Source organism: Gopherus flavomarginatus, chromosome 3, assembly GCF_025201925.1.
Source record: "Gopherus flavomarginatus isolate rGopFla2 chromosome 3, rGopFla2.mat.asm, whole genome shotgun sequence".
Classification (NCBI taxonomy): Eukaryota; Metazoa; Chordata; order Testudines; family Testudinidae; genus Gopherus; species Gopherus flavomarginatus.
In genome coordinates, this window is record NC_066619.1 from 79564772 (window position 1) to 79708950 (window position 144179).

Genomic DNA, 144179 nt, shown 5'->3' on the forward strand with positions numbered 1-144179 from the left:
ACAAACAATTCCTCCAGATCACGTGCAGCTGCAAAACCATAATTCTTATCTCAGCAAGATATTATGCCTTACCAACACACATCTTTACTTGAAAAGATGGGTTATTAATACTTATGGAAAAATGTGGGAGAGGTGCAATCAGTGTGGCAGAAGCGGAAGTTATGGATAGCTTGGAAAGCAGAGGTAACAATAGGAGAGGCCAGAAAGGAGAAAGTTGAAGTAATCAAAGGGAGAAACAACCAAGCATACATATACAGTTTTAGCAGTGAGGATAGTGAGAAAAGGGTGAGTTTTGGTAGATATTAAATAGGAAGAAGCTGGAGGACTTATTGTGAGGAGATGGGAGTAGGGGAGAAGAGAAAAAAAAGGTGAAGATTACACTGAGATTTTGAGTCAGGCAGATGAAAAGCAGTAGACATCAATAGTGATACAGAAGACAGGAAGGAGAGGAATAATGAGGGCAAGCAGTTGCATTCTCTGCTACACTCAGTTTCCATTGAGTGGACCTTAAGTAGGGAGACATGAAAGAGCTCTGTGCTGCTCCCCAATCTTGGGTCTAGTACTATGCCATTCCCATCCCTAGCATATTTTAAACACAGATTCAGGGTGGCCCTAATTTATACTGTCTTGCTATGGTCCCCAGGGGCTGATATACCACCTAGGAATTTCCAGAGCAGTGATTCTCCAGGGCTTATCTTCAACCAAACCACTATATCAGGTACCTGGAGGGACTGGCATAGAGCCAGATATACTAGTTCTAAAGATTCCCCAATACCAGGCAGAATTTCCAGTAAATTGGTTCTGGTACCTTTACAGTCCCTTTGTACTGGTGGGACCAGCAAAAGGGGACCAGATGAAAGAAGGGAATCTGGTCTCATATATACATATTTTTAAGTGTTGATTTCGAGATGACAGTAAGACCTCCAACAGGAGACAGATGAGAGATGTTCTGGAGGTGTAGAAAGTAGGGAGATACATATGGTAACCTCACACAAAGATGTTATAGTTGAAAATAGGTTAGTTAAAGAAGGTTGAAAAGGTTAATGTAGGTTGAAACAAGAGGGAATTCTCACTTCATCAGCTAGAGAGCAGGTACTGTTCCCCAAGCCAGCAAGAGGAGGGAGTTTCTCTAACAGAGGAGGGAAAGCATCCCATAATTTAACCTCTGGTTGAAACCCTGGGAATGGATGTTAGCAGAAGAGAGTCCATTTAGAAAAAAGAGGGGAACCAAGGATGGAAATCTGTGGTCCTTCAACAGATTGACGTAAAGGTTGAGGGACAATGAAGAATTAGAGTTAGATGCTGAAATTGTCAGTACACCTGTAGTGATACTAATAGTGCCCATTCTGGGACTTTCTGTGCCTTTGTAGACTCTCCCACAGAGCACCTGGGAGCACGAAGAAACAAACTGGGAAGCCTTGGCTTATTGCTTTACTCCCTCCACAGGTTCCAGGTCTCATGAAGAGGTTGCCAGGTCCAAGAATGTACTGGGATGCAAATCACAACGAAACGCAAAGGCAGCACCGACTTCTGGGTACGTCAGTCACCCTGGAGGAAGATGGAGATGGAATGGAGCAGGTGCTTGTTGCTGCTGGAGTGAGCAGAGTGGGACGCATTTCACCTGAGGCAACAAGGGCAGGACTATCCCTGTGTCTGTACACCACACTGCCTGAGATGCCAATCTGCAGCATCAGAGGAGTCATGTTAGACTCACAGGGCTTGGGCTACAGGGCTATTTTATTGCTGTGTAGACTTCTGGGTCCAGGCTGCAGCCCAGGCTCGGGGACCCTCCTACCTTGCAGGGTCCTAGAGCCCAGGCTCCAGCCTGAGCCCAGAAGTCTACACTGCAATTAAACAGCGCAATAGCCCAAGTCAGCTGGCATGGGCCAGCTGGGGGGGACTATCTTTGCTGTGTAGACATAGCCTGAGAGAAAAAGCCCCTGGTGAGGAGATGGCTTAGCAGGAAGGGTCAGCTTCTCTTGCATTCAGACAGGTTCTGGGCCCATATTATCTCCTCTCTTCATTAATTCTTTGGAGTCTCAGCCTTCACATAGCTGAGGCAAAAGGGTATATTGTGCTTGACTGTTGATGCTTGGCAGCATGGCCACTTCCTGGCTTTGGAAGATGTCAGCCATGCTGTATTCCTTCTAGCGGTTCACAGTTGCAAAGCATGCAAGATGTTAGTCTCTCAAAGTGTTAAAGCTAAAGGAAGGCCTCAGAGAAGGAAGAACAGATTAATCGTCAGTGGAGGGAAAAAATGAATGGCTTTGGCTGCTAGCCTCTCTTATAGCCTAAAGACTGTAATGAAACCATGTAATTAATCATCTTTTAAACAGCTGCTTACCCCATATCAATCAGTGTAATTCATTTTGGTTACTTATGGACACTCATTCTTAAGCCACACTAAATCAGAATGACCAACAGTGTGAATGTATGAGATCTATTTTGCTGTAGAAGCGTTAAAGGCAAAGGCTGCAAATCAATGGCACATTTCAATACAAAACCAACTGAAATTTTAATGTAGAAGTAATATGACACTTAAGTGGTCAAGAATTCTTCATTTGAAGGACACCTCCCTCCCCAAGGAATACACCCTTTTCCCCCATTTCTCGATTAAGTTAATTTGAACTATATCAGCACTACAAGCTTTCCACATGTGTTTAGGGCCAGATGATAAGAACAGCCCAGAGATGAATAATGTATAGTAAAATCAATAAACCTTATTACTAGCCACTAAGGGGGCTGATTTTATGTCCATAAAAGTAAAACAATTATAGCAACATTAATGGCAGATTCTTCAAAGTAATAACAAATTCAAGTATGCTTGTCTGTTGGGAATCGTTAATCCACCCTTGTGCATTTAGTATCCACTAAGCAAGAAAAATGGTACCCACTTCATATACAAGCTCTTACCTCTGGCAGTGCAAGTTGTCATCAGAATAAAGAATGAGAGTTCAAACAACCCTGTATTTGCTGATGAATGAATCAGTGGTACGCAATCAAGGATAAAGTTGACACCCAAAATAACCTGGCTAACCATCTGTTTCTTTCATGCATTAATTGGTGTCCTTTTATTATCATCTTGTATGCTACTTACTGCAGTGGAACAAAACTATCGGACAATCATAGAACTGGAAGGGATCTCGAGAGGTCATCTAGTCCAATCCCCTGAACTCATGGCAGGACTAAGTATTATCTAGACCATTCCTGACAGCTGTTTGGCTAATCTGCTTTTAAACATCTCCAGTGATGGAGATCCCACAAGCTCTCTAGGCAGTTTATTCCAGTGCTTAACCTCTCTGACAGGAAGTTTTTCCTAATGTCCAACCTAAACCTCCCTTGCTGCAGTTTAAGCCCATTGCTTCTTGTTAATGCAATAACATGTACAACATGTTTTTGGGTAGTATGGATAGGAACATTTAAAATAAAGGTGGGCTAGTTCTGTCCACAGGTACACACAATCAACTCCACACAGCGGGGCTGCACAGGTTAAATCCAGGGCAAAGTTTGGCTAGTGTTTCTAGTGCACACAGGCAGTCATTTCTCAGCTGAAGGTATCAGTAGCTTAAGAATCAGAAAGATGACTCATGGGTACTAGGTACCTGATCCATAGCCTACTGAAGTCAATCAAAGACCTCCTTTAACTGCAGTTTTGGCTCAGGCCCTATGTGCCCAAAAGGAAGAAGGCGTAAGGTAAAAATGGAACAGACTGGGCATGGAGGGTGCGGATTCATGCTTCACCTTATTCAAGGACAGCATAGCTGCCAAACTGGTGAGTACTGCCTGGAAACCAAGCCAAAAGTCCTTCTGGGGACACTAGCAGCTGTATGGTGCCTCCAGAGCCTATCAAACATACCTATTCGTAATTAGGACACAATCTCTCTCTAAGCTGGGCAGAGGAAAGCAAGGTGAGACAGACGCCAAAAAGTACAAAAACAACTTTTTTTTTTTAATTCTGATTGCCAAATTATTTAAGGCAGGTATAAAAATGAAAGCATTCAATATACATTTTACATAAAATAAACTAGATTACAGCATAAAACAAGTAACCAGGCAATGGCATTAAAGTCTCTCTTCTAAAACTGGATAATTGTAAACATTAAAAAAAAGACTGCAGGACTATTCAAGTAATAGAACAATCACAGATGTCTTCTGGTATGCAGGCTATTGGGTTATTTGCCATTCAAGATTATCAAAAAAAGACATTTCATTATTCACAGATACTCATTATTTCCCCATTTAAAATCTATACATTATGTACAACACAGTTTTTGTGGTACTGGCAACCCCATGCCTTCCAAATGTATATTTTTCACAATACACAATTACAATGAAACAGTGAGTACAGTAACATTTTACACTGATGCATCTTAACAGGAGCCACCAAATAGACATCTAAATTGTACCAAAGTGTCATCATCACAGTTAGCCTCTCTGAGGGCTTGTGGGCAATATTAGAAGTGTATGCAAGGATCAGGCACACTGATACATCGTATTATTTATTTACAATTAAAAAGCAAAAAGAAAAGAAAAAATGGCCTTTTGTGGTTAACATTTTTCTAAACATGACAAATACATTTTTCCTTTATTGTGTGGTTTGCAATTTAGCAGCAGACCCTGTGTGCGAGCCTGGTTACCGATACAAAGAAAGTAAAGAATCTATATATATTTATATATATATATACGCGCATATATATATAGATATATAAAAAAACAGAAGTCTAATTACAGCAACATTTGTTACTCTGTGATAAAATCTGCAATTTACAAAAATGAAATGACTGGTTTTTGCCTGCCATTAAGGCATTTCAAATTAACACCATGGAACTGATGTCTGTAATAAAGCGCTTCCTCATGTGATCCAGTCACATGACAATGTACATTTCCAAACTCCTCATTCTCTAAAAAAAAAAAAAAAAAAAAGAAAAAAAAAAAAAGAAGAGGTTTTAGTATGATATCCTTTTCCAACATTTAATTATGAACTCTTGAAATGCACAAAAACTAAGAAACTAAATACATCTAATTAGTATTGCCAACCCTAGCCCCCTGCTCAAAATCATGAGATGCTAATAAAGGGGGAGAGGAATACTGTGTCTCTTCTAGTTTCTGAACCTTTAGGGTGCACTTGAGTCACATGCTCAAGCATTTCTCTGCAACACTGAGTGCTAAAATCTTGCTTTTTATTCAAATGAAAGCTGAGATTCTCATGTAATCATTTGCCTCTGGGCGGCTGCGACTAAGAAAAACAGCATATATCATGGGACTTGTGATAAAATCATGGAAGTTGTTAATTTTACTGCATAAGATTTATTCTGGAGGTGCTGGTGGAGACTCCACTGTTAAGGCAGAGTTGAGCTTTTCTCTTAAGACAGAATTTTTATTATATATAGGGTTTTCATTTCTTTTAGAGGTTGAAAAGTAAATTCTATTTAAAAGCAAGTAAATAGTTGAAAGGCAAATACATTTGATTCCTAGATAACTTTAAAATAATATAATCTTTAATGTACCTTCTGAAAATATGTTATTTCCAATAAAAGTATCTGCAAATCAGGAAGCCAGATATACTTGTACTTATACATAACAGCAGAAGTTTACTCAACCTTAGATGGATCTACTCCAAAATTAATCCCTTACTTGCCTTTTATGAAAACATTTTGAATCCTAATTATATACTTCATAACAGATTGTTTTACTTTAATAAGTACTAAGAGGTAAAGGATAGTCTCTGAAAAATCTCAGACGACAGGCAGTCTATTTCATTGATTAATTATCTACATTATGATTATAATACGAGTGTCAAAGACAAGTGTCTTGTTAGGAAGAATAGAGCTACAATTAACTAAAAAATCCCTACAACCTCTCCCCTCTCAATAAAAGCTGCTGTCTATAGGGATGCAGACCTCCAGTCTTAGAAACCTATAATTTGCTTCCTCCTTCCCTATTAAGATGTCTATGTAAGTATAATTCAAGGTTTACAAGATATTTACCTTCTTTGTGCAGGAAACATACCAGATGCAGATGCCTGAGCAGCCACCTGCTGAGTGGCAACAAGGGCAGCAGAGGTCAATCCTGAAGGAAAGAAGAAACAAAAGACTGTGGATATACTTCTGGATTTTATGGTGTTCAGAGAGACAAGTATAGTCATCAGTGCAAAAACCATAAATAACAGCCAATCACTTTTTGCAGGATGCGTACATCAAATATTTCAGGTAAGACAATTTGCCTGGTCTGATCAATGTGCCTTCATATAATGTACTGAATTCTCCTTAACAGGCATTTTACAAGAAAATATGGCATTCTACCTTATTGTATTTCTTTCCAAGCATTGCACTGCATGGTGCTAAATGGTTTGTATGAATTCCTGAATAGGAAGCTCAGTCGAAATAATGGGTACCAGGAAACAACAAGAATCAAAAGTCACAGTGAATTATAGAAACGAATACTAGCTGCTTGGAATAAAATACTTCCATAGTAACTTGTTTTTAAATTTCTCCCACTGAATGAGCATAATGCATCCCATAAGACGTATGGAATCACTGAATCAAATTTAGAAGTATTTAAGACTTTTGTATAGGAAAATGACTCTAAGGCACTGAGATGAATTAATGTCATTTTAGCTACAAACTGTACTAGTGTGATCTTCACTGCAGGGGAGGAAATCTTTTAATTCTGCTAAAACAGTGTCAGAAAAGGAAGAAAAACTGGTGTAAATCAAGAGAAAATTAATAATCTTTCATGCATCTCTTCTTGTGGTTCTTTTTTCCTTGACTGCAACAATATGTGCTGTATTCACCTAAATAAAAACAGATCATGTGCTACTTGAGAAACTGTAGCTGTGACAATCTCAAGGATGAATGCAGGGTAGCTGCTGTACATAAAATTGGTTCAAAATTAAGAGCTTTTCTCTTTGCTATGCTCTCTCCATTGTTTACACAAGACTAACTGTGTCAAAAAGGTTTGTTTTTTTTTACCTCTTTTGGGTCTTTCTAATGTTAATCAGTTAATGTCGGTTTTTATTATGGTTGATAATATGCATGTGAATGATATCCTAGCTGACAAGTAAAATTTTAATAATTTACTGGCAATCAGTGGTGAGTTCTAAAACAGTATTACTCAAGCATGAAGCTGTAGCTATAGTGTAATTTGGTGTCACCAGCTTAGTCCTTGCTGCATTTTCAAGCTTTCTCCCTAAACTATTTTTTCTGGTTTCCGTAAAACACGGGTTTCTATTAAAATAGCTTCACCTCATACTTGCAACATCAACTAAACAACTTTAAAAAGTCACGTCGATCCTACCGTTAGAAGCCACAGCTCACCTTGAAATGGGTCATATTGCCCAGGTATAAGTGGGTAGCCCATTCCAACGTGTGTGTGGTGGTGTGTATGAAGGTGCCGCTGGCTAAAGGGGGAGTGACGATCTCGCTCCCTCTCTGCTTCCCGCTCACGTTCAGCTGTAGATTTTTCCACAGGCTGACAATAAAAAGATAAAAGAAATGGTATATAATATTTTTAAAATTGAGAATATCACAACCAATACACTGACTCTGGGTATTTAGCAATGGACATTTAAACACAAAACATGAGACTGATTCTCCAGTACACTGGAGTGGATTTGCTTTACTCCCCAGAATACTTAGGTGCCCTAAAGCTGGTGTAGCCATACTCTCAGGATAAAGGGATCCTCAGGCATCACATAGCAGCCACAAACCACCTCTTCTCCCACCAAATCTGCAGGGGGGGATGGCCTAGGCTCCCTTATGCTGGGCTGATTCCCGGCTGCTCTAACAGCTTATTTGAGCTGGTGGCAGCTGGTGTAAATCAGTCCTTGGACTTCTTTCATTTCTTTCATCAGAAAGCTATTTCAAAACTATCTTTAGGGTCAGCAACTTGCTTTCATCAATTAAAACTTTTATGACGACTTATCTGAAGGCAAAGTAACACTGTTTACTCTGACATGGATGTCTCCAAAACAAGATTTTAGTAATTTGCTATTTAGAAGATAACAGCTTTGCAGCAAATATATTGAAGAGATATTATCAAATCCCATAGTTCAACTTTTTAATCGCATTATCTGTTTTCAAACAGGAGCTTCTTGGTAAACTGTAATAAAGCATACCATGTCCCAAGAGCTATCTATGAATCTACTACTTATATTAGGAAGTATATTAGCAGGAAGCCTGTTATACTTGTCACTTCGAGTATATGCCAGGGAAGCACCCTGATTTTAAATTACTTTTGATTTAAATGCTGATATAAAAATCATCTTGAATTCATAGCCTGACTATGCACATTTTTAGATGACATTCTCTGCCCTTTCCCTAGCCAACCCCGAATATGTTGCTGTTCAGTAACAGATGAAGCCTTACGGCAGGGGACTTGCTGCGGTACTGGTTGGCATGCTGCTGGAGCAAATCCAGTGCTTTAGATTCAGTGGTTGATTTTGCGTTGATGCTAGGGCTGGTATTGACTTTCTCCGCCTCTTCTCTCCCTGACATCTTCCCATAAACAGGATAATGAAATCCTGGCGAGAGATAGGCCCCTGCAGATAAACAATAAATGCCATATCAAGTTACTGTTTTTACATTTGGTTATACCAATGTAGAGTGGAGAGATTCCTATACAGGGGATTACACCAAAAATGGATCATGTGACTATAAAATTGTATCTTTGTTCTTCCATTTTTTCAGCTAATTCACCCTGATGAACGGAGGTTATAAAGAGGGTTGAGCTTACAGACATTTATGGATCCTCTTAAGTGAAAAGAATAGTAACTATAATGGTTCTGACAGTAAGTGCTTAGAATATTTTTATAGGCAATAAACTATCTGTCAGTCTAACAGCAACAGCAGCCTGTCAGGGGTAGTGGAAACTGTAACTGGGAACTCTGACAGTTCATAAAAGGAACATCTTGTATTAAATCAGTTTAATCTGCAGAATTTTCCCTAGCATAAGAACAAGCAAAACAAATGTCATCCGTGAAGCTGCTAACAGCCAATATTAAAATGTAGGTTTTACAGCACTGTTAGTGTGTAAATCTTTACTAGTGTACAATGCCAGTTACAGAACACGTACCAGGATAGCTGTGCATTAGAACAGGAGAGACTGCACGGTATGCAGGATGATTGGGATCATACATCTGTGGGTAAGGATAAGCGTGCAAGTACTGTATATATGACTGATGCTGACTCATTGGTGAGGAAACGGCCACTCTAGCACCCCGAGAGTCCTTCCAGTTTACAGGAGTCTTTCGATCATCATTTTTGATCTTGCTCTCCTCCAATGACTGGGAATCAGAACGCTTGACCTCTTTCGGTTCCTCTTTAATGCTTGTTAATGAGACAGGGAGGTTGGGTATGGAACCTTCCTTATTAGGTGTTTTTCTAGGACTGTCTTCTTTTAGTTTTTTCTCCCGATCAAGTTCTTCTGATTTTTGCTGATCAAGGTATTTGGGCTGGTAGACGTAATGATGCCATGTTCTTGAATCTGCATCCTGATATGAGGGAGAAATACATTTTGTTCTAAATGCACATTGTGAAACAAGATAGTCATTGATATTTGTCATACTTTTGTAAATGTCTTTTTTTATAGAAGTGTTAACAATACACCCAGATTATGTATATTGTAGGACAGACATGCTTCTTATAAATTCACTATACTTTTAAGCTCAAACTCCAGCCAACATTACAATGCAATAGCAATAAACTTCTAACATAATCTGATTGAATTATTTCATCTTATATCCTTTCCCATGCTTTGACTAGTTTAATCATGAATTACATACATATTAGGTGTTAAAATTGTGTGATTACACTATATATGTATTTTGATTAGTGGCCATAGAGAGTTTTTCCCATCTGCGAACTACAACATTGCTAATGCTATGTCAAAGGACTTTGATAACCTGGAATGATGAACCTGAAAAATGGATTTTGCTGGAAAGGTGCTTACCTTGGCCTTGATCCTGCCAACATTTGTACACTTGAGTAACTCTATGTCCCACTCAACTCAGTGGGACTGTTCACATGGGTAAAGTTATAAAATCACTGTTCGCAGGATTGAGGTCAGGGTTTGAGAAATGTGTGTAGAATATGTCTAACAGTTTATAAACATGTTAAAGAGTGGGTATGTGGTTTCTTTACAGGGTTACCTAAAACAGCACATCTTTACTGAATAACAAAAGAATATTATTTTTTATGAGATATACAAGGGCTAATTACTGTTATTTTACTTTAATGGTCAATGTTCACAGCATAAGAAATAGTAATAGGTAAACTGGATTAGCTTTGGTTTGGATACTCATCATGGTCCATAGAAATCTTCTCCTGTCCAGACCAGAACTATCCCACTTTCCATCTAGTTCCATGACCCTCAGCCTTACTTTGAAAGATGGCTTATAAAGATGAATTCTGGGATGTGCCAAATGCCAGAGCAGGGGTCAGCAGCCTTTCAGAAGTGGTGTGCCGAGTCTTCATTTATTCACTTTAATTTAAGGTTTCGAGTGCCAGTAATACATTTTAACATTTTTAGAAGGTCTCTTTCTATAAGTCTAAAATATATAACTAAACTATTGTTGTATGTAAAGTAAATAAGGTTTTTTAAATGTTTAAGAAGCTTCCTTTAAAATTAAATTAAAATGCAGAGCTCCCCCCGGACTGGTGGCCAGGAGCCGGGCAGTGTGAGTGCCACTGAAAATCAGCTCGCGTACCGTGCCATAGGTTGCCTACCCCTGTGCCAGAGCATAAGGATATTCAGTGTGGGAGCACTGGATCACAACAAAGAAAGAGTAACATGTCTTGGCAGGGGTTTGGATTGGAAGGCTGTCTAAGATCTGGGAAGGCCAGGAGGAGCCAGAGTGGTAAAACTATCATTGACTTCAGTGGGGCCAGGCTTTTACCCATTGTGTGCACCCACAGAGGTTAGGAGCTTACTGAGGACAGATAGAGAAGGATGTCCCCTTAACGATTTTGAAAAAGGTCACGCTGGATTAGGATAAAGAGTTGAGCAACAAAGAATCTGCTCACCCTTCTTTAGTAAATGTCAGCTGTCATTAAAAAACAAAAAACAACAAAAACAAAAAACCCAAGCCATTTTTCAAATCTACTTTGTACTTCATTCATAGTGAAAAGTGCTTATTTCTTAAAATTTCACTCTGCTGCACTAAGCAGAATGACTGAAATTTACATTTAAGAGTTTTAATTTTACTTGGTTCTATATGAAAACATGAATTCTGTTTAATTAAGATTAAAAATTTTCTAATTAATTTCTTAAACCTGGATTCTGTCACCTCTACTCATGCTCGGTTTCCCCTCTCTCAAAAGCCCCACTGAAAGCAATAGATCTACACAAGGAATAAGGTACTACTCAATGAAAAAAAGGGTGGCAGAGTTTGGCCCGTTAGGAAAGATAGAAAAATACAACAAAATCGTATCAGTAAAACCTTAAAAATAATTCAAGATTATCCATGTTCAAGTTCCAGTGGCCTCACCTGTTTAAATCTTGTGGTAGGATCTACTCCTGTCTGTTTCATTGAGTCCATAACAGATTTCATTTCCACAGCCTCCTTTATAAGCTGATGGTTTTCCATTTGTTTGGCTTTGAAGCTATCAGACTGAAGCTGCTGCTGGTGATTTGAAAGAATCTGTGATTTGCTTGTCTCTTCAGCTTTACTGGGGACTGATGACCCTATTTTAGTGTTACTTTTGCTTGTCTCTGGAACTGAAGGAGCCTTTGAGATAGTAGCAGAGGGGATATTTTTCTGCTTGTTGTCATCCTTTCCTAGTTCCTTCAGTGAAGGTTCGCTCTTCCTTTCACAGTCTCTCCCAGTTTGTGCCATTTTCTGCTCTGCCAGTCTCTGGTCCTCATAATATTTTTCATACTGCTGCCTATAGGCAGGGTTAGAGGCCATTAAGGACTTTTGGTCCATGTAAAGCCCATAGGCATACTGTCCATAATAAAGTGACTGGGCAAGTGCAGGATGTCTCTGAGTTATTACTGACTGATGCTGAGGCTGTAAATTAGTGGAATTAGTATCATTTTTCTTGGAATCTGATGGCTCTGTCCTGTCTTTCTTTTCAGCCTCTTCCTCGGCCTCCTTTTTGATCTTCAGTCCCTGTGAGGTACTGCTGTTCCCAGCTGCAGGGGTGCTGACCTGTCCAGAGTGCATGTAACTTGGAGAATAATAAGGATCATAGCCATGGTAATAGGGAGAATGGGACTCTTTCACTTGTGAGGATTGTGCTGTGATTGAAGAATGGCCTTTTACAACACTTTCCTTATTGGAAATAATATCTGAAGGAGAGCTGGCCTTTGACCTCATGTCCTCTGACCGGCTGTCAGAACCACCATCATCCGCAGCATCAGAAATATCAGAGTAAGCTGGGCTGTTGGTTTTAGCAGCTGTACTATCTGCACCATTTTGTGTCAACACGTGCAGTGGCGCCAAAGAAGATTGTCCATTCACCAAAGTGCTGCATTCCATTCTGGAGGCACTCCCTATAGAAGGGCTGGGTGCATTGTCTGTGAAAGTGTAAACCTTATCCGCTTCAGCTTTAATACTTGCCATCCTGCTCTCTTGAGACTCTGACAGTCCATTAGCTAACACTTCATTCTTGTTGAGATGGTCCTTTAAAAAATGCCCAGATAAATCTTTCCCAGACCCTTTTGAATCCTCTAGCTTTCCCAGCTTAGAATCCATTTTAGGACTTCCAGTCTCTTTGCTTTCTTTGTCCTTCAGCTTTCTCTTCTCCTTTTTCTTTTTGTCTTTGAGTGATGTGAGAGCTGGGTTTACAGTGCTTGGCTCTCCCATAATTGTGGGCTTTGGTTGAATAGGTTTTAATGGAGGGCTCTTTGGTGTAGCCTGAACAACAGTGGTTGTGAGTGAGGGCAATCCTGGTATTGTCCCTGTAGTGGTGGTTGTAAAGGCTGTAGTGGGTATAGCTATTAATTGGGGAGGAGTAGGAGCTGGAGCTGGGGCAATGGGCCTGGCTGTTTTAAGTTTTGACAGATTTTTATCCACTTTGCAGGTATTGGCCTTTTTGCCCTTGTCTTTATCTCCCACATTTTTCTTGTCTACTAATCCTTCAGCTTCCAGTTTGGGCATTTCAGAGGCCAAACTGCCATCTGCTACTGAGCAATTGTCCAGCGTGGCTGCCATATTAGAAATTACAGGAAGGCTGTTCAATTCACTGTTTGGGCCCTTCTTTTTACCAGAATTCTTGCCAGTTTTAGAACTGATGATTGAAGTTGGGCCATTACTGGTCAACTCTCTTTTCCCTTTGGGTGTCCCAGGGGTATTAAGAGGGCAGGGAGATGTTGGTGCTTTTAGCTGATCAAAACTTGATATACTTGTGCTTGGCTCACTGCATTCAAGTGCCACATTACTTAATGCTTCCTCACAGTCTGAAATTTTATCTTCACTGTCAGGCTCAAACTCCAGTTTGTTTTCTGGATCTAAATGTGCATGAGCCTGGTGGTAACGCAGTCCATTGATGTGCTTGTACTTTTTGTTGCAGTTGGGGTGAGGGCAATCAATCAATACTGGAGAAGAGCACCCTTGGTCCAAAAAAGTAGTCTCAAGTTTCCCCTGTGGGGTAGTTGGAGTGCTTCTAGAATTGGTGCGAATGCGCTTTCCAGATTTATTGTCCTCTGAACTAGAGTTCAAGTCTAGCTCCATTGGAGGTTTATTTTTCCTCTTATTTGTGGATGAAGGGCTGGCTTTGACATCCTCCACTGCACAATTTGGGGGTGTCCTGCGTCCGCTTGAATTAAGGCTGCCTCGCCTCCCCTTCCCATTGGCACCACCCCTGTTCTTGTTCTGCAGTCCTCTTGACTCTGTAAAGCTAACATCATTTCCAGGTGCAGCTGCAGCAGACCTTGCTCGCTTTCCTCTCCCCCGACCTCCTCGCATTTCCAGGTCACTTGTTGGAGATTCACAAAACCTAAGTTAGGAAGAACAGATGTCAGAACAGAGACTAAAACATCACCACCAGGAACCATCAGCTATTTCAGCCATCAGAATGACACAGCTTCATGTAACAGAATCTGCAATGCTGTTAGAGGAAGGGTGCTCTCTTTCAAATAGGTACATCATGAAAGAAAAAAACATTTGCTTCAGGAATATTATGTACAAAGAGAAAAAAGTATTTTTTAGTATCCAAGAAAGTATTTTAAAATAAACTCAATTTCAATTTAATTCCAGAGATATTTTTTCAGTAACATAACAATTAGAAAATACAAATTGCCAGCTCAACATCTGCATTTTGCAGTGTGTAAGAAAGAATTACTCATTCCTCTTCTGAATGGTTTCAATTATATACAGTTGTTCTTTATTAATCTCTGTACAGTTTCTTGCCGAAGATTTTTTTGGGGGGGAGGGGCAAGAGTAGAGAAAAAACAGTCCCAGAATGACTGCCTACCTGGGAGGGGCCCAATCATGCTTTGTACAATCCAGCAGGGTCCCAACATAAGTCTTGTTCCGCCATGTAACGTTTACCACTAGGACACCTGTAGGAGGAAGAGAAACAAATATTATCACAGTTACAACAACTTTAAAATAAAATAAAATAAAATAAAATAAAATAAAAAAACCCAACAACAAACAGAACCCCATTCTTATTTGCTTTCAAAAGCTGTGGTCTACACTCTTCCTCTTTTCTGGTTTCAGTGACCTCAAGTTAAAACCCACAGGAAAGAGTGTGTGCGTGCATGTGTGATCAAGATACAGCTTATAGAGGGAAATGGATTTTGCCATGTCCTGCTGTAAAACGACAACATTCACCTCTTAATTTTGCTATTACTGCACATAATTGCTTTCATTTGGCAGGCAGCCAGCATAAACTGAGCACGTTACCAGTGCTTAAATCAGTAGGTGACTCAGAAGAATGCGCTTTGTTTAAAACAATACTATAGTAGTGATATTATTTATTTGAAATTACCAATATCCAAATCACCACACACATTTTGTTAGATAGGGAAGACAAATAATAATGATAATAATTATTATTAAAATAAATGTGCTATTTCAATGTTAATGTCTTCATCATTTAAAGCTTTGCTTTAAAAATACTTCTGTTAAAATTTAAATAAATCTACACAATAACTGCAGGCTTAAAATTTTGTTTTATCTGAAAAATCAATGTATTAAGTATGCAGTGTAGGGGCTTCTTTTAAAAAAATGTGATGGACGGTGTCATTCAAACCCATTCAGATTTCTCTCAAACACTTTTTCACAGAGAGACAATTTATAATCATGTTGTAAATTAGTAGACATAACTACCCCTTTAATTCATTAGATACTGTAGATAAACATAAGGTAATATTCTGAATCAGTTATCATTTCTCTTCAGAATGCATGATGAAAAGATGAATTTCACCTAGGCAGAAGAAGAAGCATGGTGCAAAATGTTAGCAGTTTCACAAAAATTCATTCTAAAGAACTAAATATTTAACGAAAACTACACACACGAATCTTATGGTTTGTATTTCTCTACACTCTCCTTGTTCTAGCTAGCTCTAGCTTTCCTACAATGGAAATAATAATGGCACTGTGCCAAATATGTTTCCAGCCTGTCTGCTTGCTTTGTGTTACCAGAGTGATTTCTAATTTTACACTAAAACTATCTCACTCTGCAGCACCAATGTAAAGTAAACATGTAACCCCCAGCTTATTTCCTTAGGGCCCTTTTAACAGCAGGAAAGTATTTGAAGTGCTGTTAGCTAAAGTACTAGGGAAGAAGGGATTTCCTTGAAAATTCTCAATAGCAGATTTGAAAATTGTTCCCCATATGGTTTTAAGTTGCTTTTATTATAACTTGACAGTAGAATACCATATATTGTGGTAACATGGTCTAAAGACAAAAAATAAATCACTCTTCAACCAAGGTTAAAAACAGGTTCCCGGGATATAAAAGATCAGGCTAAAATTCCTATTTAGACAATCAGTTAAATAATTTTTTTTTTATCATCTGTGCTTTGATACTAACAAAATGGAATAGCTGGGGACATATATTTTATCCTGACCCCCTTAAAATAAAAAAGAAACAGACACCTGACAAAGCTATTGGGGGTGGGGAAGTGATGTTTTTCTCATCGTTTGCTCTCTAGGGCATCATGTGTGGTGTCAGATACCTTTCCAGCTGCTTAAAATTCTTCAGCATGTCAGCTATATTTACAGCACTGGAATATATTTGTATTGCCAGAAGGTAACTGCATTTTAGCTTTAGATGCAACAGGCTGAATCACTGTGTTTGAAAGTCTCTGATGTAGCACAAATGTATAATTAAAATTGCTTGAAAGGAAACATGAAAGAAACAACAAGCCCTCCATTCTTAGAGTAATAAAATTAAAACCAGGAAAAGTCTGCACAGACACTTAACATTTGTCTGCAGTGAAAGGCTTTTGTTATTGTATTCCCCTAAGGGTTTCACGTTTCCAGCAAAAGCAGGCTTTGGATTGGCCAACTCCTGCTGCGAACATTACTATCTGATTGGCTGGGCTGAGCACTGCAGCACAGACCACAAAAAGCAAGTGCCTCAGATAAATGAGCTTCAAAGGGGAAAAATGATGCAACACCACAGAACGGAGCAGTAAGTAAGTGAGAGGGTGACTTGAGGGTTTGGCTACACTTGCAGGTGTGCAGTGCTGGGAGTTACAGCTGTCTTCGTACAGCTGTGTAGGGAAAGTGCTGGAGTGTGGCCACACTGACTGCACAGCTTCCTCCCCCCAAACACTGATGAGGTCCAGCAACTCACCATTGCTCCATGCTGGGGCTCATTTGGTGTGTGGAGGCATGGTCACCTGGAAAGATTCACTGATTGCACTCCACACCTGGCTGAGCAAACAGGAAGGGGATTTTTAAAATTCCCGGGGCATTTAAAGGGCAGGTCACCTGAGGCCAGGGCAGTAGAGTGCGAACTGATGAGCAAAGTGGCTGAACAGACATTCTGGGATACCTCCGAATACCTCTGGAGGCCAACACCGCTTTTGGTGGCCACACTGGCGGAGCAGTGCTGCATCACCAGCGCTGCAGTCGTTATTCCCCAGGCCGAGGTGGAGTACAACCAGCGCTGTAGCCAGGGAGATACAGGGCTGTATGTGCCTTGCAAGTGTGGACGGTGAGTGAGTTGCAGCGCTGTAAAGCCATCACCAGCACTGCAACTCTCCAGTGTAGCCAAGCCCTGAGTGAGTGAGAGCGACTGTATATGCAGAAACTCTTTTATCGGGCAGGAATAATCCCAACAATGAGAGAGGCTTGCCTAAAGTTTCTTGACTCTGTAAATCAAACACTGGTCTGTTTGCACTAACTAGGCTTGTCAATGTGACGAAAGGTTACTGTCTCCTAAACTGCGTTGTGTTTATACACTGAGACTCATGTCATTGAACTGTTTAAGATAGCATTCAAACCTATTCAAAACTGTAAGAACTGAATTTGCTCACAGGAAAACAGGATTAAGAAAAGGTTTATTTTAAAAAGAAGTCATTAACCATTAATCATCTGTGGCGCTGTTTAAGGCAGGGTAAGATTTTATAAATAATGGCCTAAATGAAGCTGATACCTCCAAATAGTAAACCATTTCAATCTGTTATCATTTATAGTAGCGTTAGCTGAGTGGTCAATAAAACCAGAACAGTATTATACTGTGACTGATAAAAACAAATAAATGAGGTAGTTTCATCTTCAGGAAGGAGGAGGAGAGAGAGTAGTTCTACCCTTTGAGAAATCTCATCCATCTACAATGGTCCTCTGCATGGGAGCTTTATACTTGCAGATTGATATTCCTCTATAAAAATATCAATTTATAACTGTGTGTCTGTAAAAACAGAACAAACATATCCAGAGTTGCTTGCATATAAATCCCTGTGTGGATTGCTCTCATATAGGGAAGTGTGCATTCAGATCACATATGCCACTAGAGCCAAATGAGAATGGCAAGTTTTGGCTTTGGGAAAATAAATGGTATAGCATTTTACTCAAGTGCTGAAATCACTTCATGTTTTGTGATCCCTGGACCTACTCAAGTGAATGGGCAAAAACTTAAAAGAAGGAAGAAAGTGCCAGTGAAGACACATGATGAAAATTAATGATTTTCACTGGAAATTTGGTTTCTGCAAACTAGAAGCTCCAAACTAAATGTCAGCTCTAAATTTCTGAACCTGGGGATACATTAAAATACTATTTCAGTGGTAAAGTTAATGCTTTCATCTAATTTTGTTCTAATGACCATAACTGTGAGTGGAAATCATAGATCTTTCCCATCTTTAAAATTCTATTATGCTATCTAGCCCATCTCTCTCTGCTACTACAGAATTGTTCCCTAAAGTACATTTTCAGTATGTTGTCCAGTCTTATTCTAAATGTACAAGGCAACTGGGCGTCTACATCTTCTCTTAGGAGATTATGCCAAAGCATTAGAACTCTTCTGTATTTTCCTCATATTCTGTCTAAATTTAACCTTAGTTAAATTAATTTTGTTACTTCTTGGTAAAACCACATGGATCATCCTAAATGATTCTTCTTCCTCTTTTATCAGAGGGGTAGCCGTGTTAGTCTGAATCTGTAAAAAGCAACAAAGAGTCTTGTGGCAATCTGTTAGTCTTTCATCTGCCACAGAACTCTTTGTTGCTTTTCTCCCTCTTTGGTGTTTATATACTTGTATACCATCATATTTCCCTGTACTTAATAATGTTAAATGTATGTAGTTTTCATATTGTGTATATATAGAATATATGTATGTTACATTTTTTTAAAAAAAGAAAAAGCACAGAGACAGGCATCAGAAGTAGGCACAAGCACAGAATATTTGAAATCAATAAGTAATTCCATAATTCTTAGAAGACATTCAAATGACCTTCCAGTATAAGAAAGTCAATACTGTATATTTAAAATAATCATGTGTCAAACAAATAGGAGTACGTTCTTTCCTTATAAATCAGTTCTACTAACATCCTACTCATTTTTGTTGGTCATTTCTAAGGCATCAATCCTTAACTTTAAGCATGTGTATAGTCCCACTTCAATGGGACTGCTCACATGCTTAACTTAACGATGTGCTTATGTTTTTTTTGCTGGAATTGGGTTTAAACTTCCTTTTAATTTGCCAATATCTTTTTGGTAACAACATGCCCAGAATAAAACAGAATGATCTAGGTCACCTCAGAGACACATCTGTAGAAAAGAAGCCTTCGCTCTTTAGGAAAGGTATAGAAGAGGATGAATTCTCATTCCTTCATGTACAGAATACAGAATCTCTTTAGCCACAGGGAAGTCCTCTAAGAATGTGCAGTGAAGGAAGCACTTTTAATCAACTAAAATTATAACAGACATGGTTTGAGTGAACAGAAGCAACATGGGATTTTAGGAATGCCTCATAAGGAGACATACAACTGGAAGGCCCACTGCAGCAAAGCACTGGAAGATGAAAATGGATGTGATCAAAACACTGGATAGCTAGGAAAAAAAGACTTGTTGAATCTAGTTAAGATGTAGTATAATTGGCTACTTTAGTCCAAATCTTTATCCTGGCACACAACTCAAGTAACAGAGCTACATAACTGGGAATTCACTGGGGACTGAGGGGGAGGGGATCTTCTTGCCAGGTTTCAGAAGCATTACATGGCCAGTAACCTCTAATCTTGCTGCATCTGAATCCACATGGAGTGTACCCGCAGATCCACTGGCTCTTCCTTTACCTCACCCACAAAACTCCCCCGTATGCTGAGAGCCCATGTGCTTTAGTGGTTACAGACTCTTGTGTGGTTCTTCACATCCTGACAGATGCTTCTTCCTGTTCAGAAGAAACTCAACTGACCGAGATGAAAAAAATGTCTGTGTGCACATCTCATGAGCCATAGCACTACTACAAATTATGCCACTCTGTGAATGCTTCCGCTAGGTATTATCAGAGAAACGGTTTGGTCTGTCTGGGAATTGTGGATGGAAAGTTAATGAAGACAAACTCTTAGAGGTGTGGCACAATATCTCACCTTAGGTGTGTGCCAAGGTATAGGAAACAACTGAAAAAAATGGTTACCTACCTTTCCATCATTGTTGTTCTTCAAGATGTGTTGCACATGTCCATTTCACTGTCAATATGTGCATACCTCGTGCACAGTTGTCGGAAATTTATCCCCTAGCAGTAACTGTCGAGACAGCACGAGTGCCGTCTGGTGCCTTGCACCATTGCAAACAGATATAAAGGGCCCTGCTGCCCCTGAACCTACTCATTTCCTTCCTACCAGAAAGACTCCAATAGAGAGGGGAAGGAGGACAGGTTGTGGAATGGACACGTGCAACGCATCTTTTAAGAACCAGTTACAGAAAGGTAGGTAACTGTTTATAGTTCTTTGAGTGATAAGCACATGTTCACTCCACTGTAGATGACTCACAAGCAGTTCAAACTGGAGATGGGTGTGAAGTCTATTTGAACAGGGATTGCAGCACCACCTGTCCAAATCTGGCATCATCTCTAGATTAATGTGAGATGTCATAGTGAAAGGTAAATGTATGGACTAATGACCAGGTTACCACTCAACAAATGTCCAAGATGGGTACACCAGCCAGAAAGGCTATGGAAGTTGCCTGTGACCTGACTGAGCGAGCCACCAGTTTGGCTGATATTGCACCTCAGGGTAATCAGTATCTTACATGCATAAAGCTGGAAATCCAGGAAGAGATCTTAGAGTGGATACTGCATGGCCCTTTACTCTTCTGAAACAGCAACGAACAGCTGAGACAAAGACTTAAAAGGCCTAGTCCGATCCAAGTAAAAAAACCAAGGTTCTTCTAACATATAAAGCATGGAACTTTTCTTTATTCAAATGAAGCTTTGGAAAGAATGTCAGTAAATAAACTGCTTGATTAATGTGAAAATTGGAAATCATTTAATTTTGGGTGAGGTTGAAGGAAAATGGTGTCCCTAAAGAAAATTGTATAGGGATGCTCCTGTACTCTCCTAACTGAGGTTACAGCAACCAAGAAAGCCACCTTCATAGACAGGTGCAACATAGAACAAGTCACTAGTGACTCAAAGGGTGAACCCATCAACCTTCGTAGAACTAAATTTAAACTCCACTGTGGAGGGTATAATCTGAGCAAACGTTTTAGAAATCTGAGGGACATGGGGGGCGGGGGGTTGAAAAAATTGATCAGTTATACACAGGAGGGGAGAAGGTTGAGTTAGTTCCATTACAGTCCATTTGGTGGCTAAATGCTAACCCTTGTTTCAGAAACAAAAAATTGTCCAAGATATAGCAAACTGGAGCCTGAACTGAAGGGATGTCTCTTAAAAAGGAACAAATGGACAATCTCTTCCATTTAGCAAGATACGTAGACTTGGCTGAAAGTGTCCTATTATTTAGAAGAACTTTCTGCATTCCCTTAAAGAAAAACTCATTCTGAGGTTGTCAGCCATGAAACTTCCACACTGTCAGGAGGTGGTCCTGAATTTTGCATGAAGGAGATAGCTGTGGAGCTCTGGTGGATGGGGCTAGTAGAGTTGAAAACTAATGCTGATGGGGCCATGCTGGGACTATTAGAATAAGGTAAACAGAATATTTCTTGACTTTAGACATAACTTTGGGAAGCAGTGGAACTGGAGAGAAAGCATACAGCAGACCTTTTGACCAGGGTAGGAGGAAAGCATCTGTCAGTGAACCTGGGCTGTGATCCCCTTGCGAACAAAAAATAACATTTTTGTTTGCTATTGTTGCAAACAGGTCCACTTGGGAAGTTCCTCACCACTGGAAAATGGATGTGAACACATCTGGATGAAGAGACCACTTGTGGTGACCTGTGAATGACCTGATCAGGTGGTCTACGTTGTCTACAAATTTTGCCCCTTGATATGCGGAAAGAACTCCACACAAGTTAAACAGATGGCCCAAAGGGAATTCACTGGGGACTGAAGGGGAAGGGATCTTCTTGCCAGGTTTCAGAAGCATTACATGGCCAGTAACCTCTGATATTCATATGGAGACACAGATCCTGAGGCGACCAAAGGCCATGAGTCTGAAGGGAGCCCTCAACCTAGATCTGATGCATCTGTGACTAGAATGAGTGACTGTTCTTGATGGTGAAAGGTATCTCCCTCACAAAATGTGCAGGTTCTAACCACCAGTCCTGGGAGGATAAGACTCGCGCAGGTACTTGAACCACCATATCCATATGATGATGGGCCTGCGACTACACCAAGGCCAGCCAACCATGTCCTTCTCTGGGTTGTAGCCTAGCATGCTACACCACACAAGTGCATGCCGCTACCATGTGTCCTAGAATTTTGAGACAATTCCAAAACTACAGTGACAGGGTGCACTTCTAGCTCTACAGCAGTGACCTGCATTGTTTGGAATCTCTGTTCTGGCAGCAAAGCCCCAGCCTTTGTAGACTCCAGAGCTGCCCTAATAAATTCTGTTCTTTGAAAGGCATGAGGATAGATTTCTTTGTATTGATTAGGAGCCCCCCAGAGAGTGTCAAAAGTGGACTGAATAGTGGCTAGGGTTGAAGAGTACAAGAGACCTGGCGCAGCCTCTCAGTAGCCAGTCATCTAAGTAGGGGAACACATGGACACGCAACTTTTGCAGGAATGCCACTACTACAGCCACGCATTTTGTGAATAGGCTAGGGCAGAAATTGGCAACCTTTGGCATGCGGGCCATCAGGGAAATCTGCTGGCGGGCCAGGACGGTTTGTTTACCTGCAGTGTACACAGGTTTGGCCAATCGCAGCTCCCATTGGCCGTAGTTTGCCGTTCCAGGCCAATGGGGGCTGTGGGAAGCGGCGTGGGCCGACGGATGTGTTGGCCGCCGCAAGGCAATATTGCAAATTGGTTGTGGAATATGTTGATCACAAATCTGAGAAACTTTCTGTCAATCTCCATGTGAGAGAAGCATTCCTTTAAGTTAAGAGCAATGTACCAGTCCCCAGGATCTAAGGAAGGGGTAATAGACATGTGTGCCAAAGGCAGCATGCGAGCTGATTTTCAGTGGCCACACTGCCTGGGTCCTGGCAACCAGTCCGGGGGGGCTCTGCATTTTAATTTAATTTTAAATGAAGTTTCTTAAACATTTTAAAAACCTTATTTACTTTACATACAACAATAGTTTAGTTATATATTATAGACCTATAGAAAAAGACCTTCAAAAATGTTAAAATGTATTACTGGCACACAAAAACTTAAATTAGAGTGAATAAATGAAGACCCAGCACACCACTTCTGAAAGGCTGCTGACCTCTGCACTGGAGTAATCATACAACCTTTTGTTTTCCTTGTTTAGCTGCCTTAGATCTAAAATAGGTCTCAGAGCGCTCCTCCCTTCTCCCCCCGCCAACGATGCTTTGCCTTCATCAGAATTCAGAAGTAATAGGAATAAAATCCCTTCTACTGAATGAAATGGGAGCTTCTTGTATGGCCCCCATGAGGAGGCGAGACTGGACCTCCTGATGAAGGATGCTTTCATGAGAGTGATCCCTGAAGACAGGGAAGAAGGTAGAAGGGTGTATTCCAGTTCCACCATGCTTAAGACTTAATGACCCGTGGCAATGCGGGTCAGAACACTTAGGAAGTGGGATACATAATTGGCAAAAATTGGGGTGGTAAGAGATGGTTCTCTGGTGAGTGGTAGACTGCTCTCAATCAACAGGTCAAAATGCTTATTTAGAGAGGACCCAGCTTGCCTAGAAGAACTGGTAGCTGCAGAAGACGAGGAAGGAGGAGGATGCCTCTTGTAACTTCTGCTCCTTTTTTTGAACAGGTCTTGGGAATGAGGAATGAAGGACTGAAACCATTGAGACTGCTGTGGGAGGAACAGCTTTCTTTTTGCCGCTGGTGTATAGATCTCCAGAGACTTAAGGGTCTCCCTTGAATCCTTAAGACTATGAAGCCTCTCATTGGTCTTATTGGAAAAGAGAAAGAGACCTTCAAATGGGAGGGTTTGGATGGTTTGTTGCTCCTGTGGGGGAAGACCTGATGACTACAGCCAAGATGAACATCACGTAATGATGGAGAAAGCCATAGCTCGAGCCACAGAGTCCGCTGCATCCAGGCTTGCTTGCAATGATGTTTCGGAAATTAATTTCCCCATCTCCCCCATAGCACTGAACTCCTGCTTTACCTCATCGGGGCCTTGTCTTTGAACTTCACGATACTATCCCACAAGCTGAAATCGTAGAGACCCAGCAGAGCCTCTGGGTTCATGATTCAACTATAAAATTCCTCTGAAATAAAGCTTTCCACTTTATCAAATGGATCTCCCTTGTTTGTTTACACAGACCATTGCTGCCATTGTCTATGAATACCAACAAATTTTGCCCCTTGATATGCAGAAGGAACTCCACCCAAGCTAAACAGATGGTTCAGTGCTTCCTTGACATTTATAATGGAGACAGAGATCCTGAGGCAATCAAGGTCTAGCTTTTTTGCTTCTTTCCTTTTCTTTTCTTTTCAGGGTAGAGGCCTGGTATCTCTACTTCTCTTTCTGTTAGCAACAGCAACTACCAGGGACCCTGGATGACGTTGGTTATAGACGCAGTGCTCAAATCCCTTTTCTGTCCTTTTAGCAGTGGGAGGCAGGGAAGATGGGGTTCGCCATAAAACCTTGACAGGTTCCAGCTTAGCCTCATTAATAGGGAAGGCTACCCTAAACAGTCCTGCAGAGGCTAAAATGTCCATGGGCCTGAATGACCTTTGCTGCACCTCATATGGGTGGAAATACAGAGCAGCAGCCACCTCCTCAACAAGTCTTGATGAGCTCTGAAATCATTAAGTGGAGGAAAAGCAGACTCAGTTACTACCACCTCATCAGGCCATGAAGAAGAAGAGGTTAAGGGTTGTTGAAGAGGTCCCTACTTCAGTTCCTCCACAAGAGCGTCCCGAGCACACGGTTCCCACTGTCCGACACCAGTCTTGGGGGAAGGAAGACGGTGACCTTGCTGCAGATGATCCCTGCATCTAGCCAGTATTGAAGGATGGAAAGGGAGCAGAGAGAGTCTAGAACAGAGGTGGGCAAACTATGGCCCACGGGCCACATCTGGCCCACAGAACTGTCTTGCCTGGCCCTGGAGCACCTAGGCCGGGGAGGCTACCCCTTGCCCCTCCCCTGCTATCCCCTTTCCCCTTCAGCCTCAGGTTGCTGTGCCACCAGTGCTCTGTGCAGAAGGGTTGTGAGCTCCTGCCGGGCAGCAGGGCTGCGAGAGTTGCCAGAAGTAGTGTATTAAATTGCTCCCCATCGGAATGTGCTACTTATGGAGCACAAGGACTGGCAGCCGTAAGTAGTACATTCCTATGGGGATCAATTTAATACACTACACCCGGGTAGGGAAGGCTGTGCCTCTCCAAAAAGCCTGGCCCCCTCCCCTTATCTGCCTCCTCCCACTTCCCGCCCCAACTGCCCCCCTCAGAATCCCTGAACCATCCAATCCCCCTGGCTCCTTGTCCTGACTGCCTCCTCCTGGGACCCCCCACTCCTAACCGCCCTCCCAGGACCCCATTCCCTATCCAACCCCCCTGCTCCCTGTCCCCTGACTGCCCTGACCCCTATCCACACCCCTGCCCCTGACAGGCCCCCCCGGGATTCCCATGCCTATCCAAATGCCCTGTTCCTTGTCCCAACTGCCTCCCTGAAACCCCCTGCCCCTTATCCAAACCACTCCCGCTCCCCACCCCCTTACCATGCCACTCAGAGCACTAGGAGTGGCAGCCATAAGTAAGTAGCACATTCCTACAGGGAGCAATTTAATACATTACACCAGCCCTCCACACAGTTTCAGAACCCTGATGTGGCCCTCAGGTCAAAAAGTTTGCCCACTTCTAGTCTAGAATGTGGAGGGAAGCCCAAAGGGGACCAAAAGAGCCACTGATTCAGAAGCAGGACCCAGCTACGTGTAAGGCCTTGGCTTATACAGTGCCAAGGCTGGTACCACAATGGGCAGGCACCCTACTGGGGCTGCTGGGTATGCTCAGGTCGAGACTCATATGACCTGACCTTACAGTCTGATAAGGAGTCCGCTTTCTCAGATCTCAGTGGAGCTGACCCCATCAGTACCGGGGAGACCAGCTCTGAGTCTGGAGATGGGGGTACCAACAAAATCATTGCTGGCTTCCCTCTAAATGGAATCCTACGTAGAGAGCTACTACTGTAGAAGCCACTGGTTCCGAACAGTGCTCTGGGGCTGGAGCTGGGACTGCAGAAGCATAGGCTTCCAATCCCAGTAACGAGTGAGATTCCTGAACATCAGGGGAAGCTGGCATTGATGGGTTACTCAACTCTCTAGCTACCACAAAAGTCTTAGGTGTAGATGGCACCGGAAAGGGCTCCTGAGTCTGCAGTTCTGAAAGATATGCCAGTCCTTTCGGGATTGATCTCAATGGACAATTATGATGCTCCAGATTCAGCAATCCCTCCTGGTTTATGGACTGTGTCAGGGGGTGACTCTTCTTTGAGCGCACCTCTGAGTCCTTGCCTCCGCTTAGTGCCTTCACTGTAGAGTTTGAAGGCTGCGGTACAGAGCCTTTGGGAGATTTATATGTCTTTTCTTAGGTACCGGCAACAAGGATCTGCCTGTGGACTCAGAAAAGGGGAAGCATTCCTAACTGATTCAGCTGTTCTCAGTACCCGTTCTGAGCAGGAAAGTTCTGGCGTCAGGTGAAGTGCAGACTTCAATAGCAAGTACTTGAGTCTGGCAGCCCTGTCCTTTTTTTTATTGGGGTTTGAATCCCCTAAAAATGTGACATGTCACTCACATGTGCCTAGGGTGACCAGATGTCCCGATTTTATAGGAGAGTCCCGATTTTTGGGTCTTTTTTTTAATATAGGCTTCTATTTCCCCTCCGAGTCTCGATTTTTCACACTTGCTGTCTGGTCACTCTACATATGCCTCTCACAGACACTCAAGGCAGCTAGAGTGTGGGTCGCTCACTGGAATAAATTTATTACATGACTGACAGGCCTTGAAGCCAGGAGAATAAGGCATTAGTCTGGTACAGAGCCCGGTATCCAACCAGGAACCCCACTTTAGAAAATTACTACTCTAAGCTTCTTTTTATCTCTAAATATAGACAAAACACACTACACTAGACTATATACTATAAACACTACTAGAGGGAAGCTTTACAGACACAAAGATCAGTGCTCCAACAATTATCACTGGCAGTAGGTAGGAAATGAGGCATGGCTCTTCATACCTGGGCACTCATACTGCCCCGTCAGGTACTGCTTAGGGGAAAAAGTCTGATAAATGTGCACAAGGCAGGTGCGCACACACCTTCAGCGGAATGGACATGCAATCACTCAAAGAAGGAGGATTATTTTTTCTATTCATTATACTATCCCTCTTCAGCCCATTTCTTTAGCATTATTTCAACAGGAGGCACAACAGGAAAATATTTTGAGGAAACCAGGGGTACCATGCTATCTGCACATTGTTATTCCTTCCACGGGAAGGACAAAACTGCTCAAAAATATCAAGGGAAAATTAGTGTTCTATTCAAGGAGGGAGAAAAACTCAGACATTTATAGTGCAATTTTATCACAGAAAACATTTAGATTATAAATAGATTATTCTCTCTTCAGGGAACTTGTGCTTTAAACGTACTTAGTTGTAAAGTGCCTAGCACATTTTTGATGCAGTCGTACCAAAAAAAAAAAAAAAAAAAATGTGATTAGGTTAAATAAAAATACCCCTTCCAACCTAGTGTAGATGGACTACTAATTCCACGTATTATGGTTTGAGCACAGTTTATAAGGTATGTATGTAATAGCAAACAACATAACCCCAAAATAGGAGCATACATTCTCTTTACAATTTGGATATATTATTCTAATTCAAGGTAACAAGGACATTCACAATTAGGATACTTCTGTAACAAGCAATATGCTGGATACCAAGCAGTGTCAAGCACACAGAAATCAAAACAGCCAATTGTAAGAAACAATCTTTTTCAATATTTCAGACGCTGACACTCCTGCTGCTGTAGATTTCGTTTTTTATTGCAAAGTGGACACAAGTAACCAGTTCTCCAAGAAAGAAAGTGTATTACACCTTTAGATTCTCAAAAACAATCCAATAGAATGAGATAGGATCATGTTACCTAAGCTGGTCAATATTTTTTTTTGCGCCAACATCCATTGACCGGTTAGTCAATAGCTCAGTCAAGTTCTTACAAATAGGCCTTAATGTAAGCGTAAGAGATGGCAAAGAATAGTTAGGTGCTCTCCCAAAGACCAATGAAGTCTATGGAATCCTTTTCATTGATTTCAGGGGGCTCTGGATCAGGCCTTTAGCAGTGGCACAAGATCTTATATGAGACACATTTATTTTTATTTCAAATTTGCTGCATCATTCTGAGGGCTTTTCACTGCTCTTCAGCTTCACAGCCACATTGTAGGAAGTGATAATTATGGCAAAAATAAAGCTAAACCAGCTGTGAAAACAGAATATCCATAAATATCCCCAACAACACAACAAGGTGTTCCCAACAATATTTTGGGATAGTATTAGTCAATTTAGTGCATATGAAGGGTAGAAACTGTAAGCATGTACTGGAGTTTTGTTATTGTATGAAAGTATGGCATGAAAAGTGAAAATTTAAAATACAGTCACTTCATCAGCAAGTATAAGGAAGAAGTATTTTGTATGTTTTCATGATGTGGTGAACCCACCTCTCTTTTCCTTCCTTCTTTTCACTCATTGGAAACCAAATAGCAGGCCTGAAATTCATTGGCTACTGAATATAAATCTAGATAATAAGGTATGTAACAAAATTTTGGTGGGGAAAAAGTCTATATTATTTCAGCAGTGATTTAAAAACAAAAATCAGTAAAAGTAAATATCATAGCAGTGCTATATATGCTAAGCATTACAATACATATAACACCAAATTCTCTTAGTGTTATCTACACTGTATACAATTTAGGAGACCGGTTATAACATTAGTAAAAAGAGAGAAAGCATAAATACTGTCTACACTGTTAAACACAAGGATCTCAACTGGGCACTGAGAATCGCCACGGTAATGGTGGCAGGAAGGAAGGAGTAATTCTTCTCCCCCAGACTGTAGATTAGGAATTGGGCCACCTCAAGCCTAATACTCTGAGTAGCTTCAGAAACCCTTGCAGTCATCCCAACAGCCCTGCAGCGGAAAGGACTAGACCAGGGTAGGCAACCTATGGCACGGGTGCCGATGGCGGCAAGCAAGCTGATTTTCAGTGGCACTTACACTGCCCGGGCCCTGGCCACTGGTCTGGGGGGCTCTGCATTTTAATTTAATTTTAAATGAAGCTTCTTAAACATTTTAAAAAACCTTATTTACTTTACATACAACAATAGTTTAGTTATATATTATAGAAAAGAGACCTTCTAAAAATGTTAAAATGTGTTACTGGCACGCGAAACCTTAAATTAGAGTGAATAAACGAAGACTCAGCACACCACTTCTGAAAGGTTGCTGACCCCTGGACTAGACAATATATGTAAGGTTACGATAATACATTATTTGCTTTCATAGTTCTGTTAATAAATCATAATAAACGTAAGCCAAGATTTGTTGATGACAGTGCTCAAAACTTTGAAAATGAAGTCACTTATTTAGGTTCAGAGTTAACAATTTAGGAGCCTAACTTTAGGTCTCAATTATTGAAAATCACAACTTTATAAAATATGTCATACTTTCAAAGCACTGCACAAGTAGCCACTAAATCAATTATAATAGGAGAGCAATAAATGCTCACTGGGGATATAGATCACAGCACCTACCAGAGAAATGCAAGTTTACTTATGAGATCAACTCTAACCTATCTTCCTAAATAACTCAAGGGCTATATTATAGGGCCAAATTCTCTGCTGGTGTGAATGGATGCAGCATTGATTCCACTAGTGCTGTTTCCATTTAATTCAGCAGAGAATTTGGTCAGTAAAATGAAGTCATGAGGTTTACACAAAGATCTTCTGAATATCTTCCAGATGATTTTCCAAAGGTGAGAACCATTTTTTTCAATCAAATGCCTAAATATGGGTTAAGTGGAGTTCTGCTTGTTTAAAATATTTATCTGAATGATAGTCATGCCTAATTTCCTTGGCATGCTGGTGCACCATGGAGACTTTTCCACTTTCAGACAGTTATTGCTCACTCGAAGCCGCAGAGAAAAACTCCCAGACAGTAAGTACTGCACTTCTTTTTTTGTCATTGTGTCCCAAACAAAGTCAAATTGGAGAGATTTTTACACCAAAGCTTTTCTGATTTAGCACCTCTTGAATGTCGAGAGACCAATCGCTGGACTTCCAAATGGCATATAGCCACATTGTCACTTGATGCGCACACACAATCATACAAAATCAATTCTGAATATCTTCACTATCAGTGAATTTGTAAATTTGTACACAAATCCAATTCAGATTGGTATTTGGCCCTCTCTGATGAATATACATAACACAGATACACCTAAGATAGCCCAAATTATGGCAAACTATCAGCCATCAAATAAATTGCTGCCCAAGGATTAAACTAGCTTTATTCTACACTTGTGACCATCAAGTAAGTTCCGCTCATACCTATTTGACATAATTGTCCACAGTAACTAAAGTATTTCAAGTGTCAAAAAGTATGGGAAGGAAAGGAGAAGGAAAAGCCATAATTTAGGACACTAAGACTCATCTATGGTCTGAACATTTTATTTTCACTCATTTTGGAGGACCAATATAACTCCTGTGCTCCATAACAGTCAACTCAGATTGGCATTAAAAATTTTATACCACAGCATCATCCATCATATAACCCTCCATCTATCCATCCATGTACAACAAAAACAAAAACCCTTAAACATTTTCATATTATACTTTCAAAGCTAATTGTACACTTTTTTTCCTGTTCCATGACTTCCAAGTATTTTTTCAATAGCCTAAAAGTCACAGGAAATGTTTATAAATCTACACTGAAAAGTGAATTTGTCTTATAGTGATCCAGAAACTCTATATTTTTTGCTAGTTTTATCACGTAATACATGTAACACCACTTAAGAATCTCACCAGCTACAACAGGTACATATATTGCAGAAACCAAGTTCAACAAGTTTGGAACTGTAATGATTGTCAGGTGACAGAAAATGCAAGATGGGGGATTTTTATTTATTTAGTTTTTCCCCAGAGAGCCCTACTGCTGGGTTCAATGTTTGAAGAGTCACTTTACTCACAACATGTAATCAAACCATCTGGAACACGGATCTGTGATTAGTCACCCTGAACATTGGGATTTATCTGAACAAATGTACAGCAATGGAGCAGAGGAGATAGGGCAGCATTAACAAAGAGAACTGTAATGAAACACTTTATGCCTTCGTGTGCTGCTGCTATAGTCATAAACCTTTGAAATACATCACTCTAGTGCTAATGTACTACTTTATGAAAGCACAGTGATCTTAAAGATTAAAGGTCTGAAGAAGGACTAAACATTTCTGGTTTAGATAGTGTTGCCTTGTCGATGGCTAGGGTAGGTTGGCATTATTCTATTCACGTTAATTTATAGCCTCATCAACAAGGTACCAGACTCAATTCATTTTCATGTGATTTCCAGTAGGTTTTGAATAATGTCAGTTTACATTTGCCAGGTGTTTAATCCAAATACTGTGCCTTTATTTCTCCCTTAACTGTGAAGTCATCACCACAAGTTACTTGAAACAACAAGCATCTTGACTTGAAATGATTTGTTATTCATTTGGCTAGTTGCAACATTTACACAACAAAGATTATTTCTTGTAGCAATTGTTTCTGGCCATCAAGAAGACAACCTTTTTATCCCACGTAAAAAACCGCACAAAAACCTAAAGATTACTCCCAAAGCATACAGAACAAGCATTGAAAACCATAACTGAAGAAAGCCCGTTTCCCCATGGGCCCGCATGCTTTAATTCACAAAAGAACACACAGCCACTTCCATCACTGTCACATCCCCTGCAGCCTTTGTTCTGAAGCCTGATGAGCTGTATTGATTTGGGAAAATCGTTGAGCTTCTTGGAAAACTAGACTCTAGCTTATTCACCACCATCTATTTCTTTCTCATGAAGACAGTTGGTCAATATTCAGTTGACTGGTCAGCCAAAAGAAGCTCTTGCTGCTTTTCTTTTTCTTGCCTCCCTAGTAACATTATCCTTTCCCAGCTCTAGAATAAAATACAACAGCATGTTAGAAAGGCTTGTTGCTAAGGGTGATATGAAATGGTAATGTCTGTGTGCACAAAGCAACCACCTAAATGCTAATGTTAGTGTAGTTTTAGAAGCTAGTACAGTGTAAAAGCCAAACCCTAGTATACCTTATTGACTTTTCTGTATTATATTTTCACTGTAGGTTTCCGTTAAATAATTTTTAAAATATGCCTTGCTTAAAGTATAAGTGAACTCTATTATTCTATTTCCACCATCTACATGTGAGTAGATAACTGATAATGCAGAAATTCCTAATTAATTGAGGGCAAAATCCTGCATTCTTTTCTTAGGCAGCAAAAGACTTAATGAAGAGTGAGAGTCACCCGCAACAGGCACTGCAGATTGGCCCCAAATGACTGGTAGACTTAATGCAAACTGAACAACTACACGAAAATATGAGCCACTTGGAAGAATGGTTTTCAAAACTATGAAGCCACAGCCACCAATATAGCCAGTTCACATATAGCGCAGTAGCAGCACGGCTCCAGTGGCGCTTTAAAGAGTCCAGGACTCCAGCTGCTGCGGGGAGCCCAGGGCCCTTTAAATCACCGCTGGAGCCCTGCCGCCGCTACCTCGGGGCTCCAGCAGCGGGGCTGGGCTGGTGATTTAAAGGGCCCAGGCTCCCCACAGCAGCCGAAGCCCGGAGCTCTTTAAATCACCATTGCAGCCCTGCCACCACTACCCCGATATAAAGGCGTTTCACTTATAACGCGGTAGGGATTTTTGGCTCCCCAGGACCGCGTTATATCGGGATAGCGGTGTACTGTTATCTGACCTCCAGAGTGCAACCTGAGATTTATTGTATTTAATCTCTATCTTTTCCTTGGTCAGAGCAACTGACCCACTTCACTGTTCTTCTAAAGTTTAAAAACAAAGCTGCAGACCTAAGGTTTCGGTGCCAACTGAAATATAGTTAGTTGAAAAATCTTTTAATATCCGCATATTCTGAACAAGATCAAATCTGTTTCAGAAAAAAAAATTTTTCTTCAGCAGCACTTTTTGTTCTTTAACTGCAATAATCACAATTTGTTATTCATATTCTCTAACATTAAAAAAAGTCATATGGTAACAATTTTGATATAGAAAAGGAAACCCTCTTTTGTAATCTCCCAAATGTACCACTCGTTTCTCAAGGAGAGTTATTTTGGTCAACGGCTTTCCACACTATGTTATTGCTTTGTGGAACACATGGCCAGTCTTCTGCATTATACTAGAGAGGAAAGAAAAAAATCCACTGTCTTTGCTTACACTCCCAGCACCACATGTCACTTGAGATAAGCAACAGAATGCAAGGCCTTTCAACTCCTCTGTCACACTCACTTCCTGCAGTCTATATTAATTACAGGAGCTCTTCAGCTAGTTACTCCTCCCTCAAACTCTTTCACCTTAAAAACCAAGTAAACAGAAAAGCAAAACAAGATTAGAAGTAAAAAAGCAATAGTGTTTAAATAAAAATAATGTAAGACACACACTGTCAGGCACTCAGGAGTCCTTTAACAATTATCTGCCTCCTTCCTATTTTCTCTCAGATGTCAGATCACAAAAGTGCTGTTTTCAGCAGTAAACTGTTGAGAAACAGCTGAAGAAATAGAGAAGCTCATTATTTAAAAAACAAATTGCCAAAAGAGCTCATAGTAATAAATAAACAAACAAATAGCTAGCCAGCATTAACACACATCAACAGAACTTTATTTTCTGGCTCTAAGTTATGCCTCTGTAGGAAAAACGCACTGGAGTGTAAATACAAAAAAACAAAAACAAAAAACCACCAACCAACAATAAACCTTCAAGTGTCTTCAGTGATTAGTCCCCTATTGCTATCTATGGTGATAAAAGCTTGCCAGGTGTGAACATAGGCACAATTATTTGTCAAAAGTGTGGAACAATTAATGAAACATAAGCCAGCAGCGGACAGGAGTGAAGGAAGCGGAGTTTGGAGGAAAAAAGGATTAAGGATACAAACAAACAAACAAAACCCCCACAAAAACCAAATCTATGGACTGCAGAAACCAAAATGCAGTGGGAACAGGCTGATAGTTCAGCTCAACCTCAAAAAGCTGCTGCTGATCCATGTATCTTGTTGGGACCAAAGCAGAGCCTGATATAAATTATGATGCTTTATTTAAAGTCAAAACATTTATTTGCTTTTGTGCCAGCTCTGAAGCCTTTTCATCTCTAGATACCAGGCCCAAGAGAGAACACATTCCTATAGCTCTGTTTGCAGTCAGCTGTGGCTTCACTAAATCATAAAGCCTCCTAACAAGCCATTCTTTACAAAGGCCAACAGCAGTTACTAGACATGATCACTTCTCTATTATTTTACTCACTGGAATTTAAAACAGCAGCTGAAAATACTGAAAGCCACTGAACTGCATTCTACCAGCGTGCGTGTCTGCATTAAGTTTCACATATCGTTTAAAGGCTTCATTGTCCTCAGTCTGGGGAAAGGGTAAGTAATGGGGAAAACACCTGAGCCAGATGCTCTCAAGACAAACGGGACAGAGTTTGTATGGGATATCTCATACATGAGTCTCTAAGGAATTCCTATTACCGTTAATAAAAGACCAGTTCCCCATTTTTATTTGTCATGAGGCTTTGGCCCACATCTTACATGTCTGTGTGGGTGAAATCTTTCAAGGTCTTCGGGCAGTAACATCACATAATGAAATGTCACAGTAAAATAACCAAAGCTAGGAAATGATGAACTCTAGCTAAGAGCAGTCAACAATAAAATGTATACTAGAGTAACCTTAGTAATTTCCAGTTGCAATGGTTCCAGGGTTACAATGATTCACAGTGTTAGCCTCCGAACACTGTGAACATTGTAACTGGAAATTATTAAGGTTACTCATCTTCCAGTTTGCTGTTTTACTCCCTCAACCCCACTCCCCTACGCCCTCTTCAGATCAGTAGAAGACAAACATCTCTCACCAAGAACCTACTAAGCTTGACCTGTTCCATCTCCTGGACTATCTAGAAAAAGTAGAGTGGGAGGCTTGCGAATTTGAGGAAATCCCTTATGTAAAATTCCTTACAACCACCAGCTTGGTTTGGAATTTGAAGCAGTTATTGCAAGCCTCATGATGCAACAGCTAGCAGTTGAACACCACACAAAAGCTTTGCCTGAAATCTCCACGTTCTAGATTACCAAAAAAAAAACCCAAACAAACAAGCAAACAAACTACTAAAAAACACACCCACACAAAATAAATATTACAGACTACCATGAATCCAATAATCATGCTCTCAAGAAGGGTTCTAGGAAAAAATAAAGATGGTTAAATGCTAAATAATCTTTACAGTTCCCCTCTGACAAACCAGTTTTTCTAGAAACTAATAGTGGTTTTCTAGCCACCTTCCCCTGCTGTCCACATTCCAAAATTCTTATCTTTTAGTAGGGGAAAAGAAGCCCAACACAGTTACAAGTATTTCAATAACATGCTTAGAGACCAGCTCTTTTCTGTAAACAAGCCTAATGAAGTGTGACTAATAGTGTTCTCCTTGAGCAGAGGAAAGGCAAAAAGGGCCTTTGTTAGCATTTACTGAAGCAAAGTAGGCATTTTGTTGGGGCAGAACAAAAGTTAGCTAGTTATTGACTGACCAACCTCAATAGGTGTCATAGTCCAGTTCAACTTTTTTCTTTAAATTACCCCACAAGTGGGTGAAACTGGTACTCTCTGATTAACCAGTTGGCTTATCCCAGCTCTTCACCAATATTGATGGAATGCAGTGGGAAGCTACCAGAAAACAAATTTCCCCTTAGTGATCAGTACACTTCAAGGTAGGTATCTCTTCTTTTGACTGTGACTGCATGGACAGTTTTCCTAACTCTCCCTTTTGTGCACAGTATCCCAATTTCTCCATTTATTAGCAAGAGACAGGCTAGCTTTCCTTGACCTGCTGTGATCCATACAGCTACTACAGTTTCACTCTGCTTATAAAGCTGATCCACCTTTCACTTTCATAGATTTAGAAACAAAACTGTGTTAGACACAGGGCACAGGACAAATCATACCCAACATTTCAGCAGAATCTTATATAGTTTGTGTGTTAGTAGCCCTAACATAATCAGCTGAAAAACTCTACAGATCATGTTAGCTGGGAAGCTTTGCCCAGATGACCCTACATTTCTCTCGCTCTCTCTCCTGTGAAAATGTCATTGACACTATGATAGAAGCAGGTTTCAGTATTAATGAAAACTTGCCTGGCTTCAGCAAGAGCAAGAAGAGGCTGAACTCTCAGCCATGACTTAATTCTTACCTTGGTCAGACAAACAAAGTCAAGATAAAACTTGCCTTACTTGAGAGTCTATGCACAAATTTCTGTATAAATTATTGGCTGAACTTTAGCCTCGTCTGAAACACTGGCCCCTCAGGCAGATAAGCTATGACCCCAGGTGGCACATCAAGTTCTCTTAGCTGAGGCAGGAACATTATTGCTTTGCACAGGGGACTGCAGCGTGAGAGCCAATCAATCAAGCTCCTTGACAGTTTTTACAGCCTCTTAACATTAGGCCTAAGCCAAACTCCACAGCTCCTATTGTTCACATTATTATCTTTTTTTCTCTGCTCTGATGAAGTTAGGGCAAGTCCAAGATTTCAATGAGAAAGAAGGCTATTATGAGCAGCTCAGAGTTTATTGACTCTGATCTGTGGAACAATGGCCCGGAAAGTAACACATTCTTAATTGCTAATAATAGTCAGTAAAAATAATCTCTTATACATCCTCTCATGAAGGGAAGGTAACATAAACAGTCAGACATCTCTTCTGATAAGTCTCCATTTATTAGACAGCACATTCCATACACTAACCATGCACACAAATAGAGACTATAAGCTTTCAATCAGCTACATTGGCTTGCTGTAAAAATATGGAATGTTTAACAGAATATACCTAACGCACCAAAAAAAACCCCTATAGAGACTAAAAATAGAATAGGACCAAAAAAGCAAAAGCACGTCCTATTATACTAGATAAACAACAGACAAAAGGATATTTTTTCTGTTAAGACTAGTGCATTTTAAGTTCTATACTATCCTTTCCTCAAAATGATGTGGGGAAAAACAGTTTAGGAATGATTTGATGGTGTTATTTCCTTCTAACATTCTTTATGAAGGTCTAGATGTCTTTTTCAGATTAAAGATTTTCAACTCTTAAATGGAATAACTGAATTTGTAGTTTAAGCACTTTATGCACTAATATTAATTATTTTTGAGTAGCAGTCTGTCACTCTAGCTGTATGTAAAAATTTTATTACCAACAGGCTGTAGTCATGATGCACCACAGTTAAATCCTGTACATGACTCCTTTTGTGTAAGGATTTCAGTCTCTCTTTACAAAACTCTAATTTCTAATGCTGGGGAGGATTCATCTGTAAATGAAAAATTGGAAATATACTCTTTTCTTATCAAATTTAGAGCTGGAACTCCAAAAATAATAATAAAAAAGGGTTGTTCTGGTACGAATGGAACTCTTGATCATAAGGACAGAAATCAGATGAAGTAATTCTATGAATCAATTCTGCAGGATGCTGAAGAAATAGAAGAAACAGAATGGCTCATTCTGCTGTATAATCTCCAGCCTTTAGGAAAGGATTATGTCATTTTAAATTCTAAAATAGAACTTTATAGCAGTACATGAATATTTACTTACTTTCTTCAACCTGAACACCACTACAAAGCCATTGAAGGACATTTTATCCATGTATGTTAGAGTATTGACTTCAAAATGTGAATGGAATCAGTAAACTACTCAGTGAGCTTTCTGGAGAGGTGCTGGTTGAGTGAACAGCAGTTTCTTTCTGCTACCTCCTCTGGATACAGCAGCTTGCCCTTTCAGCTGTCATATCACAGAGCTTCTCATACAAAACAAGAGAATATTGTGTACTTGTTTCAAATTAAGGATTCCCCCCTTTCAGCTTGCGAAATTTACACCCTGAAGAATGAAAAGAATTCATATTGTATAATACATCCAATAATGTGTTTTCAGACAGTGCCAAACACAGCATTTAACAATTATTTAAAAACACATCCGAAGAAACTGACCACAGTCAGTGAAGCACTAGTCTTTTTAAAAGAAGCATAACAAAAACCAGAGTAAGGCAGGCTTTTCAAATTACTTATGTAATTATTGTAAATATAAGCAGTTTTTATGTTTATACCTATTCTATCCTTTATTCCATCCCAAAATAACAACTAAATGCCACATGACATATCACGTTTCTTGTCCTTTAAGACTAAACTCCATCTTGACTTTTACATACATTTTAAAAGATACTGGAAATCAGCAGTTAGGTGGAGTAGAGACTGAACAGCTCTCTCATCCCTAGAGTGGTTGAGGCAGAGTGAAGAGGCTTGCACTGGTGTAGCCTGAACTGTATTTGTTCTGAAGCTATATAGTGGATTCCAGTTTCCAGCACTGTCAATCACTATTCACAAGTATTACATTCTTTGTTTTGTATGTATATGTTTTTAAAGAGAAATAAAAAAGTGTTAAAAAAAACAAAACCCACATCAAGAAGGAAGCTTCTCTTATCAATTTTCAGCTGAGAGATAAAGCATTCAATGTGAGTGCGGTGTTTTAGTGGATGCCCCATAAAGCAAGTAACATAGAAGTTAGAGGAATGAGAACATTTTTGCTGATCTTTCCAAAATAAAAACTATTTTAGTTTAACAAAAACAACAAGAGACTGTTGAGGTGCATTTGTCTCTCAGCTGAAGTATATGCACTAAGTACAGCCCACAACCCACCTATCCACAGCAGCTCTAGACAGTTAGCCTCACCCACATCTCCTTGCAATTTAATGAACAGTCATATCCAACAAATCTCTTTCCAACAGCCTGACAGTAGTTATTCTCTTAGACTCTGGGCCCAAAAGAGAAATTTGTCATTGCTTAAATAAATTTTACAGATGTAATAGATAAAGGCAATAAAGAAAACAGGGCTTTTATAAAACAAAGTCGACAGAGCAGAAAGCTATTCCTCTATAATGTGCATGTCTATGTGTGTGCACACGTGTGCTTGTGTGTACCGAAAGGGAAACAGACAATGAAGGTCAGGAAGCATGAAATGACAGCACTCTCTGCCTTTCAGGGAACGTAAATTTTATTTGCAGAATGTAAATCTTGAAGCCATGGTTTTCAATCTGCATGTGTGATCACCAGAAATTGATTTCAAGGAGATTTTAAAATATTTAACTTATTGTTCAGAGATGCAAATCCCATCCAACACATTCATTACTGTAAAACAGAAAAATCTAGGTGACATTTAAGGAATCTGTTTACATATTGCAGTTTTTCAGGCACACACAGGTTATCAAGATTTCAGTTAAAATTAAGCTTGTCTACACTAAGGGTATGTCTACACTACTCGCCAGATCGGCGGGCAGCGATCAATCTATCAGGGATCAATTTATCGAGTGTAGTGCAGACACGATAAATCGATTCCCAATCACTCTCCCGTCGACTGCTGAACTCCAGCTTGGTGAGAGGCAGAAGCAAAGTCGACGGGGGAGCTGTGGCCGTTGATCCGGCGCTGCAAGGATGCGAAGTAAGTAATTTCAATTCTATCTAAGATACGTAGACTTCAGCTACACTATTCTCGTAGCTGAAGTTGCGTATCTTAGGTTCCCCCCACCCCTCCAGGCCTAAGGGACAAAATGTATATGTTCAGTCGGGTTTAAGTCAGTTCAATTCTGCTAAAGGATAATACAGTTAAATTCAACCAGCTTTAGAACACATTTTTAAAAACACTGTTTAAACATGGTTATGCCCCATCTACAATGACCAGTAGAACATAGTTCAAAACTGCTTCAGCAAACATGGCAGTACACCCTAGTGAGGATGAGACCCTGAAGTGCTACTGGAAATATGTAAATATAGCTCTTGTCTTCAACATGTGACTTCTGAGTCTCCACAGTGACATTCTTAGTACAAACTGTAATGTAAAAATATATTTTTGATACTTCAAAAGTTTACTACTAATCCCAGAAACTAGGAGGAGGAATTAACTTCAGAAATCCAAAACAATGTGTTCCTTTAACATAGTAGCCTGGTATTAAATATCTCTGATGCTAATTGCTGCTTCTTCCAACAGACGGAAAAAAAAATCTACTCTGGAACATAGATGGGCTTCTTGATTTGCCTGCACTTAAAACACAAAGAAAATGGATTCATTTCTATCTCAATAATTTTTACAAAGCAATACAAAACTTTGTAGTACATGCTGAGTGTTTTGTTTCACTTCCTTGTCACATAAATTGACAAAGGGAGTTTTCTTCCCCAAAATTCTTTCTTCAAACTCAATTTTACACTAAAAAGTACCTTTGCTGAATACATAGAAAACTGAAATCACCAGCCCTCAAAGACTAAATTCTCATTTCCATTCCCCATTCTCAAAGATTTTTAAAGTATGGCGAGGTAGTGCCTACACTTCATCTTATACTTGGCCATATTTCTGAATTAATAGTAGTTCAGTCTAATTATCTTAAAAAGACTGAAATCATGTTTTTTAAACTGAATAAGCTTAGGAAGATCATGCCAGCACAATCTCTATTTCTAGACAACTGTTTGGACTCCTGGAAGTTCTGCCTATATAGTTTCAATTTTTGAGATTGTAGGATAGGAGCATAATATATGTACTGTTATATGTTTGGGTAGGTACACGGAATGGTAAAGACTTCAGACAGATTAAGTATATGTCTTTACTGCATGTTTTATTGTCATTTAAGTTTTCCCTGACAACACGAGGAAAGCTGCTTTTGACAAACCATGATTTGTTCCCTCATGGCAAATCCCAGGATGCATTCATTTTCTGACCTCTCTCCAAATATAAAATTGCAGCTCACTCCGTACATGATCATCTTTGTCAGAACAACTTCCACTCAGCCAGCAGCTAATCCACTGCAGCTAAGGAAGGAAGGAAGCCAGGGAGATGATGCCATCATTATGCTATATAGAATCTTCCACATATCTCATGGGTAGCTCTCCTTTCATCAAAGGCAGGGTGATAGATCAAGTGCATAAGGAAACTATTTTTCTTAACAATAAAATGAGCAAACACATTTCTCCCTACTTGTCAATATATTTACACATGGTAGCTAAATCACAAAAAGAGAGTTTTGCATCCCTCTCCTTCATCTTGGTCCTCCCATTATAGCTGTCAAAAAATCCTAAAGTGATATACCTATAATGTCTACCTTGCCTTATGGAAAGCAGCCTCTGTGAGTGTTTCAGCAAACAAGACCTTTAGGTGGCTTTCCAAAGCTACAGGGGAAAAAAAAGTAGAAGAAGAAGAAGAATTAGCCAGTAAGAAATACAGTAACTTGTTTTCTCTGTAATTTAGTTGCTCAGGAAGGATGGTGATCCTGGGCAACTTGTATGTAGAGGCAAGAAGCCTTCAAACCAATAGGTGGTTTTCTCAGGCATGTAGCCTTCAAGGTAGTACAGAATGTCTCCATCCCAAATTTTAGCGATTTCACTGATTTTACCATTTCAAGCACAATATTGAGCCTTGCTAACACACACTAATAATTTTTGGGACTCACAAAACAGCAGGAGTCTCGTTCTTGGGATACCATTCTTTAGGAGAACAACGAGGAGCCCGGGGGCACCTTAAAGACTAACAGATTCATTTGGGCTCTGTTAGTCTTTAAAGGTGTCATCGGACTCCTCATTGTTTTTGTAGACACAGACTAACACAGCTACCCCTCTCATTCTTTAAGAGAAGAATGTGAGACATGGCCACTTTTGCTGCAGGAGGGAATTCAGAGACCTTCACATGTCTTTTGCTTTGCACAGAAAGAGCCAGCTTGTTTGTAGCAATTTCCTGAAAAGCCTGGAGTCTCTGAAAAGGAATACGATCATTCTCAGCTCTAACAAAGTCATCCCATTGGGCAGATCTAGGGGCTTTGAGAGTCATAACAGAGTTCCTTGTGTTAGAGACCCTGATTCCAAGAGGACCTGATTCAGTCAGTGAGCTGTGTTACTGAGATTACTGATGGCAAAGACATATTAAACCAGGGGTTCTCAAACTGGGGGTCGAGACCCCTCAGCGGGTCACGAGGTGATTACATGGCAGGTCACGAGCTGTCAACCTCTATCCCAAACCCAGCTTTGCCTCCAACATTTATAATGGTGTTAAATATATAAAAAAGTGTTTTTAATTTATAAGGGAGGGGGAAATCACACTCAGAGGCTTGCTGTGTGAAAGGGGTCACCAGTAAAAAAAAGTTTGAGCGCCACTGTTTTAGACAGAACCCTCCAAATTCCTTTGGATTTCAGACATCCATTCACTAGTTGCTATGAGGTGTTGAAATTGACCTGCCCCAAACAACATTTTTTCTAACTGCACAGCCCTCTCTTTCCTGTCTAGTGGATGCATTAGAAGCATAGTTGAATCCAAGGGTAACTCAGGCTGTCATTACTTGAGGATCTCTTTTCTTTGGGACTTTTGGATTAATAAATTATTCGTATTCTAAAAGGAAACACTTCTAGAGGGATTTGGGGTTTCTGTACTGACTCTGAGCAAATTTGCCCTTTCCGTTGACAGCGATTCTGAAGAGAGAAAGAAATAGAATCCTTTACAGTGAGTTTGCATCTAAGTTTCTTGGGGTGGCAGAGGAAGCAAACATGCATGGAGCCCACTCGCTGGCCAGCTGTGGATCAGTTTCAGGTTGGGAGATTATGTGGTGTACCGACCCATAAAGTCACATGAACAATTTAAACCTGACTAACCCAGACAATGGACATCTGTGGCCCAGGGCTGTCATACTTTATGAACAAAGAAGTCTTGTCACTACTTCTTAGTGCTTAGATACCAAAATTCTTCATGCCTCAGAAATACTATAGATTGACAGACAGATTAATGCTGTTTTTTAAGGTACCTGGAAGGATGTTTGCCTCATGATTTGCATTTGGGATAAGTCTGCCAGAAATGACTACTCAGTATAGCTATATGTGCTGCTGCTTTGATCCTGACACTGGATGTAATAAATGACTACAGAAGGAACCAAAGGATTCCATGATGAAAGGAAGAGTTTTGCTGCACTGAGCATGTTTCATTCTTCTCTCTCTCCCTGATGAGAAAGTAACACTAAGAGAAAAACAAGATGGTGACTGAGACCCACCATGAACTGCCTTGACATAAGACAGGAAATAACTGGGAAGGAACAAGAGGCATGGAAAAAGCTGGAGGACATAAAAACCTCATCATATGATTGACTGCCACTTTCCTTACTGATGTAGACAGATAACACCTATTGGCCTCAGTAAAATATACTAGGTTATGTCTGAGAGACCTTGGAGGGAAGTGTTTTTTCTGGTCCAATCAAGACTCAAAATGCAACCAACACCACTAAAAGAACAGACAAACACCAATAAATACTTACTGCTGGTGCTTTCCAAAAATATCCAGTTGGAGATAGTCTGACGAGCTAAAGGAGAACAATAAATTCCACTCGTCCTGCCAAATGAAAACTAACAGCCATCTTCACTGAGCCTGGATTAGCATTATTTATGTGCTTTGGTCAGAATCAGCAGTTCATTTCTTAGATTTTAATATGGGCTGCCATGTTTACAGCTCTTCCTTCTTCTGCCATTTATAACATAACTCAAAAAGGTTATTTTACTTTATTGAGAAGGGTGGATAACTGGGAAAGAGTCCTTCAAAATTTATGAGACACATACTAACTTGATGCTAGCATGAAAGATGAAGGCCCGAGTAGGGGCCAGGCACAGCATTCTAGTAGAAATACCAGCACCCTCTTCCTTAGGACAGCTGGGCTGTTCATCAGTGTGTTGCCCACAGAAAGTGGGTCTTATTTTTCCTATCAGACACTGGCTAGTAGAGTAGATATTCTGACTGGTAGGTATCTAGTATAATTTTCATGCTCTGACTTTTAGCAGTCTTTACATCTAGCCTTTAAGTATTATAAGCCACACTTGTCACACCCTCTAGGAGGGTTACTGAATGTCAGGCCAACTGCAGGATAGTATTCAGCAAAACAACATGCTTATACCTAACATAAAACAGATCACTTCATTTGGATTCTGCTAGGGTTTACAGAAAAAGAGGGAAGTGATGAAGAAAAGCACACATTCAATATTACATCTTTTAGATTTATTTATTTATTTTTGTAAGCACGCTGGACAAAAAGCTGGCCCTCAGAAAGAAGTCACCATGGCAAATAGTGTGGGATCAAAGTCCAGTAAACACATTTATTACCTTCTATTGTTGTAATTTGTGGTCCACATTAACCTATTAAGAATTTTAGCCATATCTTTCCCATTCTATTTAATTCACAATAGTCATTCTTACATGCATACAACCTCCCCTCCACCAATGTTGTTTTAAATATGACTAGTTTTAAGTCTAAAAAAAATTAAGGATTACATACTACCTTCACAGTAATTCCTTGTATGACAAAGGAAAGTGGAATAAACCGTCAGTTTATCACAGGGCCCTCTTAATTCAGAAAATTCATCTAGATCTAAATGAACTTTACCATGTGACTGCAATAAAAAATAAATAATGAATGCTTTGCAAAAGAAATCTATGAAAAGCAGATTTAAAACTTCACATTTTAATATGCACTTCAAATATTGTGATAATTCTTGATACTCTTCTACCATTGTACTTTCCTTCATCTTGTTTGGTTATAGAAGACAAGGGTCTAAACAGATCATGGGGCAATATGATGATGAATTAATTAAGCCCTACTAGAGGCAGGGAGATTTATTAGTCATCTCTCCACTAAAGTATGTTTCCTGCAGGTGTGCATCTCTGGCTGAGCTTGAGTACAACTTCTGTCTTCACCATAATCACCCCATATTAGAACTGCAGTTAACCATTACCCTTTTTCACTGAGGCCTTGTCTACACCACAAAGTTGCAGCGCTGGTGAGGGGGTTACAGCGCTGCAACTTAGGAGGTGTACACATCTGCATGGCATTACCAGCGCTGCAACTCCCTGTTTGCAGCGCTGGCCGTACACCCGGTCGAACCTCGGGTGTAGAGGATCCAGCGCTGGTGATCCAGCGCTGGTCATCAGGTGTAGACACTCACCAGCGTTTTTCTTGACCTCTGTGGAATAAGCAGGTATCCCAGCATACCTGAGGAAGCCTCTCTGGTAATCAAGCAGGTCTCCTTCCCCGCGGTGTGCTCTCGCGTTCCCCGAACCCCCCCGCAAACAGGTCTCCTTCCCCGCGGTGTGCTCTCGCGTTCCCCGAACCCCCCCGCAAGCAGGTCTCCTTCCCCGCGGTGTGCTCTCGCGTTCCCCGAACCCCCCTGCAAGCAGGTCTCCTTCCCCGCGGTTTGCAGGGGGGTTCGGGGAACGCGAGAGCACACCGAGGGGAAGGAGACCTGCTTGCGGGGGGGTTCGGGGAACACCGGAGCAAACCGCGGGGAAGGAGACCTGCTTGCAGGGGGGTTCGGGGAACGCGAGAGCACACCGCGGGGAAGGAGACCTGCTTCCCCGCGGTGTGCTCTCGCGTTCCCCGAACCCCCCTGCAAGCCGCCCAACAGCGCTGCAGTGTGGCCACATCTAACACCACGTGCAGCGCTGGTTGCTGTAAGTGTGGCCACTCTGCAGCGCTGGCCCTATACAGCTGTACTAATACAGCTGTAACAACCAGCGCTGCAAAATTGTAGATGTAGACATACCCTGAGTTTATCAAAGAGCTTTTCCTTTAAAGGACTGAAGAGGAAAGACTGTTGGCTTTACTGCACTGCTTAACCACAAAACCCTCTTGTGAGGTCTTCAAAAATAACAATTGAGCAAAAAATGAGAGTGTTGCAGCCACTGAGTCAGCCCCTATAAGCCCTTTTCTAAAAGGCAGCTTTCAATGAATCCGTTTTCAATGTTTTTTCAGTTATTCTTATATAGAAACTTCCCTCCCACACCCGCTTTCTCTTTGGAAATTTGGTAACCATAGTTTCTGTATCCTGCTGAGACTTGATATGTAGAGCTGTATTCTACCTGCTATTAAGCTGCTGATAGCAATGTTTCTGTTGCAATTTATGAGAAATGTCAGTTGAAGGCAGAGAGTATTGTACACACTATATTTTCCCAGCTGGATACCTCCATGAATGGAAAGCAAAAACATGAGTACACATGCACTGTAGATTTGAGGGGGGAAATGAAGAAAAACGTTGCAGGTTAGATCTGCTGGGTGGTCTAAACCCACCATAGGGTAAACACATGAATGGAAAGATGCAACTAAGATTACAAAGAAACAGTAGAGACATCCAACACATTGATGCTAAATCACCTCTTCTAGGATCCATAATCTCCTCCCATCTTTTTACACGTTCATCTTATCTTCTTGAATTTACAACATAAATTTGTTTGTCTGACTGACCTAATCTTCAGGGGTTTGTTTAACATTTTAGTATGAAGACAGACATTTTAATCCTAAATGCAGGCATCTGTATCCATATTAATCACACTTTTTTATAAAACAAGTACTGAGTTGCTAGACACAGGAAACACGATCAATTTTCTACTACCCCTTCAAGATCAATTTTGCCTACTTTTATTTTGTCAATCCGTTTGCTAACGAAAATATTTTAGCCTTTCCTGGCAAACAAATATCTCCTGTAAAAGCTCTTCGTTTCCTCATCACACAAAAGGAGGCAGTTGAAAATAATAGTCCTGACAGCACAGTGAGATGGAAGCCTAATTCAACAAAGACAGGATGAAGAAATAATGAGTCAATGTCTGCTATATCTGTCTTCTGAAAATATGGAACTATAATCTTTTCCCCCACAAGTATTGGGGATTACAGCAGAAAACACTGACAAATGATTATTATCAAAACACTGTCCATCTGAACCAGATTCAAAGTTCTGTGGTCCAGGTTTGCCTCTCCAGAGATTATTATATTAGACTAAATGTTTTAAGGCAAATGAATTGATCCAGTTCCATGGTTTGTGCTTACCGTACAGTCCACAATATATGAAAACATTCAGTTGTTTGAGAGAAAAACTACTCCAGATGTGGAACTATATAGTAAAGGAGAGACAGATGATTACAAAAGCAGAATCATTTACTTAAAAACACATGTTTCTCAAAGAACTTGTGTGCCCTTACCAAAAGCTGTCAACTTGTACCACAAGTAACTGGCTCCAAATTTGCAATTAGTCTTTGTCAGTTCCCAAATCACCCTCTCTATCAGAAACACAAAACTGAAATAATGAAAGTCCAAAAGCTGCTAAACGTAAAATGCTCATAGTCAAACTGAGGATAAAGCCAATTTCTATTTAAATAACAATATGAAACTCTTTAAAGGAAGGGCCTTCTGATCTCAAAGATTCAAACGGTGAACGATGAGAATCTGCATACTTTAGATTTCCAGGGGAAAAACTACAGAAAGGAACTATGACCCAAGCTGTCTGTCATATGCTAAATTCCTAGCATATTTTACTGTTGAAACATAGGGCTCTCGGCTTGTACTTAATTGTCAATACCTTATCAAATGTTTATTGCTTTTTAAAAAGGTTTTGGGAGGACGGGAATTAGCAAATATTAGGGGTGAATAAAAGTTAGATTCATTAACATCTTCTTGCTCACCCCAAAGTTTCATGAGTCAGTCACTCTTGCTTTTTGTGCCAATTTTTACATATTTAATGTTTTGTTTTATTTCATATTCATAAAATATGGATGGTCAAATAGAATTACAAGTTTATGGCAGAAACAATGATCCCAACCCTTTCGAGGAGGAGAAGAAACAATAAAACTGTGATGTACTGTAATGCTGTCATTTTTGTATTTCTTTACCCATGAACAGTCGATGCCTTTGAAAACTACTCTAGCCTTTGACAGCTTATGGTGTTTGCTGATGTCACGCCTGGTAATTGACACAATGCAAGGTCTGCATGGCGCATTGCTACAACATTTGTTTTACAAGTGCACATTTCACAGGAAACCAAGGATTAATTTTCCCAAGACTCACAGACATACACTTCCAAAAAGAGAAAAATAAAACTGTTACATATCCATACAAACCAAAAGTCACAGAGTGGTGGCAGGCAGCCAACTAAACTATTTCAGGTCTGCTTTCCCATCTGCTTGGCCTATTAACTATTGTAAAATACAAGCAAATTGCTTTTTCTCCAACTAATTCTCAGAAGGACTCCTTAGAAAGCAGATTCCATGATACAGCTTTAATAAAACAGGACGCCTTATGATCAATAAACCTTCTAACACTGAAAAGATTAGGAAAACCATCTCAACAATGAATAGCAAGAATAACTGTTCCCTTCCTCCGCCATTAAAAAGGCATTGCAACAAGAAGCTACCACAGACCAGGAAACAGTTTTATCTTGATCTCTCTGCTAGCGAACTGAAAGTTATTATCAATTCATAGTAAATTACTGCACCAATATACATTATTTAATTTACTACAAGTTTTTAATTTATAGATTAAAAAATAAAAAGTCTTGCATAGCTGTAGGCGACTTAGCACTGCACCAATATACAATAATTAATTTACTACAGGTTCTTAACTCATAGATTAAAAAATAATTTGCCTAGAAGCATTTTCAACAGCTGCCCATAAATCAGCCCCTTCTGCTGTAAAGTTGAACTCTAGAGTTATTGTGACTATTGTGCATTTTAAGGTTCAAAACAAGAATTATTATTGCATTCATTCATAGGCAAGAATGTATCCCAACAATGAAATTTACCCTTCAAGGCCGACTCAAGCTTTACCATTGGACTGACTAAACAAAGTAATTACTCAATAATATGCTCTCTCCCTTTTCTAAAGACCATTTTTGGTGAGCATATCTAGGCTTTTGACCAATGGTATGTAATAGCACAAATTCTAAAAATATAAACACTTGCTGTCTACAAATAATGCCAAATTGTGAATAATGGAGTATGAACAAACCTCCCAGGATACAGTTGGGTTCTAAAAAGTGTTTGAATTATAGGGTTATCAAATGAGTTTGTGGAAATGGGGGACAAAAAATGCACTGTAGACTAAAGCAAAAGTATTATTTGCAGAATGCCTCTATGTGAAATATGCAAGATATAAATAATGTCGCCAACACAAGATGATAGTTCTGTCACCTCTTCATACCCTGGAACTGAATTTTTCCCCCCTTTCTGTGTGAGGTTCTGTTATTAGACACAAGCTAAGTGTGTTTTCATAATATACCATCAAGTCAGAATAGTCCTTATACAACTTCTCCATGTCCTTCAGAATGAGGACTCTGGTACAGCAAATTCAGTAAACATTTCAGCCTTTCCTAGCTACATTAATTCAATGCAACTAGACTGATGATTAAGGAGCAGGGAAACAATTACACTGTGTGCTACTGCCAAGGATGCAAAGACTCTAAATCTCCTTGAAGCCGAAAACAAATTAGCAGTTTTCCTTGTATCAAGCTGTCCGTCCAAATGAAGCCTGCTTTTCACACAGACATTACTAACTGTGCTCTTCTCAGATAACGCTTTAGGGATACAAAAACATTTTCTCTAGCTTATTTCCTGTCATTTCTTGTCTAGACCAACAGAACAGTTTGTAACCCAAGCATCACCTTCCCCCCTGGAGCAACACCAGGCTGGGAATTCCTACCTCCTCTGAAAAAGCCCCCCACTTTGTTTCTACTGATCTAATTGGGACACTTGGTTTGGCAGAATTAAGATAAGAATGATGAAATGGGTTAACTTAGTTTCCTGTTTCATAAAAATACACCATCAGTGGAAAAATCCAAACCTCTGAGAGTAATCATTTGTCACCTTTGAGTTTAATCTCTATCTTAAGAAGAGGCTGTCTACCTATTCTTGTGGGAAAACCTCCAGGCTGAAATCAGGAAATAAATGACTGAAATGTTTCACTAACTCATTTTTGTTGTTAATAGAGAAGAGTTAGCAGTAAGATAGCACAGTCATTCAAAACATGGGTTAGATGTCATGCTGGAGCCCACTGCTTCTCTAGTCAGCAGTTTGAAACATATCTTAGGCCTTGGCTACACTGGCACTTTACAGCGCTGCAACTTTCACTCTCAGGGGCGTGAAAAAACACCCTCCGAGCGCTGCAACATACAGCGCTGTAAAGCCTCAGTGTAATCAGTGCCGCAGCGCTGGGAGCAAGGCTCCCAGCGCTGCAAGCTACACCCATAGAGGATGTGGTTTACGTGCAGCACTGGTAGAGCTCTCTCCCAGCGCTGGAGCTCTGACCACACACACACTTCACAGTGCTGGCGCTGCAGCGCTTTGAAATTTCAAGTATAGCCATACCCCCAGTTTAACAAAACAGAGGGTGGAGGCCCTTCAGAACCTTCATCTGCTGGGGAAAGAAAAAGTCAAAGATATCTATGGGAGCAGCTCATGCTGCTAAGACATGCAGTACTCAGATGGAATAATAGGCCTCTGGGACACTCCTGTCAAGTGAGATATGAGAGTTTTAATGCAGTTGTCCATACGAAATTTGCAAATAGGTTAGTTTGTTGGACTGTGCCCTGTGCAATATGGAAGGCTCATATTGGATTGGAAAAGCAGTGTGGGGATACTTTCAGACATGTGGTGGTGGCGGCGTTTTGTGGGGAGAACTATTTTGCTCTCTTTGGCTTTTTCCGCACTGGAACAAATTAAGGAGCAGTGTTTCAACTTTGTTCCAGTTAATATGGTTTCTAACAAATCTTGGCTAGCCAGCGTGGTTACAAAGAAACTGGTGAAAAAACATGATGTTTATCTCCCATCTTAACTAGCTTCTTGCTACAAAAAAAGTGAAGCCCAGTTGCATAGTTGTCAACTTTCAGCAAGTTTAGCAAGGGACAGTTACCCAAATAAGCTACATTTCTGAGGCTGTGACTGGAAAGTTCAGCCATTGGGGATTTTGATGTGCTTGCAATCATTACATTCTTAATAGACACAACACGCCTGGGTGGCTGGGTGTATCCCCTTTATACACTAAAGAAAAGACAGGCAAAGAGAGGTTTAAGCAAATACTTTCAAGCTCGGATGTATACAGTTAAGTATGCAGGTCTATATTTTAGCACCAAGTCAATGGAAGCTTCTGGTTCTCAACATCTCAGTTTTTAGATGCCTAACATCAAGGACCCAAGTTTGGAAATACTGACCTATGTGATAAGTCTTTTGTTCTCAGCATCATGTAGCATGATGTAGCATGTATCATAGTGTTTCTTACTCTACTGACTTGCCCCTTCTTATGCTCATATGCAGGCAGAAGAATCACTATCTATTGACAATTAGCTTCAGCTCAGTTTTATGAATGGAGATCTTCATGCTACTGATAAAGTCTCCCTCTTTTGTACAGCTTGACCTACTTCTGCTGGAATGAAAACAAACAAAATACATACTACAGCTGCTTTTGAATTAGTCAAACTACTTAAATACAGAAAAACATAATGCAATGTTTTCTGTCATTATCCCTCTCTGACCTTCCTGAAAAGCGATTATTTAGCAAATAAGTCACGCTCATTAAAAAGAATGACAGCTACAAATTGTATGAGAAAAGAGATTTTTAAAATACTTTTTTTCCCCTTTATTAAAAAAATGGAAACATGAGGACAACTTCCTCATTTCTGTATTTACATTCACTTAAAAATGTCTATATGAGATTCTAAAGTCTGCATCGAGGTAAAAGTTAAATGAAAATACAAACAAACCCTTTGAGTTTTGATGCAAACAAAAAATCTTCAAAGCGGATTAATCCTTTTTTAGAACAAAGGATTAGGAAGAATTTTAGTCATATTGGAAAGAACTGTGAATTAATCAGATTTTATGTTGTGTTTTTTCCACAAATCTAGAGGAGTTTAGGACAAAAGACTTGATGAACCTTGACTGAAGTTTCCATTGCAATATTAATTTTATGAGTGAAATTGTAGAATGGGTTGCTTGTGATGGTAGGGGACAGGCTTCAACAGCCCTGGGGCTCACTTCCAGTGTATGTCTTTTGTTTGTAAAGGTCATGCTTCAGGGTTTCAGTCAGCCACTGGCCGGGCTCAGGAAGGGATTCCACCCTCTTATCCCTCATGTAATCTGGGAACATTATTTTTATCTCCTTCTGAAGCATCACGGATGGCCACGGCTGGAGATGAGACATGGGTGAGGTGGGTCAGGTCGAGCTTTGAGGCGACACCGAGTATTCTCTCTCTCTCTCTCTCAGGTGCTTGGCTGGCTGGTTTCTCCTCACATGCTCAGGATCTAATTATGTGGGGGCGGGAAGGAATTTTCCCCCAGGTCAGACTGGCAGTGACCTTGGGAGTTTTTCGCCTTCCTCTGCAGTGTATGGGTGTGTATGGGTATGAGTATGAGTATGCCTGTGAGTCACTTGCCAGGATTGTCTGGGTATATCTCACTGAGTCACTCCTCTGCTATTGCAGGGGCCTCAGGCACTGATGCAACTAGGGGTCCCTTCCACTTCTCTGCCTGTGTCACTTAATGCTCTAGTCTCCTGTGGGCTATAATACTTTGGCATCATTCTAGTTGTTGGGTTTAGTGTGCAGGTGCAGGTGATGTTGGTGTCCTGTGATATACAGGAGGTGAGACTGGATGATCTATTGGCCTTACACTCTATGACTAACTAATAAAACTAGACCCAGTTTTTCAGTCCAAATCAAAGCAAGCTGTTTCCCTTGAAATTTTCTTCAGTTGATATTCTCTCTTTCTCCACCTCATTCTCCTTTTTCACACTCCCTTTTTCAGAGCAAAAACATAATTTGAAGGCCAAAGATTCATCATTATTTTAAAATTCTGAACTGAGTTGTCCCTCATGGCCTTTGGATTTTCTTTTGTCAGCAGCAGCGGTTCCTGCCAAGTAGAAGTTACTACCAGATTCATTATTAATATGCCCTAAAGCTTAAAAAAAAAAAAATCAGTAGCTAGTTGCTGCTAATTCTAAAATATTAGGGGCCAAACTCTGTTCACCTCACTGCATGAAAATCAGTCGCTATCCTGACAGCAGGTTTTGACTACGTGGCCAAAAAGGGAGGGCTGGGGGTGGGGGAAGAGAATTACAAAAGGAAAAGTTCCTATTCTCTAGTGCAGAGGTTCTCAAACTGTGGTCCACGGACCAACAATGGGCAGTCCACAGATAGTTCCCTCTAAGGTGCACTCCTGGGCGGCTGCACACGAGAAAATGAAGGGCCACATACCTAATTAGTGAAGGCGTGAAAGCAGTGCTCCACTAATGAGATGCCTGGACCCTGGAAAAGACATACATGTAAGGTGAGATGGTGGCCTTGGGGGGAATAAGGGGTAGGTGGGAGGGGGCAGTGGGGTGAGAAGAGGAGGTGGGGGAAATTTGGGATGCGCATAGGGTGACCAGACAGCAAATGTGAAAAATCGGGATGGGGGTGGGGGTAATAAGAGCCTATATAAGAAAAAGACCCCAAAATCGGGACTGTTCCTATAAAATCAGGACATCTGGTCACCCTAGATGTGCAGGGCTGCGGTGGCCAGAAAAAGAGGCGACTTTCCTCAGCTCCAGGTCTGCGGCTGCTGGGGAGAGAGACGGCCCTCCTTCCCAGTCTCAGCTCTGTAGCTGCTGTGGCGGGGGAGACTCTCCCACTCCTTCCCAGCCCCAGCTCGGGGGCTGCCACAGCAAGAAAGAGGACACATCCATCACATTAGAAGGGTAAGACTACTGATATTAAAAAATGAGTTGTGTGCTTTTATTTGTAGAACAAACAAAAAAAAATTTATGAAGTTTTTTTTAATATAGCACTTTTATCCAAAGTGCTTTACAATAGTTAGCTAACGGTACAAACAACATTTGGAAAGATCATTAAGTGATCCACCGAGACCCTCAGCAATTTTCAAGTGGTCCATGAACAAAAAAAGTTTGAGAACCACTGTCTGTATGATCTACATACTAATTCATATTAATGTAGACGTACACCTCCAGGAATAAGGGGAACCAAATTTGTTTCTCCCTCCCCCATTGCCTACTGTAACCCAACACCAACAGCTTAACATGCAGTTCAGAAGAGATTAAACATTCCTAAAGGTAGTCAAGATAGTTGAATCACTTGTAAAAAATATTGCACAGTAGTGGTGACAGTAAGTAATTCTTAAAGAAGTTGTTTAATCTCTGTAACAAGTTAGGTGCATACGCTATTTCAGCTATGTTTTCATTCCTCTCTTTGATGGTATTCATTATTTTAAAAAATACTCATGCACGTTAAAAATATATTCCTGCTTTGCAGTCACTCTGCCCTGATGGCCTGCTATAAACATGAGTAGAACATGCAGTGAGTATGTTATAATGAAATGGTATCAGTCGTAAAAAACTGCTGTGTGTGATTTTGCTTTAGAATACTGACCAGCTTCTTGGTCTTAAAGGAACTGCTGTTTGGTGGAGCAGGATCAGTTTCATGCTCAAATAGCTCCAAGCCAATGTTTCCAATCTCAATCATCCTCCTTCCTCTTTCTAGGCACCCTCCCCATATGTTTGTTTGAACAAGAAATAATTTTCTATGTATGTATGAGCAAAGCAGGGAGTCTTGCACTGCAATAGTCTTGCAAGAAGCAGGTTTTTATGTAACTATTGTCTGCAATTTTGCTAGCTTTTCACATTCTGTGCCTTGGGTTATACCCATTTAGCTGCACTTAAATCTTTTCACTGAGCTGTGAAAAGTGGCATTTGCTGGTTCCCTTTAAAGAAGCTGGCCTTTACTGCCCTTGCTAAATAAGACACCTTAGATATTCTTGGTCAGCTATTTCAAATACAGTCAGTAAAAACTGTGGCTATGCTCTGCTTAGTGTTACATCTGTATCAGTCAATATGAATATGAATCAGTATGGATACACAACCTGCATATTAAACAGTGTCATATGGATTTCTTTCTCTAGTATAAATTGGCTGAAGGAAAATGAGAATGCTAATGAGAAGCAATATTTTGACATTGAATTTAATGTATTTAGCAATAATGTGGCTACGCAAGTTTCTTACATACTTTTCCCTTAAAGGTGACTAGTCAAGTTTAAAAAAAAAAAAAAAAAAAGCCACTGCCCTTGTGTATGGTTGGGTTTTAGGGGAGGTGTGAGAGTGAAGATGGATTTTTTTTTTAATCGCACAAGAAGAAAGCATGAAAGGTTTTTTCCTTTTAAAAAAATTTTTCATTAGGCATTCAGGTCTTGTCTAACATGTACAATGGTATAGCCTTGTGATGATATTACAAGACTTAACCGACTGAAACCTGGGCAACCGAGAGGAGAAAGGAATTTTAACTGGCTGCTTAAAATTTGTATTGACTTTTTTGTTTTTTAACACTAATTTAATTTTAATGACTGAGTATTTTAGAAAAGGACATCTTTGTTAGAGACTCAACACCCATAATGAAATTATAAGAGGTCAAAATACACAGTTCTGGTACACACAGAAGGGCTCTTCCTGCTACTTCAGGGAAAACCCAACGTGACATTTTGGCCATTTCTATAGTTAAAAAAAACTCAAGCAGAAAAAACAACTTTAGAAAGGGAATTTTAAAAAAAATACACCACCACACATTTCAGGCTTCCTTTATAAACAACAAAGTAGCAAAAGAAAAAAAGGGCACACACACAGTTTTTAAAAAATAGAGGTCATCTCTAACAAAGAAAGAAACAGAAGAAAAAAAAGTAATTGAAGGAAAACCACGCCTTTTTATAACAACCCATCAAGTGTTTCAGCTTGGAAAACATTGTTCTATGTTACTGAAAAACCTAAAACTATGCTGTTAATTCAATTTATTTACACCCATGATGTGCACTAATTTTTAGTCAATAACAAATACCAGCAGTGGGGGTAATGCTAATGACTGCATTAACCAGATGTCACACAAGAGAAACCAATTTTGGCTTTATAAATGGCCAGGATGGCTCTCAATTTTGGCATGCAAAGTTATATCATCACACACTAAGGGTATGGCTACATTCGAAACTTCAAAGCACTGCCGCGGGAGCGCTGCTGCAGCAGCGCTTTGAAGTGTGAGTGTAGTCGCAGCGCCAGTGCTGGGAGAGAGCTCTCCCAGCGCTGCACGTACTCCACATTCTCTACGGGTGTAGCTTGCAGCGCTGGGAGCCACGCTCGCAGCGCTGCGGCACTGTTTACGCTGACACTTTACAGCGCTGTATCTTGCAGCACTCAGGGGGGTGTTTTTTTCACACCCCTGAGCGAGAAAGTTGCAGCGCTGTAAAGCGCCAGTATAGCCATGGCCTAATATGCGATGGGCTCTACTCTTAGTCCTGTTTCAAATCTCTGGTGGGGGAATTAAATTGCGGACCATATCCGGCGTGGCCAGAGTGTACGGCTCCACCGCTATTCTCTGCTTCCTAGAGCCCACAGGTGGTTCTGGGAAACAATGTAAATTATTTTGCTTCAACTTCCAAAGGGAGCTGAGCAGGCTCCCATGCAGCCCCCGAATACATGGGGTGGCTTAAACGCGCCTTTATCCCATCCACCTACAACCCTCCAGTCCTGCTGCAAGTACAGGAATGGAGTAGCGAAGAGTCATTCTTTGGCTACGTCTACAGTACTGCGGTAAGTTGACTTTTGCTATGCAACTCTGGCTATGAGAATAACGTAGCTGGAGTCAACGTACCTTACTTCGAGTTACCGTGGGGGATCCCATGGACTTACCTTACTCTTCTCATTGGGGATAGAGTACAGGGGTCAACTGGAGAGCGATTTTCTGTTGATGTGGCAGGTCTTCACTAGACCCCCTAAATCGACCGCTGGTAGATCGATCTCAGAGCGTCGATCCCAACTGTAGTGTAGACCTGCCCTTCATGTTTTAAAAATGTTGTATTGCAAAAAGCATGATCCAAAGGCTCCAACGAAGACCAAAGGTTTATGCTTTAAAATTATGGTTTGGTCCAATTTGTTACAACATACGTTTCCGATCAAAACAATTTGGAGAAATCTTAAATAAAAGCACCAGTTTAATTTGGAAACCAATGGTTGTGCACTTAACTATTGGTTTGGTCTGAGGTAATTATCATTCTGCTTAAGACATAGCAATAAGACAACTTGGGTTTTAGACGGATTTGTTATAGCCATGAAATATACAGGAACATAATTACTGGCCAGATTAGATCACACCAGGGGTTCACTAGCCCACTATCCTGTCCCAAACAGTGGCTAGCACCAAATGCTTCTGAGTAATGTACAAAAAACCCTGATGGAAATTCCTGTTATCAAATCATCTTTTAACAGAGAAAGTTTCTTCTTAACCCCTGGACTGGTTAGACGCTGGCTTATGCCCTGATCATGAGAGTCTATATCCCTTCCTAAACATACACACTTTGATTAGAGAGATGTATATGATATTTGACAATTAAGCAGAACAGCCTAATTGCTATTAACCTCTTCCATGCCATATCTTCAACCTCACTGTATTACCTAACCTCTTCCATGTCATATCTTCAACTCAATGACTAGCCTGTGCTCACCTTTGCCTCTTAAACAGACTTTCCTCAGATGCTCTATTTCTGTCCACAAACATAATTTCCCAGCCTCCTTTTGCACAATATAGTTCCATTGAGACATAGGCGATTATACAACTATCTTTGTCTCCCCACTGTGAGGGTACATCATCTATACTTCTGTATATGTTTCTATATAACACTCACTAGCTGTCAGACTCAAGTCATTTCTAGGGCTGATATTTTATTTACAGGTATAGTAATTTCAAACAATGCACAGCAAGAAAACAGTCTGCAAAATAATCACTCTCTCTAGGTACATTAGCTTGCTGGTCAAATACTGTTACAGGTTGCAAAGACATGACAGATAAAATTTCAAATCTAAATATGGAAGAGCTTTATGTGTTTAGAACACCTCTTGTGGCTCAAATCCTACTTACTATATAGTCAACAGGAAGACTCACATGAGTGAACTGAGCAGGATTTGGCCCACGCTCTTTGACTGAAGCTGGCAAAATATAACTATCTATCACTTCCATGAAGCATTATCAACCATGACTGTCACCTTCTCTCCCTCTCCCCTCCCTCCCCACGGTAGAGGCCTGGGACCAGCTCCCCCCTGTGGAGGCTTGGGGCCAGCCCCACCCCCACCCCCACACGGAGGCGGGGCCTGTGTAGGGCACCAAAATGGCTAGGGACGGCCCTGCACCTAAGATTCCTCTGACAAAGAGGTCAGAGAAACAAAAAAATATATTTCTTTATTTTTTTGCATTTGATTACTTGGGCACATGACAGTACTTTCAGTATTGTGATCTTCACTGTTCTACTATAGTCAAGTGACTGTATTTGTGAGTTTTTCACATGTGGGTCTTGCACACAAAAAAAGAAGAGAAAACAATTTTTCAAAATTGCTAAGGGGATTCAGGACAGGTAAACAACGTTTACATTTATTTCAACTGAATAGATTTTAAATTGATTGTGTTCCTTTAAATACTGTTGTAAAACCAAGACCATGCGGGAAGGGAATTCTCAGTTTTGTATTGTAACTACATTTTCAAAACCATACCTACACTCAGAAGAGTTGGATGGGGAAATTGGAAAAGCCTTCCATAATAGATTTGGGAATGCCTGTATGTGAATGAAGGTGTTTCCTTATGTGCTCTTCTGGCAGAACTGGCTGCAGAATAAACATTGAGAAATATTTAGCCCAATTCCCTAGTCGCAGACCCCATTTCATCTCTAATAAGAACCAATATAATGAAATAAAAACAAACCTCAGATTCCTAGGATTTAAATTTGAGAACAAATCTCAATTATAAATAGAACATGCCAGCGCTGACAACAGAACTCTTTTCAAAAATACAATTCATTTCTCCATTATTTATTATATAACAACAAAAACAAATTGTACCCAAATTCCACAAAGAGGAAAACTGTCAATCCAGCAAGGTGAGAACTTGAACACCACATGTTGACAGCTTGTTCTGCACACAAAGGCAGCAAAGTAAGTGATGGTTGTTTCCTGATCCATTTTCAGGCAAACAAGTAATCATCGGTATAAGTACTTCTCACAGCTAACGGCTGACTCCACTACTAGATGCAGCACCAAAAGCAGGACATAACCCAGGGCAACTGACTGTGAGAAACAAAATAATAAAAACAACCTCTAAGCAGTTTAGAAAGTTGGTAAGTGGTTTTCCCTTTCTCTAGGCGATTTTTATTTCCTCCAAGCAGTATGAACCAAGAAGCTCACTGCCTTTTTGCATTCTTTAGAAGTATTTTAACAGAAGTCAATTAAAGAATTCAAGGTTAACCTTATTTCTAAATTTAAAAATACACACTCAACAGTTGTTTCCAAAGGAAAATGTCCAATGTTAGCTACAAAAAAACAAAAACCAAAAAGCCACAACACACCACACTGCTGTTTATCAGTGATTCTTAATGTTCCTAAAACTGTAGTTTATAGTATTATAGTACCAAATATCCACATCAGCTGCCAAGTTTCAGGTTGACTTGCCCATAAATTATTCCTCACACCACTACTAAAAAGTAGCCCCGCCAGTTCCTCCTCTTTTCTTTTTCCTCCACAACAATTAAAAACACATTGAAAACATTCCAAGTCCCAGCCAAACAATGAGATGGGAACAGTAAATGCCTACAGTACCCATGTCCAAACTGAACACCCTTAGACCGTTTAAGAAATACCCATATGATAATCATCATTTGGCAAAAATTATAGTTGGTGAAATCACAGCCCCATTTAGTTACAAAGCCCCATTATAAAATGTGACAGATTTCAATTATCTACTTCCCACATCCTAAAATTGAAACAGTTAGGGGAAAAAATGGTCTTATGTATGAAATCTTCTTATCAAACTGACTGGATTGATTGGTCTGGGATAAATGAAAAATAGGATAACAACAACTCTCTCTTTGTATCACAATATTGCTTGAAACCCGATGTGTTTTTTCGCTTTGGACCGGCTACCCTAAAAACAAGACTAATGAAACCACAGCCTTCTTATGACCCTAGACAAAAAGAACAAACGCAGTAGAACGTGCAGAATGTGACATTTTGTGTAATGATGCTAAAAGGGAACCAGTTATTTCAAATATTAGCCATCTTCAAAACATTAATTCTCAAGTATACGTCCCCGTTTAGAAAAAGTATGTATTAGACTTAGCAAAGAACTCCAAATAAAATATCAACTCATCTCCTTTACCCACTGTAACTGTTCTCATTATAGCTGTAACCGCCACATCCTCTCTGTGTTTGCATTCCCACAGCTAGCATTTGAAAGCTCCTCAGCAAGCACATTTGGTTCATAGTTCCCACATGCAGAAGGATGTAGGATGTGCAGACATCCTACAAGCACATGCTGATCATTAAACAATTCATTTTACCAAATGGCTAGCTCACACACAAAATTATTCAAATTTCTCATAAGTTCTGACCTTTGTCCAAGTTCTCACATCTTAGTCTGTTACAACTCTTTCATCGTGCCCTGCAAAAGCCTCATTGTAGGTTTTTATTTTTTGTAATGGGCTTTGAAGCAAAGGGGAAAGAAAGATGAAAAAACGTAAGAGGCCAGGGCGACAAAAGAAACCCAAAATTCAACTGTGCCTTATAAACAATGGACCAGAGTCTGATCTCAGTTACACTGGTGAAAATTCTGAATAACTTCATTGACATCAGTGGAGTTCCTCTAGATTTAAAGCGGTAGTGCAAAAGGTCAGGCTTTGACCTAATTAAAAGTCAAAATCATAACTAGAGAAAATAGATGCCTGACAATAAACCCAACGTTAAAATTAAATAAAAGGCCCATGTGCACCCTGCATTCATAAAAGGATTGTGACAAATTTCAGCACGCATGGATTCATGCAAGCTATGATATAGACATTCTGTGAAAATGTGAAATTTGAGCAAATTTGAAAACAGCTAAATAAATGCATGCATCTGTGCTCCAAATGTCAAAACTAAAATATAAAGGAAAGCTAATAATCCATAGGCAATTTTTGATAATACACTGTTGCATGCATACACTGTTTTGGGAAAGGGTAAGAGAATAACCAAACATCCAGATTAGTAATCATATATTCCATTAAGCAGGGTCTGATTTTTTTTTTTCCTAGAGCGAACCATACAGATTATCTTACTCCTTTCATGCAATTTAGCCTCAAGCTACACTACCATTATTGAGTTGCTAGTATTAGATAGGGCATAACATCATTATTCTAGCACCATCCACAAACCTGTTAGGCACTAACATGAAGATACAGCCGCTGCCCTGGAGAGTTTACCTGTAAGAGCCTGATTCTATACTTCTTTGCACTGCATGTAGACATTTACTCCTGTAACCCTACCACATAATATCCGTAAACCCATATTAAGATTCATAGGCATTCAAAACTATTTCACAATTTCATTGCTTCCTCAATTGTTTTAGAAGAATGTTTTATGCAGGATGGAGAGAGGTTAATGATATTTGAGCATTCATTTTTAATAAACAACAACAAGTGTTTTAAACTGGTAGAGCACTGAGAGAATGCAGATGGAATGTCATCCTTGCAAGTGTGCTAGAACTTTATAAAATACTATATTTCTGGCCCTAGACCTTTAACAAGGAGGACTTCTTAAAGTCAGTGGGGGGTCAGAAGTTTAGTTTATTCAGCAAGAATAACACTATTAAGAGCTACTGCTCTTTCATGTCACCACAGTTAACACCCACACATTTCAACACTGGTTAATGCAGACCAGTAAAGAGAAGATTGGAGCTGCTAAGGACAGCCATCTCTGCTGGAATATTCTAAAACAGAATTTATATTGTGCTTTACAAACAATCTAAAAGGATCAATCTGCCTTATGAATCTGTTGTAGACATACCGAGAGAGAAAGATGGATGGATGAGAGCACATAAAAGCAGGTAAATCTGACTCTCTGTATTGATTTTTCAGAGGACACTGTAGAGCACTTTGGTGAGGTCTTATATATCATTGCAAAGGACCAAATGCCATTGTGCATATATCTCAAGGATGTCAGGATATACTATCAACTGATGCACTGTTGTATTCTTTCATTATGTACTTTTATAAATAATCTGGTTTTCATTGGAGAGGAAGTTAAACCACTACAAACTGAATACACCTGAAAACAAACAGGAGACAATACTCACAATAGGATCTTGAAGTAGCTTTTAGCCATAATTTGGGAAATACTTTATTATTATAGTTATTATTACATCAAAACTTGCAATGGTTTGAAGTACACCTACAGTATTTCTATACAGAAGCTTCACAACTTACGCAAGCATTCCATTCCAGAACTCTTTGCGTAAGCTGAATTTTGTGTAAGTCAGGAACTTATCTCCAACAATTACGTGCCAAAAAAAAAAAAAAAAAAGCTTACAGAACTTTTTCCTTTAGTCGGGTTTGCGTAACCCAGGGAGCGTTTGTAATTAACAACAGGAAACTCAAATTTTAATATTGAGCTTTTAGAAATGAAAATGGAAAAATCTGCATATTGCAGCATAATCCTCTCTCTATTTACTTTATTTTAAATCACCAGCCAATCAGCAGCTCATATTCCCCAAAGCTCTACAGCACTCCTATATGGCCAAGTGCCATCTAAGGATATTGGAGAAATCAGACAGGTTAGCTAGCACTTCAAACAAGCAAAATGCAAATAATTGATAACATAACTTAGGAATAATTTTAATACAGGTCTTTGGAATAGCTTTCATTATATAAACATGCAGTATTGATCAAGGTGCCTGGTGCCGGCATTGCTCCATTTTATTGTTTTCACTTGTACCACTCATAGGAGCACACTCATAATACACACACCCCTCAAGAAAGACACATAATAAAACTCTATTTTGCTAATAATTTCTTAATATTATGATTAACTATGTCATTAATAGATCATTCAGTCTTACACAAAGTCAGTTAACACAACACTTTAACAATGTTTTTAAGGATATGAACAGGCTCGTGGCATGGCTACAAAGATAACTTCAAAGCACTGTCGCAGGAACGCTCCCACAGCAGTGCTTTGAAGTGCGAGTGTGGTCATACACGAGCACTGGGAGAGAGCTTTCCCAGTGCTCCTGGTAATCCACCTCCACGAGGGGATTAGCTCCGAGCTCCCAGTCTCTGAGCCTGTTTACGCTAGCGTCTTTAAAGCGCTCAGACTTCTTGTGCTCAGGGGGGTGATTTTTCACCCCCCTGAGCCAGCAAGTTAGAGCACTATAAAATGTAAGTGTAGACAAGCCCTCATTAACTTATTTATAAAACTGTGACAGACACGGCAGGTGATGGGAATTGAATAGTCTTGAACCACCTCAGACAGGTACTACAGGGTAAGTCCTCTACTATACCTATCTAATATACAAGCCTAATGAAAAAATCACAACAAACAAACACAATTTACCTTCTTCGGTTTCATGCCACACAATCCCTTCCAAGTTCACACTGGTCCCAGGCTCACAGGGTCCAAGGCATTCGGGTTCTGTTACTACTCCAACCTCGCAAGTATTTACACCCACTGAACGAGTCCGTACCAAAAGCTGTTCAACTGGTGCAGCAATATTGGATGAAGATGAGGAAAAGTAGGAAGGCAGAATCTGAGGCGTGATACTGCTGGAAATCGGAGGTGGAGGTGCAGGCACTGTAAACAGGGGGTCAACCTGAAAACAACAGACAAACTTACTATAATGGTGCTGAGAGATTTTTTTTTTTAAATCAGTTTGCTTAGAGCTTCAATCAACTTTAGAGTACATAGGTATTTAATATATCATAGGATAATTTCAGTCTTGCACTCTCTTTTTTTTTTTACATGGATCCCACATGCTGCATATGAAAAAATTATAGAAAATCTGTCTTGCTAAACAAGACAAAACACTGAAGTTCTAACAGAATATTCCCTGCGGCCTTAGACTACTAGTATGAAATAAAAAAAGAATTAAATCCACTGTTTTTCTTGCCTCTGGCAGAAGACTGATTTGCGGATGGAAATTAGTTTTGCAAAATGGGAACAGCATTTTTCTTCCTTAAGAAAGACACTTATGAAGACAGTACAAAGACATAGAAATGCCATGTTCTTCTGTACACCATACAGCACTGATGTACATGGAACAACTCAAATACCCCTATGCCATGAAACATGATCTCTTGCCATTCAGCTTTTAAAACACATTAGGCTCATCCAGCTGATAACACTCGGACACAATTCTATCTACTATCTACGCACATACAATGTCAGAGAGTATGACTTTTTTTAAAAAAACACAACTATCCCGCTAATTTATAAGGCTTATCAACACATACATTTTAGAAGAATAAAATTAATTAGACAGTTACGCTATATGCTGATTTAAAAACAGCACCACATTTTTGCAGTTAATTATACCTGTGCAACAGGAGATTTTTCTGCATGTGGGGCTTGATACTCAAGGTGCTGAGCATTTTGGTCTAACTTAGCAAAGTCCTTAGTTATGTGATGGGAATTTGTTTTAGTCTTCCATTCTGCATGCTCAGTCACATATTCACCCGTAAGCATTTCAGAAGCTCAATACTTTACTATGGACATAATGTTCTCTTCATCACATCAAAGCGGAAATAAAAAATGAGGAAATGAGCTTCCAGTTAAACAGCTGAACCAAGCATCCTGTCAGCTTTTTGTTTATCTCAGTTAAACAATCCTGCATACAGTTGTACATTCAAAGGATAAACTAATGTTCATTTGGTACATCTGAGCCAAGACTCAACCAAGAAACACTTCACCCATTTGAATGTTAAAAGTTTCCTGCTTTCAAACCTGTAATAAAATTTCTTTACTTCTATGTTCCTTTACTGTTCTGCATCCCTGATAATAAAGGCATTTAGAAGTCACATCCTTATATGTTTTGATTTATGTTTCATGTAAATGCAGCTTAAAGCAGATCACACTGATGGTTACTCTTTTAAAGCCAAGTTGACAAATGCACAGAGAGGGAGGGAGATTACAGAGCACATGCTAATATCTATATTCTTTATATCCCAGAATGTTCATGATAAGAAAAATCTAATGAAAATATGAAATGAAGAAAAACTTCTTAAAATTGTAATCTGTTCCACTCTAACAACAAAGACATCCAATTTCTCTTTTAAGAATCATTCATACAATTGAAAATTGACACTATCTAGCTACGCCCACAACTCTAAATATATATGTAAGGACTGAAAGTATTTCCTTAAAAATCACTTATTCTTCATCTTAATTGTTCATAAACAAAAAGGAAGAAAATTATGATTGCAAGGCACGAACAAGATGAAATGTAAAGATAACTGGCTGGAGTCTCATCTCAGTTACACTGGGGTAAGTGATGTAATTGAGATCAGATTCTTGTCCAACATACTTATCACATTAGAACTAACAACATTTCTGAGCTAAAAACATAGTGGACCAAACTTCTGAAAAGCACAGTCTAAATTTTTACCCACAATTCAGCATGTATACATTTTTTGCATGTAATTGCATTTCTCAACATGTGTTAGCTATATATATGTAAAATGCATTTGCAGGTACAAGCAGGATATGTAATGGTCTGACCTACATGCAGAAAAGCAATTTGCACACTTTTTTTTTAATATTAAACACTATTTAGTGTCTTGCAGTAATGGTTTAAAAATTAATTTTGTTTCATACAAGATAACACTACACATGGAGGGGGGGAAATAATCAAAGAATACAAATATTACAGCAATTTGTAAAACTGAAGGCCTGATTCTCCATTTCATTACGCCATGTTTACACCACGGTGAGTCTACTGACTTTAATGGAGTTATTGTGGCATAAAAATGATGTGATACACTACAGAATCAGATCCTAGCATCCTTACACTTATCTTTCTGCCATCAAAGTTGCAGAGGGAGGCAATAATAAAAGAAAGCTTTGCAGCATGGGCTGAAGCAGGCAGCTCAAATACCAGCTGACTCCCCAACAGCTGATCACTGCAGGATTTCCCTGAACTAAATATGAAATAAAAGAATAGCTATGTATGAACAGCATTCAAAAGACACTGATTCTGTGCTACACAGATCCTGACAGTAGCTTGCCAGCAGAGCATTCCCTTGTGGAGGGGAACTACTAGCTGAGGTAGAGCACATGGACCTGGCTCCTGCCATGGCTACTCTTGCCATCTGAGCGTATCTCTGCATGGTAAATCTCTACTCCTAGTATAAGATGCCTTAGGGATCATATACTATTGACATAAAGTAGAGGAGCTCCTAAGATGCTCTAACTCACGCTGGCACAGAACCAGAAAGTAATAACTGGCACACGCAAGCCTCTACTTATTTTCCTCCTATGCTGAGTGCAGCTCAGCTGCAAAGGAGAATTTGAGCCCTGTGCCTTTATAAAATTGAAAAATGCTAAATGAATTGCAGCTGGGAAAATTCCTGTTTCAAAGATGACATCATTCTTCTATAGGATGTACTCGTCACAAAGAGAGGAGAAACACTAAATATTTGCTACAGCAGAGCTAGGGGGAAAAGGACATATTTTAAATGGACAAAGACAATATGGCACACTTTGTAATACTTTGGAAACGCGAAAAACAAACAACTGAAAAGGAACAAAGTGCACATCTGATACTGTACCCCTTTAGCTATTGTTATAAATAGTTTTATTCATTTCTAGTTTCTCTCCACTTACTAATAAATATTTAGATTCTATTGTTAAAAATACAATACAGCCATAAGGAACCAGGAGGGGGGAAAAAGCTGCAAGGTGAATACTACAGTAAAAAGGAAAGATTGCTCTATGGAATTAATATAAAAAAAACTCATTTGTAAAGAGAAAGATTTTACTGTCCTTCCCAGTTTGTGCTTGAAGTGAACATTTCCTCACTCACAATAAAAGTTGTGTGTAGCTTCAATAGCGCTCCAGTTTCCAATAATTTAACAGATTGCTTGATAATCATAAAGTGATAGTTCTCAGTGATCAGTGTGGTGTCACAAGTTTTTTTTATGAATGCTCAAAAGGGAACTGATGTAATCTATTAGAGTTAAAAAGAGAGAGGCAGGAAGGCCGCCATCTCCAGTGGAAAAAAGGCACAGAAGTTTAACATCTGGTGGTGGCATCTGTCAACCTGAGGAAAGTTAATGTCAAGAACAGACGCTCTGCCGTTTCTCACTGTTATTTTTGCATGATTATTCCCAGGTGCTGGTACATGCTGAGCAGTAGCCTTGCTATTTATCACACAAGAGATTCCAAGGGGTGGGGGGAGTTGAAACACAGGAAGGTTATTTACACAGATCGTAGCTCTTAATGTACATAATCGAAGGGCTTTAAAAAAAATCTAAAAAAATATTAAAGCAATATTTTTTACATTCACCTTATTTCAAGGGCTTTTGACAGCTGATTAATAATGAAGGCTAAAAAACAGGAGTGTTGTTTGTGGCAGCTTTCCATTGCGGAAAGTTTGATTGTATCAAGCAGTAGTGGTTCTCAGGACTAGAAAGCTGACTGCAAATGAAGAATGTCTGCCAATGAAGGGATAGTAAGTGCTCCAGTGAGCACATCTCCATCTGAAGATGACAAAAAGACATTTTGGTGGCTGCACTATGGATGCATTGATGACTGTATTTGGGTCGGAGAGTTTTAAGAGAGAAGAAATGTCATCTTAAGTGGAAATATGTGAGGCTCTGAATGTATACAGATTTCCTTCAATTTCTCATTAGTTTTATTTTAGATACTGAAATTAAGCTCTGTGCATGACAGCCAGTCTTTCTGATGCAGTCATTAATCTCTAGAAGTACAGTCTTGGAGCTTTAAAATTCTGCCTCTCCCACAGGTGGGTTTCCTGCCCTGCAGGGTGGATTCCATTGAACAACACTGAGTTCCTGGAAAAAAAGATAAAGCCTTCTGTCCTATACGAAGGAAGCATGTCTCCAAGGGCCTCACTATACCTGCGGAAAACCCATGTTGATGAAAATAATAATCTGGACTGTACACAAACCTATGGATCCTAGGGTTGTGGTGACTGAAAAGTGATTTAGAATTTTGTTCTAATGAAAATGTTCTGACCTTTTCAGAGATTGTAGATAGATGACTTTAAATTATTAAATATGTCTTTGCTGTTACCTGGATATTTAAATTTATTTATTTAAACACATTAAATATTTTTTTTTAAATATCTTGCTGAAACTCTAGATGTTCTTGACACAAATTGCAAAAACATGATAAATTATTAGCAGCAATACAATAGCTAACAAACCTTCAACTATCAGCCCTGGTCCAGCAAAACACATAAGCAGGTTCACACTATAAGTATTTAAATAGTCTCACTGAAGTCATGACAACCGTCTTGCTGAATTAGGATCCACAGATCATGGTCCCACCTCCCCCCACCCCCCACCCTTTGAAAAAGGCTGAGTGAATAGATGTCCCTTGGAGAATGCTTTGAAGATCAACAGAACTGAACTATTTCGGACCAAGGTAGACAAGCAGGTTCCAAGCTGAAAGCCCTTTATGGAGAACACTCTGCCACCAAACCTCCTCTTCTAAATCATAACAAATCTAGCTTGAGCACTTCCAGTGATAACTGCAGCAGCATGACTGGCGGAAAGAGACAATTTTTTTTCAGGCAGGAAAGGTTCTAAGACATTTTATGGATCGCTTTATGGCATGCCTGAAAATGAAAGCATGACCCTTCCCAAAACACATCCTCCATTTAAAAAAAAAACAAAACAAAACAAAACAAAACCAAGGCCTGTAAGGAGGACTGCAATGTACAAGAAAATGCCAAATTATTAAAACTGGCAGTGGCATTCACCTTTTTTACAGATTTACGAGCTCACTCTTAATAAAACCACTGCTTCTCAAGTAGGACTGGGGGAGGTCGAAAAATCGGTCCTTGAAGCAAGCTCTCCTTTTTGCCAGGTGGCTTTCCAAGATTCCACAGCCAAGCAGAGATTAAAGTTAAAGTATGCCTGTCCTCCCTCAATGGAGCACTGAAACAACAATGGCCCTAGAAGACCTGATCCTAAGCCCATTTACGGCATGTAAATCGGTAACTATTCTGTTGAAATTAATGGAATTAAATTATGGGAAAACAAGTATGAGAGGAGAAGCTGACCAAAAATTTATAGATATAGATCTAAAAACCATTGTTCCCCTACTAATTCTCCCACTTAATGAAACTGACCATATGAAATAATTCCTTCATCATCACAGAAGAATCATCTCAGGCTCATCTGAAAAAAATCTCAATTTAATTTCAGTTCACATATCTCATACTTAAATAACTATCAGCCTTGTAACTCTCAACAATCCACCCAAACTAACTGGTCTGACACAATAGCTCAACAGAAGCGGGTACCAAATAACCAAATGTAAAGTGCAGCTGCTTTTTCAATCGTTTTGAAAGCTTTAGTCACTCCTCAACTGCAGTTCTATCTAAAGACAATGTGAAACAAAACAATATTCTTCTCAACATTGAGAAAAATGTCAGTGCAGCATGAAATATGAAATACTTAGTATGGAAGAATCCCATGCACTGCTACAGACTAGGGACCAAGCAAGGAGGCAGCAGTTCTGCAGAAAAGGACTTAACGGTTACAGTGGACAAGAAGCTGGATATGAGTCAACAGTGTGCCCTTGTTGCCAAGAAGGCTAACGACATTTTGGGCTGTATAGTTAGGAGCACTGCCAGCAGTTCAGGGGATGTGATCATTCCCCCCTACTTGGCATTGTTGAGCCCTCATCTGGAGTACTGTGTCCAGTTTTAGGCCCCACACTATATGAAGAATGTGGAAAAATTGAAAAGAGTCCAGCAGAGGACAACAAAAATGATTAGGGACTGGAGTGCATGATTTATGAGGAGAGGCTGAGGGAACTGGATTATTTCGTCTGCAGAAGAGAAGAATGAGGGAGGATTTGATAGCTGCTTTCAACTACTTGAAAGGGGGTTCCAAGAGGATGGATCTAGACTGTTCTCAGTGGTACCAGATGACAGAACAATGAGTAATGGTCTCAAGTTGCAGTGGGGGAAGTTTAGGTTGGATATTAGGAAAAACTTTTTCACTAGGAGGATGGTGAAGCACTGAAATGGGTTACCTAGGGAGGTGGTGGAATCTCCTTCCTTAGAGGTTTTTAAGATCAGGCTTGACAAAGCCCTGGCTGGGATGATTTAGTTGGGGATTAGGTCCTGCTCTGAGCAGGGGGTTGGATTAGATGACCTTCTGAGGTCCCTTCCAACCCTGATAGTCTATGATTCTACAGATGGGAAATATCAAGAAATCTTTTGTAAGCGACATATGCTGCTTAAAAACCTCAGTGCTGTACAAGTTTGATATTGTTCAAAAAGGGTCATTTTCCCCATCTTAAAGATTTACTGTAACAGTCCAACAGCTGGGTTATAGTTCCTCCCAGGTGGCAAATAGATACAATACACGAAAGTATTCTGATGATAACACATCCTCATATACATATAAGGCTCTGTAGCGAGGGGGCCCCACTCCCCCGCGCTCCTGAGGGATATAGGCCAGAGAAGGGGCAGCCACGAGCGGAGGCCCCGCTGCCTGTCCCCGCCCCCGGAAGTCAAGGGGCGGGACAGGAAGTCCAAGGCCCGTCCTGCCTGTCCCCGCCCCCCAGAAGTCAGGGGGCGGGACGGAAGTACAAAAGCCTAGCCCCAGCGCTCAGTTAGGAGGAGACTGCCAGAGAAGGCAGATGCTAGGGCCTGAGCTCCTGCTGGGCCCGGCCTACCCCGTGCCCGGTACCTGGAGGGGTACTGGCCTGACCTCCCGTGGGGCCAGTACTCAGAGGAGCCAACTGAGCGGTCCGACGCTCGGCCTGTGGAGGAGCTGTCTGGACCTCCCATCGCCCGGTACCCCGAGGAGTGGACCGGACCTCCCGTCGCCCAGTACCCTGAGGAGTGGACCGGACCTCCCAACGCTGGACACCCGGAGGAACCCATGATCTGGGACCCCATGGACTACGCTGGCAGAGGGCAGGTACCCAGCGAGGGGGAGGTTGGATGTGGCCAGAGGGCAGCCGACCCCAGTCAGGCTGCAGGCTCACCTGAGCCGAAGGCAGTGTGTTTCCGTCACGAACCCCCACTGACCGCTAGCGGTGTTGACCGCTACTAGGGCCCTGGGCTGGAACGCAGTGGAGTGGGAGGGCCTGCGTTCCCCCTGCAGACTCCCCTCCCCTGACCTGTTCCCCTGTTGCTCAGCCCCGCTGAAAGGCCTGAGCGTAGACTGTGTGTGTTGCCCCGCCCTGCCTAAGGGCCTGGCTTATATATATACACGGTTACCTTGTCGCTCAGCCCCGCTGAAAGGCCTGAGTGTAGACTGTGTGTGTTGCCCCGCCCTGCCTAAGGGCCTGGGTCACTTGCTAACTGTTGTGGGTTCACTCCGCCCCACAGCAAGGGACAGGCCCTGAGTCGACGGAGCGCGGTGGGCCAGTGTGGCTCCCCTCCGAGCGCAAAGAGGGTTGAGCCCCGGCGCCGCTCTACTACGGCTCTGTCTCTCAGATTTGAGACGAACACTTCAAAAGTTGTTCCATAGAAACTGGACTGAAAACATAGGAAACCAACTACGTTAATGATAATTCACAACACAAACTAATAAATAATAATATTTTTCAATAAATTCTAATTCTAATAAAATCTAATTCTAAATAAATTCAATAAATTCTAATGCAGAAATGAATTTGAATAATAGATGCTAAACTACACAGATAGCACTTCAAGACCTGTAGAGAAGATCTTGAAAAAAAAGAAAAAGAAAAAGAAAAAAATTAACAGGCAATGGTAAAAAAAATCCTCTTCTTTCTTTGATCTTCTATACAAGTCCAGATGCTTGGGCTTCCCAAAGCAGCTCACGCCTTTTTAGGATGGGACAGATTAGCATTTGACAGCTGCCTGCAATATTCTGCTGCCAAAGACTGCATCTGCAGAAGCCTGTCTGTCAACTCCAAAGTTTGGCAGAGGCATGGGATGATGGCCAAATGGCCACCTTGCCAATTTCTAATAAAGATACTTCTCCTGTCCCAACCAAAGAAAATTCCACTGATTGGGATGAGTATCCCTTAAAAGTCTCTGTCACAACCTATCTCCACGGTAACAAAGCTTTCCTGATCCACTCCAAAATGGTCACCACAGGCTGCTAGACTCTTCTTTAGAACTTAGTGCAAAATAAACAGTCTCTGAAACTCCCTAAATCTAAGGGTATGTCTTCACTACCAATATTAAAGCACTGCCGCAGTGGCACTTTAACATGGCTATGCTGTCACAGCACCAGCGCTGGGAGAGCCGTAAAATAAAAAAATCCACCCCCAGAAGGGGAGTGGCTCCCAGCACCAGTGTACTATCTACACTGCCACTTTACAGCGCTGAAACTTGCATCGCTCAGGCCGGGCGGGTGTAGTTCTGTAACCCTTTCAGATAAGCATTCCACAACAAGGAAAATAAATGTACATAGATATTTTCCTCAGAGGTCTGAAGGAGGAGCCTTCAGGACGCTAATCACCAAGTTCAAGTGCCATTCAGGGACCAGGCAATGCGCTACTAGATTCAGTTTATGAAAAGCCTTCAGAAAGCCGGAATAAATGAGGGCCCCTGCCTACAGAAATGCTGCTGTCCAGCCACTGAAAGCTGCTACTTTTGATGATTGAACCTTGAAGCAGCTGCTACTTAACTCCATGTCCAGCCTAGCTTGCAGAAACTCCAGATCTCTGGTACTGTGACATGGAGTGAATACATCCTTGCTCTGTCACACCACCAAGATGAGGTTTTCCAATCTCAGGTACATATGTGAAGATGATGGCACCTTGACTGTAATAACCTTACCTGATAAGCTTGTCTTCAGGTTTTCATTCTCAATATCCAGGGTTACAGAGCAAATCACCAGAGATCTCCAAGTCAAATCCAGCTAGTTACTGACATGATTGCTGTATCCTGGGACAGAGGTCTCTTCAGCCCGTCCAGAGCCAGTGACGATGCTCTATGACTCAGTAATCTCTCACAGATTCATAGAGTTTAAGGCCATAAGGGACCATTATGATCATCTAGTGACCTCCTGAATATTGTAGGCCACAGAACCTTACCCATCCACTCCTATTATAAACCCCCTAACTTCTGGCTGAGTTACTGAAGTTCTCAAATCATGATTTAAAAAGAAGTCAGGTTACAGAAAATCCACAATTTACACTAGTTTAAACCTACAGTGTCCCGCGCCCTATGCCACAGAGGAAGGCGATCCCACCCGCACATCCACCCCACCCCACCCCACGCCAGGTGTCTGCCAATCTGATCCAGGGGAAAATTTCTTCCCAACCCCAAATATGGCGATCAGTTAGATCCTGAGCATGTGGGCAAGACCTACCAGCCAGACACCTGGGAAAGAATTCTCTGCAGTCACTCAGAGCCCTCCCCATCTAGTATCCCATCAGCAGCTGATGGAGATATTTGCTGCTAGCAGTAGCAGATTGCCTACAATGGCATATAGCCAGTCTCATCATACCATCCCTCTACAGGATCCTTTACTGGGGTAATGATTTAAGTGAGGCTGAAGCCTCATAGGATAGCTACAGAATCTATTTTAAACCTGCTCTGGCCTCCTTAGCATCCGCTAAATGCTTCTGTACTTTTCTGTTCTTTCTGGACATCATCGGGTCAACCTGAGGTCTGCGCCCCACTTTCTTCCACATTCAGTCGAACACTGTGATTTAGTTCCCAGTCTCCATCAATTCAGGTGCATCATGCTGAGTCAGTCCATCATGTTACTTTTATTTCCTGCAATGTGGATTACCAAGACAAGGGTTCTATACCCTTGGACATTTCATGACTCCATGTGCTCCCCCGATGTATGCCACAAACTTGGCATTGTCTGACTAGATCCTTACAGATGAGACTTTCAATATGTTCTGAAAATGCTATGTCTTGTTGTCTGGTGTACTTATGGATCACTTACTTTCTTTCCATGCCCATTGGCAGTGTCCTAATTAAAAGCTAGATAATATTATTATTATTATTATTATATATTATTATAAAAGCTAGATATTAGTATTGTCATTATGTAAATCATGACACATACTCAAAAAACTACCACATGACATAATAAAGTACAACAAAGAATGTCGTCTCTGTTTTCTTTCACAATCTGGTTCTAATCCTGAAAAGGGATTTGTATAATTACTATTCAACTATCAACCTGAATAACCACAGCTGAAAATACATAGATAACAAAATATTCTCCCCCCGCCCCAATAGAGTTTGCAGTATTTAAGGAATCTTAAATTATCATATTGATCAAATTCTGCTTTCAGTTACACTGGCGTAGGTCCATAGTAACTCCACTGAGGTACAACAGAAAACAGAATTTGGCCCGGTGTGTTTGTTTTAATTGGCAGGGAGGAAGTTAGCTTTTCAAGAGATTTTTAAAGGGCATAAAAATAATTGAAAATTATTGAAACATTGAAAATAATCCAACTGCAGTGAAGATTTTGAACTGGAAAATACTACATGTGAGAAAGAAACTGCTAATAACCATTCCTCTTCAAGATGTTTATTTTCTCCCTCTTTCTAAATTGAATTTTGTGTTGATGAAAAGTGCCAGACTGATAGCCCTAAACCATAAAGATAGATACACACATCAGTGAAAGCTTCCACACCTATCAGTATGCCTCAACTATGAGCTAGAAGATCTTTTTTTTTTCTTTTTTTTTTTTTTTGGAGTGGGGGGAACGACACCTGAGATTCTGTGCCCTTTTAATTCTTTTGCTCTCTGATGTAAATACCAATAAGGCTGTTAATTGATGCCAAGTGTAATTATAGTTTATATGAAGACCATCTGTCCACTAGTAACTACGATCACCAGATCATTTTTTATAGGTCACTGAACAGACATCTGATCGCCAAAGCTTTTCCTTGCTATGCTGAATTCAAAGCAATGGCCTGTCCCAGGGTAAAGATATTGGAACCCATTAACGCAGTGGTTCTCAACTTGAAGCCCAATCAGCAAATAGCTGCAGACCAATCATGTGACCTCCTCATGGCCATACGGGTAGTACACCTCTATCCCGATATAACGCAACCCGATATAACATGAATTCGGATATAACACGGTAAAGCAGCATTCCAGGGGGGCGAGGCTGCGCACTCCAGCACATCAAAGCAAGTTTGATATAACGCGGTTTCATCTATAACACAGTAAGCTTTTTTGGTTCCCAAGGACAGCGTTATATCGGGGTAGAAGTGTATATATGCTGTGTGGACATAGCCCACATAACACAAAGAGAGCTGCGTATGGCCCACAATGGTAATTAGGTTGAGAAACACTGCATTAACCAATGCCATCCAGTCTCTTTCTCAAACATGTTCCATATTTCAAATGTTTTGCTTTTTCACTGATACTGTAAAGGTGCTTATATGACCTCATCCCTATAATATCTAAGCATCCAAGTATTTCTGGAGTTTATGCTTGCAACATTCCTGTCAGGGCATTATCATCTCCACTTTACAGATGCAGAACTGAGGCACAGCAAGCCTGCGGTAGAGCCAGAAATTTAACCCAGATCTCCTAAAGCTCAATTCTGTAATTTAACCACACACAAAAATCCTTCCTCCTTTCTTGCATTACTTCATGAACTATTTTTATCAAACAACAGTGTGATAAAAATTAATGCAGAGACTATTTATTTATCTAGTAGCGCATTGCCTGGTCCCTGAATGGCACTTGAACTTGGTGATTAGCGTCCTGAAGGCTCCTCCTTCAGACCTCTGAGGAAAATATCTATGTACATCTTCCCCACATTAGAAAAAGTCCTATTTTGGGTAATTAATTATATTGTAAATTCCTTGTACAATACGCCATCAACCCATGCACCTTTTATTTCCTTCTCTCTCTTTTTCTATTTAGATCACTCTGATAAATCCATTACAAGAACTACAAAAACACTTATTTACACTTGGTAGAAATGCAAATACTTTGCCCAAGTGAAATGAAAAATAAATATAATCTTAACTGTCATAAAATCATGAAATGCCTCTCCCAGTTCTATCAAAGGATGTAGACCTCCAGACCCTTTGAAGAAATGAAACTGCAGTTTATCAAGTGTGATTTATAAGCAACACTGATTTAGCTAGGAGATAACACTGCTGTCTAACCATTAGTAGTCAGACAACAACCATGTGAACACATCAATTATGGGCCACTGCCAAAAGCCCTTGAGATCCTGGAGATTAACAGCCAATCCTCTGTTTTACAAGCTCACATCAAAAAGAATATTAATAAGAGGAGGGGCAATGTGAAAGCTTGTCAGAGTAATTCAGCCATTAAAACAGGGCTCTTTTTTTTTCTTTTTTGCTCTGCCTTGAACAGGTCCATGAAAGAAGCTGGCATAAGCTACAAAGTGTGGAGCTGCCAACTTCTCAGAAAATGTTTTTCATTAACATATGAGAAGTTGTAAATGGCCACAAATACCGTTTGGTGTATAATGGCGACAACTTCTAAGTGCCTATCTTTAATACATCAGTTATACAAGAGCCATCATCATTCAAATATTTGCACATTAACATCCATACACAGCAGCACTCACTGGCTTTTCCCTTCCCTCAAAATCAGAGATACTTGTAATCATAAACAAATTAATCAGTCTTCAAGACATCCATCTAATAGGCCTGACAAGTGAATTAAAATAACTATGAGTGCTAATAAAGTCATCTCCATATTCATTTTTTTCTTCAAACGAAACGAAACAAAACATGTTACTTGGCTACTCCTGGAAAAATCCCATGATTGTTCCTTTCTTATTGAATTTTCTCTTATCCAGGGGTGACTGAGGAAGTCTGACTAGATGTCTATTCTCATTATCATGTAAGGGAGGTGCATCGAGACAAGAATACACCTCCAAAGGGAGAAGTAATACAATATTTATTCTTTCACAAAAATGTAAACATTCCCTGTGAGACAAGTTTCAACAGCACATTACTGGCACTTAAATAAAATAACAGTAACAATAATAGTGTAATAGGCACACTCTTACAGCTTGATCCACTGAAGTCAGTTGGACCTTGTCTAGACTAGGATAAAAGGTGTTGTTTTAAATAAAATGTGTTAGCTAAACCCTAAGGTTCACTTCAACCAGCTAATCCATTTTAGGCTTTGTCTTCATTATGGAAAAAAGGTGTGTTCTTAACTCAAGCTAGCTAGAGTTACATGAGTTAGTGGGTCAACTTAAATTCAACCTGCTAACGCATGTGTAAAACGACAAACTGGATTTTCACAAGAATTGTATCCCAATTTAATTAATCTGAGTTAGCTAACTCAAATAAGATTTATTTATTTTTTTGCAGTGAGGACAAGACCTTAAAATACAATTTTCCCACCTACAGTCAGATTTTACAATCTGTTAGTTAAAATGTGCTAGCCAACTTTAAAAAAAAAAAAAAAACAAACAAAAAAAAACCTTTTAATCCCAGTCTAGACAATGCCTGGGAATATTTCCATGGGCACCGGACTGGGCTCTAGTGCTAGGAGTTCTCTTACAATCTCTTCCAAAAGTCATCAGGACCCCTCCAAAAAACAACACATTTTTACTTCAGAAAGGTTATTGTTACCTTTGTTTTCTATATAAGCCACCCATTTTAATATATAGTTGTTTATTTTAAAGAGAATATCTTTGGGAGAATACCTTTAGGTTTGTCATATTTAGTGTGGCAACTCTGCCTGTGTTACTTCTGCTCTGATAAAAACCAGAAGTAGCTCAAGCGAATGACAAAAATGCTTTCTCATAGTGGTCAGAAATAAATTTAAAAACAAAACAAAAACAAAAAACTTATGCTTGTTTCAAACTTGTAATTTAACAACTATCTGTCACCCAAAATCTGAAAATAATTGTTAATAAAGGGGGGGGAAAAAACCTTAATATTGAACCAATAAAGTTTCCTACATAGCTGGTGTGGCTAAGTAATTGTCATCATACCATCATATTAGGATCCATGACACAAATTGTACTGTATTAGAGCTTATTTTATCAATTAACAAGCAAAATTGGGTCAAGAATACAATAGCCAAACTATAGAATGACTGGTGGTTTTCTCCAAACCTCCATAAATTCAGCCTCTGTTTAGCAGATACTCTGCTGGAACCAAAACAAGTTACATGCTAAGAGCCAGATAATAGCCGGGGGGGGAAGTCTTTTAGCAGTGGGCAGGCTCCACTTCCTGGATCCCAACATTACTACTTTACTATAGCCATCTGGCCTATACCAATCACAGTAAAGACATCTGAGAGGTTAAGCAGATTCCTCTGCTGATTTCCCTCTTGTTGCCCCTATTACCCAATTGTAACTCCCTCTCCTGAGTAGGAGAGCTGACTGGTTGCAGAGGGGAGTGCATGCCATTTATTTATAAAGGGGTAACACAGGGCCCATGCCACTCCTGAGCAACAGGGAGAGTTCCTGACCTCAAGCTGGGCAATGCAGCTTCACACCACCCCAAACACAGGGCAATTATGACCCTAAAATTAACTGACTGAACAACTGATAAACTGTTAATACTACCCATAACTCTGTCACCCACTGTGTCCAAGAAGATTTCTAGAACAGGATACATTCATCTGCCATCTGATTTTTGTTTGGTTTTCTTGTCTCAAGCAACTAACTTCTTTACTTTCTCTAATGATAACTGTTTTCAAGTTTGAATGAACTAATCCAAAAGAAGAAAAAAAATACTGAATATTTAAAAATTGATTTCAATGGGTGTATTCATTTGAATTAGTTTAGTAGAATTTAGCTCTCAATGTATAGCAAATCAGAAATAGTTTATCCATTCTTACAATAATGTTAAAATTAGGGAGAAGATTTTCCAATGGAGACCAATAATTTTGGGTTCTTCAATTTTTGTGTGCCCAGACTTCTAATACTTAGAAAGTGTTGAGCACTCACTTTCTGGTGTCTCAAGTTGGGCAACCAAAAGCTGAAGTCCCTTAAATCATTAATCACTATTGAAAAACTTGGCCTAAGAACATGAAAAATGAATTTAGGACCTAGTCCTTTGGAGTCAATGGAAAGACTCTCATTGACTTCAGTGGGCTTTGGATCAAGCCCTTTTATGCTCCACCAACTCCATTCTTTAACAAGTTTAGGCTCTCATAACGCTGTCCTCAGGAATGAAAAAAATCTTACCATGTTATAGGTGAAAGCATATTATATTCAACTGGAGTATGCAGTCCCGCCCCTTCAGAGCCCCCTCAGCACTGCTTTACCATGTTATATCTAGTAGCGTTGTATCAGGGTAGAGTTGTATAACTCTTTTAGAGGTAAGTACATTTGATGTATAATGAAGAATCAAAGTTATGTAAAAATTCACTGTCTTGTAAAACTGAAGTGCATTATAAATCAAATGTAAATCATAAATGAGAAGCTAATGAAATTAAATGTTCCCAAAACACAGAGACATAATGGTGCATAGTTTCAGAATCCTTGTCTCAGACAATCCCAGTTATTCCTTTTCAAATTCTCTATTAGCAAGTAGCTGATATGTAAGTTTTCAGCACCAATTGTGCCAGGCATTTAACACTTATTTGATTTAAGTCAGTGTTAATGCCTTTGCCAGTCACACTTTTTTATAGTTCTACAAAATACTGTGCTGTAAAAATTAAATGGCTGTTTATTATACCTCTGCTTCCTTATACTTTCCTGCTCATTGCATGGACTCTTCAATTAGTTAAAGCAAATACTGTACTACAATAAAGCATATACAATGTACATTGGGTCTGACAGCACTGCTGAAGATATAAAGAGAGTATATTATTTCAAAAACAGCTGTGCTGTTTTCAGATAATAAAAAGAATGATACATCTATTATTCTATGTGGAAGAGAGGGAGTAATTAGGTATAAAACCTGGATACTGTCAAGCTTAAAATCAAACAGCCTTGCTTGTATTATTATTAGCACTTTATATTATTTAAACTGGAAGAATTTTTAACAGGGTGGATAAAAATCAATGATTTAAAAAAATTGGATTCTCTTTTATTTAAATCAGATTTTTTTAATAAGATGGTTTTTGACGAAAAATCTGTCAAAGATAGTTTCAGTTAAGATACATTATAGCTCAAAGATATCTCATCATGCAATAGGGATTATAAATTCTAATTCTATAGTATGAGACAATATTTTCATGTAATGTGTAAGAAAAGTTTTGTAAATGGGTTCTAATAGTTCATGGATTAGGGACCCAATTTTATGGGGTTCCAGGGGCTTCTGTATAGATTATTTAGGTTAATCTTTCTATGTACCCAAAGGGACTCAGTGTTGGGTCCAGAGGATACCATCAAAGATGCTTAGTTTTGATTTGTGTCTCCAGAGATAACATGCTTGTTAATAGCAAAAATGTTTTTAAATAAATAAATAATATAGAGAGGTGAGAAATAACAGACCTCAAACCTATTGTCCCTCTGCAAATTTGTGTACATACAGTCAATCCCTTACCTCTATCTAAAAGTTCAAAGTTTCAAATAGTTCAATTAATAGAAGATTGTTGGGAGCGGAATAGATCTGGACAAAGAGAAGAAGTCTGGAGACAAATGTGAGAAGGGAGGGACAGGCAGGAGAAACAAAGGTGAAACTGTTGAGCAGCATATTCCAGAAGTCTTGAGGTCTTTCTGAGTGTAGCCTTCATTGATTTGAGATCTACCATACCATTCTCTCACTAGATGGGAAAACCTACAATGGCAGCACGCTGTAAAAGAGACCCAGTTTGGGAATATTTTAATGAAGTTCCTCTACCTGTGCGTAAGAAAGGTGTGTGTGCAAAATCCAAACAGTGCAACAAAGAATTGCAAAGTCTGGTTGCCCGAATGAAACAACATCATGAGAAAAGTGTTCCTTCTCAGGAGGAAGCTGCACTGAAGATGATGAAAGGAACATGTCTGAACATACAGGATCTTCAGGTTGGAAAACTTTTATTTCATACTTCTTTCTTAAGGACTGCCTCTCTTTCTTCTGGACTATTCTTGAATTCTCATGTTTGAGCAAAAAATATACTCTACGGTTGTTACTCTATGGTACTATAATTTTGGATGCAGTTGTGATAAAAGATAAATAGGCAAAGCTTCCTTTTACAATTTCACCTTTAAAAGTAGTACTGAGTGTCAGTGAGTACAATGAGTAAAACTAAATGAGCAGTATGGTAATAATTAAATAACTACATTGACTTATTTTGTTTAGGAGAATCCATCCTCAACATACAAGATTCTGAAGACTATCCATTTTCAAGATCAACTTTGAAACTGTAGAAAACGATGATATCTGCCAATTAAAGTGTTTCAGTTACATCATGTATGGCACATAGCCACAGTATATCACATGCAGCAAAAAGGAAAAAAAATCTCCATCATACAGAAACAACCACAGATAAGTTTGTGTTAAGAACCAGCAGATTACAAAAAGAGGTAACTGATGAAAAAATTGCCCCGTTTGTTAATGCAACAAACTCTCCTTTCTGTATGATTGAGAACCCATACTTCATTAACATGGTTCAGTCATTAAGACTAGGATACAGTCCACCCAACAGAGCAGATGTCGCAGGCAAATTGCTGGATAAAGTGTATGAAAGAGAAATTGAGAAAAGTGCAAAAGGTCTAGAGGGTGAAATTGTTAACCTGAGTCTTGATGGGTGGAGCAATGTCCACAATGATCTTGTTGTATGTGCCTGTGTGACAACAGAAGAAGGGAATGTCTTCCTTACAGAAACAATTGATACATCAGGAAATGCACACACAGCAGAATACTTACAAGAAGTAGCAGTAAAAGCTATAACAAACTGAAAAAAAATTCAAATGGCTAGTACTCAGCTTGGTCACAGACAATGCTGCAAATTTAGAAGAGCGTCCCAAGCAAATGACATATGGTTGCAGTGTTCATTTGATGTACCCCCTAGCCAAAGACTTCAGTGTTCCAGAAATAAAGGCTAATGTTGTTGAAATTGCAAAATACTTTCGTAACAACCACTTTGCAGCAGCTGCTCTGAAAAAAGTGGGAGGAACCAAGCTAACTCTCCCACAAGACGTGCAGTGGAACTCAGAAGTGGACTGTTTTGATCACTGTATCAAGAACTGGCCTAATCTGATGACAGTTTGTGAACAAAACTATGAAAAAATAGATGGCACTGTCACAGCCAAAGTTCTCAACATTGGGCTTAAGAGAAATGTTGAACACATGCTGAGTACCCTGAAGCCTATTTCTGTAGCTTGAACAAAATGCACAGAAATAGCTGTTTTATTGCTGACACTGTTGAAATTTGGAAGGAACTGAGTGAGATCTTAAAAAGAGAACTATGCAATGACAGAGTTAAATTACAAGTATTAAAAAAAAACAAATGGGACAAGCATTATCTTCATCTCATTTTCTTGCAAATATTCTCAATACTTGGTGCCAGGGTCAAACCTTAACTGCTAAAGAAGAGGAGTTTTGCTATGACATGGACATCCAGCAATCAGCCCTCCATAATGTCTACTATAATAAATTTCAGAGTTAAGGGTGAACCATTCAAGAAATATGTGTTTGCTGATGATGTTTTAAAGAAAGTCACACCAGTGAACTGGTGGAAGTCACTTAAGCACTTGGATTCAGAGACTGTTGAAATGATAATCTCACTTTTAACAGCAGTAGTTTCTTCTGCCAGCGTAGAAAGAATATTTTCTTCCTTTGGACTAATTCAGAGGTCAGCAAAATATGGCACGCATGCCAAAGACGGCACGCGAGCCGATTTTTAATGGCACGCTGCTGCCTGCCGGGGTCTCGCTCAGCCCGCTGCCAAACCCTGGCAGTGGGCTGAGCTGGACCCCAGCAGGCAGTAGCGTGCCATTAAAAATGCTGCCCGACCCAGCCTGCACTTCTCCGCCCCCCGCCTACCGTTCTCTCTGGCGGGGGCAGGGGACAGAAGCAAGCTTGTTCCAGCCGGCTGCTGCTGTACGTAGGGTGACCAGATGTCCCGACTTTATAGGGACAGTCCCGATTTTTGAGTCTTTCTTACATAGGCTCCTATTCCCCCCCACCCCTGTCCCGATTTTTCACACTTGCTGTCTGGTCACCCTAGCTGTATGGCAGGCTAGCTTCCTCATCCCCAGCCTCTTCCCCCAGTGTGCTGCATCGAGCCCCGCCTCCTCTCCCTCCCTGCCATCAAAGGCCCTTGCAAGGGAGGGGAGAAGAACAGCCCCAGCACCCTCACTGCTCAGACCGGTAAGGAGGCAGGGAAGGGAGGCAGGAGCGGGGCGTATCCCTCCAGCCCCCTGCCGTGACCTTGTTTACTTTACCTACAACAGTAGTTTAGTTATATTATATATAGACTTAGAGAGAGAAACCTAAAAAACGTTCAAAGGTATTACCGGCACATGAAACCTTAAAGTGAATAAATGAAGACTCAGCACACCACTTTTGAAAGGCTGCCGACCCCTGGACTAATTCATTCCAAATTGAGAAATCGTTTGGAACTTGAAAAAGCAGGAAAGCTGGTTTTTCTTTTCCAGATTATGAACAAACAGGAAAATGAACGTGAAGACTGAGTGAGCTGCAGAAGGCAATATTTTAAGTTTCTCATGTTGACCTGGCTGATAGAAATGAAATATTTAAAAAAAAAAAAAAGATGACTATTTTAGTTAAAAACAATTTTAACAAAAACAAACCTGATTTTAAAAAACTTGAATGTTCAACTAAATTCAAAAATTCATGCGCTTGTTTTGTTAAAATATTATGTTTGCTGTCTAAGAAAAAAATCCAGAATACATAACATCAGAGCCGTCCTTACCCATATGCAAAGTACACAGCTGCGTGGGGCACCATATTTCCTGGTGCCCTGCGCAGCTGTGAGCTGCTCCTGCCCCGGCTCTTCCCCAGGGCCCCCGCCTCTGCTCTTCCCCAGCCCTGCCCCCACTCCCCTAAGCTCTGCAGCAGGGCCGGACCTGCACTCACCAGCGGCAGGAAGTGCAGCGACCCAGCCCCAGCTGCGCTGCCAGTGAGTGCTGCGGGGTGGTTTCCCTCTGCCCCTCAAGGCAGCCCCCTGCTAGCAGAGGCCTGGGACCACCCCCACAGAGGCCTGGGGCCCCATACAACCCTCCCCCCAATGGGGGGGCTGCGTAGGGCCCCAGAATTGCTAGGGATGGTCCTGCATAAATTGTTTTATTTAACTAAAAACAACAATGTTAAATGTCTGTCTGGTGATGTTCTCCTCCTAATACAGCCTAGCAAGAAATCTGCCAAATATTAATGATTAGCCTGTTGAATTGGCGATATTTATGAAGTCACTGGAGGTGAACTATCTGCTTCAATTACCTTTGGTAAATGAAATAACCAAACAACCATTCGGTTTCCGATATAGCTATAAAACTAATCTGAAAAGTTTTCAAAATAAATCACTTTTAAAATGTATAGTGTGTACCTTCTAAAAATGAAACCTACATCTATCTCTGAGACTAACAGACTAACACGGCTGATACTCTGAAACACATCTATCTCTGAGTTCTGAAGAATATGTATTAAGGTTATAACAACCACTTCAATTGAATGCACTTCAATGTAGAGATGCATGATCAAATCGAGTCTTCCTGACTAGTGATTTAAATCAAACCCACCCTGATTTTTAAAATTGAATTTGCTTTTCATTATTTACTTTTTATATTTTATTCAATTTGCACTCTAAATATAGACTAGTCCATTTAATTTGTGTGTGTGTGTGATCTTTGACTATAACTAGTACTTGATATATAATTTTATAAAATGTTCCTAAACCTTAATGTTGTTTCCACATGGCTAAATCCTGCTAGTGCTTTTGACAGAAAACATAAGATGTACCTACTTCTTTTTTCCAGTTTTTTTTCATCACTGTTGCCAGCACTGGTTCAGCTCCACCAGTACTACCCATTTTAGGAGCCCGAACAGAGATGCGCTATTCACTGCTGCCAGTGTTTTAAGCACCATGTAATCTAATCCCACGTGGAGCAAGTATGTTAGGAGTCAGTGTTGCTAACACCAGTGGGACTGAATCAGTGTTAATATTGGAAAAGTTCTGAAACATTTCCCAGGTGCAGACAAGGTTTGTTTATGTAATATGGCCTTATGTGTACTGCCATAGCTGTACTGGGAACAAAGGCCCTTCTTAAAGATGTTAATCGAGAATCATTACAGTGAATGGTTGTGCAGACAAGACTGGAAGGGGAACCTCTATGAAGCATAATGCTTACTATCCATGTCTATTGAGGACTGCGAAATTGGGTAAGACAGCCCCAAAATGGTTGGGGGAGATGGGTAAAATAGATTTCTGGGATATGGTGTTCGGGCTTTTCATAAACAAAAGGAACCTAATAACAATATTTAGCTCTTATACAGTAAACAAGTTTTCCTATAACAAAAAAAAAAAAAAAACCACTTTGGAAATCTCTGGTTTACAGAGACCTCTTGGATCTGGATACACACACCGTGCTGGGATACTGAATGGCAGAGATAACAAACAGCCAACTATTCTCCACTAGGCAAAGTTTTCATTTTCTTTCCAATATACTAAGTAACTAAGTTGAGAAAGTCCAGTTAGCTATGCTTTTTACAACAATTAGTCTTGCTGAATTAGTATTTCTGAAAAACATTTGTTTTTCTCCTATTCAGGAGTGAAATAACAGCTTGTGCACTTTGCTTGACATCTACAAATCAAACTCTGTGGAAATGTTTCTACTGTGTCCTGGAAATATATCTGTTGGTCTTAATTTTGGACCTAAATTAATCTGACAGTACTCCTTTAACTATAAGAATTTGCTACCTCAATTTTTCTGTCTGTAAAATGGGTGCTGTGTGATTTAAAACAGACTTTCAAAAGAGCTCAAAAACCACAATGAAGGCCAGATTTTCAAAATAGCTCAGTTCCTATTTAAATACCAAATCAAGTAGCCAGATTTTCAAAAGAGCAAAGCCTATCTACTGCTAGGGTCTTTTGCAAATCTGCCCATAAATCTGGTTGCCATTGTGTGTATTAAGCACTTAAAAATCCAGCCCTGAGCTCTTCCGCAAATCTATTCCTTTATGTTTATAAAGTGCTTTGGGATTATTGGAAGAAATAAACTAAACAAGTAAACAGAGTTATTTTAAAATAAAAATTTTATGGCTGAGTCCTATAGTCCTAATTCAGACAAAGATCTGTTGACTTCAGTGAAAAAGTTTTGCTCGAATAAGGACAGACAAAGGAATCTGGAATTTAGCCCTTCATTTGTATTTCAGTAAATTCCTCCCACTTTTCACAGAGACCATTTCTTGGCTTGCCTCTTCCCTTCCCTGTCAACACAGGTAATTTTTTCACTGTTCTCTTGGTTCTGAAATGAAAACAAAAACAGAGCTGGAGCTGGATGTCACTGCATAAAGTGGGGCAAATTAAGCTATGTTTCCTTCTCCTCCAGAACAAGGACTCAGCTCAGTTACATACATCACAACAGCGCAACAGAGCAGAAGGTATTGGCTTTTTCTATTACGCTCACATTTGCATGAAAAGCAGCAGTCAAACAAAAATTAAGCACTTAAACAGCTTTAAAAGCACTCGTTCAGAATACTGTACTTCAGCAAAACGTTCATTGTTATTCAGTGCTTGGCAAATGACATTGCCATCAAATACCAGCAGAAGAACCGTGAAGAGTAAATGCTATCTGAAAAAGAGGCTTGTACTTATGCAGTGCTAATGACCATCTAAAAGAGCGATTCTGCATGGTTACATCCTCTTTTAGATTCACAGCTGCAGTTTCACAAGAGCAGCCATACATCATAATATGCAGCCATTTTAGGCTATCCTTGTGCTTTTTAAAGAACAATATGGGCAGTAAAGAACTGCTAAACTGTGAACTAAAGTTCCCAGTCAATACCAAGTCTATTTTAATAGAAATGATTGGGGAGGAAATATTTAAATGTTATTACAAACAACAGATAGCAGGAACAAATGGAAGTCAGTGACAGGACTCCCCTATAGTTAGCTTCGCTAATATACTCCTTTATTAGGTTTTAATGTCTAGTTAAATATAGCACAAACACAGAGTAGTGTATTAATTGTATGAGGTCAGATAGTTATATTAAAATATGTAATACACACATTTTAATGAATGTCACGATTTTGATTATTTAATCACATGCTTATCTATCTAAAATGATGCCATTTATTAACTGATATACAGTGACTTTTTGAGAGGTTAAAATTTTGGAAATGGAACATTATTTCATTGTACTTTGAAACAGTTCCACAGTCAAAGCCAAACATATGTGCAAAAATCTTAACAGTCACTAAATCAGTCACAGACTTTGTGGGCAAGCTGAAAAAGTAACTGCTATATTCAGTGCTGAGATTTACAGCCACACCCACCACAGCAAATAATCTCAATTATGTACACACATTCAAGCCCAAGTAAAATGGAGACAACTACAGCTCACCGCACATCAGATTTTTATGGCTTATTATTACATTTCTTTAGTTCTTGAACTGGGTTAAGACAATAAAACAGCCTGGCAGTTCGTTCAACATTTACTCTCCAGGTGAATGACTACAGGAAAGATCCCATGTCAGTCCAGGTCACTTAAACTAGCTGTGGTTTCCACAGTCCTAAAAATGACATCAGTCATCACTGTGGTAACTTTCAGGATACCTTTTTGTACACATTTGGAAGAGGAAGTTCTAGAATAGAGAGATGGGCTGGTGCCAGTTTAAACTGTCAGAGTTCAGCTGGAGGTTAACTATAACCAGGAAAAGAATGTGTTTTGCTTTTGGCTCATAGTTCTAAAGAGAGAGAGTCATTGGTGATATACATACCTAATGCTTCTTGTAAACCCCAGTGAGATGAAAGCAGCTTGCAGTCCAGGTTACTACAGGCACAATCATCTATATGAAAGTGTTGAAGTACTGAAGAGAAACTAACTCTTCTGTAATTAGTTCATACCATATGTTCCTCTCCAGTGTGAAAACACACTGAGGGAAACAAATTAATTCAAAGTGTCCCTGGGCTTGAAAGGGCAGCTGTGATGTTGCATCCCTAGTCTGCAGACATGGCAACAGCATGTTGGGGTAAGGTCAGAAAAAGCCACAGAATTAGACAGTCACAAGAAGGACCATTGTACAGTGTCCCTTGTCCTGCCCCCAGCAATTAGCCACTGTCTGCAATCTATGGCTTAAATGGTCTTCATTCCCAAAGGATGTGTTCCTACTTTGGAATATCTAAAGCAGGGCTCAGCAACCTTTCAGAAGTGGTGTGCCGAGTCTTCATTTATTCACTCTAATTTAAGGTTTCGTGTGCCAGTAATACATTTTAACATTTTTAAAAGGTTTCTATAAGTCTATAATATATAACTAAACTATTGTTGTATGTAAAGCAAATAAGATTTTTTAAATGTTTAAGAAGCTTCATTTAAAATTAAATTAAAATGCAGAGCCGCCAGGACCTGTGGCCAGGACCTGGGCTATGTGAGTGCCACTGAAAATCAGCTCGCATGTCCCCTGCAGCACAGGTGCCATAGGTTGCCTACCCCTGATCTAAAGTGTGTTAGCTACAGTGCTGTAAAATCCTAGTGGAGACAAGGCATATAGCCTATGGCAGCTCTGACGGAGCTCAGAAAAGGAGTTAATGCTGCTCTAAGCAGTATTCACTCATACTTCAGACAAATTTTAGTTTGCGAAGGAAGGAAACAAGCTGCTTAATGTGGCTCATTCCTCCCCAACAGTACCCCTTTCTCCATACGGCCCATTGTGGAAGGGACAGAGAAAGCTGTATGGAATGAGAAAAGAGAATATCTCATATTATCTCCCTTTTTCTTCCACATGCCCCACCACAACTATTTTGACAGTTGTGTCCCACCCAAATCCTCATCTGATGAAAGTCTGCTATAGATAGATGATGTCCGGGAATGTACTCTCCTTGACTCTCTGAAGAACACAGCCTTTGCTGCAAAGTGTCACCATCACAGGGTTGCCAGATTAATCAGTCACATAATGGATTGCTATACATTGTTGGTAGTTATATGGTCCCCATTATCATCCTATGTGAGTGGCTCACAACCTTTAATAGATCTATCCTCACAACACACCTGTGAAATAGGGAAGTACTATTATTTCCATTTTAATGATAGGAAACAGAGTCACATTCAGACTTGCCTGAGATCACACAGGAAGTTTGTGGCAGAGCAGGGAATTAAAATGGATATTCTGAGATCTTGACTAGCACCCTAACTATTGGGCAAACCAACCTTCCTCTCCTTGTTGCTAACTAAATTAGGGTACGCTTACACTGAACCTGGATGTGAGCCTCCCAGCCTGAGGAGACGGACTCCCAGTTGCGGTGCTTGAGCTAGCATACTAAAGATATTAGCATGGTCATTGCTGAACTGGTGAAGACTCAGGCTAGCCACCCAAGCTCAGACTGATCCAACCCATAGTTAATGTGGGCTAGAGATATATTTAAATTCAACATTTGTAAAACTGTAATTTAGAAGAGTGAGATTCAATTAATCTCAAAAACAACAAAGATCTCCTCTTCTGTTCACAACTTGACTTTTCAAAGAAACATCATTACGCATTTAACCATGACTAAAATAAAAACAGCCTATTTATGCAAAAAAGGATTTCTGTACAAGAAACTGTTGGCACTCAGTTTTACGCTTCAGCGGACTTTCTCAAGGTCAAAAATGGAAAATATGAGAATGAATAAATTTAGCATTGCAACCTTATTCACAGAAGTAGTCTCTCCTCATATGAGTAACCCTAGTGACCTCAGCGTCATTACCTGTGTGCGGGCAACTCTCTCTCTTTTTCACTCTCACACACACAGAGCTCTCTCATGCGTTCTGGCACACTCAGCCTTGCTATAGTCATACCTTAAACACAGCAACTGAAAATCATCAAAGCTTCATCTCCTGTGTGATATTTACCATATTGGTTATTTTGGTGGTTTAAAATCACTCCTTTCAACTTCTGGAGGTAACGCTATATTCACAAGGGTTTTCTTGGAAGGATTAAAATTTGTTAATCACAGTTTCAAGACAAAAAAACCCAACAACTTTAAAGCTGCCATAATTATCATCATCCATTTTTATCTTCATGAACTGGCTATTTCTCAGCTATTTTACCAGCCCTTTGACTCCCACAGTAACCCAAAGTGGAGTTGTCATAAACAGATAGCTAAGGGTTAATGTCTCTTTCACCTGGAAAGGGGTAACAAACAACATCTGACCAGAGGACCAGTCAGGAAACAAGACTTTTTCAAATCTGGGTGGAGGGAAGTTTTGGGTGTGAGTCCTTTGTTCTTGGTCTGTTCTCTTTCTGGGCTCTGAGGCCATGTCTACATCTAAAATTTTGCAGCGCTGGTTGTTACAGCTGTATTAGTACAGCTGTATAGGGCCAGCGCTGCAGAGTGGCCACACTTACAGCAACCAGCGCTGCAAGTGGTGTTAGATGTGGCCACACTGCAGCGCTGTCGGGCGGCTTCAAGGGGGGTTCGGGGAACGCGAGAGCAAACCGGGAAAGGAGACCAGCTTCGCCGCGGTTTGCTCTCGCGTTCCCCGAACCACCCTGCAAACCGCAGGGAAGGAGACCTGCTTGTTCGGGGAACGCGAGAGCAAACCGCGGCGAAGCTGGTCTCCTTTCCCGGTTTGCTCTCGCGTTCCCCGAACCACCCTGCAAACCGCAGGGAAGGAGACCTGCTTGTTCGGGGGTTCAGGGAACGCGAGAGCAAACCGCAGGGAAGGAGACCTGCTTGCTCGGGGGTTCGGGGAACGCGAGAGCAAACCGTGGCGAAGCTGGTCTCCTTTCCCGGTTTGCTCTCGCGTTTCCCGAACCACCCTGCAAACCGCAGGGAAGACCTGCTTGCTCGGGGTTCGGGGAACGAGAGAGCAAACCAGGAAAGGAGACCAGCTTCGCCGCGGTTTGCTCTCGCGTTCCCGGAACCACCCAGCAAACCTCAGGGAAGGAGACCTGCTTGCTCGGGGTTCGGGGAACGCGAGAGCAAACCGCGGCGAAGCTGGTCTCCTTTCCCGGTTTGCTCTCGCGTTTCCCGAACCACCCTGCAAACCGCAGGGAAGACCTGCTTGCTCGGGGTTCGGGGAACGAGAGAGCAAACCGGGAAAGGAGACCAGCTTCGCCGCGGTTTGCTCTCGCGTTCCCGGAACCACCCAGCAAACCTCAGGGAAGGAGACCTGCTTGCTCGGGGTTCGGGGAACGCGAGAGCAAACCGGGGAAGGAGACCAGCTTCGCCGCGGTTTGCTCTCGCGTTCCCCGAACCACCCTGCAAACCGCAGGGAAGGAGACCTGCTTGCTCGGGGTTCGGGGAACGCGAGAGCAAACCGGGGAAGGAGACCAGCTTGATTACCAGAGGCTTCCTCAGGTATGCTGGGATACCTGCTTATTCCACGGAGGTCAAGAAAAGCGCTGGTAAGTGTCTATACTTGATTAGCAGCGCTGGATCACCAGCGCTGGATCCTCTACACCCGAGACAAAACGGGAGTACGGCCAGTGCTGCAAACAGGGAGTTGCAGCGCTGGTGGTGCCCTGCAGATGTGTACACCTCCTAAGTTGCAGCGCTGTAACTCCCTCACCAGCGCTGCAACTTTCTGATGTAGACAAGCCCTGAGAGTGACCACAGGAATCTCCAGGCTTTCTGATCTTCTGTTTCCAAGTTGTAAGTACAAGGATAGTAAGACAATAGGTTTATATTGTTTTTTTGTATTTACATGTGTGTAGTTGCTGGAATGTATTGAATTGTATTCTTTTTGGATAAGGCTGTTTATTTATTTTTTCTTTTAAGCAATTGACTCTGTATATTGTCACCTTGATACAGAGACCATTTTTATGTCTTTTTCTTTCTTTTTATATAAAGCTTTCTTTTTAAGACCTGTTTGAGTGTTTTTCACTGGTTAAGGCTAAGAAACGAAGGGAGGGGGAAAATCTCTTTGTGTTAGATTTACTAAGCCTGACTTTGCATACCCTCTGGGTGAGGGGGGAGAGAGATTAGATCTCTCGGTACTTGTGTTTCAAGGACTTGAAGCAGGGAATCTCCCAGAGTATCCAGGGCAGGGAAATCTGGGAGGAGGTAAAGAGGGTGGAATCCCTTTGTTTAGATTCACGGAGCTTGAATCTGTATCTCTCTCCAGGAACCCAGGGAGGGAACACCAGGAGGGGAGGAGGGGGAAGGGAAATGGTTTATTCTCCTTTGTTGTGAGACTCAAGGAATCTGAGTCTTGGGGTCCCCCAGGGAAGGTTTTGGGGAGACCAGAGTGAGGCAGACACTGGAATCTTCTGGCTGGCGGCAGCGATATCAGATCCAAGCTGGTAATTAAGTTTGGAGGTTTCATGCTAGCTTCTCACGTTCTGAACTCTAAGGTTCAGATCTGAGTAGGAGAGTTATGATACGAGTACATAATGAATTTCCAAAAATCCCTAGGTCAAGTAACTCAAAAGGGCTAAAACCTGCTCCCACTGAAATCAAGAGCAAAACTTCCTTTGACTTCACTGGGCCCTATATCCAAGGGAATATTTCTTATTTTTCCTCTTTGTCTCTCCCAAACAGAAATATACAAGATTGATGATACATAAAAGTTAGTCTCTTATCCATATGGTATTATTATTAATAAAACAAACATACATTTGTACATACTTTATTTGTTAGAAATTAAACATAAGCCTGGGATGAATTTGAGCCATTAGAAGTTAATAAAAACCTTGTAGATGCACGCAAAGGACGAACTTTGCCCTCTGAGTTTAAGAAACTATGCCTTATATCTTCAGTAATAGCATTTTACCATGTAGCATGATGAAAACCCATCTGCATATTGTTGGAAGCCTCAGTAACAACAAATGCTATTACAAATATGTAACTGGATGCAAAATATCTCATCACTTTGAGGACATGCTTGCAAAAACAAACTGAAAAAATCCCCATTCAGTCACAGGCTATCATGGTAACTTGCCAGTAATATCAGACACATTTAAAAGTACAATGTGAACCAGATCACAATACCAGAACATAAAGGTAAGGTTAGGTTCCTTAAGGGTCACTTAGAACACTGCTTTCAATCTTAACATATGATGTCAACGCTCCTTGTAGCGAGTACATATCAGATAACAGACTGTAGTTTTAATGTTCCAAAATATATATATATATCCCTTCCATTGCCAAGGAACAAAACCTAGACTTTATACCCATATACAAATATGCATATAATTATGCCACACATAACAGATCATTTCTCAGATTACATTTAGGGCTCAATTCTGCTCCTAGTGAGTCAGTGGCTGTGTTGCGAATGCTTCCAAGATCAACCCTTAAATGCAATTTGAAAAATGGCCTGTGAGTTGGAGTATAACTTTATATATAAATAAAGAGACGACACACCCCAAAAGACATTATATTATATATATAATGTCTTTTGGGGTGTGTCGTCTCTTTATTTATATATAAAGTTATACTCCAACTATATATATAGGTAGAAGCTAATATTGAAAACACCGTCTTAATAGGAAGCCTGTTCATACCTTAATCCTGTAGTAGACTATAATTTTGTTAAATTCAAGTACTTCTTTAATAACACACATCACTGACTATTTCCCTTATGTGTTTATTTGTAACAGAATTGAGAAGAGAAATGTTTAAAATTATAACAATAGACAGTATTCCATTAAGAAGATTATGTTAAGTGAAAGTTAAGGTTGCATAGCTAAGCTCTCAGAAGTCAGAAAATGCCACAATTAAGGTCACATGTACAACTTTTTCTCCTTGCAAGTATACAATATTTCAATTATATCTCAAATGCAACAGAATATGATAAATTTTTTCTATATCTTAGATCTTGTCAGCATACAAACTTGCACTGGTTTAATTAACACAGTTTAACTAAAGTCTTGCAAACCCCTGCATGGACACTATTTCAGTTTTAAAAGGTTGTATTTAAAATTTAAGATAAATTGGAATCAGGTTTAAACAGAAATAAGAGTTCCCATACAACCTTTTGCACCAGTTAAAGTCAACTGGTTTAAAATCACCCCTTAAATTAAACCAGTGCAACTGCATGTAAATAATCCCTTATGTGTAACATCTTCTAGTACTGACCACCACATAGAGTCTGGTGGACAAACAGAGTTCATAAAACTGATTTTTATGGAACAGTGACAGCAGCTAAGGCTGCAGCACAGTTTTTTTAAGGTTGAAATTTTCAAAGCTGTATGAAAGATCTGAATGCCCAATTCAATTCCCTTAAAGGTGGCTTTGAAAATCCAACCCTAAAAGTAGACAGAACAATGTATTTACACAACATGCTACAGATTAAGAGTAACTGCTGAGAGTACCAGCCAAAATTCGCTGAAATATTTGGATCAACTAAGGCTTTGGCTACACTGGCGCTTTACAGTGCTGCAACTTTCTCGCTCAGGGGTGTGAAAAAAACATCCCCCTGAGTGCTGCAAGATACAGCGCTGTAAAGTGCCAGCGTAAACAGAGCCGCAGCGCTGGGAGCACGGCTCCCAGCGCTGCAAGCTAATCCCCGTGAGGAGGTGGAGTACCTGCAGCGCTGGGAGAGCACTCTCCCAGCGCTGGCGCTGCGACCACACTCGCACTTCAAAGCGCTGCCGTGGCGGTGCTTTGAAGTTTCGAGTGTAGCCAGGCCCTAATCTGTAAACAGGCCTGAACAGAGCCCCAGTGAAGCTCTATCTGGCTGCAAGGATCATGCCCATGCAGATCTGATTTAAGTCCCAGTTCAGCAATTATCTGAAAAGTCAACTGTTTCATCCTCCAAATTGTAGCCAAGGAATTGTGCACAGTGGCTACACATGGAAGCAAATTAGTTTACTGCCTCCCTAATTCAATGCCTACCTCAGGCAACATCTTCAGTATTATTTACTTCAGCTTAACTACCTCTCTGCCAGCAGGTCATCAGACTACTGTGAAGGAATCAACCCCTTTGTCCTCAGGTGTTTTAAGCTTCCCTGGGTCTCAGCAGGCTGCAGAATGTCAGCTCTCTTGCGTAAAAACACAATGGAAAAAAAGCACTTGAGTTTTACTGTGAGGATAGGTAAAGTGTATAGCACTGACCTTACCTAGTTTACTGCTTGGTAAAATTAAAACCACCTTATCTTCACTGTGTTTTTACCTCAGCATAGCTCACACATGCTAATTACCCCAAGGTTTTTTTTTAAAAAAATCCTTCTTAAATGGTAGAGACATCGCTTTATAAAACTCTTAATGAAAGAGGTATTAACTACACACCTTTAGTAAAAGTTTCACTATGCAGCTAAATTAGCCATGCTCACGTGCAACATTGCTTCCCTTCATTCTGAATGTTGCTAAAAAAATTCATACCACCTACTCTATACATGCCCAAAGTGTGTTTTTTGATAGGCTCATAAGTCAGTCAAATCAGAACAATTTTCACTGAAACACTCAGTGATATTTTTCAGTAAGGGCTAGCCTAGCTATCTGATTTATCACCACGGATGTTTTAAAAAAGGATGCTTAAAAAAAGTGGAAAGGGATTTTTTTTTCTGATCCACTCTCTCATGCTCAAAAGTAGCTAATCAAATTTTTTGCTGAAAGTAAGTATCCATAGTGGTGGTGCTGGGGGGGGGGGGAGAAAATCATCTTTAAACCACTAGGAGAATTTCAGCTGAAAAGGTGAAAGTTTTGTAACTGAAAAAAACAGATGTTTAGAATGGAAACATTAAGCAATCTTTAATATAGAGGTTAATGCCACTTCTGTTATAATGCTTTCTTGCCTTTGAGCTTTAAACCAATGAGTCACAAAAATGATATCCTGAAATTCACAAGCCACCAGTCAACTGGTCTTTTTAAAAAAATTATATCAATAAAGCAATAACTACAGGCCTTTCTGATCACTAGCACTGGCCACAAATGAATTAAAATATTGTGTAAATGGGTCTTTGTTTCAATTCTTTTTTTTAAGCTTCTGTGAATAGGCCAAATTGCATTTCAGGCAGACAGGTTAAAGAGAATGTATTATGTTTGTTCAGATTAGCAGAGGCATTTCTCCCCCCCCCCTCTCTCTCTCTCTCTCTCTCTCTCTCTCTCTCAAATTCAGGCAAACAAAAGAGGCAAGCTCTTCTTGCCAACAACTGGTGCTCCTTAGCTGGAAGTAGCTCGAGTTGTCAGGTTCCTGTCAGACTGCAAAGGCATATCGACACTTCCCTTCCCCCACTCTTTTGTTGTTTTTAAATATGTGCACTTTGCTCAGCAGTCCTCACCATTAAACAATTCATTTTTTCCTTGCCTTTTCTAGTTTAGGAGGGGGTAAAAATAGCAGAACATGGTCACAAAATATAAAGCCAGACATTCATTTCCTGTACCTCAGTGTCTCATTCTTTCACCTCCTTGTCCATAGGATTTGGCTACCAAATAGGTCTTAATCTGTAAACAAATGATTTGCTCTACAATTAAACCATTCATTTCTTTTTCCTTTCTGTGGCTGCTTGGCTGCTGTCCAATGCGGAGGTTCATAGGTTCTTCTGTTATTTAGTGCTCATGATGGTTAAAAGGCAATAAGCTCATTTAGAGTTTATAAAACTATAAGCCATCAACAAAAGCATTTAATGCTTCTCAGAAGCACCATGGCTTTTGCCTGCAAAATTAATAATATTTTGAAATGTGCTGGCCCTGGTTATTCACTCTGGATTTCTTTAAGTCAGTTATTGTATATTGTAAATACATGCATTCCACTTGAATTTTAATTGTCTGTGCACTTTCTTCTTAACAATTGACAAATCATAGCAAATGCAATTCATCCTGGAATTAGTATTGAAGCTCAGAGACTTCTGAAGTTTCATTTAAAAAAAAGAATGTTGCTGGAGCATTTCACAATGTGTGTAAATATTGTTTCCTCATAAAAAGATGATGTGCAACATTGGAGGTTACTGGAGTAAACAAAATAAAAAAAAATTATGTTAGGTTTCCAATCTTTATATCAGGAGTCTCATATCAAAGCTTTATGATCCAAGAGAAACTGAGTAATATCAAGGTCATCTTCCTTTGCCTCTATTTTAACCATTTCCTGGTGAATGAAAATCACTTCTCTGAAGATTTTGCATGAGCTCAAAGATATTGCATATATGTGTGTATCTACGGTCATGTTTATATGAACTTACAGTAAAGAGTGTGTGACGGTTATATGCTACTACATAAGCGTAAGGTAGCTAATGAAATTTAATTATTTTTTACATTTTCCTGTCCATAAATAATAGCATTGTTGATAGTGTACCAATAGCTATATTTACAGGTGCAAATCTCATTTAGAAATGACAGGTACTTAGCAATATCAACTTCAGCAATTTACTTTCAATGAAATTCTGCAAGCCTATTTAAAGTCTATTACAGCTGCTGACATCAATCTGCCAAGCTGCAGAGTGCTAAGCTCTACTAAAGATTTGCACCTATAAATTTAGCTATCGGTATAGTTGAGTGAAATACACAGCATTTCTCCAGATATGCTACTAGAGATATAATACAGTGAAGTGGAAATGCAATATGGTGGGAATGTCAATGGGAGTTTTGCCTCAACAAGGTCTACACGTTCAGGTTGTCTAGAGTGTTAGGTTCCTGTGTTTCCCCCAATCCCAAATGCCACACAAATTAAGGTCTAGTTCTGAAAGTCTTTATGGCACTAATTCCTACTCATCCAAGTGGTCCTATTATAATGGCAGTAGTCCTAATTTTACTACTCACATGAGTATAAGTACTGCTGTCAGAAAAGTTTGCAGGATCGCGTCCTGTCCATTACAATATACATTTAAAAGGAACACACTCACATTTTAATTAGCCATATCTATTCTAATCTTGCCAACATGAGGAAATCGGTTGAATCTAAGACTCTTCCTCCACCAAATAATTACTCTTAGCTGACAGATAGAAGAAGAGTAGAAAATAAGCATTTAATTTTTCCTGCACAATATCTTAAATCTGCAGAAAAAAAGATTTGTGGGTTGATCCCCCACAGGATCAGAATTCTTATATTTTGAATTGGCAAGATAATTATAAATAAGGAGATAAAACTAGAGCAATTTCTTTTTATGTCTTCTGCATATGTACTACATTTTCCATAATCTCAGAACGCTGGGAAGGATTATCAGTAGGTTTTTTTAAAAATTCAGATGGCATCTTTAAATCTATGCTAAATATTAGAGTTTGAGGAAAAATGTAAACCTTGCAAGTCACTTGAAAACAGTTGGCAAATCCAAGGGCTCAAAAAATAAATATTCAAGAGCATTAATTTGTTTCTAGATGTGTGCGTGCAAGTAAAACAGCAGTCATAATGTGGAAATTTCAGTCACATTTTGCAACTAATTGGAAGCAGATTAGACTTCTGCCTCAAGGGAACATTGTCAAACTAGAAGCTGGAGCAAATGAAGAAAGAGGTGAAAGCATCGTGAAGAGCTGACAGATTTACAGTGCTCAAGGCAATAAACGGATACTAGATGAAAATGAATGTGCTTCACTGTACTGCATGCAGTTCTCTCAGTCATATCTCAGCAATAACAGTATACAGCTATGAAACATTTTCAGTGGAGCGGGTAGAAAAGGGAAGTATAAGAGTGCAAAGTATATATTCAGACAACGTAAAAAAAAAAACAAAACCACACAACAGTTGTCAGAGACATAAATCAAATTATTAACTTGAGGTCCTATTCTGCAATTTATATGCATGTTGAGTAGTATTTACTAATGCAAGTAATCCCAGGGACAACTAATGTGGGAAACTGCTACTCAATGTGACTAAGGATTGCAGACTCAACATGCAACAGGATTGCAGACTCAACATGGAAAAAAATAGGAGCAGATTTTTTTCAAAAAAATACTAGCAATGACAAGATAACCTGGGGACAGATAAATCAGAGTTCCAAATGTCAGTGGGAAAAATCTATTTAAAAGAGTGAGGGGGATAGAGGGGAAGAACAAAAAAGAAATACACCAATTATGATGGATAGTATAGCAATGTTGTAATGGAAACAGCTGCCTGCCTTCTACTTCAGTGTCTGGCATCTGCTGAAGCATCATGGGAAAGGCTGATGAAGGATTTGGACAAAGAATGTAAATGTACACAACTGGCCAAAAGTAGCTGGATTCTGAAAAGCTTAGTGGCTATATTTTTTTAAACAATAGCATGTTTTTATATTTTGTTTTATTTTTTTTAACAGCAACATTAATATTATCCTAGTTATATCAAATTATACCTTCGTACCAGCTAAAAGAGTAGGGAATCTGAATTTCTTTTTCTATAGTAATTGATGATGTGAAGCAATAACATAAGATATGTTCAAATTAGGACCGAAATGAAATAATTTCTCAACGTCCAGATCTCAGCACAATTTAATCTTCATGTGTAGATCACATAACATTCGATCGAGGGAGAATTAGTAAATTAGTGCTCAAATATACTCCAGGTGTATCTTTCATATATCTTCAGGAAAAAAAATAAATAAACTAACAACTTCTTAGATATTTGGCCAATCTTATGTAAAACTTCCAACATCACCACTGACTCCCGTTGAGAAAAGGGGTCAATTTCTGATTTGTTTGTGTGTCTAATTTTCATTCTTTGTTGCTAAGATATAGATCTAATTTAATTTCCCTCCCCCCAAAAGAAAAACAGGCAACGACATGAAACCCAGAAACACACAACTACTGCTGATGCTCTACAGTTATAAGCTTATAATAAAGTCCAGATTTGATAGTATTATCCATGTACTGTGGCAAACCACACACAAATAAACAGTTCTCCATGAAGAATAGAAACCCAAAGACCAAACCCTTCCAATTCAAACATTATTGTTGCTTTTAACATGAGCCATCCATAAAAATCAGCCAAGGAGTTGACAGGAAATCCAAAAATAATTTGGTCTGGCCCTCTACACTGCTGTGAAAGGAGGTTACAAGTTGCTTTTGACTCTTCCAAATGGTTGAGGTGGAAGAAACAGCAAAAAACCTATAAAATCTAAGTTTATTTAACAAACACCTATCGTACTACTGCTCTAACAGACTCAGAACATTTTCTAGCATAGGTCATTATAGCATAGCTGAAACATCACTGAAGGTGGTTTTTGAATGGATTGTGCTTTTGGATAGAAAGAACTTAAACAAAACCTCTGAATTAAGCCAATGGCTAATGTGAAAGACTAACAGTGTGCAAAATTAAATTGTATAGTGTGAACAGCTAAAGAGGCCAGATGTGTGTCAAGCTTTCCTGGGAAACTGATCCTAAACTTGGGAGGTTTCTTTAATCAAAAGGATGAAAGAAGGTGACTTCTAGGAGTTTACAGAAGTGTGACCAATTGGAGCTTAGTCTTCTGTTGCTAATTGAAGCATAAAAAAAGAGCCAGTCTCTTAGAACCAACTACAAACATATACGTTTTATATTCCATTGCCACATGATAAAAACCAGAATCAAGCTAACTAGTAGAAAGTTGACTGGCAACCAAAGACCAAGCTATTATTTCAAACTGTCATGGGAAGGCAATAAAATTGCTACCAGCTCTCCTCAAGTTACCCTTCAATAAAAAGAAGCCATCAGGGAAATAAAAGGAAAAGAAAACACATCAAAACCTTTAAAGTTCCTTTAAGTAAAATTATACTTCTGTGGCACAATGCCATCTGCTTCCTGGTTAACATAATGAGACAATACAACCTGAACATCAGCTTTTTAAAATTGCTACGCAAAATATAAAAATATAATCAATACTGTATATTTTCATCTGTGCTTTTAACTGTAAAAGCTGCATTCACATAGTGTGATTGGAATATACTTAAAATGTCCCTGTGGGCACATATTTCTTATGTTACTGGTTGACTGTGAAGGTTCCCAGGAGGCAGAAAGCGCAGTTGTCAAGCAGGGATAGTTCCTGTGAATAATATTCAGAATGAGAGGACATAAAAATTAGAAAAAAAGTTAAATAAAAAATCAAGAACAATTTCATTGTTCACAATAATTATTTTTTCCACACGACTGTCTGTAGCCATGAGTCAGAAAGGATATCTTGTCAAGGATTCAAAATTCACCTAAAGCATTGCTTTTTTTTGGTTTTTTTAGGTTTACTAGGAAAAAAAACTTCAAATTTAAATGGACACCAGCTTTGGTTTGTAGAGTCTCTGAAGTCATTGTGTATGCAAAGTGCTGGAAAAGGTGACATCTTTCTTTTCAGGTTTAGTAGTATTTGCCTACCTAGATTAAATAAGAATACTAATATTATTAAACTTCTCTCACACTAGAGCGTAATGTATTTTTAATCACAGTGTTGACCCAGGATTTTAGCACTTGTAAGGGACACAGACACCAAGACTGTGCAGCCTGAAGTGTAAATCCAAGCAAGACCGACATCACAATTCACCACGTGCATCTGTAAGTTAACTGATCTATTCCCAAAAGGTATTTTAATCAAAATTCAACAGCCACAGGAGAAAAGTGCCTATCTCCCCTCTTGATTTTGCTTTCAATTTTCTCTTCTACAAAAACAAAATAAAAACAAAAATACAAACAACTCAATTGTCAGTCACACCACTCTGAATAGTTTTACAACCTTTCTTTCAAGTGTAAATGCTTTGTTCCAATTGCCAAGACCATTTACTCTGAATTAAAGAGAAACTGCAAGAGAGTGATTAGTGCAACCTCCGCTATAGCACAGCGCAGTTCAACTAGCAATTCACTGCTCGCACTCGACTGCTGATTTTTCATAGGTAAGATTAAAGAATACATCTGATTTAAAATCTGAATGCTTCAGATGAAGATTTACACTGGCATGTTCTGAAACTACCAATAGGACACATTTATCAACTATTCTGTTCTAAATGTATTTTTCAATGCAGTGAAAATGGCTTAGAAGTTTGACAAGCCCTGAAAAAAGAGAACTATGGCTTCTGTAATAAAAACCAAAAGTAGTCATTGCTAAATTCTAATCAGCCATTTATACTGTGTATTCAGATAATCCTCTAAAAGTAATGAAAAGGAAACAAACACAAGTTTGCAATCCTCAGTTATACAGAAATATTCTCTGTTTTTCCTATCTGTGTATAAATACAATTGCTAAATTATGCTTATTATTTAAAAATCTTAACAAGTAAATATACCAATGCTGACCTGAGATTTCACCATAAATAGGCCAAATCCTCAACTGTAATTTAAAGGGGGAAAGGCACAAATAAGAACCTGGACAATCTCACCAACCCTTCATAGAAATGTAGTGATCTGTTGAGGATTCTGGCTAGTGTAAGTGTATGTTATGACATTATATAAGTATTGTGTAAAGCTTGTATTGTGCTTATTGGATTAAGTGCAGAATAACCTGATGCTCCCATTTGATAAATCTCTCTACAGACTTTGTCCAACAGATTCTGAATTATCCCAGCTAGTAGGCAAGAGATAATCTTAAGTACTACAAAAACTTGATTATACTCATGGAGACCAATTGAGTACCATGGAACAAGTCAGGAAGATGCATTATTGCCTACTGCTTGAGCTATGCAAGGGAGTAAAACAGAGCAATAGAGATTCAATAACTTTATTCAGAGGGCTAGTATGCAGCTGCCTAAATAGCTGTGAAAGAAGTCTAGCCTGCCCGTGAGATAGTGGAAACTCCTGCATGTATACAGAGTTTGTGTGTCAGTCCCAGGACCTGAAGAAGAGCTCTGTTTAAACTTGAAAGCTTATCTTCCTCACCAACAGAACGTGGTCCAATAAAAGATATTACCTCCTGCATGTTATTTTGCTCAAACCAATCATTTGTTCACGTATCAACCTTGATGGCTTGGGTCAGAGTCTGGCAGGAATCTTGAGTAAGGTCTGATAAGCATCAGTATAGTGCATGCTTAGATGCCACATGCACCAGTAATACCATGCCAAAACACGGTATGCAAGATGAAAAATTATATTCAGTTAGGGTTTGAGTTGCAAAGAAAGTACATGTACAGTGTATCTAGGCATTACTTACTCAATATGCATCTTTTTAGCTGCACTCTGCCTAATTTCATATTTGGCTGCAGCCTCTTATACCTATATTTCTTTATAGCATTCACTCTAACCTTCTGTTGCAACCCTTCCTGGGTCAATTCCTGCAACTTTTACTCACACTGTAGTCCCTACTTATATTCATAGTCTCAGTGGCTTCAAGGGAAATAAAGATTACATGATAGAGCACTATATTTGGATCACTTCCATCCTTGCTCAAGCATGGGCACCAGAAAAATGATGACTTGTCTTCTGATTTCCCACCTCTACTTCTCAAAGGATTTTGCCAAGTGCTCCTGGAGCACAGTGCCTACTTTATCTCTCAGCTTGATCTCCAAATGACTGTTACACAGGAATCTCAATTTAAATAAGTATACTATACATTCTGGGACCTGCCAACCTGCAGCATGCCCTCTTTTTGGTTTCAGAAACTGAAGCAAGTTGGAAGTGCACAGGAGATGCATTAGAACCAGCCAGGCACTGTAAACTTTCAAATAGAATAGATTTGCCTTTGCTTCACAGAACACACTTACCTTCTCAATGGAAGTAGTGAGCAAGAGGCCTGCTCCTACAGATAAGGAGCAGACCTATCCATTCTTGAGCAACATCAAGCTCGCAGCTTTCTAACAGGTATTATTAAGTTTCGTCACCCCATAACACCTTTCAAGTCTTTTCCTTTTTCATAGAGAAATGCAGTTTACACGAACCTAATAAATATATACGTTTTACAAAACACAGAATAAATCCTGCTCCCACTGAAGTCAATGTAACTTTTTGCCTGAATAAAACAAGCAGCATTTGGCCTCATATCTACTTTTACAAATACAAATCACAAGGATAACACAGTCCAAATGCTTAACATCCAAAAGACATGTTCAATTAATGGAAAGCAGGCCACAGATTCTCATATAGATGTCAATATTATACAGCCTAGAGCTGGCATCTTTTAAAAACTAGATCACACATTTCTTAACAAAACAAAACAAAAAAAACACACTAGTTTTAGCATGCAAAGAAACTAGGAGTTTCAGATTTACGATTTAAGTGCTTGTTGATAAAATAGCTTTCCAATTATCATGGCCCTCACAGGAAAAGCAGGAATGCATTATGTGTTAATGATCACAACCAGGGGTCCATGCTTTACTCTTTTGTCAGAACTATAGCAGATCCTCCCTGCAGCTTCACCATTAACATGTCTGTTTCCTGTCAGCCCACTCAGAGATAATGTCATTTATCTCAGGGCGGCACAAGACCAGTCATTAGCTTCAATAAAAGACCTCAAACAAAAGCCGGATGATGTTTTATCCCGGGCTCATAGTCTGCAGCCAAGAATCTTATTGCCTAACAGTTCAGAATTTAAAAAGGTATCTTTAAAAAAAAATATCCAGCTATCAACAATTTTAGGACACTTATTTGAACAGCAAAATCTCTGCATGGAAATTTTTAGTTAATGGTTTTATCACATGCAATTAGGTAACTGATAGGAGCTTACTAAATTTACCCTTCGGAAGGATTTTCCCCTCATTGGGGAAAATTGACAGAATAATTCAAGTTCTAGCTAAACAATGAGATCTTTGAAAAAATGGCCATCATTGTGTTTGCTTGCGGGAGCTGATTCAGTATACTAAATTCTTCAGTGACTGAACTTCTGGAAATGTCTTTAAATAAAAGTGGAACTGGTTAAAATATACGTACAAACATGTGTTTTCACAGTCTTGCTTGTATTATTGCAATTCAGAAAGTTTCTATAAAGTTCCAGGTGAACTTTTAAAAATAATTTAAAAAAAAAAGTCAAAATATGAGTAAATCTCAGCTATTCAATTTTCGTCTTTATGTTGAAAACTAGGAACAGATGGTACTTTCCATGTTACTTGACTCTGGTTATTGAACACCTCTGTGGTTAGGGGGAATTTTGCTTAGCACTTTTAACATATATTTCATTTATTGGACTATAAAATGCTACTTTGGAAAAACAAGTCTTTATATAACTCTAATTAAAACAATCTTGCAGCGAAACCATTTAACGTAAAGAACTTGCTTAACCTCATGACATCTGGACAATCAATCCTTTCCTTTTTAATGGGTATTTATGAAGTTATTAAAATTGTAAAATTACTGATGTCCTAAGTGAAATATAATTTGCCTGTAGTTCAGAATAACCTCATCAGCTTCAATACTTTGTGATATAAACATTCTAAACCACCTTCAATTGTTTTAATGCTACTTTAGCCTTGCACGGGAATTCAAAAGCAAAGCTGGTCAAACATATTCTCAGAGGTCAGCAAGTTCACACAGAAAGTTTTCCTCAGCCAAAGGGCAACACCTCTTCACCCAGCTCAGAAAGCACTGTCACACTACTAGACAGCACTACAGCACATTAGAACCTTGAGCTGTGCTTATTGTTAGACACCCATAGTCATCAATGATTTTAACAGCTAAATCCCTTCAAAAAACAGTTTGCTATCAAACAACAATGGACTTTGTTCTTTAATTACAGCAAGTGACCTTTCTGCCCTTTTATTTCACAGTGAATAGACTACACCCAAGAAGTAGTGTTTGTAAGGCGCAAAATATATGGAAAACATATCTCTATAAACTCATTAATCAGAACATGTTCTTCAGCAATTTACAAGCACTTATAAAATGTGCATAGAATTCCCTGATTAAGTGTAAAACTAACAGCTATACGAGAAGAATAAAATAAATGATACCAGTCACATGTGGGTTAATTCACTGAAGACAACGTTCAGATGTGAAATATCGTCTTAATGAAAGAAAATAAACCAATACAGGAGAAGTAAATTCCATTCTGGAATATTACCAGACTTATTAATTTTAAAGATGGAAGACAGCTAAAATGTGCTGTAGACTTTCTGTATTTTCCCCCCACCCTAAACAAACAGAAGGTTTTCATAACCCATGCTTAATATTCCCATGTTTTAGGGTCTGTTGTGAGCCCACACACACAATAAACAAAATCTAGGACATAACACTACTGATAATCTGAACATTTCTCAGTGTAAGAGCAATTAAAATTACAAAAGTGTGTAATATGGGTGACGTGTACATGTTGACCAACATTTACGTAATAATTGTGCTTAAAAAAAAATAAAGGGTGGAGAAAGGGGACAGGTTTTAACACCAAAAATCTTAGGAGTGGTTAGCCTACCTGTCAAATCTACCTATTCAGATGTGTCACTGGTGGCTTAACCACAAAAGAGGCTTCATGAATATAGCTCAAACATTTTAGAATTACAGCATACTTTGACTTTATCCACATATTAGGGGAGTGGCGACTTTTACAACATTCTTGTGGTTTCTGCATAAAAGAGCCAGCAGAACACAGTCATTGATTTAATTAGAGTTCATGAAATCCAATTTCTCATGTTTTACATGACTTTCTGCAGTAAGGAAACAGAATAAACAGACCAAAAATAGACATTTGAGTATACTGTGAAAATTAAACAGTGACTGCAACTCTTGGGAATCTGCTCCAAGCTTTTAACAAAGAGTAAACAAACACAATAAAATATCCTCCAACACTATACAAAGAAACTCAGGTTTTAAATTTGTGGACATTAACTAATTTGTATCTGACAAGACATTATTTAAATTTACGAGACAACTCATTCATAAACATTAAAACAAATGGAAATTGATTTTAACAGCCAGGCTTGAAAATTATATAGTTATCTAGGGTCACAATGGTGCTTTTGGGGCATGTCACATCTATAGATGCAAGTGTGTATAGCCAAAGCAGAAAAAAAAACTATTCAATCTTAAATCCCTAAAAAAAATTCTCTTGAATGATTTGCAAGTCTTTTTTAAAACTGAAGTTTCATTGATAGTATTACAGGCTGAATCTAAAATTGCAACCAATGTCTGCTGTGAGTTCTATTTTCATATGCCAAGTAGGAGACGTTCTTTAAAGAAATTGCTCTCTGGAGTGAAACACTAAGGGATGTTGTTTAAAACTGTAAGCCAGCACACCAGCGTGATAGACAATGGCCAGCACTACAGGACTCTAACGTGTGAAGCCTATATTAACGTCACTGTGTGCCAACAGCAGTGGGTGTTAGTGGAATTGCAAGCTCTTGAGAATTCTACAAAGCCAAGAGCTGGAAAATAAGGTGTACCTTTGGCTCAAAACTATTCCTAACATGTTTGTTCTTAATTTACCTATTATCCCATTTATATTACACTGACTGAAGATTACTTGCATGTATATGAATTCATTCTTCATACAATTTCCTGTGAGACTAGAATGAAAAGAACACAAAAACTGAGAAACAACACTACTCTGTAATCTCTGTTGCCATGACAGCAAGCCTTTGAGATACTGAAATGTTCAGATTGCCAGCTAAACAAAATTGTTGAATGTGAACATTTGGCTGAAAGATTAAAAGGCTAAGGGGGTTGCAAAAGGGCAGTACCTCCCACATTCCAGGCAGCCACTGAATCCAATCAAATGGCTCTGACTCTTTAACCACAACTATTGTGAAGACTGGATTAGGGCAATTTATCTAGATAGTTAAAGCAGATTAGAGAACTGCAATTTGAAGACTACTGGTAACAAAAGCAAATGCCTACTGTATGTACTAAATTAGTAAAAGACCATGGGATTTTAGCATACCTTTCAGAGTGAACAGAGTGAATCAGAGTGCAAATTTACACCTGTGAATTAATTAAAGCAACCTAGTTTCTCCCATCTGTATTTAGAAAAGTCAAAACAGATTCAAGAGTCTTGTATGAGGAGCAAATTTGAATTTCATATTTGTAGGTATTTTTTACGTTTAGGATAATATATCTAGAGGTCAATTTGAATGATCTTTACATTTCCTTAACATATTTAATGTCACAACCCACAAAGTCTAATCCTATCAATAGGCCAAGAGTTTGTTGAAACATTACACAATCTTAAACATCTGCAATGACACACAAAAAGAGGCTCATAATATGTTGTAAACAGCATAAATTTTTCCAAGGACTTCAATCCATCTGGACTCTGGTAAACAACTCTGTACACTTAACACCAGCCAGAAAGTTTTCCCATCACTTAGAAGTCAGTCAGGGAAGTTGTAAAGGCAGGTAATTTAAGAACAATTCCAGACAATCATGCCACAAGCTAATACCCTTAGGTTTTGGGTGGGTGGGTGGGTGGGGAGGAAGGAGATGTCTTTGAGAAGGTGTCTTTGTTTAACCCAACCTGTAGAATTCATTTGACTCAATTATGGACCAACAATAGCCCCCTAGATCCTAGAGAAGAAACCTTCTGCTCTCTGGATAGAACAATTGCTGCTGACACTAGAACCTGCCTGAACGAGCAATAACAATAGCCAAGAAAACCAGCTCTCTCCCCACCCTCCCCTAACAATACAAGGCCATAGAGAGAGCATCCTTTATGCATTAACAGAAAGGAAAAGGGAGAAAACACACACACACACACCACTTGATTTCTTTCACACATTTCAACCACTCAGCAAAGAAGTTCACAGCCAAGAACCTATAGGGCTCAGATAAGAAAGACTGCCTTGACAAGAGAAAACTGTTCCCCCACATATGAGAGAAAGGTATTTTGTACATATATCACAGTACAAGGTGCACTCCCCTCCCCCAACTCCCTTCCTCCAGGCCGATTATTACAGGCACTGAGTGTTTTCTGGCTCAGTGCTCTCCATTCCCCACGCCAGCTTCCGAGGTCTCTTGGCTGCTGTAAACACAAGAGCCCCCCAATACCAAAAAGACCACTGACTAGAGTGGATGAAAGAGCCAAAGTATTTGCAGATGCATCTCTCCTCCCTGTCTCAATCTAAACTCTAAAGAGAAAGGTGGAGAGAAAGGATGTGAATTTCCTTTCCACCTTGGCAGAAGGAACATCCGCTTTTATACTAGAGTGCACAATAAAAAGGATAGTAAACAAACCCCAGGCAGCTAGGTCTGAGCCACACACACAAACAAGCCTCCGGTCTGCAAACACGTGTCCTCGGGGGTTGCAAACATGACTTCGGAATGTTACACTAATAACAGCCCCATTAGGAAGGGTCACTTCGAATTCTCCTTCAAAATAAACAAAGGAGGAGACACGACAACACGAAACGCACGTTTAGCCACATTTGGGAGACAGCGGGGATGGGGAAGGAGGGGAAGAGAAATTAAAGACAAGACGAAAATAAGGCTCCAACGTAACAATTTCTGTCCGGGAGTGGGGTTTGTACACACGGTTTATATGTATACCACAAACGCATAACACCAATAACAGGAGCCAGGAACACAGCTGCGGGAAGTCTGTAATAAACACGGGGGGGGGGGAGATAGCTGGGGGAATAAGAGCTTGTCCTACCTTTTCTGTTTTCAATTTCTTGATTCGCCTGTGGTTCTCCTCCTCCTCCTCTTCCTTCTTTACCAAAATAGAGTTCCCCATTAACCCTGAATCCGGGGCGCTTTTGCTCACCTCCCCCACCGTGGAGGAGGCGCAGTGGAAGGGGCTGTTGCTCCCACCACCGCCTCCCTTGGCCCCGAAGCCATACAGGTGCCCAGAGGGAGCTTGGCTGCTGCCACCCCCACCGTTGGGGTGGCCCTGCTGCAGGTCATGCTGCTTGTCCTTCCTGGATTTCCCCGCATCTTTATCCCGCTTGGAGCCTCTGCTGCCCTGGGTTTTACCTGCTTTTTCCTCTTTGTTTTTCCCGCAAGAGGCAATAGGGTTGTTGTTGCTGGTGTTGTTATTATTGCCGTTTGGGTTGCTGCTCACACTTTGACCCAGTGCTGAATTCATGCCAGTTGCCTCTCCAGGGCGCCCTTGGACTTCCTGCCTCTTGCCAGCACTGCTGATCTCAGGAATCCCATACAAGGCAGCAGAAGGCAGAGATTTATTAGCATCCTTAGAAGTTTTACTCCTTTTCACTTTTGATTTGCTAGTCTCTTTGTGAGAGGAATTCCCCTGGGGGGCAGGGGGCTGAACAGAAGCAAATTTTAGGCCATCAGCTAAGGCTGAGGTAGCATTAGCCCCACTGGAAGCCAGACCCCCACAATCCTTGGAGCTAGTACTGCTGCTGCTGGTGGTGCTATTAGTGGAATTATTCATCTCAAATTTCTGTCTGTCCTTCTCCAAATCGGCGTCCAAATCGATTATTAAATTTCCAACCCCAATTTCCCAATCATCGCCACTGTCGTAAGTATCAACCGCGTTTGGATCCACACCTTTGCATGCAGTGGAAGTGTTCACTGACATCCTGAAGATGAGATCTCTAGAATAAAAATCCGATGAACTTTCCTTTGGAGATGAGGGGACATTCGTTTATCTCCGTTGGGCTTTTCTTTTTAAATTATTATTTATTTAATTCTTCTTATCTTCCTGCCCCTGGTATGTCTAGGTTTATACCCTGAAGTCCAGGTCCACTTTTTCCTGTGAGGAGGGGAAAAGTCGAATATTTCTTGTCTGGATATTACCAGAATATAATACGATTAATATAGGGGGCAAAGGAGAGGGAGAGCAAGATCATTCAGAATTTCCACGTTTTATTGTTTTAAAAGTTGTTAAATAGGAGGCAATTGCTTGAGATTATTTTATAGTGAACATCTTGAATCTAGTTGTACCCCAACATCCATGATCACTCTTAAAAAGTCATGTATCCTATATATAAAAACCCACCGTAACTACATGATTTAAATCCACAAAGTCAGAGATACAGAGTTAGGGCTGGTGACTAGCTGTTGGAGCACATGTGTAAAATAAGCTTCTGGACCACCACTTAGACACAAAAGCGAGAAAGGAAGGACACAGCTTCACTCCTCACTGCATTCCTTGGATTTTGTGGTTTTAAACCAGACCCTTGAAGTTTTGTAACTTTTCTATACTATCTTTTACCCCAATTTTGCTTAACCTTGGGGGGTAGGGAGCACAAAGCCTGTTTTTCATTAACACAAGATAGCTTCCATTAAAAATCAACAACCTATACTTTAAATGGTGCATTTACTTAAGAAATATCTAACTCCATGGGTAAAAAGTGTCTTTTCTTTTTAAAATATACCCAAGATAATTCTAAAAGCAGTTGTAATGCACTCCTAGGTTACACAATTGCTCAGTCTGTTAAATATAGTATTACAGACTGTACAGGAAACTGATTAAGACATACACTTTAAGTGATCTGCACCAAGGTGGCCTCAATGACCGCAAATGAGTGTGTGTTTGACAAAGATTAGTTAAAACGATTTTTAAAGGGATCTAGCCCTTTTACAGTTGACTGTCTCAATATTTATACACATATAGGCATATTGCTTACCTTTAATCCTTTATCATTTTTTAATTAAGCCAGCAAATCAAAATGCTGTTCCCATTCGACTCAGCAACAACTGTGTGCCTCATTTTACTTAAAGAGCAAAGTGATCAAGAAGCAGAAAACAAATAACATCTCAGCCAGTGTAATCGCTCAAAAATATATCTCCCCCCATTTTGGCACACGGATCAGGAGTCCTTTATTTGTACTGGTTTTCCTCCTTTCTTAAAAATGTTGTTCCTCAACTTTACAAGCTGGAAGATAATATTTCACATTCAAAACAGGAGCATCAAGAACCAGGGTTTTTTGTTTGTTTTTTTCTTAACAAGCACCGAGATGTAATAATAATAATAAATAACAATTTTAAAATGTTTTCCAACTTCACATTCCGTCTTCAACTCCAGACTTCAGAGCCATCCTGATCAGTAAGTAATGATCCCATGAAACAAACCTACAGGCGTCCGGTTGTTACAAGACAGAATGTGCTAACATCGGGATAAATTAGTGAAAGGGAGGAAGGAAAAAAAGAAGAAAGGACTGAAAATCTGGGCTGGATTCCGCCTGTTAGTCGGGAAGTGGCATTTTTTTCGCCGGTCCTGACAGATCTGATTTCTTGAACTAACTTAAGGGGGAAAAGGAAGGGGGGAGAATGAGGAGGGAAAGGGGGGGCGGAGAAGAGGGAGGGGGAAATCAGTGTTCTGATAAACCAGTTATCAGAACATTTCGTGGGAGTGGAGGAAAGAGTGTGTTTTAAAATTAAGTAAATCTCCCCAAAGGTATCACCTGGGGATTTTTCCCTCTTTTCTTTTGTATGTTGTAAGAAAATAGCATCCAAATTACAGGGGGAAGGAGGGAGAATCCGGGAGCTCAGGTTAATCAGTCATGTTGCAAGTAATTCAGTAATTAGAGACCAAAAAGATAAAATCGACTTTTGGGTTTTGCTGGACAGATTTTTTCCTTATTGTTTCAGCAAACGTTGCATCGTCTTTTTATTTATTACCCCATGCCTTCATCCCCTTTAAGTCAGATTGTCTCGGAGCTTGGCTTAGTATTTTTAATTAGCTGGCGTTTGGAAGCTAAAAGCTGTAATGAATTGTTGATGGATTGGAAAAGAGAGTTGGTTTGCTGGAAATGTTAGGGCAGGAGGGGGGATGGGCGAGTTACCAACAACCAACCATCTAAAAGGAGCGATTTTGTTACAGTTCAAGCCTTTCTCATCACGTGACGATCAAGGGCTCAATTGGTTGTCGTGAGAACAAAAATGGGTGACAAGCGTATCAAGAAAATACTGATCTGGTCTTTAGGAAAAAAAAACTTAAGGTCTGTTTCTCTCCCTCCCCCTTCTGCTGCTGGCACAGCTACAAGTTATGAATGTGAAACATTTCTCTCTGCGAACTGGGTCTCTGAAGTTAGGAATGAGTGAAATGTACTGAACACCATGGCACAGCATATGTTTTAGAGAAACACCTTATAAAAGCTTTCCTCGAGTTATCTGCAATTTGTAGTAGTTTAGAGACACAGGACGGGGGAGAGATAGAGAGGTTATTTCAAGGTTTTAATGTCTCCGTATATAAAACATAACTAAACATTTGATGGCTTCAAAGTTAGTCTCCATTCTGAACCCATGGTAGATTGTCTGGGGGATGGCTGGCTTTTGGGGGGGGGGGAGGAGAAACGGTCATTGCACCACAACATATGGGCGTCACTATCCCCTAATTTAGCATTACATTATTGGTATTAACATGTGACAGAAGCAAAAAAAACCCTCCTGCTCCACTAAAGCTATTTTGTACCCCTAAGGTCCTATTAAAAAGTTGCCTGCTCATTTTTAGGGGGATTGGGTGGAGAGAGAGAAAAAATATGCTGGCTGGCCTGTAGTTGTGTCACTTTGATTTTCCCCTCTTGGTTAGTTTAAAAAAAAAAAAACAAGATAAAAACGCCCCCCTCCCCCCGCCGAGTGCACCGTCAAGTATGATTTGTGTGAGAGGCTACAATGCTTTTCACCCTCACCTTCATATCCCTTAGATAACTCAGCCTACTCGTGGTTTTTTGTTTGCTGTTTTAAAACACAAATAACTAGTTCCTTATTTCAATGCACAAAACTCATAATATTCCCCTTTGCATGAAAAAAAAAATCCCCTCTAAGTGCTATAGACACACCACGCAACCGTACTTACGATCTGTATTGGATCGAGTTGACCTTTTCCTTCTAACTGCATTGAGTGTGTTTTTGTTGCAGCCGCTTTTTATTTTTGGAAAAAAAATCTAATTTCTTCAACAGATTTATTGTGTTTGGAAGAAAAGAGCACCAGATTTCATGAACCTTCCTTTTTAAAACAAAATTAAAAAAATAAAAATCCCCCTACACACATACACATACACACACACTACACAACAAGCTGGCTTTACTGCAATAGTGAGCAGCAGAAATCACAACTGGAGAAGGGAGAGTGTGAAGCAAGCACAGACTCTGTACCTGAAAGGGACTTTTCTTTGTTCCCAATGCCCTTTCCCATCTGCCCAATCAAAGACCAGCTTTTATGAAACCGGGCTCTCTGATTGGCTAGCTGCTCCTCTCGGCTTCCGAAGGGGGTGAAAGCGAGAAACACACACGCATACATACATAGAAGCCTTGTATTTTGCAATCCTCAAACTACGTTTAGTGCTACAGCAGGCAGCCTCCTGCTGCAGCAAGATACAAATCATGTTTCCCATTTCAATTATAGCATTATCCTATATAACATTTTATGTCAAGACAACCAAATAGGGAGGCGAGCAGCCCAGCCAACCCTCACACAGTGGGAGGAGGATTTCCTCATTTTCTTTTTAATTTAATTTCAAGGCAGTTTTCAAAGCAATGATGGATGATTTTTCTGTTTCAAAGAGGCAAATTAAAATCTCATTCTGTTTTTAAATGCCCCCTCATTCAAAATTGTAACAGTTTGACACGAAACCGAGAGAGAGAGGCTGTTACATGAGTGCGATCATTTTCATGTTTAGTGAAGGAGAAAAGCAAACAATGTCTTAAGCAGGGGAGGCTCAGCAAAGAACAGAACTGGATTCCATTCCTCCCCCTCACCCACCCCTGCGTTAGAGGGACATTGAAGGTACTGCAGCGTCTTCGGTTTGTCCTTATTCCTCAGCTTAACGCCTGTCCCTTCCTCAGAGTTTATTTCATGTTCATTTTTACAATATGACTTACAGGAGACAGTGCGGTTTCTCTGTTGTTGAAAAAACACATAACCCTTTTGTTTCCAGTTTCCTGATTTACTGCTGCAAGCACTGAACTGTGAATGCAAGCGACCATATAACTACCACGTGAACAACACCCGTTCACAAGAATCAGTAACATAGCTCTCTTCTAGCAGGCTTTGTCTTGCGTCAAAAAAAGAAAAAGAAACCTTAATCAGTTCTTTTGTTTAGGCTTAGAGCCAAATGTCCTTTAAAATGTATTTGAATTTATTAAAAAACTTGAGTACGTTCCTTATGCTGCTTAAATTGATCGGCTTGCCAAGCGTAGCCCCTCCCCCACCCACTCTGTACAGAACAATTTCTACATTGAAGGGACCCAACAAACATGAATATCTTGTCGAGAATTGAATTAACTATAGGACGAAAGGCTGATAACCCAGATAATGCGTCTCTGCGGTCACATATCGTGAGGTTCATGGGGTCTAGCATGAAAATAATAGTTTGTCTGGGTAATTTAATATTAAAGTCTATTAACTACCATGGCGTCTGGCTAACTGCGCTTTTATTTTGCATTTATGTCTCATTTCAAATCCTCTGTGTGTGTATTTGTGTATGTAAAGTATCTCACTCTGAAAATCAATATTGGACTTTTCTTATCTTTGAATAGCTAATTGAAAATTTTGTCCAAATCATAGTTTCCGGGAAGCAGTTAAAGCACGACGTTTGTAAAACTGTATACAAATGACAATGTGGCAAGATCCGCTTTTGGACTTTTTGTCCAGCTGAGCAAATTATGTGCATTAGTGCTTATATGGTCGACACTTAACATCAAAAGGATGTTTAGTAGAGTATTTTCGGATGAGTAAACATTTGAGAACCTGCTCATTTCAGAAGTAACAGTTAAAGAAACGTTTGACTGAATAAAAATCACTTCTGATTTAGTTGTCTTACCAAAACACTAGACAGCCTCTGTCTGTTCTTTAAAGCCAAACTGGAGCTGATGCTGCAATAAACAACATTTTCCATTCTTCGCTGTGGCCACTGGCGAGTGCATACTTCTTTCCCCTCTGGCCGCATAGTGAATCACAATACGTCTGAATTATTGCTAATGGATCATATAAATGAGATCGTCTTTAAATGTAATGAAAACTATATTTTAATGACCGTAAACTACAATAACTGGTCGTGTCTCCTGTTCTCCTTTCCCCAGCTATACTGAAATTTGTTGGGAGTAAAGAGTACACATCACGCCATATGTTGTTTGCATAGCAACACTTAAAACTGCATGGAAGGAACGAGGTAAGCTCCCCTGACCTTTCTTTTAAAACATATCATCTTTTGGTGCCGATAGGGACGAGTCTAATTTGCGCAGATAAGGGAACTGCCAAGAAGGCCCTTGATGGCATTAAACATTTTAAATTATAGTGTACGCAGACTGTTATTTTTTAAAATAAGTAGGAAAAGGCATTTAAGGACAATGTCAAAGAATCACTTGAGAATACTTCTTGTGCGTGAGAAGCGGGATTCTTGAGCATGGTTGTTATGTAAGCAGGGTTTGCTGTGTGGACTCAGGCAATCTCACGATACACAACACTGCCAACAAAGTAAGCGCTTGCAAAGTGCCTACTTCCAAAGAGCAGCAAAGAATCCTGTGGCACTTTATAGACTAACAGACGTTTTGGGGCATGAGCTTTCGTGGGTGAATACCCACCCACGGCATCTGACGAAGTGGGTATTCACCCACGAAAGCTCATGCTCCAAAACGTCTGTTAGTCTATAAGGTGCCACAGGACTCTTTGCTGCTTTTACAGATCCAGACTAACACGGCTACCCCTCTGATACTTCCAAAGAAGCAGTAAAATGCAAATCAGTGTAAACACTGAAGAATACACAGCTACTCCTACCTTATAGGTCCTATAAATTGCTATGCACATCATAACTGCTGTGGATACTGTGGCATGCTTCTGAAATAGAGCATGAAATGAAACTTTATTTTAATGATTTAACTTTGTGCTAGTGAAGCTTTTAAAATCAGCAACATCGAGGCTATTTCCCCCTCCCCCCACGCTACTTAACGCAGATCATTGTTGCTGAGTTTTTTACAATATGTGTTTTACAGATTTAGGTAATAGCCCTGATTTTTCAAAATCGACCTCTGTTTAGACACGTTTCACTTTGGGCTGTTTCTTGTCTGCAAAATTACAGTCATTTGCACGTTATTATTACAGTGAGTAGGAGACAGATTGTATTTTGCATTGGGTGGGGGAAGGGTTATTATGGGAAGTGATCTGCTACCGTCAGCACATAATTTCAGGCTGAAGAAAATTGCTTCTGAATGGCTGGTCTGTTAGGTAGCCAAGGAATGGTCACTGGGAAAGATTGCAAAAATGCGCCCACTGCTTTATCTGAATTAGTCAACCATTCTAAATTTTTTAAAAGGACGGTCTATTGAACAGATGTTTGTGCAACTGAAGCAGACATTATGTAGATGAAATAGCGTCACCTTACCCGGCAGTTCATATATCTCGGGGGGTGGGGGGGGGAACGTATAGCTACATAGTTTGTGTCGTTTATAGACTGATTATTAAGACGTTTTTTCCGAAAGGAACAATTACACTGAGCCCATTGCCAGGGTTGCTGTATCTTCAGCACTCTCACATCATGAGTGGTTGCAGAAAGATTGCTCGAAACAACTCCCTTCTGAAGGGGAAAATGTCCTTCATCCTAAAAGACTCTAACGCCCTCTGTATGAATGAACATTCAGAGATTTTCCACCTTCATTAATTTCTGCCTGCTCTCCCAATTGAATTATTATTTTATTTTATTTTATTTTAAAAGACCTGCAGGAGGCAAATAAACTAGTGATGTCTGAAATAGCACAACCTTTTCTAATTAAAGCAATTGTAGACTGTTATGAATCTTGAAGAAAACCTCACTCTATTTAAGTAGCCAGGCATGTGCATCAAATTTACCAGCAAAAATCTACTTTTAGCAAAAAGAATTATAGGCTATTTTGTGAAACCCTTTGGCTGTTTGAAACCTATTTCTTGTAAAAAAAAGTTTCATTTTGCCCCCCCCCAACAGCTTTTTAAGAAGATGAATTGGTACAATCAGAGAATATTTAACAAGCAACAAAAAATTGTGTTGCCTATCTTCTCAGCAAAGCTCTTCTTTTTCTTTCCTTTAAAGGCTGAAGTGAGCCTGGAGTCCGGCAGCCAATCATCATTATGGAAATACGCTTTTAAGCCTTCTCATTGGCTGATATTCAGGCCAGTATATGCAGTTAGCAGCAAAACAGCCGAGTCTGCACACCGACCTCAGCCTGGTTTATGCCTTTTGTGGAGGAGAGAGACAGGTCATCGTATTTTTCACATTCCCTGCTCCACAAAGCATTCTTTGTAAACAAGCAGTTAACCATGGAGAAACATATTAGCTATGTGCAAATGTATTCCCACTGGGAAGATGTTAGTGTTTTTGTAACACTAGTCACTCTGAAATGTCTGATTTAAAAAAATATATATATTTAAAATTATTTTTTTTAAAATGTATGAACAAAATCTTAATTTCAGCTCGGTTTTTATTGTCTTATTTTATTGTCTAAAAATAAAACTCCACTGTTGCTCTTTATTTCTCATTTGTAAAAGGACTGTGCAGGATATTTTTAACTAAGGGAGCTGAGAGGTGTATATGTGATGACAGTGTCAATGCTAAAAGTATCATAGCAGTAGTAACTAAACCAGCATTTCTTCTTTTAACCTGGCATCCAAAAGGAGACAATATATATTTTTCTATTAATTTACTAGATGAATTAGGTAAAAGTAGAATGAAATGTTGTTGTATATAGTACCTTTTATATACAAGGCACACCAAAGCACTTTTGAAAGCAATAAATTCGATACCTGTGGGGCAATGATTATATAGACAACTGGAGTTAGCCATTATACACTTAGAAAATAGTTCATAAACAGACTTACACAGAATATATTTTACTGAAAGAGAGTATTAGCTAGGTTATCCCCTATTCCTTTAGAACAGTCTTTAAATTTCACCTGAATAATCACAAGGTATCTCAGTTTAATGTCTAATCTAAACGTCTAATTGTGCAGGATACAAGTAGGTATTGCTGTGCATTGTATATGACCACAAATCACCTCAATGGAGTTTAGAGAGGGCAACAAAAGTTATCAGGGGCTATGAATCTGTGATAGACAAGAGTACAGTTAAGAGTCGGGGGCTGAAAATAATAGAGAAAAATTCAGCTGAAGATCAGGGAAAAAATCCTGCCAGTGAGATATATTAATCTATGGAATAATGTCTCAAAGGAATTGTTAAATCCCATTGCTTGGGACTTTAAAACTAGATTGGACAAAACACTAGAAAAATATATGTAGGGCACAATCCTATGCTGGCAATGAAATGGACTGAATGATCTAATAAGCCTTCCTCATTTCTAACTTCTGTGATTCTATGATATCTTGCATTAGAATTAGAGCTTCTGACCTTTTGACCCAGTGGTATAGATACTCCCTTTTTCAAATAATTTTAAAACTATATTACTTAGTGTTTTGTGTAAGTATTCAGCTAATTTTAAAAATATATTCTATTTACCCAGTAGATTGTGCATGATAAAGACAAATTTTAAAACGTATATTAGACTTTTCTTATAGATCTAATATGTAAGCAATTTTTGTGTAGCATCTTTCATACAAAACATCACAATGCTTCATAGTGAATTACAGTCTTTAATACATGTGATGTATGAAGGTACAATATTTTATACAGATAGTATTCATAGTTATTGTAGTGCTAAGGTGAAGGAGCATACAAAGGCCAATGGCTAAGTGCCACATTTTAGATTTTCAGGGAGAACAAATGAGCATGGGGAAATGAAACTAAGGCATAGGGAAGAGGATTAGATTGTTTTATTAGAGTGAAGTCTAGAAGTCATAGGCCAGGGAAAGAGGAGATGAGTCTTGAATTGGAATTTGCACAGTGGTGGTCAATTAGGCATAGGCAATCTATACTAGAAAATGAGGGAGAGGGATGTGTTGTGCAATGTGAAAAGAGGGCAGACAGAAATCTGACACTGAGTGAACAGAAGGAATGGACAGGCAATGGAAAGAGGTACGATCAGGTAGTACATATTCGGAATAAGATCATGGGATCAGGTAGTACATATTCGGAATAAGATCATGGTGACTAGGAGGCAGAATGTGTACTAAAGTTTGAAATGAAGAGTGAATTGGTGAAAGTTTCTGAGTATGAGGGTAATGGGTTCCTACCACTGAGTAGGCGGGAGAAGATGAGCTGCTACATTTTAGACCGAACACAGTTTGGAGAATTGTAACAGTGGAATTTCAGCAAAGAAGTTATCAGAATATGTTTGGAAAGTAACAACTGGCAGGCTGACAGGCCTAATAAGTGGGGGAAAGTGTGTGTGTGGGTTGGGAGCAGCTCAGAATCAAGATGAATACCTGAGTTCCTGATAGCAGGGTTGAATGACATTAGAAGCAAGGAAATACATTAGATGTTGGAGCTATAGTTGAGGGCAATCCTGTTTTAAATTAGTAAATCTACTGGAGGCTACTATATGAGCCTTGTGAACAGGCAACCATGCCTTCCTCTCTGCTCCACTCTTCTTACTGGTTGTCTGCTGGATCCCTTGCTATAATGGGACAAGAGGTAGAGACCCACAGGGACAGAAGACTGTGGGAGAGAAATGGGAGAAGGGAGACTGGACCATTGCAAGAAGAGAACTGTCTGAAAAGGTGGGGAGAGAAAAGATAATATGGCAGACAATGCAGAGGGGGGGGAAAAAACAAGAGATAGGACAGACTGGAACCAAGAGAGAGAAAGGGAGGAAAGAAAGGGAGGAAAAAGAGGAAGAATGATCTTGTGGTTAATGCACAACACTTGGAGTCAGAACTCCAGAGAATTACTTTCCTATTTCTCCAACTGATTTTCTATATGGTCTTGGGAACATCCTGTCACCTCCCCATGCCTCCCTGTTTTTAAAATTGGGACAAGACAATAATGCTGACCTATATCTCAGATAGATAAAAGTACCTTAAGATCCTCACTTGAGAATAGTATCAGAGGAGTAGCCGTATTAGTCTGGATCTGTAAAAGCAGTAAAGAGTCTTGTGGTACCTTATAGACTAAACAGACGTATTGGAGCATGAGCTTTCGTGGGTGAATACCCACTTCGTCGGATGCATGCATGCATCCGACGAAGTGGGTATTCACCCACGAAAGCTCATGCTCCAATACATCTGTTAGTCTATAAGGTGCCACAGGACTCTTTGCTGCTTTCACTTGAGAATATTAGCATTAATTAATATTAACATTGTTATTCTTACTCTATGTCTACACTGCAGCGCCTCCGATGGCATAGTTCTATGGCATATGGCAGCAGCAGGTGTTTTTCTATCGGTGTAGGAACACCAAGAAACCCTCTAAGAAGCCATCTTCTGTCAGCAGAGCTACATCTCTTCTGGGGGCATAGCTATGGACTTGTCTACACTTACATTTTATAGTGCTCTAGCTGGCTGGCTCGGGGCAGGGCTGATGAGTGCGGGGGGATAACTGATACAAATTACTGGGGTCTGGCGGTCCGGAAGGGGGGCCAGCTTCCCTGGCTTCATCGGCCCTCTTTAGCCAGTCCGCCCTTCCTGAGGGGCCCAAAAATTTTTTTTCACCAGGGCCCGAACCTGCTCCCGGCCCCACGTCCAACGGCCCTGCTCAGGGGGGTGAAAAATCAACCCCTGAGAGCAGCAAGTATGAGTGCTTTAAAGTGCTAGTGAAAACAAGGTCCAAGTGCTGGGAGCTAATCCCCTCATGGAGGTGGATTACCAGGAGCACTGGGAGAGCTCTCTCCCAGCACTCACGCGTGACCACACTTGCACTTCAAAGCGCTGCTGCAGGAGTATTCCTGTGACAGCGCTTTGAAGTTTGCAGTGTAGCCATGCCCTATGTCACTAGAGAATGTGCTTTTTTCCCCACACATCTGGCTGACATAGCTATGCCAGTATAAATTTTAAGTGTACACTAGGCCTTAGTTAGGGGAAGAAAGGCTGAATCTGAAAAAAAGCTTGTTCACTCCATACACTTCTTATGCCACTTACAGTTTTGCAGCTATGCATTGATAAAGCTGGGGGAAAAAACCTAGCCTGGAGTATTGTGTCCAGTTCTGGGCACCAAGTTTTAAGAAAGATGTTGAGAAATTGGAAAGAGTCCAGAGAACAACAAAAATAATAAAAAAGTGTTAAAAAGTAGGACATAGGCAGTCTGGCTTAGCAGGCAGAACAGGAGTCAAGTAGAGTGCAGAACATGCATCCAAGTCAGGGACTAGAAGTGACGGTCAGATCCAGAGTCAGCTGCCAAATACCAGAGCCAGGGGTTGAGCCAAAGTAAGAACCATGAATCAAAACTGATGATTGGGGCTGGGGTCAGCTACCAAATGCCAGAGCCAGTGGTCAGACCCAGGATTGGTAGTCAATGGTGAGGAGTGAGGCAAAAGGGCAGGAACTGGAGAAGAGGCAAGGATTAGCAGCAAGGGCAGAAGCAGAGCAGGAATAGGGTCAGACGTGGATTGCAGGAGGCAGGCAAGACCAGGGTCAGATGCGGTGGCAGTCAGTCTACAGTTGTTTAGATGGCCTACCTTGTTAGTTAGTGGCTGCAAGGCTTCGGTGCTCCAATAAGCCTGACCTTGCAGGACTGGCAAGATGTTGCTTTGCCCATCTCCATTGCTGGTGACAAGGGAGTGTCAGAGAAACATAGGCCCCCCCAGGTTCTAGATCTGCACCATCAGATCTTCACAAAAAGGTTTAGAAAACCTGACCTATGAGGAAGATTAAGAAAACTGGGTATGCTTAACCTTGAGAAAAGAAGATTGAAGGAGTCCTGATAATAGTTTCCAAAGATATTAATAGTGGTTGTAAAGAGGATGGTGATCAACTGATGGTTCTCCATGTCTACTAAAGGTAGGACAAGTGGTGATCAGCTTAATGTATAGCAGAGGTTCTCAAACTGTGGTCTGTGGACCACCAGTGGTCCGCGAGCTCCATTCAGGTGGTCCGCAGATAGCTACCTCTAAGATATGCACCTGGGTGGCTGCACATGAGAGAATGAAGGGCCACCCACCTAATTAGTGGAGCTGCTCCAGGCAGGGCTCCACTAATTAGGTGCCTGGATCCTGGAGAAGATGCACATATAAGGTGAGGTGGTGGCCTTGGGGGGAATCGGAGGTAGGTGGGAGGGGGCAGTGGTGTGAGAGGAATTTGGGACATGCAGGGCTGCAGTGGCCAGAGACTTTCCCCACCTCCAGGGCTTCGGCTGCAGGGGAGAGACTCCCTCCTTGCCAGACTCAGCTCTGTGACTGCTGTGGCAGGAGAGAGACCCTGCTCCTTCCCAGCCCCAGCTTGGGGGCTGCCATGGCGAGGGAGAGAGAGCACATCCATCGCATTAGAAAGGTAAGAATACTGATAGTAAAATGAGTTGTGTGCTTTTATTTGTAGAACAAAAAATTAAGCTTTTTTTTATATTGCACTTTTATCCAAAGCACTTTACAATAGTTAGCTAACGGTACAAACAACATTTGGAAAGATCATTAAGTGGTCTGCTGAGCCCCTCAGCAATTTTCAAGTGGTCTGTGGACAGGACCGGCGCTAGGGGTTTGAGTGCCCTAGGCGGACGGCAATTTCGCCGCCCCACGCGCTGGTCCCGCGGCTCCGGTGAAGCTGCCGCAGTGGTGCCTGCGGAGGGTCCGGTGCTCCGTGGCTCCGGTGGAGCTGCCGCAGTGGTGCCTGCGGGTGGTCCACTGGAGCCGCGGACCAGCGGACCCTCCGCAGGCACGACTGCGGCAGCTCCACTGGAGCCGCCTGCCACCCCCTCCGGCAAAATGGCGCCCACCATTTATTCTGGTGCCCTAGGTGATTGCCTAGGCTGCCTAAATGGTAGCTCCGGCCCTGTCTGTGGAAAAAAAAATAGTTTGAGAACCATTGATCTACAGCAGTGGTCCTCAACCTTGTCGTCTGGCAGACGCCAGACGAAGGACCATGGCGGCGGTGGAGCATCCGCCAAAATGCCGTTGAATTTCTGCGGTATTTCGGCAGCGACGGCTCTCGATGATGTCACTTGCCACCGACAAGCGGCGTCATCGAGAGGCGTCACCGCCGAAATGCCGCAGAAATTCAGCGGCATTTCAGCAGATGCTCCACCGCCAGCCAGGATTTGGGCGCATTTAGATGCCCCCGCGGGCACCATAGCACCCGTGGGAACCGGGTTAGGGACCCCTGATCTACAGCAAGGGAGTTTTAGGTCAGATATTAGGAAAAATGTTCTAGCTATAAGATAGTTATGTACTTTAATAGATTACCAAGGGAGGTTGTGGAATATCAGTCATTGGAGGTTTTAAAGAACAGATTAGACAAATACCTGTCAGGGATGGTCTAGGTCAGGGGTCGGCAATCTTTCAGAAGTGGTGTGCTGAGTCTTCATTTATTCACGCTAATTTAAGGTTTTGCATGCCAGTCATACATTTGAATGTTTTTAGAAGGTCTCTTTGTATAAGTCTATAATATATAACTAAACTGTTGGTGTATGTAAAGTAAATAAGGTTTAAAAAATGTGTAAGAAGCTTCATTTAAAATAAAATTAAAATGCAGAGCCCCCTGGACCAGTGGCCAGGAGCCAGGCAGTGTGAGTGCCACTGAAAATCAGCTCATGTGCCGCCTTTGGCACACATGTCATAGGTTGCCTATCCCTGGTCTAGGTATACATAGTCCTGCCTCCGTGCAGGGAAATGGACCAGATGATTACTTGAGTGACTACAGACCTCTATTTCATTGATTCTATGAAAACTAGAAGAAGGTGTCTAAGACCCCAGCAAATTCTTCTCTGTGATCAAAGTAGCAGTGGTGATGGCTCTATTTCTCTTATTCTATTTCTGTTAATGTTTTTAGATTGTAAATTCTTTGGGGCAGGGATTGTCTTTTCATTATGTATATATATGGCACCTAGCACAATAGAGACCCAATCCTTAGTTAAAGCCTTTATACTCTACCACAATATAATCAATCATCATAATTAACTATCATTTTTATGAGGGAAGAAGGATAGTCTTGAGTTAACCTCCGGTAAGTTATTTAGGCTGTCATTTTAAAACTGTATGTACTATTGTGTTTGCATCCAATTTGCATAAACAGAACACCTGGTCTATTTACAATCTGTTTAGCATACAGATATTCCAGACTTGCATGCACATTTCTGCCATTGTGCATGCATGATTGGGAGCATTGGTGTGTTGTGCATGCATCTTTACAGACATATTTTGAAAAATGTGGGTCTCACCATCTCAAGTGCTGTCCTCTACTGTAAATTGGGGTAATAATGATTTACCTACCTTAGGGGGATGGTTTGAGGTTAGATTTTATAAAGTATGTTGAGTTCAAGTGTAATGTAGTTTTGAATACCCAGCTACTACAGGGAAAATGCCATACAAATTGTGTTTTAAATAATAATATAGAGAATGGACCATTCCCTCAGGTATGGAAGGCAACTTCTGCAGGTGGATCTGCTGCCTTCCACATGGAAGAGAGATTCAGCTGCCTCAACAGCACCACCTCTGGAGTTGCATTAAGGAAGTGAGAGGGATGTAGCCAGGAGAATCATTCCCATGGGAAATCTGCACAAGCCCAGGCTGAACTACCTTTTGTGTGAAACCCCTCTGTCTTGTGGAACTCTTTTACAGGGCAGGATCTCAGGGACAGCCACCTGTGTTTTCCCAGCAGCTGAAAGGATGCAGGCGAGGAGCAAAGATCCCTATAACTGGCGACTGCCCTAGCTTAAATTTCTAAAGCCAAGTTTTAGCCTGGAGCAAAGTTTTATGACCCCTAAACGTTGTGTTTTTGTATTGTTTTGGTTGTTTGTTTTTAACGGTGATACCAAGAGATATCTTTAACTACAGTGGTATTAAAAGGAGGTACTAAAATAATTTCATTTTAAGAAATTACTAAAGATGCAAATAGGTCCTGTGTGAAATATGTCTAGCCATAAATCTAATATTTTTGCATAATATATACCTGTTTAGTAAAGGATCTAACAACAACAACAACAAAAAGACAGATAATTGGTAAGCCTCACTTTGTTTTGTTGGTGAAAAAACATTCCTGTGGTTTCAAAATCAAGGTTGTATCAAATGCAGATTGGTATTCCAGTTCAAAATGGCAAATTCTTTTCCAACTATTTATACTAGCATAAATCATTTGTGCCTTTATATACATAGGTTGGGACATTTGGGGAAAAAAACTAAAAATCCTCCCCTGCCAAATTGCATTATATAGCCACCATTTTTGTGTGTCCTATACATTAAAACTGGATTACAGTTCAGCTATCTTGATACTTCTTTCTACCTGTTGGTTTGCAGGAATATGTCACAAATTTCTAAAAGGCAAAAAATAAATGAATGGCATGCCAATACATCGTTGCTCTTCTAGATTCTGATATCCAAGCTCGTGTTGAATAGTTCCTTACTTTGTCAGTAGTCCCCTTGGCTTCAGTGCAAGGAAGTGTGGCAGAATCTGACCCTGAGGGGAAAAAGATGAGGAATCAAAGATTATTTGCATAACGTTTAAACATGTTCAAATAGTGGCCATAAAATTGCAAAGGCGTATTGCTATGAAAAAAAACAAGTTTATCATACATAACGTTACAAAAACTAATATTGCAGATGATTATTTCTATTTTTTGTTTTCTAAAAGGTGCTTATGGAGAACCTGGGGAAGATGTGATTGTATTCCTTTTATTTCTTCCCATTTTCACCTTATTAATAGGAAAAACTATGCATCTGAAAAGGAAAACATGAAGAGGAGACCCCAGTGCCATTACTTTGAGTGCTGAGAGATGGAAAATGAAAAAGCCATTGGTCTCAGTTTTACTACCACAATGGCCTTTTATGAGAGGGATTAGATACGCCTAGAACTGGTGCAGCATTCATCGCTGCCCTGGACAACAATTTGGAAAAAAAGACAATAAAAATCAGTTTGTTGTAAGGTTAAATCACCGCAGACTTGCTAGATTGGCTTTTCAGATTGTTTTTTGTTTGGGAAGGGAGAAAAAAAAGAAAAATATGTCTTAAAAGCTGATTTCTCTCCCCTCCCCCAAGATGTAGCATTCAGAAAACATGTTGAGCGAGTTGAGGCATTAAAAAGATCAGTCTTTGGCTGTTGAATGAAAGACTGTTGTGCGTGTGACTCACATACTAAATGGAAATCTGCCTTCAAAGCCTATTTTACTGTCTAATTATATATACACAAAATGTAGCTGTCTGTTTCAATCAAATCATAGGAAAAGGAATAAAACTCCTCTTAACATGCAATTTTCATGGTTTGTCATAACCTTAGAACACACACTGCTAATGCAAAAGGAGGAAGTACAGCTGCAGGGTCCAGATAAGGCTCCAGTAATTGTTTTTCTTTTAATTATTACTTTATAAATACATTATACCTCCTACTCAGAATAGCGAAAATTAGTGTCTTCTGTTTCTTTTTTTTTTTAAGATTTTTCCTTTTTCAGAGATAGCTCGTTGACATGCATTTCAGGAGCAGCCAGCAGGCATAAAAACTAATTTTAAGTAACCTATGTAATACAAAAGCCTTCAGAAGGACTTTAGGGATTCAAGCATCCCAAAATCTACGTATTGAATGGAATGCTTCTATCCATGACACCAAATATAAAGGGGCAATGTTCTGTAAATATACAATAATAATTTGCAATCATCTTTCTTGGAAACTTTCAAGCTGTAGAACATGTGCAAACCTTTTTTCTTTAAAGAGTGACAAAAAACATGTTAAATTTCCTTAAATTATTTTAGTTCTTCTCATTCATGTTTGAAAGGGATGTGGTTAAGTATATTAAAAAAGCTAATTATTTTTTTCATCCTCTAATATACATGTTTTTTTTGAATAACTTAAACTGTAACATTTAATAGGCCATTACTAATTTACATCCTCTCACAGATACAAATAATTAAAATGAAATGATGTTTTAATGGCTTACTCAATATATATCTAATTGCAGCTTAAAAGTTTCCAACTTCGAACATGGCATGGCACTTGATGTCTCATGAAGAGACTCTAAGGTTCTTATACTGAACTTGTTATTGACTTCAGAGGAGTACTCCTGAAAATAAGCAGTGGAAATAAAATAAGAATCAGGCCTTAAGTGTTCCATTCACAAACAAATAATTTTTCACTCTTGGCACCTGTCACTGGCATTATACACTGAAAAAGGTGCATAAATTGAAAACTGGGTGGTGTCCGTTAATGACGGAATTAACTAATGGACCTAACATGTTCTAATGTGTAATATACTTGCATTCATCCAGAAAAACCTTTTTTTGGCATCCTCTCCCACCATCTAATGAAAATGTAGCAGCTTGGGCTACAACATGGAGACTGGGGAACATTTGGTATTTTAAAATGACTTACACATTCTCTATCTTTTTTAATTGGGTAAGTGCACCCTCTTTTACCCTCTTTCTAGACTCTCTTCTTCTTTCAGGAATTTTTTTTTTTTTAAGTCAGAAATAGTAGCATTGCCAACTCTGGCTTGGCAGGGCAGAGCTCAGAAGATGTACATTGTTAGATTTCACCTCTGAATTGAAGAGGTGAGGTGTGGAATTTTTAAACAAGCAGTCCCTCTCCCAGAATGTTAATTAGTTATTTAAACTAAATAGGTGTTAACAAAGAGCAAAATTTCAAACCATTTGATTAAAAATTCCTTCCTTTTCCAGTTGCTCAACTTTCACTGTCTTGTGACATCATTTTTTTTTTATCTCTCCACTTGTCATTCTCCCATCCTAGACAAAAACTGGAACAAACAGAATCTGAATTTCTAAGTAAAAATAAAGCAGATTTTTAAAATTTTATGAATTTATTTGTTGAAATAAACATAAAATAAAATTGGCCCTCCTTATTATAGTCAGGGATTAGCACCATTGTAGCTAAGGCTGAGACTATCTTCTTGTTTACTAGACAACTTTTCTAAGTGCTGTAAAATCCATATGCTCTCCCAATTTATTTTGGAAACTGTTGTGCCTCATAGGGATCTGAGCTAAGATTAGTGATCCAAGTATGAGGTCATCTATATCAATAAACCTTTGCTCATAGCCCCCATTCTGCACTCCTGTCCCCACAAGTGAAAAATATTTTACAATTCTAAACTCCTTTTGCACATTCCTGGGACTCAAACTATGTCTCTGATCCATTCCAGACTGGTATCACCCAGGGATTTATCTCAGCTAGTGTCCAGTACCCATTAGGTCTTTGGGGAAAGAATACTTTAAAAGTTTTTCAAGATAAAAAAAAAAGTTGGATCTACATTTTGACTCAAGCCCATTTGTCAAGCCAGAGAAAGTCATTGGCATCTGTACAGCAAGATTGAAGCTGTCACAAGCCAGTATTTGGGATATCTCAGAGTAAGTGGGTAGTAGCTCAAGGATACATGTGTGGCCACTACACCCAAAGAGCTCCCAAGTACTGTAAGTTTGAGTCATGCCCTGGGAAGCTTTCTGAGAATGTGTGTTGTGCACATTAGTTGCATTCTGCAGGGGCTTCTTCTGGAAGTTTTGTCCTGAGAGCAGAGTTTAGTATTTCAGAGTACCCTTAAATTTGCATGCATACTCTCGTTTTACTGTAGAGTATTATCAAGGAAAACAGCATTAATGAACTAGAGGGAAAATGAAAGACTCCAGTAAGTAGCAGCACTAAGGTAATGTAAGCATGCTGCATGCTTTTCACCTATTTCCTGAATAGTGGTACCAAGCATGATCAAAGAAAGCAGGTAGCTTCAACTTTCATCAAATCAATGTGATCAAAGGGGTTACTGAATAGAGCTGGGCAAAAAGATTACAATTACAAAGAGTTTTTTGTTTGAACTTTCTAATTAGTCAAAGTTAAGATATACTGCACAGAAAGCTTGATTTTTTCAAAGTTCCTCCAGAAACCAGGCAAGATTCCAACAGAAACCTGCGTTGTTCCCTGCCAACTCAACTACTGGTTCCTCGGCAGCCCATGGTTTGAGAATCCACAGCACCCCACCATGTGAATTATCCTGGGGCTGGGGAACCCAGGGCTTTCAGGGTCTATGACTCTGGGATAGTCCACCAGATGGACTGCCTCAGAGTCATGGACCCCTTGACTTCCAGGGTCTGCAGCTCCAGGACAGCCCCTCCCATAAAACTGTCCTAAAGCCAGAGATCCATCCCCTTTCTCAGGGAATTTCAAATGGGTGGCCTGTGGTAGATATTGACTAATGCAGCACCAAGATACTGTCACCAGTCAAAACAATACCTTATGTTATCGTAAAAAATAAACACAGAAAACAAATTTCAGTTTTCTACAATAATTCATCCAATCCAATTGACCAAACCCAGAGTTCATACCTATCAATTTTATCCGTCAAAGTGCTGTAGTTCCTTGGAAAAAGGGGCGTGAAGGAGAGGTCAAACACTGTACACTGGAAAAAATGCCATTCACATGGCCCTTTTTAAAAACAGACAGCAACCTCAAATGATATTTTCCTCTACAAACTTCTACAGAAAAATCGAACAGTGGACAAAATACAATACACATTTAAAAGTGATACCATAATCCAAAAGAGTTTTGTAGATCTTTTTCAACCCCATTAAAATGAAAATCTTGGTGTAACCTAAGCTGTGGTGGCACTTCTACTATAATATTACTATGCCACATTAGGTCAGGGATAGTGTTAGTGGTTCAAGTTGAGGTAACTGGGCAAGATATATGTCTCATTATATTTCATGTTTTTTAGAGACTTAAATGCAGGTTCACTTGAAGGGTATGAGCCATTGCCAGTCAACTTTAACTCTATGTTAATTAAGTTTTGGGGTAATGAATACATCATCAAGAATGAAGGGGGACGAGGCCCATAGCTATTTTTCCCTCCCTTTGAAGCTCATCTTTAAGCTTTCTCAAAATATCATCGTCAAAACATGCATAATTTACTGCAGACCATTGTGCCAGACACAGTGACCACAGTTGATGGCATCAGACCAGGTAAGTAGTGAAGTTCCCAGATCGGACTCAATCCCGTGAATCCACTAATCTCTGGGGCAGCCTTGTGGGCAGTGCCAGTAGGGTCAAGGCATGCACCCCTTCACACATCAATGGAGAGTTTGAGAGCCCAGTCTGCTGGGGTGTTTTTGTGCATCCCAGTGTCAGAGGACAAGGAGCGCCCTGATATCTAGCAGTGAGTTTCAGATGACCAAACCAGTTGAGTGCATCTCAACTCACTAATGTCATAACCTATATCCAATAGGTGTCATGTAAGGAATCATCATAAAAACTAAAACACTGATCTTTATTCTTATATATACAGTAATCACCCAAAGTACTGTACAGTTGCACTGGAAATACGGGACTAAAATGGTCCAAACCAAAGAAGTCTGGGTGGTTGATAAACAGATTTTATTCAGGGGAAAGGAAAGGCCGATGCCTCCATCAAGGTGCAATTACAATCAATTCATTATTCATTTGTATATCAGAGATTGTAGGAACAGATCGATTGCATTGTAGCAATCACCAGCAAAGGGGGGCAGGGAGCAGTGGATGAACCAGCATGGAGCCTTATCCTTCGGACCTCATGCTATTGTACTCAATATAAACTAATGAACTTTAGCTGGAGGTACTCTTCAGATGAATACATTTCAAAGGCTCACTGGACTATAAAAGAGAGGGGCAAAGAACCCCCGGATTCTCCTTCACCTTAGGAGGCAAAGAAGCAAGTGATTTGATCTCTGTGATAGATCCTGGCCAATAAAAGCTAGAAAGGAGTCTGTGGGTAAAAGAAGCCATCTAGAAAAAAGACTGTCTTGCTAGATTAAGTTTTAGTGTTTTAGATGAGTGTTTTCACTTTCATGTCTTGAAAACATTTCTACCTTTATTTCTTTTAGTTGGTGTCACTTAACTTATGACTTTTTGTTAATAAACTTTTTACTATATACCAACTCAGTACTGCATTTAAAGGGAAGGGTATATATACCCCAGTTAAGTTAATAAACTGTAATGTACTGACTCTTTAAAAGTGCAGTTAACTTAATGTCATGTATGAATGCACACTCGTAGGGGCTGTGCATTGAAGAGAAACATCTCTGAGGAGTTCGAGGGGCTGGAGTTCACTGATTCTTACCTGCTAGGTGAGGTTCAGACCAGGAGAGCCTTGAGAAGTTTGTTGGTGAGGAAGAGAGACTGGTGTGGCAAGAAGCTGACACAATTTAATCTCTAGCTGAGGCAGAGAAATAACACAGTGGTTCATAGCTTTGGGTGCTTCCAGCAGTGTATTATAGCTACTTTTGAATGTAATGAGCAAAAGAAAGAAGAACTGGTCCTGCAAGATTGATATTTTGCACAAAGTCAAACCACTTCATGCTCAGGATTGAGCGCTGACAGTTCCTATGGAATGCTTCTAGTTGCCCCAAGTCTGCCTGCAAAAGGGTCCAGGTTTCTGACCCATATAGTAATACAAGTAGCACGCAGGTTTGATAGATCCTGAACTTTGTCTCAGTGGAAAGACTTTTTTGCATTCATAACTGAGACATGGACTTCATGTAGGAGACAGCAAGACCTGTTTGTTTGCTGCCACCATTCAGATACTGCTTTCAGCATAGGAGATGAACTTGTCAATTCTCTCCCTGGTTCTCTACCCTACCTGCACCGAGGGTTCTGGTGGCTCAACTCTGAGGTTCTGAACCTTGGTCTGCTGTCATGAGATGTTCCACTCAATAGTGCAGGCAGTATCTTGGAGACCTTGGAGAGTGGGGCTGAAATTCTCCACAAGCAAGACAGTGTCATCAGCGTAGCCTTGGTCAGCAAAGACTTCTTGATGAACCTTGATTCAGACATGTGGAAGGATAAGTCCTAATACCCAGTCAATAGTTCAACAGAATAGTGCCAGGGCGAGAATGCATCCCTGCACGCACTTGAGGCTGTGTAGAAACATGGCAAGAGCCCAGAACCATTAAGCTTTCCTCAAATAGAGTGCTGGAAAAACATGATGTACATTTTTTTAGTCTGGGATACTTAGCTATTAGGGTTAGCATTAGAGTGTGGTTTCTGTTTGCATCATGGTTTTCATATAAAAGTCCTTAGCAATAGAACACAAGAAAAGAGTACAATGTACTATGCATACAGATTTGTTCTAACATTCAATTACTGGAGTAACTGTGAAAGGTTCTAAACTGGCAGCTCAGGAGATGGAATCCCTTTACTACTTTATATTTCTTTTGCTCTTTCCATGAAGAGCTCAAAAGACTTCACAAGTAATTAGTCAATCCTCAGAATATCCTTGTGAAGTATGATGCAGCCCCTAGATGCCACAGACACAGGTACCTTTGATATAACTTAGAAACATGGAGATAATAATACCTAGCCATTGTTCAGCAGGGCAAGCCAAGGAAACTTGCTGTTAAGTCCACACAGGAAGTCTGGCAGAGCCAAGAATGATCTTTGGACTCTGCCACTTTATAGCAAAACCAGGAAAAGTAGAGGAAAAATAAAATTTTGTGTACTGGACGCCTCTAACTGAAATTTGTGTCTAAGATGAAGATTCAGATGATTAAAGTTTAATTTCAAAATTTAAATCTTACTTTTAAATTAAACTTGCATTTAAAAAATAAAACAAGTCTGTAGCCCTTTTTCTTAGAAAGATAGATGTCAGAATACATCCTGATCATAAGGGAGCCCTGTCAATGGGAAAATCCCAGAACTTTTCTACCAACGGCTGTGGGAGGATGTGGAGGACCAAGACAAGTCTCCTAAAGCTTGTAAATGGTGTTGATGAACCTCCTGAGGCTTACCAAGTTGTCTCTCCCCTAGTCCCTGCAGACCTGAAGTGCCCCACGGCTAGTGTGTGTGTAGGGGCAGGAAGGGGGAAGAGAAGAGAATGCTCCCTATTCTCAGCCAGTTTGCTCTTCCTCAGTATCTCCTGAAATCCTCTGACATTTCTCACAGCAGCAGGACTCCCCTCTGACAAGCCACAGGACATTCATCAGATGGAAAAGAAATGGAACCACTAATGTTTCCCCACAGCCTTCTACTGCACCAAGCTGCTCCATCTATCCCTTTCAGCTGCTTGAGCCATTTCCAATGCACTGGCTATTTAGTGAGGTGAACATGGGGAGAAATGGGAGCATGAGCCTATGTTCTTTGCCGAACAGGCATGAAGGCTACCAGGAGAGGTTCTAGTGCAGAGAAGCCACTCATTTGCACCTCACGGGATGAACTACCACTTTTCTGCCTTCTCTACACAACAAATTTCCTGTGGTTCACAGTAACAGGCCTCCACTATGATGACCCACAGGAGGATCATTAGTTGCAAGAGCCAGGGCAGCACTAGTGCTTATCCCTGCTTTCTCCTGAAGCATTGAGGTGCTAGTAACCACTCCCATTCTCCCCCACATAACCACCTGCCAAAAGCCCATTTCCCCCACTATGCACCTCATAGCTCCAATCCTTTCAAGCTATTAGGTTTCACAGGTGAGGCGATTACAAACATAAGGATCACTGAGCATTGGAGGAGCCTCAGTATGTCTCCTAAAGCTTGTAGAGATTGGTGATGGTGACCCTGACAAGGATTAGGAGACTCATGAGACTTGATGCACTTACCCAAGGTCTGCAGGAAATGGGCTTCTCTCCTAAGGACCGTAGGAAGTATGCATGAGTGAGGTACTTCTCCTGCACACCTCAGGAAGTCAGGGGGAAATGCTTCATGTAGCACCTCACTGCATAGAGCTCTTAATGAGGATGGAGGAATGATTCCCGTCAGCAAGCTGGCTGCCTGATCAGGAATTTATAAAGTATGTGTACTGCATTTCACCATACGGTATGATGATAAATATGTACTGTATGTGACTGTAAAGCAGGCCATAAAGTAGTACAACCATTAGATAATGTAGAATAAGGCAGTTCTAGGTTTTGGGGTTATTGATGCAGAAGGGAATAAGAGTATCAGATTTTCTCAGGGCATGGCAAAGGGGCAGAATTAAGGTAGTTTGGTTACCTTAGCTTTATTTCCACAGTTAGTTTTCTTTTAAGTTTAACATTAATTCTATTTTAAAAGAATTATAAACCCAGGAAATTCAATGTTCTTTAAATGTAATAAATTCTCATTGCAAAAATATATGCATTCAAATTAAGCGTAACTTTTGTTGGACTGAGATTCAGGTGAGTCTAACAAATATTTATTAAGGCAAAACACTCATCAAGTAGTGATCACTTATTTACAAATGGGAAGCTCGTACAGGACAATCTCATCACACAGTTGTCTCCAGCACTGGACAATACAGCTTCAACTTCCCTTTGTTACAAACAAACAAACCCAACCTATTTATAACTCTTATCATCTTGTCTTCTACATACATATTAGTCTAATTTCCATGAGAACTCTCCTTCCCTGACAGTACAGGTTTAGTGTTAATTCAAACTGATCTTTTCCATTGCTTTATTTATTTATTTTTGTTCTCACAAATGATTATTCTGCAATTTCTTACACATACACAGTGCTTACACATACAGTGCTGACACTGTTAAATGTTATCAGAACAGACTCTTAAAATCCACAGCAGGCTTCTGTCAGGCCTAAATATGCCTTTGCTCTCAACAGCACTAGCAATGTTTTGTTTTTGTTTGTTTTTACTCTTTTATGAAAACCTAACACACTAAATATAAACAAACTTTTAATAGAGAATGGAAACAGAAATTGTTAATCTATCATTTACAACATAAATATGTAGTTTAAAATGCATATTTTATGCATCAGTGAGAAAGCTACTCTGAATTATGTCTGAGTGAAATATGAAGCATTACATTGTTAATATGTGTGCATACAAAAAGAATAAAGAGTGTACACCTCTATCGTTATATTACGTGACCCTATATAACACGAATTCAGATATAACGCGGTAAAGCAGTGTTCCAGGGGGGCAGCGCTGTGCACTCCGGTGGATCAAAGCAAGTTTGATATAATGCGGTTTCACCTATAACTCAGTAAGAATTTTTGGCTCCCGAGGACAGCGTTATATTGAGGTACAGCAATTGTATAAGGAATAACTGATTTTTAAGTGTCCATTAGATAGTATTAGTGTTGGTATGTTTTAAAATATCATATGGTCCTAGTATCTGTTTTTATTTTCAAAACTCAACAACCTATTTTTGAGTTACATAAAAAAGCACAAGTGTGTTTTTAAAATGCATTTTTTACTCATATATTCAAGTAGAAAGCAAAAGAAAAAAATCACTCTAAAAAACTAAGATTGTTTGTCTAAAGATTTTAGTTACAAACTCAGAAATGGAATACACTGACAAACTCTTAAATATAGATGAACTGACACCAGCATAGTAGAAAAATCCCAGATCATTCCAAGTGCTTGCTATAGCAGTGCTAACATATTTTGTTACAGTGCTCTCAATCTTTTACCAAATGTCTAATTTCAGATCCGTTTCATGTGCTTTACTTGCAGGGTTTAATGTATGTGATTAATCTTGACTCGCCTTAATACTGCTAGGAATGTGGCAATGACCTCAGCTACACTGGCAAAGTGATTAATGTTACATGAACTGGGATATTTTTTACTCTGGATGCTGAATAAACACAGACTTGCAGTATTCAGTTACAGACCTTTGCTCAATTGAAAATGTACCATGGTTTCAAAGAGTAATGTTTCAGATGCAATAAACAACGTTAGAGGAAACATGGTTCTTGTTAAAGAAAATGCTGTTTCAGGCTAAAGTCCCAGTGATCATAAAAAATATATGATGCAATAAACAAAATGAACCACAGGCAAGACAGGTCCATCAATGACTAACCACTGATTGAATTTTCCAACACTCCTGGACATTCTGTGAGATAAACTATTCACAAAAGGTCCTTGTTAAATATAAGGTTGTCATTTCTTTTTTATTTTTATAGTGAGGTCCAAGAACTGTATGATTTTCCACTATTGGATGTTTGTGTTTTTGAATTTTTTATGATGTGGGAAGACAGGCAAACAGTTGCTATGATTGTCAAATGTCTTAAATCAAGTAGAGAAAATGCAATAAAACACAGTTTCCATGGCAATGCATTGTAACCTAGTACTTCTGGATTATGAGCCAGCCCAGCTCACATCTATGATCATTATTTGTTGACAGGCATAAATTGAGCCTAAAAGCATTAATTTCAGAGGCAAAATGGGAATGTTGAGCTAAGTTATAATGTTTAAATATATCCAAGGTAGTGGCAGCAAATCAACACTAGTTATGTAGCTATTTAAACAATGTTAATAAACTAAATGAAATCACGATTCTATTTACAAGCCTTACAGGGAAGATAGTATTAAGGAATACATACATCACCAAGACTGCAAACAGTAATTGACATATTCTATGCTACTAAAAGAAATACAATAGGAGCAATTATACAGCGAAAATGTACAAGACATTTTCATCAAATAACGTGATTCTGATTTGTGATCGTTTGACAAAAACCTGGAAAGAAGAACAAATATAATATACACAAATGCATCTTCCTATTTTGTGCAACATCAACCGCCATGCTTTTTAAGATACAAGACAATAAAAAAAATAGATGATCTGCTTTAGCTTTGTGGGCAGCAACTGTATTACAGAAAATACACATGCACCTATCTACATCATTGCATAATTCATGATTGATCTGATTTGTTTTCACAACTTGTTAATCATTTGCTACATCAATCAACAGTGAAAAGTGATTTGTTTAGAAGTTATTTCTCACTACTACTATCAATCATTCTAAAGAATTTTTGTTTGCTGGAGTCTAAGTTTACACCTTATGCCCCTCCTGTAAGAAGTGCAGTTGTTAAGCGAGCCCTAACCCTCCGACTCCACTAGGCTCCAACCCAGGGCCCTAAGAGAGACAAGTATCAGGCACTCTGAAGTAACCCCAAAACTGGATCATTATCTGTCATCACTCTTCCCCATCATCCTCAAGTCCAATATAAAATAGCAAAAGAGCTAGCCAACTAAACCTCCAGCCCGAACTGGGCTCAGCAGACAGTCTTCTTTCTCGCAGGGAAGCTTCCTCCTCAACTTCTCTCTTCTAAGCTGAGTTGCTCCCTTTTAAGCTTCCAGATGGAGCATGGTCTGCAGGTCTGGGGGGGCAGGGTTACTTAGGCCCAGTATTGTCTTTTGTATATGATTGTCTCTCATTCCAATGAAATGAAATTGGAAAGTTGCTTTTTGAAGTTCATGCACATTCCTAGACATTTTTTGGGATACCTGATGGGGAAAGTCTATGCACTAAGGAGTTTTGGAAAAGCTCAGACGAGCAAACAATTTACAGATATTTTTGAAATTATGGAAAAATTGTTAGTTGGCTAAACATGCTTGCTAATAGTTTCAACAACTCATTGAGTGATGAGCAGTTCTTGAACAATAGCTCCAATGTAGTAGGCATAAACTGACCTTTAAACAGCAGGAGCATGCAGATCTTTTTATTCCACCAGTCCCCGACCAGTAGCTCTCTCTGAGACAGGATGAGGGAGTTGAGATTAATTATCTTCATTCTAGTATATTAACATTCAGAACATGTCTTTATCTTACCTGTCTAGAATGTGCAATAACAGCAATAGAAAACAATGCAGATGTAGCATCTTTACAGTCAAACTGTGTCAAAGCATTTTTTACCACCTATTATTATTTGTTCTAAATGCACTGTTCACTAATCAAAGCTGTCTCTTTCAGACAGAATTAGAATTGTTGGGGAATTTTTTGACAAAACATTTGGCGGGGGGGGGGGAGGAGCCAGGGGAATGTTCAGAAAATGCAGATTTATCAAAACAGAAACATTTTGCAGAAAGGTAATGAAAATGTCAGGAAAGTGTCTCATGTCTAGGATGAATTTTTTGGTAAAATAAGAGAGGGAGCCTCTAGAATAGCCAATGGCCAGTGGTTTGGGCCTTCATTGGTGGTGATATGAGAGACCTAAGTTCAAGTCCCTGCTCAAACTTAAACATGGATCTTCCTTGGTGTGTGCCCTAACCACCAAATTAGAGAGAGTCAGTCTCTATCTCAATCTATCCTGTGGAAGCTGCTCCACTTTGTATAAAAAAATAAATATTAATTGAACCAAAGAGACTGACTCCATAGTCTGGAGATGAAAGATGCAGATTCAAGTCCTTGCTCTGAATCAGGCAGAAAGGGTCTTGAACTTGGGTCTCCCATATCCTGGTGAGTGCCCTAACTGCTGGGATTTGGCTATTCTGGAGTCTCTTTCATGAAAATTTCAAAGCAAAACAAATATCAAAACCTCATATTTTTTTTGAGAAAACCTAGACTGAATAAGCACACAACTTTGGTTGTTTCTCATATTTGATTAGTTGTCTACCTTAGGTATTCGGTAGCTTTTCAGCTTGGTATATATGCACTAAACATAATGTAAAAAGCACAAAAATTTCTGAGGGGTGTTTTCCTCTCTCCACTTTCCACAGCTGAGGTCCCCTTGCTCAGAAAGTTCTGCTGTAATGCTTGAATCTTATGCTGGATCTCTTCAGCTACACCAGTGTTTCCCAAATTTGGGACTCCGCTTATTTAGGGAAAGCCCTTGGAGGGCCGAGCCGGTTTCTTTACCTGCCCTGCCCGCAGGTCCGGCCAATCATGGCTCCCACTGGCTGCAGTTCACTGCTTCAGGCCAATGGGAGCTGCTGGAAGCAGTGGCCAGAACACGCCTCGGCCCACGCCGCTTCCTGCAGCTCCCATTGGCTTGGAGCAGTGAACCGCGACTAGTGGGAGCCGTGATCAGCCGGACCTGTGGGCAGGGCTGGTAAATAAACCGGCCTGGCCCAACAGGGGCTTTCCCTAAATAAGCGGTGTCCCAAGTTTGGGAAACACTGAGCTACACCATAACCATGTAGGTCATTTGTTTGTAATAAGTTTGCTAATGGAAAGGTGGCCTTAGAGATAGTCAAGTTCTGGTTCATTCAGGGCCAAGAGTTTGGGTTTCAATTTGGTTTGAAATTGACCTCTTTGTCATGTTCTTTTCTGAAACTTGGAATACTGGACAAAGACAGACACCACTGTAATTTACAAGACACTATTAGGTGCTCAGATACTATAATGAAGAACACAGTACAAAAACCTTGATAGATCCTCTCAATCATCTTGTCAAGAAATGGGAGGCTGAACATGGGAGAGCCATAACTGGTGAATTTGTTGGCACCAAGGGTAGATTTCTTCAAAACTGCTCAGAATTCTGTCATCTTTATGGTGGTCAGTGGCTTGCATTGTTTGAAACAGACTCTTATGATTGCAGTCTTGCAGCTCGGGTGGTTTTTTTTGCTGGTCTTCATCAGTCATTGCAGGAGCAGGGGGAGGGGCAGTTTTATTGTTGGTAGGTGGGATGTTCCTAGAGATTCTAGTGCTTCTTTCTGGATGACTGACCCAAATACTATCAGAAACAGAATGTTGGGTACTTTTCTTGATTCAAGACCCATTTTCCTTGTTCCATCAAGTCTCTGTTGATTTTGTCTGCAAAATAGACATGCGGGGCCTGATTCACCAATATTTTGCTCCAGTTTATCCATTAGTGTAGTTCCTTCAACATCAATGGAGTTTCACTAGTATAAAACCGGAATAACACAAAGTTAAATCAGGTAAAGAAGGAACCACTCTTGCCCTTGTTTGAAATCCTCATTCAAATACATTAGTGGTGCAGATCAGTTTCAGAGACCAGTGCAGGTTGCATAATTTGTGTTACTTAGGCAAAATACCATATAGGCAGCATATCTATCCTGCTGGGCAAATGATATGTTGAAAAAAAATATGTTTATATAAGTTGAAAAAAAAGAAAGAAAGCCAGAATAGACCCCATAGGGGAGTATTTAGATTGAAGGAGTTGTTACAATTTATCATGTAAATGTGTATTTAGGGACGTAAATGCTGATTATAGATGCAAAAGACTAACAGAGCCATTGATCTATCCTGTAAATCCTTCTTTTCTTTCAAATTATTTACACATGACTATGGACTTTATTGGCTCTGTGTTTTCCTGGCTCTATCTGCTATGTGCATGCTCAAACTGGGCACTAAAAATAATTGTAAAATGTTTTAAAACAGAATTACTACACATATGAAGTATCCAATCTTCTGAACAAATTCTCTGCATGAATAAATGGGTGCAACTCTGTTGATTTAACATAGCCTGTCAAAGTTGAATGGAAAGATTCCCAACACTAGGTTAAAATTTGACCTACTGCATCCTGGTCATTAACATTTTTCTCTCCATTATAAAAATAATTTATCTGGGTTATGAGAATATTTTGGATTAAGGACTAATTTATGATGAGTTACAGACATACAAGCAGAATATGACAACATTTAGTTCTGGGTGTTTTCCCTTCCTTAAGAATCTAAGATGGGGTGGGCAAACTTTTTGGCCCGAGGGCCACATCTGGGTATGGAAATTGTACGTTGGGCCATGAATGCTCACAAAATTAGGGGTTGGGATGTAGGAGGGGGTGAGGGCTCCGGCTGGGAGTTTTGGGCTCTGGGGTAGGGCCAGAAATGAGGAGTGCAGGGTGCAGGAAGGTGCTCCAAGCTCGGACCGAGGAGTTCAGAGTGCAGGAGAGGGAACAGGGCTGGGGCATGGGATTAGGGCGTAGGAAGGAATCAGGGGTGCAGGCTCTGGGCAGGACTTACCTCAAGCAGCTTCCAAAAGGAGCAGCATGTCCCCCTGGCTCTGGCTGCTAAGCGGAGACGCAGCCAGGCAACTCTGTGTGCTGCCCTGTCCGCAGGCACCGATCCCGCAGCTCCCATTGGCCGTGGTTCCTGGCCAATGGGAGCTGCAGGGGCAGCACTTGGATTGGGGGCACCTTGTGGAGTCTCCTGGCTGCCCCCACACGTGGGAGCCAGAGGAGGGACCTTAGAGATAGTCTCTCAAAGCCCAGAAAGCACAGTGCCAGGTGACAGCCATTTGAACAGTGCTACTGCTTCCTGTGCAGCTCTGCCTCATAAAAGACACAGTAAATAACCCTTAGATCTAATGGCATTTACTCTAATTCAAGTATAACTATTGGCATGCATATTAAAATATGTTACACTGACAGCTTATGTTTTTATTAGCAATTTTTTTGTATTTTTTGCTCAATGCTTGAGTATTTTGCACTCTGATATAATTAATTGGTTCTAGGATTGCGAAGGTAAGTTAGCATATCTGCCCATTTGTTAGAGAGAACACTTTGTTCTTTAAATAGAGCTTTGTAGAATGCAGCAGTATCTGCCATATTCAACCCATGGCATTTAATTCTCCTATCTTAATTTTGAAAAAAAATCCCTACTACCACCTTGAAAAAGAACTTGAGATTCTATTCAGATTAGTTGGGAGAAGGAAAGGCTATATTGCTGTTGTGCCCTTGTTCCACCTCCTCTTATCATTAGTAATTCTATTCCATTCTTATCTGATTATGCAGGGGCACATTAACTCACTGGCAAATGAATACACTGTGGAAAAAAACTCCCTCAAATGCAAATGGAGCAGAAGTTGCTGATACTGAACACAAGGAAGCTTCTTATACTCCTACTTGTCTGCTAAGAGGGAGCCTCCAGCCCCTATAAGAAAATCTGCCCTTCCCCCTCAAACAAAAATCCTGTTCCAACAAGTATTAAGGAAATTATGGCTTCCTCCTCTGTTAAAAAAGAAATTTGATACTCAGTAACCTCTTAACATTCAAATGTATTGCCTACCTGACATTACATTTTTAAAATGCCAAATTTCAACCTTTAAAATGAAGCGAAGAGCAAACACTGATAACATGTACACCTTGGGCCCAATGCTGTGAGCTGTAGGATTAAATTCAATGGGAGTTACAGGGTCTTCAGCATCTCTCAGAATTAGGCCCAATGAAAATTAAAGGCACTCAGCACCTTGCAGGATCAGGCTCTGTATTAGCAAAAAAACAAAGGCTCCAAAATTTCTTCACTTGGTTATCTCAGAGTTTATATTGTAGTGATCTTTCCTGCACTAGCTCTACAAAAGATAAAAAAGCACCTTACAGGTTTAAAGTACAGATTATGCTTGGCCTTTGTGAATAATTCTAGTCAAAACACAAAAGTAATAGAAAGGGATTACAGGAGAGTCTAAAGAAACCACACAAAAATGTGTCCATTGGAAAACTACCACATACTTTTTTCAATTTTGCTTTTATTCTAATCTTATTTTAATCTAAACTAAGTCCTGACAAAGGCTTAATAGACAGCAACTGCAATGCTGTATAAGAACTAAGCCAAATCATCTAAGTAGCACTTTATTTTAGATACTATTGCTTTCATGGTGACCTCATCAAACCTTAGAAAAATGACCTTGACTGGTATTTTTAAACAGAACTAGGACCTACTTGAACAGAAAAGCATACAGCTAGGTGCAAATTTAAAGAAAAACACAGTTTTGCACATACCTAACTTGTACACCCACAAGGCCTGATTTACATGCAAGTCAAGGATTAATCTTGTGTGCCTCAGGTATTGCATGCAGACAAATTCATATGTAATGTTCAGTGTGCATGCATGTTTTGGTCTGCATGTACACACAGCTACGTATGAACTCCGTGTATGTATCAGGTGCTTGAACTTGAAAATTAGCAACTAAAAGTTTGATTTGCAGCACAAGTACCATACAGTGGGCAAAAAAACCACTACATACATGGCAAGAAGCACACAAACACAATGCCACACTATCATACCAACACAAGGCTTAAAAGAATGGGGCATAGGGGTGGAGGAGGAGGAAGTTCAGAATGTAAATGTTTCAAGTTTCTTTCTAACGTTTGTATAAGAAAACCTGTTTTATTGGTTTCTAGATGACGAGCTTTTTTACTGAAAACAATTATTTTCTATTTTACAGATGTTGTGTCAAGTTACTGACATGTTCTTTTATCTGACGTTGATTTACTTTTCTTCATCTTTTAGTTGAAGACAGTGAAAACTAAAAACTTATACAGTATGAACTTACAACTTATTTAATACTTTGACTCCACAGGGCTCAAATACCTTTGAGTCATTTGTTTCATGGGTTTAGTTGGCTTAACCTTTTTAGATTTCTCCAAACAAATTAACTTGAGCTGCAGCAAGTTGTTTGCCAGAGATTTGAACTCTAGAGAAAAACACTCCAAAACGACACACACACCCAGTACCACGGCACACAAAGGCGATGTAGGTGTCTAAGAGAAAAATATATTTTTACTCTTCTGTTTGCTTGTCAGACTCATGTTCACCTTTCTTTCATTCTCATTATGCCAATGGTCTGTGCCAAATACGTGTTTCGACTATGATCCCATTCTAGTGTTATCTCAAAAGGCTCCAACATTAGATGTAGGGGATATAGAAAAAAGTAACTTAAAAAAAGAAAAGATCAAATTAAGGAGCCTCCTTAGTTTCTGTCTCAAAATAATGATTCCTGGTGAAACTATGCCTTTGAGCTGTGAAACAACCCTTAATGAGTTCAATAATAGTTGTATGAAGGGATCAAACACAGTATATGACCCTGTATTTTGAACATTTAGGCTCTTTAGACCTGTTACTTTAAAATATAGCCTCTTTCACTTTGACACAGCACTAATGCTTTCATAGCAACAAAGAAACAACAATGA

General features: G+C 39.9%; 1 protein-coding gene and 1 long non-coding RNA gene across 8 annotated transcripts; one reads left to right on the plus strand and one right to left on the minus strand.

The window, feature by feature from the left end:
- Window positions 1-3970: 3970 nt before the first annotated feature.
- ZNF608 (zinc finger protein 608) lies at window positions 3971-113740 on the minus strand. 6 transcript variants are annotated; one of them, XM_050945571.1, is made up of 11 exons: window positions 113491-113740; window positions 111320-111406; window positions 109381-110442; window positions 63488-63743; window positions 14415-14502; window positions 11486-13937; window positions 9073-9490; window positions 8367-8539; window positions 7317-7470; window positions 5988-6069; window positions 3971-4901 (listed from the first exon to the last, which is right to left on the minus strand). In XM_050945571.1, the coding sequence occupies exons 3-11, from the start codon at window positions 110266-110268 to the stop codon at window positions 4895-4897; spliced, it is 4518 nt and encodes a 1505-aa protein (XP_050801528.1). In that variant the 5' UTR covers window positions 110269-110442; window positions 111320-111406; window positions 113491-113740; the 3' UTR covers window positions 3971-4894. The 6 variants fall into 6 exon arrangements, with proteins under 6 accessions (XP_050801528.1, XP_050801527.1, XP_050801530.1 ...); XM_050945570.1 differs by having other exon boundaries at window positions 111320-111567; XM_050945573.1 differs by lacking the exon at window positions 111320-111406.
- On the plus strand, window positions 16515-24236 carry LOC127047616 (uncharacterized). 2 transcript variants are annotated; one of them, XR_007773412.1, is made up of 3 exons: window positions 16515-16587; window positions 21712-21804; window positions 23746-24236. It is a non-coding gene; the product is annotated as an uncharacterized LOC127047616 (long non-coding RNA). The 2 variants fall into 2 exon arrangements; XR_007773411.1 differs by having other exon boundaries at window positions 16515-16583.
- Window positions 113741-144179: the final 30439 nt, after the last annotated feature.

What these genes read in the sequence shown, in the direction of transcription:
- ZNF608 (XM_050945573.1), bottom strand. Translation starts at nt 110,268, where the DNA reads ATGTCAGTGAACACTTCCACTGCATGCAAAGGTGTGGATCCAAACGCG. An exon ending in GTGGCATGAAACCGAAGAAG is followed by an intron (nt 14,503 to 63,487) that starts GTAAATTGTGTT and finishes TTCCTCCTACAG; the next exon opens with GTGTCCTAGTGGTAAACGTT. An exon ending in CTACCACAAGATTTAAACAG is followed by an intron (nt 9,491 to 11,485) that starts GTGAGGCCACTG and finishes CCCTCATATCAG; the next exon opens with GATGCAGATTCAAGAACATG.